We start from the raw sequence: 121,252 nt of genomic DNA on the forward strand, positions 1-121,252 counted from the left end.
AAATATTCCAATCCTAATAGAAAAACATTCCAGCCTAACTAATAATATTTCGAAAAGGATGAAAATTAATATCACTTCTGGTAACAACGTTGATTGCCTCTACACAATCCGTATAGATTGAAACATTTTGAAACCACCTCTCCTCGGAAACTTGGAGATGGAAAATAATACCAATCACTTCAGTAATAGTTGGAGGACAATTATCAATATTTGTATTAAAACTACATACCCAATCAGCACTATAGTCCCTCGCTACATCTCCACACTTACCAATGCCTTCTTTGTAGGAGCCATATACATAAAGCCTCACCGCGTTGTATTTTGGTTTCACCCTTACATCGTAGAGTCAATCGTTTTGCTTTCACACCTGTGAGGACTGCTTCAGAAGTTGCAGATCCGCCATGGCTTTCTATAATATAGTGAGTCCCGGGCTTGCAACGTCTGCCTCTTCATTTGAAAAAATGTGCTTGCATCTTGAACCCCAGATTTTTCAACAAACATAACCAAAAAGTACATTCTAAGGAACCGGTCTGATAACATTACTCCCCGTCTCTTTCAAGAATCCCAGCTTTGCAGGGGCCGACTCAATGATTTCATATTCAAGAATCTTGCGAGCGCAAATGCAGAAAAATTCTGTTTTGTGGGATTAAATTAAACATTAATCTTTTAAAAATATTTATCACAAGATTTATATTTGAGAAAATGGACTTTTTTAACAATAATAAATTATCAATAGTCAAAAAATGAAATGCATGTACTTATTTAAGCTTCATATCATTTGAAATAAAAATGAAATAAATCCATAGTTTAAAATGTTCTTTCGGTTCTTTTAATTCTAACACTATTAGTTTCATTAACAAAAAATTTTTATATTAAAATTTTAAATATTGAGAAAATATTTTTAAATACCGGTATATTAAGTTTAATTTTTTAAAATAAAAATAATTGACAAAAATAATTTAATATCAACAGTATTAGTGTTAAAGAATTAAAAATATATTTTATAAAATTAAAATATTAAATTAAAATTTTATACAAAATTATAAGAATAAAAGTAATCTTTAACCTTTTAAAAAATAGTACAGGTAAAAATAAGTTAGACAGCCAACCAAAGATTAATAACCTGGTTTGATTTGATTTTGTTTTTCAACTCATATAAAAATAAATTGAGTTCAATTCAATTGCCAACCCATACAATTTGAGTTGGTCCATATTTTCATACAACGAATGACACTTTGCTGATTTTTTACTTGCACTCCTCACTGCTGGATGCATCCAAGAACCACCATTTATATTCTAGGGGAAATGACAATTAGGAGCCTATAAAAACATTAATGATAACTATAGACTTTAAATTATTAAAATCTCAATAAAAAATCACAGTTCTTACTTGTAATTATATTAATGTAAATATTTAGTTGGAAAATCTACTAACCACACTTGAAACTACTTGTAATATCATCTAGGAATTTATGAAAGTTAGTTGAGAATCTTAATTTTTTGCTATCAATATGTAGATAAACCACTAAAAAGATGAAGAAAATATACTTAGAATTATTTGTAATGTTAGTTACTTATGATTTTTTGTTTTCAATATATAGATAAATTACTTAGGAAATTTACTAAATAAACTTGAGATTATTTATAACGTTAGTTAATAATTTAGTAAAGTCAGTTATAAATTACAAGTTAATTACTTATGATTTTTTGTTATCACTTAAAAAATTGATAAAAAATAGTTAAAAATCTTTATAATATTAGTTAGAAATTTACTAAAAGTATGTTGACATCCTTAAGCCAATAAATTAAAGATAATTTATTGTAAATAAGAATTATAGTCCATTATTTATATTCCAATAATTTAAAATCTGTAATATTCATTAACGTTATTACAGGTCCCTAATTATCATTTTTTCCTTTATTCTAAGCATAATTTTTTAATGTTCCATCAAGTTTCAAAATATCATGTAAGGCTATCCTTATTAAAAAAAAAAAAAAAGAAGACGACAATGCTCCCCTCAAAATTTTTAATATAGTACAATGTCGTTCAGTATTAATAGATTCCACATGATAATCATTAATTTGACTGGATAATACTTCATTGGTCATCTATGTGGCAAGGCACAATGGGAATCATCATTTCAAGTCTTGTCCTGTTTAGTTATGTTTAAAATAATAATTATAAAAAATAGTGTGATGCGACTGATTTTCACCTCAGGCGAATCATTCCAAGGGAAAAGGAAAAAAATAAAATAAAATAAAATATAGCCGTTGAAAGGACGGACTCACGGAATTATATGATAAATACAAGTATCCAACAGAAATGAATGCCCGCCCTTGCATATTACCAAAAAAGACAAATAAAGAAAAAAAAGGTATGTATTGTTAAATTCTTTAATTAAAATATAATATGTAGATAAATTCTTTCCAGAGGAAAAAAATAAAGAATATCTACATATTATATTCTTAATAAAGAATCTAACAACAAATATTGAATAAATTGCATCTAAGTATTATACTTAAAGAGTTAGTTTATTACACTGTTTGGCATGACAATTAACAACAAAAGGAGTGCCAGTATTCTTCCAAACGTTACAGTGGAAGCCGATGATATATCGTGGGCACCCACGGCATATACTTTTCCAGACGTTTCATCCTTCACCTTAACGACGGAAGAGCCTAAAGAAACAATGATACAGAGTCAAATTGTTCAGTCCATCAGATTAGGAGTGAAATATAATGAATGAAACGTGATTGGCAGCTCTTCTGAATGGCCAGATTCTATGCAAATAAATATCCACTCTCATCAAGAGTACTCAACGACACGAGCTTGACAAAATGCGATTAGTATAAATGTTATTTAACAATCGTACAACTGAAATTATAAAAGTCTACTTGACACTCACAGTTGAATTCAGTCCATCCAATGGTCATATTTTCAAGATCATATGCGACTAGCCTGTTTGATAGCACCAAATCTGCAGTTGGAAACAGTCCAAAAGTTCCAGCCATAGCATGATTTAAATTTAAAACTAGCATCACCGGAGGCATGCATATATAAATTTCAACACGCACTCCCACACACATAGAGGGAACAATACAGGGCTCATTGTTCAGCCCTTAATTGCTTAATCAACCAAGACTAAATGGACAAACCACAGCAAGTATTCTAAGTTGTACCTCCAAGAAGAGTCATATCCTTTCCATTCTTAGTTTTCGCGGTACTTTTCTGCCAGCCAACACACCACTCGCTGTCCTGGGGGACAACAGTTAAGGATAAGGTCATATCAAGAAATAGAACATCATTTTCTTTTGGTGTTATTAACAAATTTATCAAAAATGAATTCTCCAAAGGCCCCTTTAAACCACATTAAATAGTCAACAGCAAGTAGAAGGTATTTAGCCCCAGACGCACAAAAATGAAATAAAATGAAAAAAGGAATAACATGAAAAAGTATATCTATGGATAAAAGTGACATTTTTTATACCCTTGTCACCTTTGCGCTCTTTTTTTTAACATCAAGAACAGATAAAACAATTGAGTAAATGATTACATGGATATAATAGATATTACACGATTTTTTCCAATTCTGATTTCTTTTCCACCGTTGAACTAAATGGGGCCTAAAAATTAGCTTTCACATAAAGGTAAGCTTCTCATTTGAGAATTCAGAGGTTACAAAGCCGTTCAAATCACAAGACTTCATACGTATACAATGAATGATCAAGTTCCCACTTACTTTAGTCTTGAATAAGTAGTCATGAGGATAAGATGTCAGAGTTAGAGAGTTCTCAAAGTGAAACTTGACCAAAGGAAAACCATCATCAACACTGCAAAGAATATAATAAACAAGAAATTAAGCCCTGCATAAGTCAAATAAAATAGCTAAGGAAAATACTTGCATTATTCTGATGTCATAATTTTCCATATTAGATTCTTTGTAAAAGTGGAACAGATGCTTCTTGTCAACCTAATCATATATGAAATCACTTGTTGAAAAACATGCAATTCACACGACAGGTCCTCCCCAGAACAGCAGACACAGGACGCAAGGAAAATAATAAAGAACATAAGAAGTGCCAAGAGGCAGGTACAGCAATGCCTATTAGCCTAATAAATGATCTTTGGTTTTCTCAAGTAACAAACCCAATATTATTATTTCCGTTTGTATTACGTCAAGAACCTGATAAATGATTTTCTGGCCAAAAGTTCTTCCACTATGTGAACATGCTCTAGTCCACAATCTAAGATCCCAAGAAAAAAATAACTCTCTTATCCGAAGTGAGCCTACTGCATGCTGCAATATATTTGTTTTGTTGGTGATATGACCTTTTACTAACTGAATGTTATGTTACTAATATTTGAGAAGATAACTATGAATCAAAATCTTTTATCACCATAACCCGTGACTAAACAGTCAAAAGAGTTATGATTAGTGCCTCTGTTAATTCATTTGACATGCTTGGTTAGCGGAAACAGCAAGAGCAAATTAAACCCAACCAAAAAAAAAAAAAAAAAAAAGATCTCTCCTTAATCTTGTCCACAAAAGACATTACTGATATTACAAAGACATGCAAAATTTATTCTCCACATGTGAAAGAAAAGGAAGCGACGAAAAGAATGAAGACCATACTTTCCCGAATACTCAAAACATGTAAATTGATTGTCCACAAGAAGTAACTTCAGTCCAGACTGCCCAGCCATAATCTATGATAAAGAACTATCACCATCATAATTATTCAAGTAAATGTATTCAATTTAATCAATCATTACATACACATTTACCTTGTCTATTAGTTGTTCATAAACTGTTTCAGGAAGATAAGCTAAGGTTGTACCACTATCTATTACGGTTGCCATATCATCTCCAAAATCCAGTATACCTGAGGAAAGCTGTAGAAATTCCTTATTGACTTCAACGTCCTTCAAGACTGCATTGTAGTGTGCCCTATAATAGTTAAATAGACTGCAGTTATAACGATTTCAAATCCAACAACTTATAAAAACCTGAAAGAATGAAGAAACTTCCACAAGAAAATGGAAAGTTTTATGAGTCAGGGACCTCAGAAGGAAAAAAGTGGGAGAAAGATATCTTCCTCTTTGTTGCCTATAGGACTCATTGGCCTTTCTAGTTGACAAAAAAGAAAAAGAAAAAGAAAAAAGGAAAGGAGAGGAAAGAAAGGGCATATCTACATAAAAATAATAGAGAAAGACATAGTTGAATTTTATTCTCTCAGCATGCTGGAATGCATAAAATATTATCCTTTCCAATTAACATGCTAGATTACTTCATTTTCTGAATCACAAAAAGACAGTGTCAAAGTAACGAGATAGATGCTAAAAGAATAAAATCTTCCAACCATTTTTTTGGTGACTTGACGGACCAGTATTTAGGTTGTACAATGTGCAAATATTTCAGTACTGGCAATTTTAGCATTGGATAACTTAAGAGTTCATACTTACATTTAAAATACAATGACAAGGCCATTAGCTAAGGTTGACAAGAAAATAAAGAATATAGGGTGCATGTGAGCTGAAATCTTCACTCTCCTGTAGTGAAATAGTAGTAGCATTATAACTAAAAAAATTATAGTAGCATCATCATCAAATGAACACCATCATATTCAAGTGAATCACCGCAATCAGTTAACAACATATTGATCAAATTTACGAAAAACATCATGGCATTGAAACAAAAACTCAAATAATGTACATACTGTCCAGAAAGCAATGGAGTTGTGTTGAATTTCGGCTCTATCACTTCCCCTATAGAAAAGATTCCACCTCCATGAATACTATCGAGGCAGTGTGAAAATATTTTTTTCACCTTTCCAGATGCAGCAAGTTGCGAAAGCACAGACGAATTTGCTTGTCCAAAACCTATAATTCCATCAAGGGCCTCATCAGATGATGAACCCAAGCCCCCAGATTGTTTTGCACCACACCTATCCACAAGAGAATACTTTAGGAAACACAAAAAAATTCATTGAGATGCAATGTCAACAATTTTGTTATTTTTTCTAAATTTCCTTCTCTTCCTCAGAAGAAAAATATTTATAAATAGAAAAGAAATACTGAAACTCCCACCTTAAATTTTGTTATAACGCAATGAACATCAAAAACAAATAATACTCCAAAAAAAAAATGTAACTGATAAATTTAAGGGTGAAAATAACAAAAGAAAGTCCGCACTAAAAAGCCACAAAATTACAGCAGAAAAAATTCACAGAACACAAACAATTTAGCAAAAGGAGGATGAAAAATTATTTCACATCCAAGAACAGTTCTCTCACAAGAAGCAAGAATAAGAACCTACCATCAAACTCAAAAGCATCGCCAAAAGTGAAAATTAAAGTTAGAAAACAGCTTTGGTCATTAGGTATCGACATTATATGACAACAGAAATAAAATACAATAAATTATTCTTACCCAAAAATTACACTACTATTTGTGGGTTCGCTATGAAGGTTATCATTGACTTTATCAAATGTAAGATCATCCTTCACAAAATATCCAGAAGTTGTGCCCCCATCTCCGTAAGTTATACTGTATAGGCAGGACTTTTGAGGTTTGCAATCAGAGACTTGATTGTCGTAAGTGGATTTGCAAAACTCTCCATCACAATAAACTGGTTTTGAAGTATTGGAGGCCTTTGAATCATACAGTGTCAGCTCTATCTGTAATGCATCAGTTATGCAGTAAGGAATACTTCAATAAGGAGTCAATATAACTTTTCTTCTCTCCCTTAAGTCTGAACCAGTATGCCTAAAATTTCATGTGATTAAATTTACGGTAGCTATTAAAGAGTAGCACGGATACATACCCCAAGATCGCTCTGCTTGGGACACTCCGTGCATTCAACACAGTTTACCCATAGAAGGTCACTTCCTGTATCAACTTGCACATAGTAGTCCTTTGGAGGAGAGCCAATACCGACTTTTGTATAATACAGCCTGAACCAATTAGCCATTAGCATCCACTCTAACATAATCACAAATTTCTAACAGGGAGCAGCGATAACCAAACTAGAACTGCCTCCAGAGTCCAGATCCAGACAAATGAAAATAGTAATGGAAAAAAGTAGTGCAATCCGCCAGACAAGCAAAGGAGGTGTGAGGTGCCTCGTTGATGTCACCTTATATCTTCACCTTTATACAACTCCTGACACAAGAACTCTGGTACTTAAATTGAAGGGGGCAAAAGAAAAAAAGAAAACCAGAATTATATAATTGTTGGCCAAGTTCCCCTGGGCATTTTGAAAGTCTATTGCATAGAACACATTAGACACTCATCCGGTTATATTTAATGAAATAAGTCACTTTGGTCCGAATAGAATGAGAAGGGGACCGGTCGTCCATCATAAGCAAATAAGGAAATGGCTGGAAAACAATAAATGCAAGAGGGGTTATATCTCACCCTGCACCTGAGCCCTGAGGGTTAAGAAAGCCACAACAATTACTTGTTCAATGTTGAAAATAATGAAATTGGAAAAATGACCAAAGAAAACAAAATCACAACAAAAAGCGACTCATTTGCGTGCCCAGGGAATTTGAAAAGCAGCAGCAGGAAACGAACCCAGTTTCAGAAGGAAGGCCATTGCCGCCAAGGCTGAGATCAACCGCAGACAGGAATCTACCGCGACGACGGTCGTCATGAGCTTTCAATGCACTTAAACTCCTGGGGCGACCTTTGAATTTATGCACCACAGGAAACGCTAAATTTCCGCAAGCAACCCAAGAAAGGTCCAGAACTAATATGCCCACCACCATCAATCCTCTGAGATCCATTTTTATGAGCTGGAATTGAATTCTACCCGACCGTTGCTTCGAGAGAGAGCAATGTTAAGAAACACTAACCACAAATAATAATAACGAAGGAGGAGGAGGAGGAGAAAGAAAAAAAGGAAAGAAAAGCCGAAGGGACAACTGGAGTAGAATTCAAATATCCAATCTAAAATGTCATTGTTGTTATCATTTGTTCTTGTTTGGGGCTAGAAATCCAATGCCGACCCTAATGAAATAAAGGTCGGAAAATGGGAAGACAGGAAGAAGCAAGGGAAGGGAAACATGCAAAAAAAGAGGCTAGTCGGCAACAGATACCAAGAGGGGGAGGATTTCCCGACTTCAACGCCAAATGCCACGTTCTCAAATTTAGCATGCACTCTCGTCTCTTGACTTGACTTTTTTCTTTTTCTTTTTTTTAAAATTGCCTAATTGACTATATAGGGATGAAGATAAAATTATTGAAGTCAAGTGTGTTCCACTTGATAATTGATATGTCGTGTCATATAATTTAATGCTTTTAAGTATGTATCAAGCACATATTAATGTTGAGAAATATAATCAATTTACATCCATTAAGTACTTATTTAAGTACATAAGCAGAGGGAATGATAAGGTGGTTGCTACAATATATAACAATTATGATGAGATTCAATAATATTATAATTATCGATACATATCTGCATGTGAGGGATCTTGGAGTATATTTGGTTTTTGACATATATCACAAATTTTCTTTTGTTCAAAGATTATGCTTTTATCTCCTCAATTATTAGTATGATATTTATTCTAATGATGATGATGATGTAGCTAAATTGTTGGATAAACAGGGAGTATGTGAGTCGCAGTTTCTGGCTTGGATGAAAAGGAATGAGTGGGATACAGTTACCCAAACACTTACATATATTGAATTCCCTTATCATTATGTTTATTAAAGAACAAAACAATCTTGAAAAAGAAGGGAATGTGGTTTTGATATTGGTAAGATTACTCATGTAACTTGATCATCTAGAGAACTATACTATTTTAGAATTCTTTTGACAAAGGTTAGAGGTCCTTCTTCATATGATGCCATTAAAATCGTCAATGGAGTAGTCCACAAAACATTCAAAGATGCTTGCTTTGCATTAGGATTACTAGATGATGACAGGGAATACATAAATGCAATACATGAAACTATGACTTGGGCTTCAGGAACATCGTTGAGAAGAATGTTTGTGATTATGTTACTATGTTCTTACTTGAGTCATCTTGACTTTGTATGGAATAATATTTCAAAAATTTTATCTAAAGATCCATTATGCACCTCCAAAAATAATCAAAGCTTATCAAGTAATTTGAATATTTTTCAATCCAATTACTATCAATTAAAATGTTTTGCAAAATATTTATGAATAATCATTTAAATTTTTTTATACATTATAGCGATTAGTGTGCCAATCTTTGAAAAGGAACAGGCTACACTACGCGAGATCAATCGCTTTCTAAAGAGTAATGGGAGATCACTTTAAGATTATCCATCCCTACCATTACCTCAAGAAACTTCGATATTTGAAATCACCAACCATCTGATACTACAAGAATTGAACTATGATCGAGATAGCTTACACATAAAAGCTTCAAGGCTAATTAGTTCATGATGAGCAAAGATGTATTTATAATACTGTCATGTCCTTAATATCTTCACAAACAGGAAGATTTTTCTTTGTCTATGGTTATGGAGGCATTGGCAAAACATTTATGTGGAATGCGTTATCTTCATCAATTTGTGCAAAAGGAGATATAGTTTTGATTGTGGCATCAAGTGGAATTGCAGCAACTTTATTGCCATCCGGAAGGACAAGACATTCAAGGTTTACAATCTCTATACAAATAATTGAAGACTCTATTTGTTGCATAAAATAAAATTCTGTATTAGCATGTTTAATTGAAGTAACAAAGTTAATCATATGGGATGAAGCACCAATGGTGCAATGCTATTGTGTTGAAGCCATACACTTAGGAATATAATGCATTCTAATTATCCATTTAGTGGGAAATATGTTGTCATGGATGGTGATTTTCACCAAATCCTTCCTATTATTCCAAAAGGAACAAGAAAAACAATTGTAAATGCATGCATTAGTTTTTCACCCTTGTGGGACCATTACAAAGTTTTCCAATTTAAGAAGAATATGCGTTTATCACTATCAACTTTAAATAATGATAATGAAGATTTGAAAAAATTTTCACAATGGATATTAGATGTAGGTGATGGGAACTTGGGCTAACCACATGATGATGTAACTGAGATAGAGGTTCCTCATGATTTATTGCTTTTTGACTGTGACGATGCAATGGAAGCTATTGTGTCATCTACTTATCTAGATTTGCTTGATAATTTGTCTAACACTAAATATGTTAATGACAGAGTAATTCTTTATCCTACCATTGAAGTTGTTAATCAAGCTAATGATTACATGTGCTCTTTACTTCTTGGTGAATCTATTGAGTTCTTAAGTTGTGATTCCATTTGCAAGTTAATAAAAGATAGTGATTCATTTGATGATTTGTATAGTATTGAGTTTCTTAACATAATCACTTGCTTTAGATTACCTCCTTATAAGCTTCACTTGAAGGTTGGGACCCTTATAATGTTACTCCATAATATAGACCAAGCCTTTCGTCTATGCAATGACATAAGGTTACGTGCCACTCATGTTGGAAGAAATGTTATAGAAGCTATAACTTTGAACGGTACAAAACAAAATGAGAAAGTCTTGATCCATCAAATGGACATGAATCCCTTAGAAAGTAGATGGCATTTTCACATACAAAGAAGATAATTTCCTATTATTGTTTCATTTGTAATGACGATCAACAAAAGTCAAGGGCAATTATTGTAAAATGTTGGATTATGTCTTCCAAAGCCAGTCTTCACACATGATTAATTTTATGTAGCACTATCAAGATTCTCTTGCCCCATAGGATATTTACTACAAAAAATGTTGTTTGCAGAGAGATTTTTAAAAATTTGGTGTAACATGTGTTTGTTTTTAAAACCAATGAAGACATGTTTCATTTTATATGTAATTCAATAAATGCAATCCTCATAAGACATGACTATTAGAATTACAATTTTAATATATGTTGAAGTGATACTTTTGTTGATTTTTTTAGTAATTGTTTAAGAATAACTTAGATTAAATATTTTGTGATTGAATATGATTAAATTCATATAATGTATTGCTCCCCATTGCGTAGTAAGGCTTGTTGACTATATAACGTTGGGTCTCTCTTCCCTTGGGGCCCTCTCTGTCACTTCTTGTTTTCTCTGGCTGGATCTCTCTCGCTCTTCTTTACCTCCATATTTTCCTTTCCTGTGTTTCTTAACCTAATCATATACGCAATCAACAACCAATTCATATCGATGCAACTTCCCCTGCTCCTTGCCTTTAAATAATTCGTTGAAATATATCTTCCCTCATGTCTTACCTTATGCTAACGAAAAGGGGGGGGGGGAATAGCATTATAAAGAAGTTATGAATGTAAATTGTGATTAAAAAATACAAGTTTAAATTAATGCGGATGAAATAGAATCGTGTACATTTTTATTTTTATCAATTATTTAATGTTTTTTGGGATTTCTATAATTTATTAATTATTAATCGTTACTTGCGTCTACATGTTCACCTGTGTTTGAAGCATTCGTTGTATTCTAGCCCAATTATGTCAATTTTTGAATATTGGAGGATATTACCATTTTCTGTATTTAATTAATTTAACTATTTTAAGGATGACAATGGCTGATTAAAAAATTCAATAAAGATCTCTCGACTATAAATAATTAAAAAGAAAATTTTAAAAATTTTGAATTTTCACAATAAAAATATATTTTATAAGAAAAATGAACAAATCACAGTAGAAAAAGGAACTAGGTAAATTAGAATAAAAATAACACTTAAAATGCAATCAAGTCAAAGTAATGTACCAAATAATTAAAGAAAGACAATTAATAATATTTTGTAAGAAAATAAATAAATTACAATAGAGAAATGAAGTAAGGTTAATTTTATTATTTTACTCTCAAATTTAATTTCAATTCAAAACCTTTAAACTATAGTATTCAGAATTTTTTAGGTTCTCTTTTTAATTATCTGTGATCAATGAACCTTTATTGAAATTTTTCCCACACAATAGTCCAGGAGGGAATGGCCATTTACCATTGGAGAGAAACGGGGCGGAAATTTCCCGAAAACCAGTAGATATTTGAGAAAGAAAGGGGCAAAAATGTGAAGGGGGGATAGTAATGAAAGAAAATGAGTGGGCTGCGTTGGTTGTGAGGACAGGAGAAGACGGGGACAGCCCTGGCATGTGTGATAGGGAGCGCAAGAGAGAGGGGCAACAGCGTCTTTTGAGGAAACTGAGGAGGAAATAAAAATAGGCGGTGACGGGAGGCACGGAGAGATCAAAATCAACATGGCTGTGCTGAACCTCAGTCTGGGTGTTCCTCCTAAACAACCCGCGAGATGGGTTGCCTCTCCCGTCTCATCTCCTCCGAATACGCTGGTCATGCCCCGCGGTCCTCGCCTCCCTCGCGGCGCTTCCCCTCTCACGCTCACCGTTCGCTCCAGCTTTGATGCCGCTACCGCTACTGTGGGCCAGGTCACCGAGGTCACCAAGGATACCTTCTGGCCCATTGTGCGTGCCGCCGGTGATAAGACCGTCGTCCTCGACATGTATACTCAGTGGTACTTCTTCCTCTCTCCTCCTTTCTCTGCCCCCTTCTCATTCCTTTAATCGTTCCCGACTTGATGTGCAAATTGGGAAGTTCTGCTATTGAATTCGCAGGTGTGGTCCTTGCAAAGTTATGGCCCCCAAATTTCAAGAATTATCTGAGAAGTATCTTGATGTTGTCTTCTTGAAACTTGATTGCAACCAAGAGAACAAGGTGAGCGTGTGTTAGCTGGTTCCCAAGTTTTTTATGACTCGCATGACATGTATTTGATGGTTGATTTGGTTGTCGGCAGCCCTTGGCAAAAGAGCTTGGAATTAGAGTGGTTCCGACCTTTAAAATTCTCAAGGACAGCAAGGTTGTAAAAGAAGTCACTGGGGCTAAATTTGATGATTTAGTCTTTGCCATCGACAGTGTTAGATCGAGCTGAAATATGTATCTCTAAAAATATGATAGTGAGTATTCATCGCAATTGTAAGTTGAAGGGAAGCTTAAGAAACTTATCCTGATTCACATGGAGTGATACAGTCAGCATTCATGCAGTTTTAAGTTTTTAAGAAAACTCATCCCAATTTACAGGGAGTGGTGATCAACACTGCCCATTCTTCCCTAGTTATGTCATTGCATACTTATTTGGCTGTCGAGAACCGAAATTTTTGGAGAATTCACATTTTGATATCATCCAACGCTCCTTTTGACTGCTAAAGCATTCCATGGCAATAGCCTTTCATCCGTCAACATATACAGTGCACTTAAAATTTAATTTTGCACCCACTACAGAGCCAGGTCTTGCAGGGACGCATCGGGCCTGCTTGCCCCCTTCCCCCGATACTTTCCACTACTCTTTGAAAATTATTGATTTCTTTATAAAAATTGGTAAGATTGATTCTGAGGGGGATATTTTATGTTATTTGGAAATTTGACACCCTTGCATCCCTTGATCCATGGGGTAATAGTTAAATAAATTATAGTTTCTATAATATATTTTTGGTAAGTCATTTCATTTAATTTTTTTAAATGAGTGAAATGAGATGAACTAGACAAATGAAAGATTATATTTTCGTTGATACCTGCAATTTCCCTGCTTAGATGCGGACACCGGTCTATATCTATTCAATATCCGTGCAACTGAAAATATGGGATACGCTAAAAATATGTTCTCCTCGGCAACATTTTAGACGATTTCATGAGCAATAATCCTCTGTTGAAGCGGGGAAAAAAGCATGCTATGACTGAGTAGGAATCCTTGTGCGGGGTTAAAACTTCTAAGTTTCCAAGCGCCATCATCAATGAAGTAAGAAAGCACACAATACATGCAGATTATCAGGTAAAAATTATATAATTAAATCTTATCCTTAATATAAGGACGTTATTAGTGAGTGATCTAGAAATATCTTTATGAATACTTATTAAATTTAAAGGCATACTTTAATTTTGGTAAACTTTTAAAACTTAACTCACATAAATTCTCCTATATAAAAAAGAGAAAATTAGTTTTGTGATTCTTAAACTTTTAATTCAATTATAATTCAATTCTTTAAGTTTAATTTACTGCAACTAAATTCCTTAAATTTGGTGAATTTGAAAATTTCATCATTGCCTCAAATTGGATTAGACTTACTTATAGGTCAACAATGCTTACATTTAAGTTTGTTGGATTTAAAAATTTCATCATTGCCACGAATTGGATTAGACTTGCTTATGTGTCATCAACAATGCTTACATGGCATCTCATCATTAGCATGTGTTTAAAACAATCACAAAAAAAAAGAAATCTAAAATTAAAAAGGAACAAAGACAAGTTTGAACTAGCAAAATAAAGAACGCGAGAACTCTAAAGCTTCTTAGACTTTCTTCGAAGCCAAACAAGATCTGCAGATGGCGAGAACTCTACAAGGAAAATATAAATATTAATATGATGCACGATGAGTCTTGTTTGTTTCTCGAGGTAGACAAGTTTGTAAAGCAAATGGATTGAGCAATTGTTCGTGGTGAACAACGAATACCAGGCGTGCCAGAGACACTGAGTCTCAATTGATAACAAAAAGGGCCTTAAGCTTCCTTACCACAGTTCATTTGGATGTAAAAAGATACAAGGCTTTGGTAGAATAAGTGTTTAATTTTATTGAAATGAGAAAAAATTACAAGTCTAAATAGAAAGATTAACTGATAAACTAAAAGGCTAAAAAGTGTAAAACAACGAGTCTTTGGTTGAGTGTTGACTAATTTCTTCTGTGTCTTCATCTTCTATTTATAGTGCCAGAGTAGTGGTAGTTTCTTCCTTAAGACCTAGCACATTTTGTCAAAGAATCAAGGATCTCGTGACACTCATGGCACGGTCTTTATTCCACACTCTCCATTTTGGTAATCAGCCCATTTCACTAAGATACTTGAACATGAAGCCTATAGGTTTCAGCATTACTAGAGATCGTGTCCTTCCATGCTAATGGTTCAATGTTTGCAGCTGACAAAATTTTAGCATGTTTATTTATTGTGGCCTTTATCGAGCTTCAAGGCTAGCCCCTTTTGTTTATATTAGGCCTAACACTTCAGTTACTTAGCTCAACTAGCACTGTGACCTATTCGAGTGATGTTTCATATTTTAGCCTAAAAATACCCCCCGCATTCCAGTCGCTGATAACGTAAGCCATGTGGCACATTTAAAAAGGGACTGAAACATCGCTTCATTTCTAAGTTCCTTTTCTTAATATAAACTCATTTCTTTTTTGTTCACTTTTCTTGCTTTTTTTTTCGTTTCTTGACCTTCAAGCATTCACTCCCTTACATCCCTCTTACCTTCGCTCTCAAATGGCTTCCTCTACTGCTGTTCTGTCTTTCACATCCCTCGAAAGTCTGCTTGATTCTCTGGTGATTATCTAGAATCCTGTTACCCTACTTGGCAGGTTATGACGGTACATATTCAGTGGTTGAAAACCCTTATTTTCCCCGAATTGATTCCTCATTCTAATAGGTTGCTTATTTTCTTTACAGGAGGATTCTTTGTTCGACGATTCTTTTGCTTTCTAGTAAGTTTTTACTTCTCTTATTCAGTCCCAAAAACTCTGCTATCCCCTCCTAAGTCACTCAATAAGGGAGATGACCTGACTTAGAGGTGAGCCCTCTCCTAAATCTATGTTAACCTTAATAAGAAACTTGATTTTAGCCCAACGATTTCCCCTTTTCCTAGTCATCCTCAAAAGGAATGGCTCAGCCAATGAATGATGATCTTACCAGCGGACTCTGACGATGATAGGGTGAGTCCCTTCAATGTGGAGGGATGGGTATCTAGATCACAAACCCCCAAATGGTCCTTTCTTCTTCTCCTCTGCCATTCTTGAGCCAATCCCCACAGCTCCAACCCAAGTTGCTCAAAATGTGGCTTGAGAGGTAATCAAGCATGTTTAAATCCCGGGACTGTTATGTCTGTCACGGCCCTAAGTGGTGCTGAGTCCAGATGACTTCGGGTTTGCTATTGGCCAAGGAGAAGTTTTCACTTTAACCCCAAGTGGTGAGTTGGAGCTTAAGGGTAATGAAGTTCAAGGTTCCTACCTCTACTGAGATCTCAAGGATTTTCCTCCTATCAGTTGATCTCACTTGCCAGCTCGGCAAGCGCCCTAGAGGTTGGGGGCCCCGAGAGGCCCTTGGAGGGATTTCAAGCAATAAATGTAGAGAATAAGATCGTCACCCTGGCCCCACCCAAGGCGTCTTAGTGCAAGATCAAACTGACTCCTTTGCTCTCGCAGGCCGTGTGGAGAAGGCCCTGTGATCAGCAGCACGGTTCGCACGTCACTCCTCCCCTTCCACGAGCAAAGACAAAGCATCTCATGGACCTGATTCAGGTATTAGCTTGTTCTTCTCTTTCCTTCTAGTCTTTCTAGTCCCTTTCTTTTTCTCTCATTACTGACCTTACTTCATTTTCTTCAGCTGGCTTCGTTGGTGGCGGTACCCACTAACACTCTTCTAGCCTGCATTCGCATCCCTAAAACGGACATGGTGTTGTATGCTTTGGGTCATGTAGTTTCAACTCACCGAGACCCACCTCATTCTCGAGTCAAAACTATGAGGAGATGATTTGAGCTTTGAAGGCTGTGGAGAAGGCAGTCTCTATGCTTGAGCTGGCGCTCTTTCGAGCTCAAGTCCCGACGTGCTATAGCATTATTAGTCGATGCAATAAAGAACTCTCCCTTCTGTAGACTACTTGAAAAACATTGGCTTATGAAGGACGAGTATCTTATCATTAAGACCTGGATGACTGCTGCCATTGATCGAGTCTAAGAGATTGCTCTCGCATAGATCACCTCCAGCATTATAGGTTAAGGTGGCAGACTTGAGGCACCAGCTAGTAACAACTAAAGAGGAATTGGCACGGGTTGAAGCTAAAGATGGTCCAGCTGAATCTAAATTGGAGATCGTGACTAAGGCTCTAGATGAGGTACCAGCTGTTTCGAATGAACAGCTTCATTCCATGCTTGAATTCGAGGCGGCCCTTACTCGCCATCAAACCCTATCTGAAGAGCTGGACTCAGTTTTAGCGATGTGAGAGATTATAGATATTATTTGTAATAATAGACATATGTACCTTATTTTTCATTCTTTATTCTATACTATACAACCCTTGTAACACAATTCATGTATAATAAAGCAAATTATTATTTTTATTATTGTGCACCCCTCGTATACCCTGAGGCCATTCTAGGCCTCAGGTCTTTTGTTGCTTTAGACTTTACTATATTAGACAGCCAATACTTCTTTAAATATTTTTCATTTATAGCCCATCTGTGTGAAGTCCCGTCGATGCTAGCTAACATATATGTGTTCCCTTTAAGTACTTCATTTATCCTCAACAGCCCTTCCTAGTTAGGTAAAAATTTATCAAGCATTCGATCTTTAGAACCAGGTGATAACACAAGTTTCTACACGAGTTCATCCACCCAAAAGTGTTTCCTTTTTATTTGTTTTATTATATATCCTTGAAACCTCTTTCTTTTAGGTGATCATATGATTCAGTGCTTGTAAACGAATTGTATCTAATTGAATTAACTCGTTCATTATAGCCTTGTTGTAGTCCTCAGACAATCTTTCTAGATTGTTCGCAAAACATAAAGAAGGACTGTTATTTTCATATGCCACACATACGGGCTCGTGCCTATAGCCTCTCTCTTTGACGTCCAATATGCCTATATTGTCTCGAGCAATCATAGGTGCCATTCTCTAAGGTTTTTCTTCAATTGTCTTCTTTAGAATTTCAAGGATTACCTTATTGGAAGTTTCAGCTTGTCTATTTGCTTGAGGGTAATATAGTAAGGTGTCAAATATTTAATCCCACTTTCCTCGACAAAGGCCTTGAAATCACTTCCAGTGAACATTGTTCCTTGGTTTTGTTGTAATCATTTGAGGAATCCCAAATTAAAACAATTTGCTCACGTATAAAGTTAATGACGTCATCTTATTCCACTTTCTTCATAAGGATGCCTCTACCTACTTTGTGAATAATCTATGACCACTAAGAGGAATGAGTGGCCCTTAGATGAGGCCAGATAGATCTTTCCTATTACGTCCATAGCCAATCCTCAGAAAGGCTATGGTTTAATAATGAGATGCATGTTTGATGTTGGCACCTATTGTGTTGGCTTGTAGGTCAGGCACTTTTTACATCTTCTAGCTAGATATTCGATGCAATCTTTTGTCATTGATGACCATAAATATCCATGCCTACGTACCAACCATTGCATCTTTAACCTTAACCGGTGGGCCCCACATACTCCCTTATGCACCTGTCTTAAGACCTTTATGTAGTTAGTGAAGGCCAAACCATAAGTAAAACCCGTCAAAGCTTTTTCCTGTATAATTCATCTCCAATTAGAGTAAAGTGTTGAGAGGCATATCCCTATCTTGTAAGGTTATCGTTGACTGAGATTTTGTAGATAACTTTTGAAATCATCTTACCAATTATGGGCTAACCTTTATGAGACCGCGCCGTATCATACTGTCAAACCACATTGAGCGACCGAGGGATGTTCTTTCCGCTCCACCACATTTCTTTCTGATGAATTCAAGTGATAGCCTTAACCCTGATGCTATTTGAGCCATTTCATTAGCTTCCCCCAATTCTAAGCTTAGGGAACGTGAGTTAACATTATCGTCTCGAACTCTTTTAAGATCTAAGAACCTTCAGCATAATACATTACTAGAGCCTAGAGGCGGGCTTGTACACTTATACTTGCCAGTTAATTGTTTGATAACTAACTGAAAATTCCCTTCTATGACCACATCACGGGCTTTATTTCTTAAAGAATTTTAAGCCTTGTGAGCAGTGCCTTATACTCTACTTGATTATTATTAGTACATTCAAAATTTTGAAGAAGATAATATCATTTTTATCCCAATAGGAGAGTTATTACTATCCTGGCCTCAAATACTTGTCCAGTACTAAACCCATTAAACTAAGCACCCAGGGCCCCGGATCTACTGAAAACACAAGTAGTTCTTGTGCTCCGCTTCAGGGAGCTCAGCTGAAGGGTGATCAATTAAGAATTTGTTAATGCTTGGCCCTTTATTGATTTTTGAGGCAAGAATATTAATGAGAATTCTATCAAGGCCAAGCTCCATTTTCCTATACGCCCCGTCATGATTAGCCAATTAAGTATGTATTTAATAAAAATCAGAATGAGAAACAACATACACAATTGTATTTATTATATAATGCCTCAATTTAGTACAAGCATAATATAGCACTAAACACGCTATTTTCACAACTGAGTACCAAGTTTCTATGGGAGTTAAACACCTACTTAAATAATAGACCGCCTGCTCACATCCTCCATCAACATTTTGGGCTAACATACAACATATGGACCTGATGGTGGAAGCTAAATATAATAAAAATAGGGTATTCTCCTTTAGGGCTGCTAAGACCGAAGGCTTCGTTAAGTGTTCTTTAATCTTGTCAAAGGCCGCCTAATGATGTCTGGTCTAGGTGAATTCTTTAACATCTTTAAGCTTTAGGAGCTTGAAGAACTCTCTCGTCTTTCCTGCTAGATTGGGATGAAACACCTGAGATAATTGACCTGTCCTAAGAACCTTTGAAGTTCTTTCTTTACTTGGCACCTTTGCTTCTAAGATAGCCCATGCTTTATTCCGATCTACTTCAATCCCCCTTTTGTGGACCAAGAATCTAAGGAAATTACCTGTTGTTACACCAAAAGCACATTTAGGTGGATTTAATTTAAGGCCGACTTCCCTCATTCGGAGGAAACTCCTCCTCAAATGCTTAATATGATCATGTGACTTCTTAGATTTAATCATTATATCATCTATGTACACTTTAAATGTTTTCCTATCATATCATGGAAGATGGCATTCATAGCCCACTAATAGGTAGCCCTGACATTTTTTAGACCAAATGGCATGACTACCCATTCAAATGTTCCAATAAAGCCTAGGCACCTAAAAGAAGTTTTTTGAAAGTCTTTTTTCACAATAAATATTTGATTATATCCGGAGAAGCAATCCATAAATGATAATAGAATGTTCTTTTTCTTGACCTCAACATCTATCAACCTGTTTGCAATAGGCATTGCATACATGTCTTTAGGTATGGTCGCGTTCACGTTTTGAGAATCTATGCAAACTCGCAGCTTTCTATTTTTTTGATTACTGGGACTATATTTGAGAGCCACTGGGCATACCTATAAGGCTGTATGAATTCAGCCCGTAGGAGGCGTTTGATATCCTCTTTTACTCATAGCTCTACCTTGATTGACATTCTCTTGGCAGGCTGTTGGTGCAGTCTATAATTTGACTTTATAGGAAGCCTGTGTTTCGACTAGCTATCTCGTTAACCTTGGCATTTCATCATAGTCCTATGCAAAGCAATCCTTGAATTCTTACAATACTTGCTTGATGACATTCTTTTGTTCTTCATTCAGCAAGCTAATGAAAGTAATCGTTAGCCATTTTGGGGATTCAATGTTACTTTTTTTAGTAGATCCTAGACTTCTGAGGCTATTGTCTGTGGTGCTAATCATGAAGAAGGCCACAGCGATGACTTGGTTCCAACGTCAACCTATAATGGTAGTGTGCTGAGGACCTTAGAGGCTCAATTGGCATTAGGTCACGCTCTTCACGCCCCATCTTGAGCATTATACGAGCTGGTGGTAATATGTTCACTGTCGAGCCATTGTCAACGAGGACCTTAGTCATTGGCCTCCTATCGAAATGTGCCTTAATGTACAAAGGCTTCAAGTGTTGGGTCATCTTGACGTTTGGGTTTTCCAAGACGGCCCGCTTTGACTTTCCTTTTACAACTTGCAAGGTGACTTGATAGACAGGCTCCACAGCCTTCTTTCTGCTCATGTGTCCTTATTGGCTCATACTCCTCTCCCTCCCTCATCTCCATCGGGCAATTATTATGGCCCGTATATGTCGGCCCTAAGCAGCTCTGTTCATGCTAGTCTTAAGTCCTATTGGTGGTAAACCGAAATTGAGAAGGAAGTGTTAATGAAACCACACAATAGAGGTTAAGAGGTATTTCACCAACATGAATGGTCCTATCACACTGATTTCATTCTTACTCCCTTCGTCCTAAACCTCGATGGAGTTCCTCCTGAACTTGTTAGTTTCCTGCTGTATATCAGGGCTTTCCTTTGCCTCAGTTTTCTGCTACTTAGGTATCTCTGTGCAGCCTGTTTTCATGGTAGGCATCATTCTTGAGTCCCAGTTAAGGCAGTGGGGAACTTCTTATGCCTCACAACTCTCCATTTTAAAGGTGGTACGTTCCAGGGGGCGTAACGAACCTGCCCGAGTCCTTAGTAACTTTTAGTTTTGAAAGAAGCTTTGTATTACTTTCTAATGTCATTAGTGGTGGTAAAGGTAGGCCGTTAGGGCCTACATCTCAGCCCATCAATGTCCCCATGAATGGTTCACCTACCCTTGTCGATGCTGAGTACTCAACAAAGAAGTCAAATTTGTCAGATGGCTCCCTTACACAGTCCCAAACTACCTTAAATCCATATGGCTCGGTCATTATTAATCCCCCTGGGCCAACATCCCATCCCAAGGGTCATTTGTTATTTTTCTTGTTCTACTAGCTGTCTACATTCTAGGTTTCTCCTAGGCAGTCCTAAACTACCTTAGAATTGTCCGGGCTCTTAACATTCTACCTTTATGGGCCAATAACCCATCTAGAAGACCTATTCTCCTGGACCGATCCTTAGGTTTTCCCAAGCAGTCTCACACTGTCCTTGAGTTTTCTTGACTCTTTCTTCCCTGTTCTAGACATTCCAGGGCCTCCTATCTCTTTGCTTACTATCATTTCTCTTGGTCGTCATTTTTCAGAGTTTATTTTCACCATATTGACTGTGGCAAATGGTAGGAATGGGTCCTCGTCTACAACCATGGATTCTTTTTTAGGGAACTTTAAAACCCCCTTATTAATTTGGTCCTAGATGACATTCTTGAAACCCTAAAGTGTTGTGACTCCATGAGTAATGGTATTTATAGTATTCCTTCCCTCTCTATTCTTCCTTTGAAGGGATTTTGGATCAGTGGGCAAGGAGATAAACTTTTCCTTAAGGAGGAAATCAAAAGATTTCCTCTATTTTGGTGGTATCAAAGGTGTATTAGATTGCATTTGGCCTTTGGGAATCTCTCCGACCTTCCTTATCAAAGCTAGGCACATGTAGTTGCTGGCATTTTTTAATTCTGCCACTGCCATGTCAAAATCCTCAAAATAGCTTCCTGCCATAATCCGTCGGTGACGGTCCTCTTCCTTGAGCAGTTCCTCGTATCCCCATACTTTGGCCATGAATTCATAGAAATCTCAAAATTCCATCCCTTGAAATTTCTTTCAAAGCTCTATAACCAGTCTTGCTTGTGCTAACTTGACAAATTTTAGTTTCTGAAAGCGACACATGACACCTACTCCTCAGTCATTTGAACCTTACCAAGTATTGGTCCACCGTCTCTCCAACCTGTTAGATGAGCTTGTAGAGTTTTGCTATGCTGACCTTCAGCTCTGCCTTATAAAACTAGATATGGAACTTCTATTCCATTTCTATTTAGCTAATGATTGAGTTGTGGGGCAGCAAAGTATACCATGTGAACACTAGGCCTGTGAGAGTGTTCAAGAACAATCTTAACTTTAAGTTGGCGAAATTCTCATAGTTGGCAATCTCATCACATTAGATTGTGAACCTCCTAATGTGCTCCAGTATCGATTGCATTTTGTCCCCTAAGAACAACGTGAAGTCAGGGATCTTGTATCCTCGAGGGTATGGGTTGTCCTTGTTTATGTACTCCGGATATGGCTTTGAGAAGGTGGGGCGACAAATTAGCCTCAACCTTGATCCGTAAATATCTTGGATAGCATCCCTTAAGGCCTCCATGTTCACCAGTTGGTTTTAAGGCTCATTATGGTGCTCTGGGATCATTGCCATGCCTCCTGGGCCACTCGTGTTAGGCTCTTGTAAAAATACAAAGGATTACTTAAAGGATTAGTGTGAGCAAATATTTAAGAGTTAGGAATGTTCCTTACAAGTAGGCAGCCCGAGGGCCAGTGCCTATATTGATTCCTGCTTGCTACCCTCTAAGCGACCCTAAACTTGAACCTGCTTCCAGAGGAGTTCTTCTCAATAATGCGGCTATATTCTTCATGTCATCATGTAGAGCCTACACCATGATCTGCTGTCGTTCCTTCTCCCTGTGTTTTGACATTTCCAGTGATAGTGTAAAAAACCTTTGATTCTCTTCTAATTACTTATCCATTTGTCTTGAATCCCCTGTAGCATTTTTGCCACTAGACCGTTAGATATAATCAGTGGGTTAGTTTGTCCACTTCCTAGCTTTAAGCCAGGGCTTGTGCTACTGCTACCTGTTAACATTGGTACTATGTGCTCATGATGTTTAGTTGCTTCAGCATCAGGTGTTAAGTGTTCTAACCCTGCATGTGCAGAGGTCTCCTCTAGTTTATGAAAACCAGCACTTGTTTCATAAGCCCTTTTGTCTTTTCGCGTCCTTGCCATCTTTGTTACATAGGTCCCACCGAGTGTGCCAAAAAATGTTCGTGCTGAACAACAAATACCAGGTGTGCCAAAAATGCTGAGTCTCAATTGATGACAAAAAGAGTCCCGAGCTCCCTTACCATAATTCACTCGGATGTAAAAAGATACAGACTTTGGTAGAACAAGTGTTTGATTTTATTGAAATGAGAAAAAATTACAAGTCTAAACTGAAAGATTAATTGATAAACTAAAAGGCTAAAAAGTGTCAAAAAAAAAATGCGAGTCTTTGGTTGAGTGTTGACTAGTTTTTTCTATGTCTTCGTCTTTATTTATAGTGTTAGAGTGATGGTAGCCTCTTCTTTAAGACCTAGCACGTTTTTCCGAAGAATCAAGGATCTCGCGTAACTCATGGCACGTTCTTTATTCTATGCTCTCTATTTTAGTAATCAGCTTGTTTCATCGAGATACTTAGGCATGAAGTCCGTAGGTTTTGGCATTACTTGAGATCATGTCCTTTCATGCCAACGGTTTAATGTTTGTAGCTGATAGGATTTTAGCATGTTTATTTATTATGGCCTTTGTCGAGTTTCAGAGCTGATGCCTTTTGTTTATATTGTGGTGTAACACTTCATTTACTCAGCCCAACTAGTCCTGTGACCTATCTGAATGATGTTTCATGTTTTAGCCTAAATAGCAATGTAATCGTCTACCTGGCACATCCAATACGCTTACTCCCAATCTGTTTTCGCCACGCCTCCTCAAATCTCCTTTGCCATTACCCTCGTCGTCATTTCCCATAATACAATGGTGACGGCTCTTCATACATCACAGACAAGTATTGTGGCATTTCAAAGCTCCTCAACACATCATCCCACATCAGCATCTCTATCCTCAAATTCTCCTCCTCCTCCCATAACCTCCTTATGCTCATCTCCCCTTCGCACTCCTCAAACAGCTCCTCCCCTCTTTCTTCTCTTTCCCCTTTTGCTCCTTATGCTTCCGTCGCCTTTTTTCATCCATGATACATCAAGAAAAAAATAAATGGTCTGCCTTTTCTCCTTTGCTTGTTCAAAAATATTCTAGAATCCAAAGTCCAAACTTGTCTTTCCTCTTCTTTTTATTTTAGATTTTTTTTTTCAAATTTTTTTTGAATATGTTGGCACATGAATATGATGGGTTGCTGAGAATACCATGTAAGCAATGTTTATTACACATAAGCAAGTATAGTCTGATTCATTTATGGCAAGGATGAATATTTTAAACTGACTAGCGAGACGGATTTTTTTTTTATAAAAAAGATTGATAATATCATTAAAAAAAATTAAAAGTTTACAATACATGAGTAATGAAAAAGTCTGAAGAAGGAGGACGCAAGAAAAGAAGTTGATTATGAGAAATATTAAAATTACCAGAGTTAAATAGAGAATGTCTCAAACTAAAGGTTGGGGCAAGTAATGGCTTGAGAGTAATCCATGAAAAAGCATCTTGTGAAAGCATTGGAAGAAGATGCAACTCTAAAGAGTGGGGAGTTATGGAGATGAGCCTTTATCCATGATAAAGCAACTTGAATATAAATTAAGTTGAAACAGTTCGATTTAATAGTACTTGAGCATTTCCACTTGATGCTATATAAAAACTTTGAATTGTAATAGAACAAGACTAAGCAAAAGGTAATTCCTCTAATATTATATTTCCTCATTCTAACATTCCAAACTAAAGGATTAGGTATTTTCAGCATCATAATTTAGAGAGTAAGAAGAGGAAGTATAGAGGTAAAGTGAAAGTTGCAATTTAGTCAGCTGTGACCACTGACAAACATTCATTAAATAAAAACAAGTCCGATGAAATTCTTTTACTACTTTCGCTAATACGATTCCCTTGTGAGAAGCTAGATTTCTTTCCTCCAAATCAGATTAAGCAATATAATTACCCATAGTTGTTGGATTAAGCCATCATTATGTAGCTGCAAGAAGGTGGAAATAATCCACCTAAGCAAACCTACTTTCTCAAAAAAAAAAAAAGAAGAAGATTGTATAGATAAATATCTAAACCAAATAGACTTTACATAATGAGATTCAGAGTCCATGCAACCAAAATCACAATGAGATTGAACATTCAAGTGATAATGTTGAAGAACATCTCCTAGAGGAAGAGCAACGTGAATGAATTTCCAAACAAATAAGAGTTGCTTTTAAGGCAAACAGATCTTCCAAAGAACCTTCCAAAAAAAATTGTAAGCACTGGTTGATTGTGGCCTTGAGACATGAAGAAAGCCACTTTTAACAAAGTAAGAACCATTTGAATTGCCTTGCCAAATTAATTTCAGAACTGAAGAATGAAGGCAATGGAATTCTTTGCATAGCCTAAGCATCATTGGTACTATAAATTCTGGGAGAGAAGTCTTCTGTTCCAACAACTAGAAGGCTAAATAAATGAGGAATGAGTCATAAGATTTGACACTCATTGAATTTGGGGGTGTTGAGCTAAAACCCCATTAATAGGCTTCCACTAAAATTTTATGATCAAGAGGAATGTTGGTACCAAAACCTACTTACTAAGACAGTTGGTTGGTTGAGAATAATGTCTGTGGATTCTAAAATTCCCTTCCAGAACCAAGAAGAATTGTATGGCTTTTTGAGGTTGCAATTGCTAGATGAGTTAAAGTATTTGATCTTCAATGTGTTGCCCAACAGAGATCCCACATCAGCAGATATGATGCGCTATATTTGCTTAGCAAGTAAAACCAATTTCATATCAGAAGTTGATCTAATGCCATGGCTTCCTTGATCTAAAGAGGTAAAAAGCAAATCCTTTTTTGCAAGATGTTTTTTTTCCCCTTTCAAGACTAAAGCCCCAAAAGAAATCTTTAAGTTTTGCATCAATTGTGCAACAAAACTTCTAACAACTTGAGACAAGAGAGCAAATAGATATTGGATGCTAATAAAAAAACATACTTGATTAAAGTGAGTCTTGAAGCTTAGGAAAGTAATTTCGCAACCTGAGGCAAGAGAGACCGAGTTATTATGAGTTAAATTTTGTAAAATTGAGTTATAATCAAATTAAAAAATTCAAGGACCAAAACTAATCAAAAAACAAAAACCTATACCAGTTCATGGGAATAATCTTGACGGGTCAAATCCAGCAATTTGGGAGCCCAAACGGAACGGCCCAGTGTATAGAAGAGCTAAGAGCTAAGTCGGAAGCCCTAGAGAAGGAAGGGCAGAGATCGGCTTCGTTTTGTTTGGGACTCGATTTCAAAAATTGGCCGCGACGGTGCAAGCGCACAGGGTGAAGTGAAGGACAAGATGATGGCCTCCGCTGGGACTGGTATTCTTCGCACCTGTCTTCTTCCTGCGCCAAGACCTAAACCTTTGGTGCCTCGTCCTTTCCTCCAGATGACTCTCAAATCCAGAACCGCCCTCGTTATCCCTCGCATGTCCTACAATTCCGACCCCACTCCAACTCCGGCCACCGAGCGCTTAATCTCGGTGGCCTCTTACACCCTTCCATTCTTCAATTCCCTACACTATGGCCGCTACCTCTTCCTGCAATTCCCAAGTTTGGGTCTTCTCTTCGATCCCATCCTTCCTCTTGTTACCCTCTACAGGTCCATCCCTTACTCCAGCTTCGTGGCCTTCTTCGCTCTCTACTTGGGCGTTGTCAGAAACCCTTCCTTCAGCCGCTATGTCAGGTTCAACTCCATGCAAGCCGTGACTCTCGACGTCCTCTTGGTGCTGCCCCTCTTGCTTCAAAGGATTTTCACTCCAGGTCGCTCCGGACTCGGCTTCCGCCTCATGGTTTGGGCCCATAGTTTCCTCTTCCTCTTCACTCTTCTATGCTTCCTTTACAGCGTCGCATCCTGCGTGTTGGGCCGCACCCCGCACCTTCCCTTTGTTGCCGATGCTGCTTCCAGACAACTCTGATTTTCATCTCTCTGGTATGCCCCTCTTGAAATGAGCGTTCCCGCTTTCATTCCGTCTTCCTTCTTTCCTTCGTTACAGTTACAATGTTTTGAAATGTTAACGTCTTGGTTACATTCAATATCGTTTATGCTATGCTGCTTGTTCACCACAAAATCATCCGAGTTATTGTTTAGTCTGGGAATAAAGTGTAAATTGTATGCCATTATTTCTGGTGTGACTAGTAAAATATAATTTATATTTATGAAAATACTTATATTCTATTTTCTCTGTCTATCTGCTGAATTTTTTCCAAGAAAATATATAATATGGCACACTATAAACATATAATAGGCTCTCAGAAGCAAATAGGCAAATTGCACGGAGTTTAGCTAGTCAAGTGGTCTGCTGCGCTTGACTTATGGTAATTACGTATTTTATGGATTTTTAGCAGTTGTGATTGCAGAATAATCTAATATTTAATTAGTTGAAATAAGTTGCACCCATAGGGCTTCCATTCTAGCTTACTTTAGACTCAGCCCTGCCTAATTTATTTATTAAATAGGCTCAGGTCAGTTTTAAGCTTTTAATTATTATTTAATTAAATAAGTCAAGTTTAGTTTTTTTAAGACCTAGTTTACGAGCTCAACAGGCCAACTTATTTACACACACACATTATACACACATTATGTAATATATTGCATACATATCAGTTTCACCATTTAATTTTTAATTACTCTAAATTATGTTTTCAATCAAATTTGAGTATATGTTGATTTTAACATTACTATTTTATTATCGTATTATTGTTGATAAGTCTTTTTAATTATTATGTAATTGATAAATCAAGCTAAATATTTATATTAATAGTGTTAAAGTATATTTGAAATGTTTGAAATTAAAATGTATGCTTATTTACTTTTAAATAAGCTTTTTAAGCTAATCAAGGTTTTATGTAAGTTCAGACTTAAAATAAATGTTATACAAGTTTCAGGTGCAAATTTATAATTTATTACATAGGCTCAAGTTTATTTGACTAAAATTTAACTCAATTTATTTTCACCTAAACTGTAATAGAGATTTTCTGTGTCACGGACTCTTGGCCGGCTGCCATGCATCCATGCGACAAGCACACGCACAAGCACTTGGATGCATGTCTTGAAGATTGTGGAGCCACGTTAGCCACCTCAAGCAAAGCGACTACAATCTGTCAGTCCCTATTTGACATTAAGGAGTAACGGCTCGAACCGAGGAAACAAAAGGATGGGAATAAAAAGAATGAAAACTGAAGGATTTGAAGTCTTTCCATTTTTTCCCTTCATTCCCACCATTTTTTAATTTTATCATTTAAAAAAATTATTTAATAAAATAATTTGACAGATAGGGATTGAAAAAATAAAGGAAAATGGAGGGAAAAATATAAAAACCCCTCTCCCCTGAAGGATTTGATTTGAAATTTGATAAATTATAAAGACTACCGCATTGATTTTTCCTTTTATGTTTTTGTTAAAATACATATATTTCTACTGTCTCTGCTGAATTTTTCAAGAAAAAATGTACGATATGGCATGTTATAAGCGTTTAATAAGCTCTCACAAGCAAAATTGCAAGGCTGTCGTCATGATGTTACATTAATCCAAAATAATATAACTCGTTCCAAAAAAAAAAAATCCAAAAGAATATATGATTGATAATAAAGAAGCCAGAGTCTTGGCACAAGTTCATTTCATCCGACCTCTTAACTCTTTTTTCGGGTAGAAAACACCTCTTAACTTCGTATTAAAGCAAATTTGATGACAAACCAAATAAAGGCATTCAACAAATTTAGAGCCAGATCCCACCACTGCAACAGCTGCTTCAAAAGCAGGTAACAACACGTCAACGATAATACACCAACTAAGCATTCAACAATTTTTTGCGCCAAATCCCCCTCAGCAAGAACAGCTGCTCCATGTAGTCAGTCAACAAGAAGGAGACATTTCAAGTTTAAAAGTTATCCGTCACCATCAAGCTTAATTGGCTACTCCGAAGCCTAAGTTACATGCATAATAGGAAAAAGACCCCGACAACGAAGGGATTTCATAGTCCGCCAATATCAAGGCCAAGTCTTGCTAGTACCGATCATAACGCCTGGCGACAAATGATAACTGTTAGTTTACATGCAAAACATTATAACGGAATCTCAACGACAAAAATTTCACTCGTTCCAGGTGGGATGGGGGAGAGCCCATGACGATAATAAACATCCGCTCGTTTTGTCTGTTAATGCAAGATCGCATGCCAGCATTGATTGTAAGCAGCGACTTTTTTTTTTTTCTTTTTTTTTTTTGGGGGGGGGTGTGGGATTTGATTGGTCCTTTGAAAAATTTTGGGAATTTTTTTCATTTTACTTGTAAAAAAAATGTGAAAATTAATGTTAACCACCCACCCCGCAATGTGTTGGTTTCTAGATTCGTCCCTCCTTGTAAGTAAGACTACGAATCAAATAATGCATTGAGAAGGCCAAAATAAGTGGAGAATCCCGTGTACCTGTGGCGATCATAGTCTCTTGATCGTGAGCGTGACCTCCGTCGGCTTCTTGACTCGTGAGACCGGGATCGACTAGAATCTCTATCTCGGTCTCTATCATGTCCACGATCACGGTCATAATATCTATCACGATCTCTGCTCCTGCGGTCATAGTCTCTCCCCCTTTCACGACTATCTCCTCGTTCTCTATCCCTGCTTGACTCCCTGTCACAGTCCCTACCATGTTCTTCATATCTTAGTAAATGAACGCAAAAATTTCAAAAGATTTTGGAAGCTTATATATATATGCGCGCGTGCGCCTATCTATAAACTTCCACCTTTGTTGGAATAAAATTTACCTCCTGTCATCATATCGGTCAATCTTGCGGATCTTGTTCCTTTCTTCCTGAACCAGAAATTAATAAATTCTTGCTAAAAGCTGATGTAGCAGATAAAAGCAAGAATAGTATGACTTACCAATACTCAGAAGATTAAAAACTAACATGCCCAAAAACATAAACACCTACTACGGTACTATGCCAAGCCAATCCCACCATTTCAATTTATAATTTTCAATTTTCTGGATTTCAGATGCCTTTCACAATCCCTATACTTATAAATAACATTTTATTTTGGAATGATCAGGCAGCCTGTACATTCAACTAGAGAAAATGTCTGACCATGAATTTTAAATTCACAAACAATTGCCCCCCGATGTCAAGTAACACTACCAATCATTTGGCTGGAGAGAAAAGTTGGGAGGGGAGAAAATTTGGTGAGATGATATTATCACTCCTTATGTGTGGATAAACGAGAAAAAACACAACAGAAAATGACCAAATATCACAATTATCATAATATCCTTGTGTCAAAATATATTATGTCTCGTGTAATTATCTTAATTAAAATAAATTGAAGGCAGAAATAATATTAACATTAATATCATCAAAATATTTTAAGTCAAATTATTTAGTAAAAAATATTTTCATGTTTTTATATTACAAAATCAAGTAATTTAGTGAAATTATATCTATTTTTTATTGGGTTAAGGTGCATTTTACTTCCGAATTTTTCCTCGAGGAGCAATTTTACTCTTGTACTAATACAACAACAACAACAACAAGCCTTATCCCACTAGGTGGGGTCGGCTACATGGATTGCAAGACGCCATTGTGCTCTATCATTTATTAAGCTTTTAGAAATATTATTAATTAAGAGATCACGTTCAACAACTTCCAAGAGTGTTCTCTTAGGCCTTCCTCTACCTCTCTCAATCGGACTCAAAGTTATATGTTCCACTCTTCTCACTGGTGCCTCCTTGGTCTTCTTTGTACATGCCCAAACCATCTCAACCGATTTTCTACCATTTTTTCCTCAATAGGTGCCACCCTCACTTTTTCACGTATGTGCTCATTTCGAATTTTATCTTTACGTGTATGTCCGCACATCCATCGTAACATTCTCATCTCTGCTACTCCAACTTTATGCTCTTGCTGTCCCGTTAGAGCCCAGCATTCACTACTATATAACATTGCCGGTCTGATAGCAGTACGATAAAACTTTCCTTTAAGTTTATTAGGCACCCTACGGTCACAAATAACTCCTTTAGCTTTCTCTCCAATTAAACCACCCAGCTTGAATTCTATGTGAAATATCTCCACTGATTTCGCCATCATTTTGAATAATGGCTCCCAAATATCTAAACTTTTCCACTTGAGGTATAATTTGATCTCCCAATTTCACTTCGAAATTATTTTCGAATAGTCCTTTACCAAATTTACAATATAAATATTCCGTCTTACTTCTACTCAGACGAAAACCTTTCGACTCCAATGTCCTCCTCCATAACTCAAGTTTGCAATTAACCTCTTCTCTTGTCTCTGCTATAAGAACTATATCATCCGCAAAGAGCATACATTTCGGGATTTCCTCTTGAATATGTTCCGTCAAAACATTTAAAATCAAGTTGAACAAATAAGGACTCAGAGATGATCCCTGATGTAGTCCAATCTTTATAGGAAATCCTTTGTTTGACCACTAGGCGTTTTATACTAGTTTTTACCCCCTCATACATATCTTGTATGGCTTTAATATAAGCAATCCGTACTCCCTTTTTTTCCAACGCTTTCCAAAGCACTTCTCTTGGTATACGGTCATAAGCTTTTCCAAATCAATAAAAAACCATGTGTAGATCTTTATCTTTACAACGATACTTTTCCATTAATCCCCTTAGTAGATAAATCGCCTCTGTAGTTGATCTACCTGGCATAAAACCAAATTGATTCTCAGAAATACTTGTCTCCAATCTCAACCTGTGCTCAATTACTTTCTCCCACAATTTCATTGTGTGGCTCATGAGTTAATCCCTCTATAGTTAGTACAATTCTGAATATCTCCTTTATTTTTATAAATAGGAATTAATGTACTTCTCCTCCACTCATCAGGCATTTTCTTGGACCGTAAAATCACATTAAATAACTTAGTTAACCATCTCACCCCTTCTTCACCTAAACATTTCCACGCTTCGATAGATATACAATCAGGTCCGTTAGCTCTACCATTTGCCATTTTCTTAAGAGCTTCCTTTACCTCCTTATCACGTATTTTTCGATAGAATGACAAATTTTGTTCTCCTTCACCAGTTACTAAATCCTCCAAGTTACTAGATGAATCCTCTCCATCATTGAAAAGTTTAGAAAAATAAGTCTCCCATCTATTTTTAATTTCATCATCTGTAACTAAAATTCTTCCCTCTTCATCCTTAATACACCTTACCTGTTCTAGATCTCTTGATTTTCTTTCCCTACTCTTGGCAATCTTATAAATATTTTGCTCTCCTTCCTTCGTCTCAAGGTTCTTATAAAATTCTTCAAAAGCTTTGGAACGAGCTTCACCCACAGCTCTCTTAGTTTCCTTCTTAGCCATACGGTACCTCTCCCAATTTTCCTCATTGTTACACAAATGTATGGCTTTAAAACAGTTCTTCTTTATACTTGATTTTGTCCTGTACACTATTATTCCACCACCAAGACTCCTTATCTCTCGGACCAGAACCTTTCGATTCTCCCAAAACTACTTTTGCAACCTCCCGTATCTTTTTAGCCATATCCTCCCATATGATGTTAGCACTTCCCTGAGAATCCCAAATTCCTTTATCCAAAAGATTTTGCTTGAAAATATTAAGGTGCATTTTTACTTCCGAATTTTTCCTCGAGGAGCATTTTACTCTTGTCTAATAAGTAGAGTAATTTTAAACCTAAATTATTTTTTTGAGAAGCGCTAGGCATCCTATATAAGGAGTTTTTTGCTCCTCAAAAAAATAGTTCAAGGGTGGAAATTGTCCTTCTTATCTGTGCAGAAATAAAATTGCTCCTCAAGGAAAAGTTTAGGGGTAAAATTGTACCTTAACCTTTTTTATTTTTATAATTAAAAAATCAAAAAGGATATTTTGTAAAATTAAATATACTAACTTGAAGAAAGTACAAATCAGGATCCAACGAGAAGATTCCCACAATGTTCCACGAGGAACACATGCAACAGTCAAATTTTGAGAAGAAATGTTGGGGCTGAGGAAGAATTAAGAGAAGTGAGAGAGAAATAAGGGGAGTCATGGAGATGTTCAGAAGACGAGGAAGAAGTTGGAAGGCCAGGGCGAGAGATTGGGTGGGTTAAGGGAAGCAGCTGGAACACGATTTTCCTCCAAAATCTCTCTCTGCATGGAGAGAAATTTTGGGGCGATAATGTTGCAGGTCCCACCCCTCATTTCCTCCCTATTTTTCTTAACCCATCCAAACAAGAGAAAATATATCTTCCCTCCTATTTTCTCTCCTACTTTTCTTCCTCGCACTTTTTCCTCCATCCAAACAAGGGGCACAGGTTAGCCAAAGTAGTTCGCATCAAGCGACAAACTTGCCACAAGAGGTTGGATCATCATGGGGCAGAAATGTAACCATCACCTTACTGGAATTCAGAGACACCAATCCTCATTTTTTCTATATTATGACAAGAAACTAAATTAGTTCAAGAAGTACAATGATGTCTACAGTGTTCCAAAACTTCTGTTTCCTTTTATGTCATAAATCAAAGCTTACTTATCAACAAAGGACTCTGCATAGTTGCAAAAAGCTGAATGACAGTAATCTCCCGTCTAGAAGTATATTCAAAAATTTTATAAAACATGGAAAATCTGAAGCAGTGGAAAAATCAAGAGCACTAACATGAATCACTGCTTATTTTCATTGGTGAGGACTTTAAATACGTCAAACAGTCACAGAAGCGCACTATGTGCATGTTTAACAATGAATTGACCAGAAATTCAAACTAAAGATTACAAAACCCTCCTGTAAAAACTAAAAACCTGTGTCTAACATTGGGAATAACAATTAGTTTGAAGAACAAAAGCAAACGGAGACAGGACCCACTGTTTTGGGACAATTGTGGAAGCAAATCTTAATGAACAAATCCATATAAAAATATCATAGTTAAACATTTTAAACTCAGAAGCCTTCACTCATATTTTTTTCCCCAATATCCATTTCACTCTAGGCTTTCTGGGTTGTCCACAAAATGTCCTCTTTCAATTTTAGGGAGAAACGTGTCATGAACCAGATCAAAAGCACGTTACGTGTTAAGCAAAGGTTTTTATGAATTAAAATTTAAGCATAATACGCAAAACCCATATGACAAATAGAAATGATATCAGTAGGACAGAAACCCTTGATTTAGGAAACAGACCATACTAATGTGTCAAACCAGTGAACTGGTATCCACTGTCGTCCAGAGAAACAGTTGGCCTGTTCTCCCATGTTCTAAAAAACGAAAAATGAAATTTGATGCTGCATGGGCCCCATCTACTTCCTTGACTTTGCATGGGCTCACTAATTTTATCAAGTCATTTTTAATGCAATACTTATATTTTTTCATGCATTAAATTTTAAACATATATAGTATATACAGAACGTTAGTAACAAGTTATTTATTTAAAATTTTAATTTTAAATTTGTAAATTGCTTGTTTAAAGAGTTCAACCAGTTTAATTGATGACCCAACAGTTGAACCAACGACCCACTACAATTTGACTTCACCAGTTGAATAGCCAGTTCAGTTCCAAGAGAAACAACTCCTTTCAGGGGTGTGGTTTAAGGATAAAAAACCATCAGACAGCATTTGACAATCAGTAACTCCTTTTTCCTTATTAATAAATGCTAGTATAAGCTAGGTTGCATAGATACGGGTACGAGTATCCAATATGATAACCAATACGATACAGCATGATATGACAATAGAGAAAATTTTAAAAATTTTAGGATATGGGTACAGGGACATTTATAATATATATTTCGACATTTTATGATATAAGTATAGGTATTTTGATTTTCAAACAAGAATTTCTAAAGCAATATAAGGATATTTATAGCAATCAACCAAAATATTAAGTGTTTTTTCAAGTTTTTAAGTGATATAGTGTAAAATTATCAGGAAGAAATTATATTATAAATGTTAGAATATGGGATACGCATGTAGAAGTATCTTATAAGTATCATATCGAATATGGACACGTTTATTTTTTTATTTTTTTTTTGAAGTACCCATGCTTCATAGAGTATAAGACACAGATAAATCACTTTATAGTGATTCAAGGATTACTTTAAAACAATAACATACCAAAGAAAAAAAAATGGAAGGCTAAAGCTGTAATATGTTGTCAGACTGACATTGGCTGCTCGTCTACTAGGATGAACAGCATAGTCATACAGTTTTGGAACTGAAATAAATTCCATAAGATCAGAAATAAATTATAAAGATCTTACTTGAAGTTCTGCCAGCTTCTCACGAATCTGCATGTACCCTAAATGAAGTTTTCCTCCAAAATGATCAGCTAAACGGCGATCACTGAATAAAATTGCAAATCAAAATGTTCACACACAAAAAAGAAAGACAAGTTTTAAGATGCCAACAAGAAATACAAGATTTCCCCATAAATTTCACAGCTGAGTATAGCATGATCTACAGCATAAAACAGAAAAGACGCACATTCTTTAGCTGCAAAAGTTATCCTCGTAAAACTGGCACAAGAGCCTGCTGGGGACAAGGAGGTAATACTAACGGGTCAAAAGCTGAAGCGCTTAAAACCCCAAATACTAACTATATCTCCCTAGGAAAGTTTTAAGATAGACAAGGGAAAAGGTTACAATATCAAATTTTACCTGTCATACACACTCAAAAAAGCCCCACAAATGTTGCAAACACGTAGCTTCTGATCAGTCTGAATTGTAAAATGAGCAAAAGACAAAGTCATTACAAAATGACAAAGAGACCTATATATTATAATGAAGAAGGATGTTTCAGTTTGAGTCTCAAGTTATTCACATAGGAGCAAAAGCTTATGCATACTGAGGACTAAGTTGTGCTTCGAAATTAAAAAAATTTGAATCAACAAAATGACAGATAAATAGACATCAACTCACAATTCGCACATCTGCGGCAGTATACTTTGAAGCATCCAATACTGGCTCCTGCCTAGCAGGAAGCTGAGACAAGAATCAGATCATGATGTAAGTAAAGGAATGAAATGAAACATGGATAGTAGACTTTCCAGAATATAAACATGAATACAACTAATTCAATAAAACATATCATGGAATTTAGTTGAGAAAGAGAGGAAGGATTGAGATAACAAGAAACAGAGAGATTGAGAGAAAAGAGAAAAACTGAATATGCAATTCTTATTGGAAATTGAATACAAATAATCAGGTATGCTATTGCCTATCATGTATAAGTATTCTCTAAATATCCTAATCTATTGATAATATAATTAAATCCAATTTAAATAATCCTAATAATAGAATAATATCCAAATCCTGTTTAAATTCTAAATGACTATAACAGTAACTAATTCTTATTTTTTCTTATTTATGATTACATATCAATACCCCTCTCCAAAAGATCCTTGCCCTCAAGGGTCAAGTACAAAGAAAATTGTATCAAATCAAACCCCAGAAAATCCGAATTAAATTCCCTCTAAACCAAGCAAGAACAACAATGACCACTGATGACAAGGAAAAGAATATATGTCCTCATCAACAAAGAAGAGGCTAACGGTGACTGAGAAACTAGAGAATAGGCATCAATAGAAAACCTAGAATGTATGGCAGATTGCAACCACTAGTTAAGAAATAATCTTGGTCAAAAGAATCTTGGGATCCATGACTGAAGGAACATGCATTGACATCACTGTCAACTACCCAGAGTTCTTGGCCTTTCGTGATTACAATGTCACATTCTTCTTGGGTGCCAGTTGAACAAGACCCAACGTTTTGTTCATCATTGGATACAAAAGACCCATCTTGATCAGCTGAAGCTTCTTGAACTTTTTGTGCCTCCTTCACAGCTTCACCAGTCACCTTATTTCTTCTTCAAGATTGGTAGAGTTTCACATAGTGCAACCCTTATTTCTTCTAACTGCCAAGCAACACTTTGAAGTTGCTTCCTATCAAAACCAGTCCCCTTTCGTCAAAGGAACGTTGGCTTTGACACCATTGTTATGGAATATAGTTGAAAAAGAAGGAGGGGAAGAAGAGAGAAAACGAGAAGCAAAAAGATTAATAGAAAGAGAAAATTGTATGCTATTGCCTCTCATTTATAGGCATTCTCTAAATATCCTAATATATCCAAATCATACTAATATAATTAAATTCTATCTAAATCCTACTAATATAATAGCATCCAAATCCTATTTCAATCCTAACTATAACAGTAACTAATTCTTAATTATTTTCTTATTTAATAATTACATATCAAATACCAATAGCTTAAACAAGTCCATAGCAATTTAAGCCGAATGAAAGACCTTCTTCAGTGCTTCAGCCTCTTCCAATGCCTTTTGTGCCTCGTCAACCATTCCTTGTTCACCTATTCAACAAACATAGCAATTAAAGCCCATTCAATCTATCAAATAGCCTAAGAGAGGAGAAGTAAGCATCTGATCATATTTTAGGGACTGCATAACATCAACAAAGGGAATAAGTTTCACCTCAAACTTGTTTGTTTATAGAATAAACATGTATACAATTACTATCCAAACTAAATGTCATATCAATCTTGAAGTGCAAGCAACACTAAATTACATTAATATTTACATAACATTATAAAGGTTTTCCAAAGAAGTAGATCACTCACTACAAACTATTAGCCGCCCCTATGATTAACAAAGATGAAGTGTGTTTGATTTTCAATTGACATCTAGCAAAAGTCTATTTGAAGGATACAACTATTTGTTAGATTTGACAAAAGCATATCTCATATGTGATTTGAATGTGCTTTTGAGGGCTACCCAAATAGGCCCGAAATTTCCGAATTTTTATTAAGCGGATATTCTAGGCTTATTGTCAAAGTGAGATGTACTTCATGTTGGATGATATGCCAAAAGATATGACGATTGCAAGCCTACATCAAGATGAAAAGAGATTTTGGTGGCATCAAGCCCATCAAATATCTTTGGAGAATTACCAAATAGAACAATTATCAATAAAAGGTTTGGACTGGCATACAAGGACCAAACAGAACAAGTGCAATTGAAACAAAAACAAAGTGTCAGTGAGTGCATCAAGATCCATTTGATGATTTAGCATGTGCTATAGTTTTGTAAAAATATTAGTTTAGATTTAAATGACAATTATTGAGATTTAGCCGTTGGGGGAGTGTGAGCATGAAATCAATAAATAATAAGACATTTAATTTGTAAGGCTATCTCACAAGAGTATTATGCAAAATCCTAGTGTTCCATAATTTCTCTCAACCTCTCCTTCTCTCTATTATTCCTAATTCTTCTCTGTCTTGTCTTTACCTTCCCTGACTCTTTCCCCAATCTTCCTGTTCTCTCCTATCTTCTTAATTTTCTCATTACCCAAATTTATCCTAACAATTACCTTCCCTGACTCTTTCCCCAATCTTCCTGTTCTCTCCTATCTTTCTTAATTTTCTCATTACCCAAATTTATCCTAACAAATCAGTGGTATCAAAGCGGACACTCCTTGGCCTCTCTCCCTCATCATCACAATACATGGTCAAGACTCGAAGTCAAATTAAATGAAGCAAACATAAGATGGAAGATTGCTTGGTCAAGATTGAAGAAAATAATGGCAAGATCAATACTTTAACTGACCTAGTTGATGGACTCTCCTAGCAACTTCAACTATTGATGCAAGACCAAGACACTCAATGGGAAGCCCATCGTCAAAACGATCAAAACCATAATCTTCATCATAAATATGATTGTAGGAGAGATGATTAAGGATGGCGTGATTATAGAAAACCCATGCAATTCACAAAGATGGGGTTCCCGAAATTCACACAAGAAGACACTCTCAGCTAGCTCCTGAAGTGTGAGAGGCATTTCAAGCTTGATGAAAAGCCAGAAGAGTCCAAGATCAAGATTGCAAGTATACATCTTGACCCACAAGCCTTTCAATGGCATCATGCATACGAGAAGCCATGGGAAGGAGTTCGGCCAACCTTAGAAGAACATACTTAAGAAATTAAAGACCATTTCAGACCTATTCACGAGACCTTGATGAGCAACCTAGCTTGCCTAAAGCACCAAGGAGCTCTAGCTGATTACAACGATGAGTTTGATATGATCTCGTGCAAGCTTTGATTGCCAAAAGAATATTTGGTTGGCATGTATCTATCTCATGAGCCACACAATGAAATTGTGGGAGAAAGTAATTGAGCACAGGTTGAGATTGGAGACAAGTATTTCTGAGAATCAGTTTGGTTTTATGACAGGTAGATCAACTACAAAGGCGATTTATCTACTAAGGGGATTAATGGAAAAGTATCGTTGTAAAGATAAAAATCTACACATGATTTTTATTGCTTTGGAAAAAGCTTATGACCGTATACCAAGAGAAGTGCTTTGGAAAGCATTAGAAAAAAAAGGAGTACGGATTGCTTATATTAAAGCCATACAAGATATGTATGAGGGGGTAAAAACTAGTATAAGAACGCCTAGTGGTCAAACAAAGGATTTTCCTATAAAGATTGAACTACATCAGGGATCATCTCTGAGTCCTTATTTGTTCAACTTGATCTTAAATGTTTTGACGGAACATATTCAAGGGAAAATTCCGAAATGTATGCTCTTCGTGGATGATATAGTTTTTATAGCAGATACAAGAGAAGAGGTTAATTGCAAACTTGAGTTATGGAGGAGGACATTGGAGTCGAAAGGTTTTCGTCTGAGTAGAAGTAAGACGGAATATTTATATTGTAAATTTGGTAAAGGACTATTCGACAATAATTTGGAAGTAAAATTGGGAGATCAAATTATACCTCAAGTGGAAAAGTTTAGATATTTAGGAGCCATTATTAAATCAGTGGAGATATTTCACATAGAATTCAAGCTGGGTGGTTTAATTGGAGAAAAGCTAAAGGAGTTATTTGCGACCGTAAGGTGCCTAATAAACTTAAAGGAAAGTTTTATCGCACTGCTATCAGACCAGCAATGTTATATGGTAGTGAATGCTGGGCTCTAACGGGACAGCAAGAGCATAAAGTTGGAGTAGCAGAGATGAGAATGTTACGATGGATGTGCGGACATACACGTAAAGATAAAATTCAAAATGAGCACGTACGCGAAAAAGTGAGGGTGGCACCTATTGAGGAAAAAATGATAGAAAATCGATTGAGATGGTTTGGGCATGTACAAAGAAGACTTAGGGAGGCACCAGTGAGAACAGTAGAACATATAACTTTGAGTCCGATTAAGAGAGGTAGAGGAAGGCCTAAGAGAACACTTTTGGAAGTTATTGAACGCGATCTGTTAATTAATAATATTCCTAAAAGCTTGATAAATGATAGAGCACAATAGCGTCTTGCAATCCATGTAGCCGACCCCACCTAATGGGATAAAGGCTTGTTGTTGTTGTTGTTGTTGTTGTTGTTGTATCTATTAGAACTTCAAGAGGGATACAAGGGGCCTGTTCAACTTTTTAAGCCTTACACCTTGAGAGAAGCTTGAAAGCTTGCTAGAATGCAAGAAATAATGATTCAAAGGCAGAGTGAGAAGAAGACCCAGAATAAAGGAGGAGGGTTTGTGGCATCCCCAGTATTTGCCACACAACCTTCAACCCAAGGCACATGGAATTCTTACAAAAATGCATTGATAGGCAGTGGGTCCCATACTAAAGGGAAGTCAACATCTTTGCCTTAAAAAAATACTTCTTTTACTCAAAAATTAGCTAGTAATCCTCCTAAAATTCTTTTTGCAAAAGACAAGGCTGAACACAGAAGCAAAAATTTATACTTCTACTGTCATGAAAAATTCTCCCAAGATCACAAATGCCCATAAAGACAGGAATTACAACTCCATTTTATTGAAGTTGCAGATGCTGAGGAAGAAGCTAATCAGTTTGAGGAAGACAATGAGGTTGAAGGGGAAGATGTTAAACCCTTTATCTCACTACACGTTATGGAGGGAGTTGATAATGTTTCTTCAATGAGGTTCATAGGGCACTTTGGCAAGAGGCAACTTCATATTCTAATTGATAGTGGTAGCACCCATGACTTTTTGGACTTTAATGTGGCAAAGAAGCTTGGATGGCAACCTGATGGGACTAACGAATCATGGATAGAAATGGCTGGAGGAAGAAGGCCTAAAGTGCATGGCATTTAGGAAGGAGTCAAATAGAGAATGCAGGGCTTGGAATTTTCTTTTGATTTTAGAATTCTTGAATTATATACATATGATTTAGTGCTTGGGCTTAAATGGCTCAAAAGTATAAAAATGCTTTTTAGGATTATGAGTCTCTAGCTATGTTTTTTGGCTTGAAGGGAAAATGTGTAAGCTTCAGGCTACTCCTCCCAATATCTCACATGTGGTGCATCCAAAGAGGCTGGAAATTGAGGATTTTCTCTTTACCTTCCCTAACTCTTTCCCCAATCTTCCTGTTCTTCTCTCTGCTCTCTCCTATCTTTCTTAATTTTCTCATTACCCAAAATTATCCTCATAGATCAGCATGCATGCTGAAATACTCAGCCGCTGTTTCGAAACATTTGAGATGCAAGCCACATGAAAAACCTAAGATGTGGCACACGTGGTTAACTTTAGCTGACTGGTAAATAATACCACTACCTTCCATGCAGCTATTCAACAACACGCTGTGAGATTGGCTATCATCTAAAGCCTCTCATGCATATTCCTTATTTCTTCATTGGAAGCTGTGGATTCTTCTTTCACAGAAAAAAAGGAAATAGTGACGACCTACTAATAGCAAACAAACAAAATAAAGATAGATAGCAATCAAGTTTCAGCAACGCATCAAACTTGACAAAAACTTGCCCCATGATATGATTCTTTAGGCCTTTATAATAGCCTACCAAAGATTGGATCCGTTTCCTACAAGTTCGATTTACAAAATGGACTCTAGAATTCACATGTTTCATGTTCCATGGTTGAGAACTTGTCCTTAGCCAGCTACATCTCAAAGGCATCCCTCAACAAATTGGCCAGCTCAACCTAAAATAAAAAATAATCTAGGTAGGAAGGTGGTATGAGGAAAAAAAAATGGAAGAACAGTAACAGTGGTACTAATCCAGATTCCAGGGAAGGATTTAGCTGATGATGAAGCCACTTGGGTTCAGCTTCATGGTTTTCAAAGAATGCATCCTAATTTTCGTAATGACCATCTTTGAGGTCAAGGGTTTTTCAGATGGGGGAGCATGGTTAGACATAAGAATGGGTTAAAGAAAGTAGTCAAGTATATTAGTTGTTAGTTAAGTCTGTTAGTTGTTGTTGACAGCATGTTAGTTGTTAAAGGAATAAGTCAGCCAGAGTTCTTAATTAACTAACCCTTACTAAGTAACACAACAGACAAAGGAAATCAGTTATGATAGCTAATGAAGTTCTGAACTCTTGTTCACCCCCCCGGGGGGGAGAGAGAGAGAGAGTCCAACCTCTTGTTCTCTTTTCACCTCTCACATTCACAACTCACAAGACATGCAGAGAACATACATTAGATCCTTAACTGGCTTAATTTAGTAACAGCTTAAATGGCTTACCAAGATCCTCTGCCTTCTTCAACTTCTCATTTATCATCTCCTGTGTGCGAGGATCAGGAGTGACAACAGGAATGGGTGCCAATGGAGGTGGGTTTGAGAGAGGTTGAGGTAATGATGCCCTATCTTTGTTAAAGGCGTCCAGAAGAAGCATGGCCTGTTTGCAAGTTGAAAGAATTGTTAGGATGCTAATCAAATGCATATTTATTTAGTAGATCTAAAAACATTTTTAGGCCAAGGAGGGGATGGCTGGTCACAGCATCAATAGACAATAACTATATGCACATTAATGTTCAAGCACTAAAACTGACCTGTTTGTCTGCTCTTTTTGTTCTAAGTTCTTCTACAACCTCCAAAGCTCGAATCTTGAGATCCGTCTTGCCTTCAAGATCTACAAAACCAAAATTATTTTTTACCCAAGTGAAAAATTAATAAATGCTCCAATGTCACCATTTAATATATGCATCAAACTTAAAACGATATCTACCAATAACTACGTGTTTACTATAAAAACCAATGTTCATGCATTGTAAAAAATAATATGTTTCCCATGATTACTCCCTTAGATTTATTTCACCAGACAGATTGTCAGATAGCAAAGCTTTTCCATATTTCAGCACAGATAAAAGAAAAAAACATTATATATATGTATGTATGCATGTCTTCCCGGTGCCATCTGGATCTTAATTACCATGTTACTTTTAGCAAGAGGAACAACAGTTGTATTTTTAAAACATTTTCAATATAAACTAATTCAAATTTGTCTCCAATATTAAAGCATTAAGAGTTTGCAAAATAAGAGATAGCTTTAAAAGAAAAGCTGTAAAAGGATCTAAACAGCCTGCTGTGTTGAATTGATGAGCAAAAGGTACAACTTGAGAAAGAAAAGTGACAGCCGTATAAACAGATAACAAAATAAATCCAAGTCATCTATCATCCCGTGTAGTAATCTAAAGCATAGAAAAGCAAGATCATCTAAAAGAAAGCCAAGCTAACATAATAGTTGAAATAGAAATATAGAATATCACCATAATCATCAGCTTCTTTTAACTTCTCTTTGATTTGTTTCGACAACTCAAGTACCTCTGGCGTCTGCATATTTTAAACAGAATAATTTATTTAAACTTACAGGCCAACGCCACTGAGCCAATGAACAATGACTGAAAAGTCACCTGAGTAACATCAGAAACTGAAATTGCAACCGCAGCTTTTGCGTCCTCATCCTCAAGGCGCTTCAAAGCTCTACCAATTTTCCTATCACACTCACCAATGAGCTTATCTATAACATCCTCTAACTCTCTGTCATAATTATCAATGCCTTTTGCTTTTGCTTCGCCATATCTAGAATGAGTTAAGAAATAAGAAATATCCAGAAACGTGAATCAAAATATGCCAACTGCTTACCACTCTTGTCCTATGACATGTCAAGAACGATTTGATGATGTAAGAATTAGAATTTGGCTGCAGTGCAGTGTTACCAGAGCTTTTCTTCTCTAGCGAATAATAAAAAGGTTTCACGACCAAGGCACAGAAAAATTTAAAAAAGAAGAAGAACAAGCAGGATAAGCCAAAGAACCATGCTTGAAGCAGATCGCTAAAATGCCTTAACTAAAAAAAATAAAATGTATTGGGCAAGAAGAAACACCTAAGTATGCAAGCCTCGTGTACGAGTGCAAAGGATACTCTTTTCTCAACTGCAAAGAGTGCACCTTCGGGCACGGGCCCATATCCATTTTCTGAAAGAGAGTAAAAATCAGTAGCAGAAACAATGAAAAACAGAGAGGTCGAGAGGTAGAGGCATATAAATTCTAGCCTAGGGAGAAAGTAGGAACAATAATTAAAAAAAATTGAAGGATAAGCTGCATATTATTGCCCAAATCGCCAAAATTTTATAGAAAGTAGCCAAAACGAAGCGTGTGAAAATGTTGGTTACCGTTAGCTGGAAGAGTTCATGAGGACAAAGTCCGACCAAATATAGGCGGCAGACGTCCCGATCATAATACTTGCGATTAACCTCTCTTACATCTCCGTTTCGATTAGCTCCCATCAACACGTCCAGCTGCTTCCTTATAGCGTCCATATTTCCCGGTCGCTGAGAAACCCCTGAAAGCTTTCGATATTAGGGTTCTAAACACACCCACAATTCCTCGATCTCCACCCCCCTAGTCATTTTGTTTTCCTTTTTCCGCGCCCCCTCACTCCACCTGTTTTTATTTTTCTCTTGAACAAAGACATAAAAAAAATAATCGTTTTTCCCAGTGAATTGTGTTTCCAATATTTCACTCCGCTTAAATTATAAAATATTTTTAAATAAAATTTTATATATTAATAAACATTATTAAATATATTTAATAATTTTATTTTTTAAAATAAAAATATAAATTTTTTAAAATACTCATCATTTAATATATTAAAATTAAAAGGAATGAAAATTAATTTTAAAAATAAGAAATAATATCAAAATTAGCATATTTAATTAAACCTTAATCTATCCAAAATATCTTATATTTTAAGATGAAAAAATTTCTTCTAAAATATCATATAATTTGAGATGAAAAAAGTATTAAATATGTCCAAATCTATTTTCTGCAACAATTTCTCCAATTACTCTATTTTTATGTTATATATTTTTATGAAAAAATAATTAAATATTAAATATTTAAATTAAATGTAGTTAGTCTGACCCTCCATTTTCTTTATTTAAAAAAAATATTTATTTATCCTTTTAAAATCTAAAATAACAGTAATGATTACCTTTTTAATTATACCAACATTTATATAAATTTTAAAATTTAAAATTTCATTCGTCTTTATTTTAAATGATAGGAAAAATCACAAGCGCCAATGAGCTTGGCAATAATTTTAATTTTAAAATTATAAGGAAAATCTACTATCAAGTCCCAATTAGGATCCTAATTACACAAAAGTCCTAAAAAATGCATAAATAATTATGAGGTTGTTTGAAACTGTTTTTATTTTATTATTCTGAAAATTTGTATTTTATAAAACATGTTTTGAGAATAAAATAATAATAAAAATATGTGTTTTTTTTATTTTTCTTTATTCTCCAGAACAATAACCTCAAAACATTTAAGTCCTCATTTGGTATGATGAAAGAGTTTTTGATAGAATCGAAATCAGAATTGGAATCAAAATAGAATTGAGTTTTAAAAGTGTGTTTGCTATGATGATGGAATTTTGATATAATTTTAATAAATATTTGTACATAATAAAAGAGAAGACCAAAATACCCTTTTCCTTAAAATTAAATACCTCTTTTGTCCCTTGCCTTCTTCCATCTCCTTCAACGCCAAAATACAAACCCAGCAAAAAATAGATCACCACAAAGATGAAAAACAAATAAGTAAAAAACCATATATATTCATGATAAACCCACGCGCATATTGAATAGAAATTATTTATCCCTTAGCCGATTATAATGGTGGTTAGCCTCCGTACTCACTCTGTAATCTGCTCCCAAGATGATGGCTACATATATTCTTGGGCATTATCGGCATCTTCCTTCTTGATTGGGACTATTTCAATCTCAATTTCTCTAGCTAGCCCCACCTTGTCACCGCCCAGCCCTATGAAAGAGTTGCTCTTCTCCCCCATGCTTCTCCTTTTTTGCGAAAGAGCTGCTCCTATCTTGTTTCTCATCTCTCCTTAAAATTGAAAAGGAAGTTTCAATCCAACAAAAATTTAGAGGAAGAAGATGGAGAATAGCTATATAAAAAATAGATCTGTGATGGTTATTGTAACATCCTAAGTTTTTCAATTTGTAAAATTCAATATTTCCAAAGGTAATTTGATCAATTTAGATAAATTATTGATTTAGCAAGGTTTGTGGGAGACTAATATAGTTTTTGAATCCTTGGACAACCTTAGAAGAGGGCTAGGTCAATGTTTGAGCAGGCCGTAACATGGAAGGGAGCTTAAAATTTTGTGAGACTTTTTATGCTATGCATTGTGGTGGACGTGTCAATGCGCCACAATAAATGTGCAAAATTTACACTTATCAGATCGCAAATTAGACTCGAAAAACAGAAGAGAGAAAGAAGGAACTTGAAAGCAGTGACAGCAAGAGACTTATGGCTACTAGAGCTTCCTTCCTATGTGATTTTGGAAGCCTTTCAAGCTTCATATACATTAGACAAGCCTTTCTTTCTTCTCCTTCTCCCTTATTATGTGAAAATCTAGACATTTGGGGCAATAAGGGCTTTGATTTCGGTTTCCTTAGGTTTATACTAAACCCATTAATTTATTTAAGTTCTTGAGGAGTTAAATCAAGCCTCTAACCCTAAGTTTATGAGTTTTGTAGTCATTGAGAATTTTTAGTAAAAGTTTGGATGAACCATAGGTATAATTTAAAAATTTTAAGATAATGTGAGATATTAGTTAGTGATTTTGGTGTGTGGGGATGTTTAATAGGATGATTAAAATGTTTGGAAATGGTTGATGTTGTTAGAAAAGGAATTTGGGTATTTTAAACACCTAGAACCCAGTGAATTCAGAGTTACCCAAAGTGATAATTGATTATTATCACTTTATTGTGTAGATTAAGTGTTGCTTAAGCTTTATCACGCATATAGAATGTGTGGAGCTAACGTTGAGCCATGATAACTCTTTTGTGTGACAAAGGGTTGAGGTAACCATATAGTTTATTGTGTTTATTAACTATTATAATTGTGTAAAAATAAATACAAAATTAAGGAACTTGTAGTTTAAGAAGTTTGTGCATGATTTGATATTGAAAAATAAATTTTTAGCATGAACATTGGTTTGTGAAATGAATTTCAAAAAGTCATTGATTATAATGGATATGTATATATACATATATGATATGAAAGTAAATGTGGTAAAAATGTAGATAAGCAGTGATAAGTGTGAAAAAGCATGATTATAAAGAGTGGAAGTTTACCCGAGATATGTGGGGATGTGTGTGTCGAGATGTGTGAGTGAAAAATCTATATGATCAGGCTAACACCATGGGACATCCCATGCAGCATTATATGGGACTGTTACTATGGGACATCTAGGCAGTTTAGCAACTCCCTAGTACCCGTTAGGGTGCAGTTAGGAGTCAATGACGTCTCTATCACAAGTGTGTGAAGAGGAAAAAACCATAATCCATAAATGGGTTAGATTACCTTTGGCCGGGTATTTTTCCCATCGAAAGTGTACTCGGATCAATAAGTGGTTGACCTAAGAGAGCCTATGATTTTATGTCGAGGAGCATTAGAGGTTTGGTGGTTAGATGATCATGCCAGTATGAAATTATGTGGAATTGTTTTGAAAAGATGCACTTATCTCAAAAATATGGTATACTTAATATTACCTTAATTTTGATACTTTATTATGGTTATTTGTGGTAATAAACATTTGATAAACTATATTAGTTACTGAGATATTTATCTTATCCCATGGTTATATTTCACAGGTGAAGACTCCGATAAGGGCAAGGGGAAGGAAGGAGCGTTTGGAGAGTGAAAAGCATAGTTGTATAGCTCTTCCCTTTTCTTTTTTTAGGTATTGTAACAAATATTGTCAATATATAATGCCAATTTAAGAACATAACATTGTTGTAATTATCCTTGATATGAATTTGTGATAAAGGTATGTGTATCCTGGTCCAAGGTTGATGTTGGCGATCAAATGTGTGTGCTTAGCCAAGTTACACTTATATGTGATATATTTAAAGTGATTTGTGTGCCAAAATGACCAATTAATATGTGTGTTGGATTTTATACACCCTTTATGTTGTTGTAAATTAAGGTTTTAAGGGTCATTTTGAGTGTGAATGCTTAATTGTGTGTTATAATTGAATTGTCATGTTGTGTGTGGTCCATTTAAGGTGGTCAAAGTATCTTTGAGGCTAATAGCATTTGGTATTGTAAGTTAGACACCTTTGTGTGTGGTTTGATATGAAGACGAACCATTTTAGGTTAGGGTATCCATCTTTTAAATGGATGATTTTTTGAGTGAGAAACTGATGCCATTAGCTAGAGGGCTCAAAGAACTTTGTATGGACACTTGAATCACCCAAATCGGACGTCGGATGGTGAAACAGCACGCTCTGAAAGTTCAAAGGGCTATCATCACAGCAATTTACTATCATGACAGTAGGTGCACGCCACTGCGTGTGGTTGTTGTGCTGCAACTTATGGGGCCTTTGAGGGACTTGTCCTTCTGTGCTATCCGCCACAATGAATGGACCAGAATTGTAGAAGAATGGCATTTTAGCCTAATTGTGACATGGTTTGTTTCCCATGCTTCTGTGTTTGTTCTAAATTGATTTTTAATTATTGTTTGAGCTCAAATAATATTTTTAAAATGATTTTTTTAGGATCTCGATGTTTTAAACTAATTATCTTTAAATCCTTGAGTTGTGGTAACTTCTTTATGGGATTTTATTTAATTCTAGCTATCACAATGGTGTGTAAGTGTTGTTCTGGTAAAGTCAAGGCAAGCATTACAGTTTTAGACTATGGAGGCACAATGCTGCAAGCTTCTAAGGTCTAGATGTGACAATTTCATTGAGGGTAAAAGGGTCTCAAGAGCCAATTCCATGTGAATTGATTTGATTCCATCAACTTTGGGAAAGAATCGGATTCTAGATTTTTTGATTGAATTGGGATTCTTGAGAATCAAAATTCATGGCTACCAAACATGCTCCAGTCAAGAATCCTTTTCCATTTCTGATTCCACATGAAGAATTTTGAAGTACCAAATGGGGCCTAAAAGTTATTTTCATTTTTCTATTCTCCTAGATAATATTTTGTATTTTTTTTCTTTAAAACACTTTTTGAAAACACATTATCAAATATATTTTGTTGTTCTTTTATTTTGGAGAATAGAAATCTGTTCTCATAACAAGTTATCAAACAGGCCCATCCCTAGGTCCTTAATTGTGAATAAGATTGGACATATAATGTCCTAGTTTCCCTTCGATACATTCAAGAGGAATAAGGGGTGGAAAATCACAGCATTTTGTGTCTTCTCCTTTGGTGCCTTCTAGAAGTTGTAAATCCCCTTAGTTTGCCAAGGATAAGATCCCATTATTATTATTATTATTATTATTATTATCATCATCATCATTATCATTATTTCCCTTATGGGTTTAGAGTATTGTCTCAACTAAGGTCTCTTCTTCTCTATCCCAATGGCGCCTTAAACTTAAACTAGTTCGCCCACATCAATCACCAATTTTAGTTTGAGTTAGTCCCTAAGCAGCATAAGTTCAAACAAAGATCTATAGAGCGAGCAAGTTGAGCAACCCAATTCAATCTCTTTGTATGACAATAAGCACACCGCTCATCTTCAGGGTCAGAGTGGGTGGAATAAAGGAAGATAAAAAGAGACTAAATGACAGAGAAATTAAGGGCAATGGGTAGGGGGTGTCAAAGGTGACAAAGGTGGGCATGGCAAAGGGAAATCCAAATTTGATGATTTTTTTTTTCATGTTCTTTTATTATTTAATGGGCAATTACGTTTTTTTAGTAACACTAGATAACTTCATTCAATTAAAAATTTTTGTATTCCTACTATAAAGCCTTCTAAACTCATTCATTTTGTGTAATTGAAAGAATATTACCAACCAGAGAGCATTTTGCATGTACTCGCACTAAATGGATAGTTATACTTGATTTTTGGTATTTTTGGCCCTGATGTAATTTTTATTATTTTTGATAGAGCCAAAATACCAGTACAAATATGTAGATGATTTATATGCTATTAATTTGCAAAGGAATTGATTCAATGCAAATAATGACCTCCCCTGTTGTTTTGATATTGAGGGGTAGAGGCTTGGAAATGTGAATTAGATGTTATTATGTGACTGTGGTGTGTTACACAAGTGATCATGAGTTTATTAAATACGATCTAGGTGATAATTATAGCTTTGGCACTTGAATGTGGGTTTTTAAAATCAATGGCAAGGCTATTGCAGGCCCAACTACTTTATTGAGGATCATAAAATATTGAAATTTCAATTACGAACCATAATCTTTACTTGGAATAAAAAACCATACATAACTTTATAAAATTACCCTCCATTAAACACTAAAATATAACAGCTTGTGCTTGTGTTCTTTTACGTGCAAAAAATCTTCTCGTTGAGTACTTTGCTCATTACTCTCATTGCCTTCAATACTAGTCTTCAATAGAGTGAATCATCAACTGGGTTGTCATCTTTCCTCTTGGTAAAAGGCAAGTACATGCATTCATTCTTCTTCTTTTTTTTTTTAACTTTTACATTTTTTCCTCTTCTTCATCTTTGCTATCAAACCATTGTGATTGTTTGTGATAGATAAGAAATAAATGCTCTACTTTGCACCATTTCTCTTATATGGCTAGGGAAAAAAAGTAATGTTGTTGATGATTACACACACATACAAAAGAAATAATTCTTAACAAAGACAATGTTGAAAAAAAAAACTGAGTAAAAAAGGAAAGAACTATATTATTTCTTAAGAAAAATTAATCATTTGGTCCATATAGTTTTGACTCAGTCGTAACTCAGTCCTTGAATTTTGACTCGTTATAACTCAGTCCTTGAAGTTTTGACTCAGTTGTAAATCAGTTCCTGAATTTTGCCTCTTGTAATTTAGTCCCTGAAGTTTAAACCTCTTAAATATTAGTCCCTATATTTTAAAAAATAAAACCAAAAAACTAAAAATATTTTAAAATTTTAATATTTATAAATATTAAAAGGGTTTAGTAATTTAAAATATTAGCAATAAATTTAAATGTTTTTAATCTTTATAATTTTATTTTTTAAAATAAAGGGACCAATATTTAAGAGGTTGAAACTTCAAGAACTAAATTGTAAGAGGTAAAGTTTAGGGACTAATTTACAATCAAGTCAAAATTTCAGGGATTGAGTTATAATGAGTCAAAGTTCAGAAACTAAGTTACAAATGGATCAAAACTACAAGGACAAAATGATTAATTTTTCCTATTTCTTATCATCATGTTGCAAAATTTTTCTTTTCTTTGATGAAAAGTGCATTAATGTTGAAAGGTGTAAAATACTAAATTGTAGAAGTCATAGTTAGGATTACTGGAAAGATAGTTGTGAAGTAATAAATTTGTATATTGCTTCTAACTGTTTCAAGTTTATTTCCCATACGACAAGTACTTCTATAACATCCAGGAAAATTTAACCCTAAACTCTAAGTAAATGAGGGTAATTAAGTAATTTTATGTGACGTGTGGTTACAAAGAGTTAACAGATATTTTTGGTTATGATTTTAGCCCTAGAATCGAGTTTGAAGTAAAGTCAGGCCACCTAAGCATGAAAAAGTAAGAAAAAAGGAGAAATAACTTTGTGTTAGATACCGCGACTTGTAGCCTTACTCATAGATTTGGTTACATATTTGTGAGAAATAGTCCTAGGAAGATGATTGTCAAATGTAATACTGATGGTTGTAAATGGAAGGTAATAGGTTATGCTCCTATCAAGACAACACCTATATTGCATGTAAAAAAATTCCATAATAAACACATACATTTTGCTTAAGACAACCTATTATTAAATCGAAAGGCTAGCTCAAAACAAACATAATCAATCATCATTGATGCTGTGAGGGGGAATATGGAGAAAACTTCAAATAAGATCAAACAAGACTTGTATAAAGAGTATGGCTCGAACCTCACATATTGGCAAGCTTTGAGGGAAAAAGACAGACCATTGGAGGAAATACATGGGCCTTCATAGCAATTACACATGTTAATCTGATGGCTTGGTGAGAAATTGAAGGAGATAGATCCAGACACAGTTGTAAAGTGGGTTGCCTTGATAAAAAACATATTTGACAGACTTTTTATTACATATGGATATTACATCAAAGGATTTTCTCCAAGGTGTTCGTCCAATTTTATATATTGATGGAAGTTATTTAAGTGGTTCATATAAGAGAACTTTGTTAGCAGTTTTTGCAATTAATGCAAATAATGACTTATTCCATTTGGCTTATGCAATAGTAGGTATAGAAATATATGATAATTGGGCTTGGTTTCTTGAAAATATGTGAGAGATCACACACCAACTTCAATTGACCACAATGTCAAACAGGCATAATGCTATTATTGATACAGTGCGTGTAATATTTGATGGTAATCGAGATGCTTTTTGTTATTATCATGTTAAAGAAAATTATAGTTCTAAGTTTATGAAAATTAATAGAGGCATGCAAAGGATTAATGAAAAGACCAATGAAGATGCACTTTAGTTGTTAGACAATGTTTCCTATACAAGGTTGGGAATAAAAATTCATGCTGCTATGGGCAATTTGATGGTTTTCTCCCCACATTGGCAAGATAATTAAAAATAATAAGGGTATAGATCATTGAGTTTTAGCAAGATTTTCATATAAAAGATGAGACAACATAACAACAAATCATACTGAATCTTTTAATACTTGGCTAGTGAAGAAAAGAAAATATCATATATGTGCATTAATAAATGAGCACCTAGCAAAATTAGCAAGGAAGCTATACAATAACAAGATAGAAATGACAAATTAGTCAAATAGGTTTGGACCCTGTGTTGAAGCCAAGTTAAGAGAGAATGTATTGAGATATGAAACTATACTGGCTAAGCATTGTAGTATGAATATGATATTAGTGAAGAGAGGAAATAATGACTTGGGAGTGAATATAATATTGCGAGAATGCTCTTGTCAAGAATGATAGATAGTAGGAATTCCTTGTTCACATGCATGTGTAGCAATAAAATTAGTTTATGGTAATGTGTATTCATACATTGAAGAATGCTACACTATTTGTACACAAGAAAAAAAATTATAGCTCCATGATGATTTTGGTGGAAACCATTTACATGCCTCAATTAAGTAAGCTATGTTATGAAAATTATGAAAACAATACCTTTTTAGAACCACCACCGACTGCATGTCACCTGGGATGACCACACACCAAGCGAAATGCTAGAGCTTATTTCTAAAATTTTAAACTAAAAGCATACCCTTGACCCAGCATAATAGATTACCTCAAAGAGCCAATAACAAAAGTAAAGTAATTGGGTTGCAACATAGAAATTTAATATTGGCTATACTTCTCTTGTAAATAATGAAACTCTTTCAATTACTATCCAATAAAGTAATAGCTTGATGACCCCAACCCTGCACAAAATAACAATTTCACAATCAAGAAAAATGAATGTAAAAATCTCTAGCAAAAGCAATACGTGTAAATAATTAATTCTTGAAGTTGTAAATTGCAAAAAAATCAATCATCACATCAACCATCACTTAAGCAAAAATAAGGAGCACGAGGTAACTCATGAAAGAACTAAAATATAGCTAAAAAGTTTCGAAAAGTATACTGAGCTGTGCTCAATTAACTAGAATGTAGCATGGCAATCAATATCAAAACTTGAAGCCTTGATTCTCAAACAAACTAGACATGATAAAGGTCTGGCCAAAATAATAAAGGTGTTAATCTACCAAATGTTAGCAAACAACACTAGGATTAGTTGCCAGAATTTCACACAACAATAAACTTTGATTAATCACTGTGATTTTTTCTTGTTTTGTGCATTTTATTTGAAATTTGCTATGGGATCAAGAGTAACCTCAGTTGTTAAAAAACTGTTCAGAGTTTTTGACCAAATATCTTATGATAAAACTATAGTTATAAAAGATGAAATGAAATTTTTAAATTGAAGAGATTTAAGAAGTCATGGTATGGAAAAAACTGGGAAGTCTGTCATGCTATTTATATCCCCCCTTATGCCCATCTGTTTCATCAACATAATGAAGTTTTTTAGTTTTGTCTCTTTCTACTACGAAGCAAGAAGAGAGGGTGGTAAAGAAGGCAAAAACAAAAAACAAAAATAGAGGAAAAAAAATAAAGGGATAAAGTATTGCATATGGCTTACTAAACTCTAAAACCATAGAAATTCACACAAAAATGAGTTAAAATGATGCTATCAAAGGAGAGGCAGGACACAGACTGTAACATTTGGAGTTTTAATTCCTTGATTAATTAAATCTAATTAGGGTAATTAAGTAAATTGAAGTGGTGTGTGGCCAGAGAAGTCTAATAACCATGTTTGATACAATTTTCAGCCTTAGTTGTGGGTCCGGTATCAAGGCAAACTACCCGGGTATCGAAAGGAGAAGAAAAAGAAGAGTTGAAGTTACTGTGCCACACACTGCGGTGCGTAGATCATCTGTTGTGGTGCGCAGCCATCTCTGAATAAGGGAGGACCTTTTTGCGCCATACACCTTGGCGCGTTGTACGTCTGCCATGGTGCATGGCTATTTTCTACACTTTATCAGACGTGAATTAAGATAGAAGAAGAAAGAAAAGAAAAGATAGAAAGGAGAGGCATGCTAAAGCTCTGCTAAGGTTTACTTGGGGACCACTTTGAGAGTATTTTAAAGGCTACAAACACCCAAAGTAAGTATCATACTCATTAATCTCCCCTTTTCTTCTAGATTTATGGGTTTATAATTAGGGTTTGATAGTGGAAGTGAAATTTTGGTCCATATAGGTTATGGGTTTGAATTTTTTAACTCAAATGGAGTTAATAGGGGTAGATTAGAGTATTTAAACTTAGGTATGATGAGTTTTGGTGTTTTGGGTTGTTGGGCACCATAAATACCCAAAAATCCCATTTATTCTGGGTAGTTGGAAGTTTGTGATGCCATTAATGGGGATTTAATGGCTTGTTAATACTATTGGGAGCTAAAGGTAATTATTAAACCTAATATGATTGTTTTAATAGTGAGTATATGAAAGTAAAAAGTAAGAACAAGTGAGTAAGGCTTATGGCATGATCAGTGGTGGGAGTTCGCCTAGGGATTAGGAGTAGAGAAAAATTCATATGGTATTTAGGTTGCCCTCCAGTGTACGGGGGCTATAGCCTTATCTCACTGTTTATCGAGGGACTGTCTCATAGTTTGTTGAGGGACTAGAACTTAGCTATCTCCACTGGTTCAATGAGGAGAATAGCTTAGGGAATGAGACACTCCGGGGATTCAAGAATGGGGGAAGTCATAGTTCGAGAGTGAGTTCTGTGATCTTTGACCAGGTCACACCTCATAATTGGTAAGCTTGGGTAGTTCAGTCACACGGATGGAGCCCTAATCAATGTTATAGCCCACGGTTTCAGTCTGAGGAAATAAGGAGGGTATAAGGTTGGTTGATCATTACCTAAGTAAATATATGACGTATCGCACGTGCTAAGTAGTGGCAAGTCGCAAGAGTATGGGTCTTGTCACATATCTAAGAATATGGTGATAATGTACTTAGTTATGTGAGTAAAGAAGTTATAGAGTGATAAATGATAAAATGTGATATAAGGGGACATGTTTTATAAATTTGATCTCCTTATACATGTATTTATTTTGTAATTAATATATAACTGCATAGGGTAAGTTTAAACCTTGGTTACTGAGTGGCTAGACTCATCCTCTTATTTAATACTTTTCAAGCTCCAGCTCTGGTGTTGAGAGGGAGAAGACTGAAGAGGCGGGGAATTAGCATATTCCTACCGTATGCCTCTAATTTAGCTTTAATTGTGTAATAATATATGGCTTGCCAATTCTAGGATGTATACTACCTCACTTGCACAATTTTGATTGCTGAAAATGTTATAATTGTATTTTGGGCCCTTAGCCTTTGTGTATGTTGTCATATATATGTTTATAGGGCCAAAATACTAGTGCAAGTATAGAAATGAAGATTTGAGCATGTTTTGAATGATTTGAGTTAAATGCGATGCTATTTTACCTCCCTCTTTGTTTTTGGTAAATTAAGGTTAAGGAGTGAATTTTAATTATAATGTTGTTTTGATACTTGTGACATGTTGTACTGGTAGTCCTAAGTCCATTGGACATAATCCAGGTGTTAGAAAAGGCTTTTGATACTTGTTGAAGGTTTTAGACACCCATTTTGTGTAGAAGTGTTGAAAAGTTGTCAATTTGTGTTTAGGGTTCAACTTCCTAGTGTGATGTGTTTTGAAAATGAAACCCGTGCCATTAGTTAGCACAAGAAAAGAGCTTTCTATAGATATCTACATCACGTCATTCAGACGTCGGACGGAGAATCGGGGCGAGTTGGAAGTTCTCCTGATTCTGCTATCAAAAAACAATAGAATCAGTGAAAATTTGTGCAACACGCCGCGACGCATGGCGCCTAAATCGCAGCACATAGCATAGAGAGCAACACGCCACGGTGCAGAGTGCATCCGCCGCAGCGCATTGCTCTGTATTTCAGTATATAATTTGTTTTCAACCATTTTCGACTTCTTTTACTTCTCTGAGATATCCTATGCTTCTGAAACTTGTTTTTACTCTGATATAAAAGATTTTAATCGATCTTAACTTGTTTCTATTTAGAAAACTCGAGATCCTTTCCTTTTGAATTAAACCTTGGCAATCACTCTTCGAAGCTAATCCTTCAATTACCATGAGCTTTATTTGCTAAGTGTGTTTAGTGGAGTGAGAATGTTACACAGACGAAGTCAAATGCAAGCATTGAGAATGAAGTGCAAGTGAATGCTATCACAGTTAAAGCTATGGTAGAGAGTATGATAGAACCATGGTAGTAGACAAGGGGACCAAAATCAACGACAAATGAAGCAATCAGGAAAACATAAGGATCACTAATTTGACATAACATTGGAGCAAAAAGTTATGATGAAAGGAGAAAGAAGCTATGGTGGTGATAAGTGAAACCAGGAGATGTCATGGGTGTGAATGATTTAGAGTGAAGTTAGGACCATGATCATTAATTAGTGATAAGTGAAACAAAGAGACGTTGCAAGTATTTTTATCTTTTTCTTGAGGGGCATTTAAAACAACTTATATTTTTTAAATTTCAAGTATAAACCATAATTCTTAATTAGAATTTTTAAGTTTTATAATCCTTAATTAAAATTAATAATCTTAAGGGTTCGTAATTGTCATTTTCTCCTAATTTATTTGCACACTATTGACATCCATATGCACAAAACAAAATTAACATTACTATCAACATCTCAACATTAACCCCCTTCTTCACTCCTAAAATTATTTAATATAGTTTTCTAGCGAACACAATAAGGTGAAGAGTTCTTTCACATTTTTAAAAAACACACACAACGATATAATTTATAAATACAAACATTGAATGCTTATATCATTTAAATTATTGAAATCTAAATTAATAATTCTAAATTCATATTTTATTTGGAATCAATGAATGAATGGATTTATTTAAATCATTGATGTAGATTTCAATAGTTTGTATTAAGTACCCAATCCAAATCCTGCAATTTACGTAAACGACATTAAAGGTAAGGATATTATCAATCATTATTTAGCACTGGTACTGAAGTTGCCAAATATGTTCGCGTGGGTTGCATACTTGCGTTACAATAGAAATTGAAGCAAACTGGGAATGCATGACCAAAAAAAAAAAAAAAACACATGGAATGGACGTCTCATTGAGCTCAGGAATTTCTGATTCCAACAAGGATAAACGGAGGAGGCGCCGCACTAATTCCGAGCCGTAATGGAGCTTATCCCATCAAAGCTCATCCTGCACATCAAACAAACTCTTCTTTTTAACTGCATCCAGTAAACTTACGAGTATTTCACAAAACTCTGATCATCATAGGTTGCCCAGGGGTGAATAATGTTCACCGAAAACGTTTATGCTTACATGATAATCATCGAAGTGATCATGGCGATGCTGCAAGGAAAGAAAGTCTCCACGTAAATAAAAAACAAAAGAGAATCTGAGTCGAATTTAATATAATGGCACCCCGTTCGAGTCACTGTGAAAGAGTTAGATAACATTAATTCAGAATCGAATGCGTTGAGGAACGATACAAACCCTTCTATATCTGTCCTTGTATCTGTCCCTGTAGCGTCGATCGTACCCTCTCTCTCGTCTCCTCCTCTCGCCTTCTTCTCTAGCTCTCTGAGCTTCCTGCACGAACATGGATTTACATCATTAAAAGAGGGCCTGCTACTAACTAGACACAGCATGAGTGCCCTGTACCTACCTCCTCTTCTTGGGCTTTCCTCACTTTCTCCGCCTCTTCAAAAGCCTCCTTTTCCGCCTAAAACACCAAAATCCATTTAGTCTCACATATATGGACCTCAATTTAATGCAGGTCAAACTCTCAAAAAGAAAACCTCACCTCCCTATTACTAAACACTTCATCAACAACTTGTTTCGCGTAATCAGGATCATCACAAATCAATATGTTGTCAAAAACGGAGCCCCCTTTCACCTGAAACACAAATATTTCGCTCCACTCTATTAACTGCTGTCACCCATATTGAAACAATGGCTTTCCATTAAGGTTAATTATGAAATTGTCCTACCTGCCAAACTTCAATTCCCACGTATTTGATAGGCTTGAGCACGTAAAGATCAGGATCATCCTCAAATTCTGCAATGTGAAAAGGAAGTTTAAACCATTTTGTCCTATGCAGGAAAGCTATCTGAATAAACTCGAGTGATACGCTCATCACTTTTATACCTGGATTGTCTATCCATGGAGTTTTCCACTTCCCTTTGTAGTTAGGGTTCTTGATTTTCTGTCAGGTGAGAGGTTATGACTAAGAGAGATAATGCTTAATGCAAACATTCATAAAATCTTTACATTTGTTGGGAGAAGGGTCATCAACAAACCTTTTTTTTCCATGGCCCTTTATATGCTGGATTCGGTATCTTTGGTGGCTTCCACACACCATCTTCCTCTTCATCCCAGTTGTCAGGCTAACCAGATGGAAAGTATGAGTGTGAGCTGTTTTACTCTCTCAAATTTCTTTATATGAATTTTGAAACTTGTTAAATCATAAAATTTTTCATAAAACCAAAGAAAAAAGAACTTTTTTTTTTTCCAAGTGAATATATGGATGGAACCAGAACCCCAGCCCCAAGAGGTTTCCTCTAAATTGGAAAATCCAAGAAATCTAAATAATCATCTGTAGAATCATCTCTCAGTGTGCACTATGATAACTGACCTTTTTAGCTTTCGGGTCAGGTATTTCTACTGGGACAGAATCGTATTCCTGCAATATAGCAAGACACACATAAAAGAGATTCCTACTCTTTTGCACTAAACGACTATATTCATATGTTAATGAATTCTGAATACCTCGGGTTTAACACCATAAGGATCTTCTATGTATTCTCTATCATCCCAGTCAACAGGCTGTGAGGTGAAATCAATTTTAATTTCAAATTACGAGTCATGACAAATTTAAAAATAAAAAGGTTATTCCAAGAAGTAACAAGTTATCAATGGGACAATGTAAATATGTTTATACTAAAAATTGAGTTCAGATACATGTGGAAGGTACTTCCAGAACTCCAAAAGCATTACTTTACGTTCAAGAATCATTAAACCTTTTTTGCCTTGACGTCTTTGATTTTTCGTGGAGGAAGAATATCCCAATCTGTGTACAAGCTACCAGAATCCCGTTCTCTATTATCAACCAGGATACTATAAGAGGCATCTGGCCTGAGGATAAATGTGTAGAAATGAGTTAACTTGTCAGTTTCACATTGCAGGTCCTTCTTTAAGGGATAATTTTGGCCCTGGTAGGAGACTATGACATGGAGCTTCTTTGTCTGTGTGCCACATATATCTGGTCCAAACATTAAACTGCACAGAATTTGTCAGTATGGCATTAAAAGAGACAAGTTCAATAGTACACAGAATAAAAGTGGTAGCTTACGATGATGCAAGTGTTTGATAAACACGGTAAAAGATGAACTAAAATTCCATTCAATTGAATTAACAGGGTAAGATACAACTTGGTTTTACAATGGTCGTTGATTCTCACTCATCCACATGTTTCATGCAAGAGTTTGGCACCTAATTACCAGGTTCATAGCCAGTAAAAAAAAAAAAAAGAATCTTTCTCTTGATTCGGGTATAGAACAAATGATTATATCAAAGAAAGAAAGACGAATTCATAATGGATCATTATGCCTCGCGATAGTATCACCACAGGACCTTGTACCAACACCCTGGTCAAAGAAGGTCCTTTCCAATTACAATTACGATTAAAACAGAATGACAGCCAAGCACATGGATTTAGATTATTAACATATTAAAAGCAGTATGGAAAGGAGAGGGTAACTGTTTATGTTACATCATATATTCTTAATGTAATTATGGGATATAAACTATTGTTTGATACTCCAGCTTGAAATGGAGTGCTGAGCTAATTACAATGATGGAATTGTTTGGTACATTTGGAAGTTTAAAAGTTCAAATTATAAAAAGAGAAGTAAATACTTTCACCACAAATGTGAGTTTGTGTCCCACATCGGATAAAATTAAATTTAATAACTAATATATAATAAAGAAGAAGAAGAACCAATAAACTTGAGTCTTGCTCGTTTTTCCCCTTTCTCGAGCAGTCGCTAACTAGTTTTCAATTATAATTATTTATTTAACATTTTCCAGTGTAATTGTACTTGATTCTTAGTATAAAAGAAATTATTTAGGTATCATAAGTTAGTAACTTTATCACAAGATGTACTTCACAGAGAATTGAAAACAAGGTAAAGAATGTGCAATTAGCAACAAACCTGTAAGGAGTATCCCCACCAAACTTTTTCTGATTAACAAATCCAGAGAGGAGCTTTATGTAACCTCCACCACACTCGATTTCTTGCTCAAACTTTATAGAATACTGGAGTACCAAGGTTGTGTTCCTGTTGCTGAATTCGGGGATCTTTGCAGAGATAGCATAGTGTTTGGCATCATTAGATGTTTGAATGCCTGTGAAAATGCAAAACAACAGTAAGTTAATCACTGTGTTCACCAGTATATATACCTATAGCGTCAGTTTCATAATACTTGGACAATGAAATTATCGCGAGTTGTCTTTCTAGTCTTCTGTTATCAACATTATCATGATCGCCGTTGTTTTTTCAATTATTATCATGTCTTGCAACAGAATGCAATGCATCACCAATTACGAACTCTATTATAAAAGAGCGAGCTCCTCTACTAGATCCAAGAGTAACTCACAAGGACTAATAGTAGCGGGAAACATGTAAGAAGCTATTAAATGGGAAACCTACCTTTATCATCTGGATCTCCTGCCCATTTTCCAGCTGTGTGTTTGAATGAGCCTGCTTTACCTTCGCTTCTTTTCCAGTCAGATTTTACCCAGCGAGTTTGCCAGCCGTCTTGCCAAAACCAACATATCAAAGAGCACATCAACGATGCAAGTTTTATAATTATAAACCGAAACCAAATACAAAAATAGTTTGGAGGAAATGTATGGAATCTCGAATTAAGGAACCCCCGTAAATATTTGAGATAATCATAACAGCGCACAAGAGATAGTTCATCCCTCTTTTCCAGAGATTGGATGTCAAGAAAATTCGGTAAAGGAAGGAAGAGGTTGCTCCAGCTTAACTTCGCTTCTTATGTTGAAAAAGAGAAAGCAAGGCAAATTGAACTGAAATTATTAAAGAAAGGAACTAAACGGACTCGTAGTTAATATTGGAAGATGGTAAAAGAAGTGCCGTAGAACGTACTCAGCAGCAATAGATAGTAGTTGTAAAAGTATTCATTAATTTTCTTGTGGTTTCTGGGTAAGCATAGAAAATATAATTTTCACGGGATGCAGAATCAAAGACAATAAAATGGAGAGTACCTTCAAATCGCTCTTCAAAGATGATTTCGGAAACAGAAACCTCCGCGAGAAAATGGCCAACGAGCAAAGTAAACAGCAACATAAGCTTCTTAAGCTCAGTATTCTTAACCGTTAACGAAAAAGCACAGTCCGCCATTTGAGCGGACGATACAAATATCCTTGCAAAGTCTAGGTGGAGGATTGTGGTGTATTTATAGAGATCCAAGCCGGTTCTTCACTCCAATTTTTCTCGTCGTAATCACGGCTATGCCAATAAAATTGATATGAAAGGGAATGGTCCAATGAAAGGCAATACTGACGTCGCACTGGCCAATCCGCTCGGCTCCATTACATCCATCTTTGCCAAAAGGTCAAGGAAAAGGGGACGTGCGGAGGAGCAGAGGGTCCATGTACTTCCTTCCACACTCCTTCCCAGTTCCACGCAACTCCGCTCCTGGGACGACTCTGACTTGTAAAGCTATGGTCAAGTCAACCTCGCGTGAAGACTCAAGTCTCTCTCTCTCTCTCTCTCTCTCTCTTTTACTTACTCTAAATCGTGTTGTGATCTTCTTTTTGCAAATTTTGGGGACGGTTGGGTATGTCGAGGTGACTAATGATTAAAAAAGAGAATAGAAATAGAGAGAAAATAAGTTTGGTACTCTAAGGATATGGCTTAGCCCATGTAGTTTATATTGGAGGCTCATCCGTGTAATAAGATGTGAATTATTTAAATTTTGATCTAGATGATTTAAGTTTACAGTATTTTTATTTTATATTTATTAAAATAAAAAATTATAGAGATTATTTTATATTTATTAAAATAAAAAATTATAGAGATTATAAAATAATTTTTCAATTTTTAATATGATCTAGAGTTAATTTGGAGAATCTAATTTAAAATTAAAATTTTTATAATTACTATATATTAACTATTCAAACATACTCTGCACAGTTCAGCTATATAATGGCTAAATAAGACTTTAATAATTATCCTCACTGTGGGTTTCAAATAAAACTCTAATGGCTTTATAAGTTTGATTGCAAAAATTAGGATGTTACATTATTTATGTTGGGTTTGTCCTCATATCTTAGATAATATTTGACAATGTAATAGTAGTACAAAATTCGAAAAGGAAGACGACAGGAGCTTGGGTATGTAGCAAGGATTGTAAGGTCTTCCTTATTAATCCATTTTTTAATCACAACATGAAGGGTAATTAAGGAACTAACCTAAATAGATTACCTATCCATAGTTAACTAATTACTAAAATTCAAGTTGTAAAATTTTTATAATTGGGATCCTAAGTTTTTAATATGAAAATTAGATAAATGAAGCTTAGTCAAATGTATTTCAGCATTCAAAAGAGTTATGGAAACATGAGATACCATCCACAGTTTCAAAAAACTAAAGATAATTGAAAAACCAACATGATTAGAAACTGAGTAATGCATTGTAGCTTGTCTTCTTTATGCCACGCGCTGTGGCACAAGCGCCATGAGTCACAGTGCGTTGCACATTTTTTGCTAGCAGCAGTCGACACCAATTTTTAATGCCCTAATTCTTCATTTGTCATCTAAATAAGGCAGTGTAGGTGTTACAAAAAACCTTTTTCAATCTCTAGCTAATGACACTTGTCATATTCCCAAACTATTACTCTATAAAAAGTTAGACATCCACTAGCAAAACAACACATTTCACATTTTAAATTTTAACTTAGGTGCTAAAAATCTCAATCAAGTGCAAAAAGCCTACAAATACACCTATACTACACTCAATAAACTTAAGACTGCTTATACAACATATCATATCAAGCATATAACACATATTTCTTAATTTCATTACTTAACCCCTTGATTCTCAGAAACATAAGGGGAAGGTCCTTAACATCAAAAGTCATTAGCATGTTTTACAATTAATTAAATCATGCATATTCTACTTGCACTAATATTTTGGTTCTATGTAAATATCTCAATTATCATCCTTAAAATCTAAGGCCTAAAATACACTAACTCATCGTTATTGACACTTAGTACAAGTATAATAAAAGAATGTAGTCTTAGTTGGTAAGTATTATCATAAATTACACATTAATATGAATAGAATGAGCCTATAAAGTAGGAATATCAATCCCTAAACCTCAAAAGCTTTCCTTCTTTTTACACTTGAGTTAGAGCCTTTAAAATATTAAGAGAGAGGGGTAAGGACAACTACAAAGTAACCCAGAGTATATCAATCCCATGCAATTGCTTATTAACCGACAACTTAATGTGTGTAATATAACATCCTGAGTTTTAATTTCTTAATTAATTAAATCTAATTAGGGTAATTAAGTAAGTTAAAGTGGTGTGTGGCCAAAGAGGTCTAATAATTATATTTGGTGATATTTCGGCCCTAGTTGTAAGTTCGGTATTGAGGCAAGCCACCCAAGCATGGAAAAGAGAAGGAAAGGAAGAGTTGAAGTTGCTGTGCCACACGCCACAGTGCATAGATCATTCGCCGTGGCACATAACCATTTTTGAGTAAGGGAGGAGCTCTCTATGCCATGTGCGCGACACGTTGTGCGTCTGTCGCGATGCATGGCCATTTTCTACACTTTATCAGATGCGAAATGAGACAGAAAAGGAAGAGAAAAGAGAGAAAGAAGAGGCACACCAATGCTTTACTAGGGTTTACTTAGGGACGACTTTGAGAGTATTTTGAAGGCTACAAATACCCAAAGTAAGTATCATACTCATTAATCTTCTCATTTCTTCCACATTTATGAGTTTATAGTGAAAGTGGGATTTCAGTCCATATAAGTTATGATTCTGAATTTATTGATTCAAATAGAGTTAATAGGGGTAGATTAGAGTATCTAAACTTAGAAATAATGAGTTTTAGTGTCTTAGGTTGTTGGGCACCATTAATGTCTGAAAATTCTATTTATTATGGGTAGTTGGAAGTTTGTGATGCCATTAATGGAGATTTAATAGCTCATTAATGCTATTGGGGGCTAAAGGTAACTATTAAACCTGATGGTTAGGCTCCACTTCTTGTGAAGTGAAGGTTGAACAATTTAAAAGTAGAGATTAAGGGTTCAAATGTTTGAGTTTGCTATGTTGATAGAATTCAACTTGGTTGATTGTAGTTTTGGCTCTTAGTCACTTATTAGAGTGGAAATTCAAACTTGGAAGCTAATTGATCGAGGGATAAACCTTTGACCTCTCAAAGGTTTGAGGTAACCGAGGAAAAACTCTACTTTGGATAGTTGATTGTTAATTGATTGTTGAATACAAATTGTAAATATTACATGCATGGAATTGATTGTTATAGTAAAAATTGCATATTAGTTTCATCGAGTGCATGAAAAAGCTACTTTTGACATAAAAATGCAAAATGCGAAGTCAAGAGGATTTTAACTATGAGAATGCTTTTGTTGTTGAAAAAAACGAATGGGATGACATGTAGAGATAATTATTAGTCTATGAGAAATGATGAGAATACACACTTGGATAGTGCATGATTGTGAGTCCAACGTGGTTGTTGTAAAAGTGAGTATATGAAAACGATAAAGTAAAAATAAGTGAGTAATGATTATGGCATGATCAGTAGCGAGAGTTCGCCTAAGGATTGAGAGTAGAGAAAAATCCATATGATATTTAGGTAGCCTTCCAATGCACGGGGGCTATAGCCTTGTCCCACTATTTTTTTGAGGGACTGTCCCATCGTTTATCGAGGGATTAGAACCTAGCTATCTCCATTAGTTCAATGAGGAGAATAGCTTAGGGTATGAGACATCCCAAGGATTCAAGAATAGGGGAAGCCGTGGTTCAAGAGTGAGTCCTGTGATCTTTGGCCGTGTCACACCTCACGATTAGTAAGCTTGGATAGTCTAGTCACATGGACAAAGCCTTAATCAATGTTATAGCCCATAGTTTCAGTCTGAGAAAATAAAGAGGATATAAGGTTGGTTGATCATTGCCTAAGTAAATATATGACGTGTCACAAGTGATAAGTAGTAGCAAGTCGCATGAGTATGGTTCATGTCACATATTTGAGAATATGGTGATAATGCACCTAGTTATGTGAGTTAAAGAAGCTATAGAACGATAAATGATAAATTGTGATATATGTGGACTTGTTTTACATACTTGACTTCCTTGTGCACATATATGTTTTATAATTGATATATAACTGCATAGGGTAGGTTTAACCTTGGTTATTGAGTGGCTAAACTCACCTCTTTCCTTTAACATTTTGCAGGCTTTAACTCTGGTGTTGAGAGGGAGAAGACTAAAGAGGCGAGGAATTAGTATATTCCTATGGTATGCCTGTAGTTTATATTTAATTGTGTAATAGCATATAAATTGCCAATTCTAGGATGCATATTACCATACTTGTACTATTTTGGTTATTGAAAATGTTAGAATTGTATTTTGGGCCCTTAACCTTCGTGTATGTTGATATATATATATATATATATATAGGGCTAAAATACTAGTGCAAGTGTAGAAATGAAGATTTGAGCATGTTTTGAATGATTTAAGTTAAATGTAATGGCAAATTACCGCCCCCTTTATTTTTGGTAAATTAGAGTTGAGGAGTTAATTTTAGTTATACTGATGTTTTGATGCTTGTGATATGTTGTACTGGTAGTCCTAGGTCTATTGAACATAGTCCAGGTGTTAAGAAAAGCTTTGGCACTTGTTGAGGGTTTTGGACGCCCATTTTTGTGTAAAAGTATTAAAAAGTGGTTAAAATGTGTTTGGGTATCCAACTTCCTAATGTGACTTGTTTTGAAAGTGAAACCCATGCCATTGGCTAGTTCATTTAAAGAGCTTTCTGTAGACACCTAAATCACATCATTCGGATGTTGGATGGAGAATCGAGGCGAGTTAAAAGTTCCCCCTATTCTGCTGTCAAATGATAGTAGAATTAGCAGAAATTTTATGCAACACACTGCGGCACATGGCGCTTGAGCCACGGCACGTGGCACACGCCATGACGTAGCGTGCACAAGCTACGACGTATAGCTCTAAATCACAACACATGTTTTGTTTTTCAACTGTTTTTGACTTCTTTCACTTCTCTGAGGTATCTCATGCTTCTGAAACTTATTTTTACTTTGATATGAAAGATTTTGATCAATTTTAACTTGTTTCTATTAGAAAACTTGAGATCCCTTACTTTTGGATTAAACTTTAGTAATCACTTTTTGAGCCAATCCTCTAATTACCATAAGTTTCATTTATTAATTGTGTTTAGTGGAGTGAGAACATTACATGCAAATATTCTTGAACATACAAATTTCTCAACTTTTAATGAAATCAAATTTAACCATATGAAAACTCAAGTAATTACATTATCATTTTCCATAGTCATTTCACCATGCACATTACCATAATAATAACAACCATGTGACAGTGACAAAAACAAACATCACAATTTGCCATAAACTTAACAATTATGTAACACATTGGATAAGAATGCATAATCTAACAATCCTTATATCCTCCTTATATATTCTGACTAAAACTGTAGGTTTCAATTCAATTAAGGCTCCATCTATGTGAATAGACTACCCTAGTCGCCAATTGTGAGGAATGACTCGGTCAAAGATCACCTTATTCACGCTCAAACCATGACTTCCCCCATTCTCGTGTCATTGGGGGTGTTGTAAATCCTAGGCTACTCTCCTTAACAAACCGATGGAGCTAGTTAGGTTCAAGTCTCTTGATAAATAAATGGGAAGTCCTTCGACAAAATAGTAGACATGACAACCCCCTAGATTCTAACAATTGGCAGCTATTACCACATAGGTTTTATCTACTCTTCTCTTTAAGTAAACTCTCGTAAAAAATAATTATGTTATGTATTATACTCATCATTTCACATATTCAAATATACAAGTACAAATTCATTGAATTCTCACAAGAAGTTATCACATGTGAGCATCACATCACTTATCACACATAACTTCTATTTTCAATCTCATATACTCGTATCACATTTGCATAATCTCAACTTTAGTCACGTATTGCACTCAAAGCTAATACCACAACATAATCATCTCATCAATTTGTCAACTTATGGTTTCAAAATGAAATTGTATTATTTTCAATATTTCAAATTCATTCACTACATTTATAACTAAATGAGTTAATCAAATCTCATAAATTTTGCATATATTGACAATAATGTAATTCAATCATTCATGTCAAATCTTTTTCTTTTCTAAAAGCAAAAATCAAGTAACAAACAACTACAAAGAAAAGATTTCCTCTAGCTATTTCAAACCTTTAAGTAGTCAAAAGTTTACCCCACAAATAAGTACTTCCAAAGGCCGCTCTCAAGCTAAATAGTTAAACGGATGATTAATCTACAATTAATCACGTCCAAACTCATCATCATCACAATTTATACAATTTAAACTCTTTATTTTAATGCTTAAAATATCCTTGTCTCTAATATCTAGACTTACTCATTGGGTATATAAACTTCCTCTAACTCAAATTAACTCTGTTCAACCCTTTACTTGCCATTAATAGCTTCTAATGATTTCAAAAACCAACATTTATTGTGGACATTAATGTTCAACCACCACCATCAATATGTAAACCTTAAATCATCAATTTAAACAACTTAAATAACTCTCATTAACTCTATTTAAGTCAATATATTTAGACTCATAGCCTCTATAAACTGAACATCACTTCCCCAACACAAGTCATAATAACTATGGGACAATGACTACCTTTCGATCTAACGATTGACAATCTAGCTAGCTTTCAATTTCAGTGTAAGCTGCCCATACCACTTGAATTTATCACATATACTCCTCTTCCTATAAGTAAAATCTCACCATAAATGATCATGTCAAACACACATTGACGTACAGCATGCAATTCTATCTACATTTATAATGTCATATCATACTCATCACAGTGCATCTCTATAACATTCCAAATAGTTCAATATGTAAAATATCTCACGTGGCTCATTTTCATATACACATGCTCTTAATAGCATCAATCATACGCGTATAACTATAATCATTTTCATTGATTTCACATATATTTCTTACATATCATATGTTTACTTATATTGCCAAAATTTACATCAAATATAAATTTACATTCATCAATTAGTTTTCAAACATTTCTTTCAAATGAATAATCAATTAACAAGCAAGTGCATAAATCAAATTTTTTTCAGTTATATCAAACTGCTGAGAAGTCAAAGATTTACCTCTCAAAATACAAACTTTTAAAGCTTCTTAATAGCTTGAATGGTGCCAATATCAATTAGTTTACAATTTAACCACAAGGGTAACTATCAATATCCTTATTTGGATAATTTCCACACTTAGGCTAGATCTTTCTAACTCACACAAAATACAACCTCTCATTTTCAAGCATATCCATCGAGTTTACTAGATTTTCTTAACTCACAATATCGTCATGAACCATTGAATGACTATTAATGGCCATCAAACACTTTCCATGATCTTATTTATGCCAATTTTCGGACATTAACAATACTCACCAACCAAGAACTCATCAAATAATTAATGTCGAGTTTAAATAGCCTAAATAACTCCTATTAATTCTATCTAAGTGAATGAATTTGGACCCATAGCTGTTATAGATCAAAAATCATCATTCTAACTCAAACCTTTGAGAAAATAGAAGAGAAAAGGAGGACAAGAGGTTAGGAGTCTTACCTTTGATGGTTGATAATTTAGAAATACTCCCAAATATCTAAATTGGTAAGTCTTAATAGAGAAAACCTTAAGCCTTGTGTTCACTCTTTTTTTCCGTATGCTTTTAGGATAAAATTAGTGACTATTTTTATATGAATTTTGAGCATGTCATGGTGCACATACCATGTGCTGCAATTAGGGGTGGGAATAGTCCACGCCTTTAACAGGAGCTTAAAGCCTGGCTCACTTCAAGCCTAACCTAATCTATTTACTAAATATACTCGGTTTAAGGTTCATGCTTTTAATTAAGCCTATTTAGTTAAATAGGCTAGGCTTGTTCTTCAAGGCTTAGCTTAAAAGTCCAACAGGTCGACCTATTTGCACACACACACATTATGTAATATATCTCATAAACACATTAGTTTTATCATTTAATTTTTAATTAATCTATTTTTTCTAGTTATATTTTCAATCATATTAGACTTATATATTAATTTTAATGTTGTTACTTTATTATTATATTGTACTGTAATTGGTAAGTCCTTTCAACTATTATATATTGTAACTAATAAATTAAGTTATATATTGTATACTATAATAGTTTTAAAGATAAACATAACTTTTGGTTCCTATAGCTTACTCGTGTTTTACTTTCGGTCCCTATACTTTTTTTTTGGTATTTTATGTCCATACACTTTTATTTCTCATTATTTTTGATTCCTCTATGAGCAAAGTATAGGAACCTTGGAAGGACATAAAATAATAAAAAATAAAAGTGTAGAGACCTAAAATATCGAAAAAAGTATAGAACCAAAAGCAAAACGTGAGTAAAGTATAGGGATTAAAAATTATGTTTACCCATAGTTTTAATGTATATTTGAGACATTTACAACTAAAATGAAAACTTGTGTAAAACACTTACTTCTAAGCAGGTTTTTAAATAGGCTTTCAGAATAGGCTAGGCTTTAGGTAGGCTCAGATCTGAGCCATAAAAAAAGCCTTATATAGGCTTTAGTCCAAGCTCAGGGCTCTGATTTACTATATAAGCTCAGGCCTATTTAGCTAAAGCTTAGCTTGGCCTAACCTACTTTTACCCCTAGTCATGGCACAAGGCATAGAGAGGTCCTCCTTTACTGGTTGCCACTCATGTACCGTGATGGATGTACTGGATGTCGTGGCATGTGGCACATAACCACTCCCTATAGATTTTCTTACTTTTTAATGTCTAAGTGACTTGACTTTACTTTGAACCTGAATTTAAGGATGAAACCATAACTAAAAGTACTCGTTAAACTCCTCTAACCACACACTACATCAATGTATTTTATTACCCGCTTAGTTAATTAACGTTAAATTTTCTAGGATATTATAAAAAGATCTTGGCCAAGAGTAGTAAGACTACTAATAGTCCTTCTAAATTAGTGCAATGAACTTGAATTATTGCAAATGTTATTATGTATAATTTGTTATAGGATTGCATTTACATATAATGTTTGTTACGCTAATATAATTGTGTGTGTTTTAGCCCTGGAGTGTTTAATTGTGTGTTTTAATCGATGAATATCTGAATTAAAAAATAAATTTTTTAAAAAATATATAAAATATGATAAATATTAATTAATTTTTTAAGTTTTAGATCATTTTATACCAAAATACTATATATTTAAGTGTATTGCTATAGTTATTTTTTAAAAAATTAAAAATAGTTATATTTTTATATTTTTATTATTTTTAATTAATAAAATATCTTAAAATAATATTTAAAATATATTTTAATATTAATTTTTATACTTCAAGACCCAATTTTTTTTAAAAAAAGTTTTGAGTCTGATACATCTTTCGTGTATAAAAAAATTATTTTTATATTTTTTATAAAATAAGATAATTAATTTTAAAGTAAAATAAAATTAAAAATAATTTTAAAAATAAAATTCAAACATGTACAAATTCTCAACTCTATTACTAGATAAATATAATAAATAGAATAATATTTTTGAATAATTACTTGTTATTGTCCATGCTGGACTTAATTAAAAATTAAGAATAAACTAGAGCAAAAATTTTTTGTATGTGAGGGTTAAGCAATATAAAAAGTTATAGAAAGATGATTTAAAAAAAATAATATTTTATTCATAATTAAATAATTTTTCTTTATATAATATAAAATTGCTATTTTTTTATATTCATAAAAATAAAAAGTACAATTTATCCGAAAGTTATTAAAAATTTTGAACTAATCGGGACAATAATTTTAAGTTGATAGTCTAATTGTGATTGAATTAAAATCAACTTGATCATAGTTAAAATAAAATAATATAATTAAATTAATGTCTTAAACAATTAAGACATTAATTTACAAATAAAAAATATTCATGAATAAATTATATACAATACAACAAAACAGCAACAGAGCTACTTAATTACAAGTTTGATGAAATAATATTTTGTGTTTAATAGAATTATTTAAAATTAAAATTTGTTTAAAAAATAAAAAAATATTTTTAAAAAGTTTCGGTATTCAAGTCAGCTCAAATAAGCTCGAAGCTTGAAGGTGTTAGGGTTAGGCTTGGTTATATAGGCTTTTTAGAAGTGGTAGGGTACTTCAAGCCTAATCTGAATAAACTCAGCCTGAATTGAGCCCAACCCGAATAAGCTCGGCTCGCCCGAATTACCGGCTATAGTGTCAAATGGCCCACTGAATGTGGTTAAGGTCTTAAAAATGTCTAATGACACATTATTGAGTTTTAGGACACTCAGGTGAGTGTAAATGACATAAAATAATCATTTTGCATCCAGTGTTTAATTTTTAAATGAAATATCAGATTAAAATGAAACATATGTCATTAGTTAGGTCATGGAATAAATTTTGTGTGAGCACCTGAATCACTTTAATTTAATATCATATGAAGAAATGGCACGTGCTGAAAATTCCCATTTATTAAACTGTCATGATAGTAAAAATTGTCATGTACACTATGATGCACAGCACAGAGCGTACACTTATTTTTCTATATCATATGCCATAGCGCATGTGTCACATGCCATGACATATTGCCCAATTTATCTAAAATCATTGTTTTGTCCCTATTATTCCTAAATGAAATATTTGTGTAATCAGTATGCTTCTGTTGAGGATAGATACATATTTTTAAACAATTTTGAACGGTTTTCAAATTTATGAGATCCCAACTGGTTTCAAAAGAAATAATTTTCTATATTTTCAATACTTGTAATTCATGGTAAATTAGAAAATTGTGAACTTCTAATTACCTATGGATGTAATAAGTGTGTTATAGTTTGATAATGTTGAGAAGGACATTACAACTGTGATGTGTTACTAGTGATGTTAAATTATTTGATGTGTTACGAGCAGTGTTAAATCTTATGCTAATGTTAAAATAAGAAAGAAATGGACAAAACAATCACAAAATACAAGGCTTATAAGCGCCAAGCCCATGTGAATTAGGCCTACTCATTTCTTAACTCTAAGTTTGATGAATCTAAAGAGAGAAAATATCTAGAACTATTTAACTAAAATGATGTGTTATTTATCTAAAAACACATGGCAATTTGGATACTAAACTATAGGCTTAAGGGCCATTCGAACTTTGAACTCAGATTTTGTACATTTTTAACCTTAAATAATTAAATTTGGGACAATCTCTCTGCGAACACTGTATTTTGTTCAGGCATATTTTATATTTAATAAAAATAATAATAAATTCAACCAAAAAATATCAAAATACAAAAATAAAATTTAATCCTTTTTAAGATTATATTTTCAAAATAATTAATCTTTAATTAATATATTTAATTTTATTTTAACCTAGATAATCTTTTGTTGATTAGGATTTTATTTCTCTTAGTTCACTAAAAAAATAACCAAAAAAATATAAAAATATAAAAATAAAATTTAATCCTTTTTAAGATTATATTTTAAAAAAATAATGATCTAACAAAATAAAAAAATCTTGTTTAAGTTTTTCAAAAATTTTTCTAAATTATCTCAACAATCAGAAAATTATGAGGATTAATCTCTTGGGAAGGTTTATCCTTTAAAAATCTTTTAAATCTGGTTGGTTCCCTTAAATATATATATACATATACATACATACATACATACATACATACATACATACATACATATATATATATATAATTACCCCTAAAAGAATCTAAAAAACAAGTACAGTTAAAATTTAAAAAATAATAAAATGATGGTGAAACGCTGTCTGCTCCAGACCCATGAGTGAAGAAAAGATAAGGAGCAGAACCACGAGTGAAGAAAAGAGAGGGTAGAGAGCAGCCCTAAACTTCTTCGATGCATAAGAGAAAAGAAGACACAGAACACACGCACCCACAACCCAAAAACACTTTCGGCCAGAGAAAGCAGAAAGCAGGTGCAGCAGAACAAAAACATAGCATAGACGATAAACACAGGGGAACAAATAGAAGCATCAAGGATAGCAAACTTTCAGCCAGACCAGACGAAAGAGTAGAAGAAAGGCAGAATAAAAGCTTTACAGAGCAAAAACGCTAGTCACACACGTGAACACGTTCGACCACACGCAAAAAAAGTGAGAAGAGTAGAAATATAGCCATGCAGAGAATGCATGCATGAAGAGAAGATGCGGAGGAGAGCAGACAGAAGAGCAAAAAAGAAACCAGATGCAGAGAGAACACACTCAGACAAAAAGTAGAAGAAAAAAGCAGAGGAGGACAGACGAAAAATAGAGAGAAAGCAGAAAGAGGGGAGCAGACATGAGCAGGAAGGAACCTAGAGACAAAAACACGCAAAACATCTTTGAACGCAACAAGAGGAGTGAAGCACGCAAAGAGCCTTCCATCTCACATGCAAGTTGTAATAAATTCTTCCCTGCTTCTGCTTTCAAGAAGGGACGGTGAAGTGGGAGAGACGACAAAACAAGAGAGAGGAATTTTTGGAGGAGAGAGATTTGGAAGGAGAGAAAACTGAGAACAAGAGAGTTTGAACAAGGACTGAGAGCGAGAAAGAGATGGAGAGTAAGAGAGCAAAAGCAGAGATTTATGGAGGTTGGAGGAAGAGAGAGAACTGAGAAGAGGTTAGAGCAAGAGAGGACTAAAAGAAAATGGGGAGTCTGAACAGGGACCGAGGAGGTGGAGAACGTATAGATGATCTTGAACCCTTCTGCCCTGATCGAATGGCAGGGCAAATATTAGGAATGGGAGATGTTCTATCATTTGTAGAAAAGGCGCAAGAAGTTATGCGTCAAGAAGATGTTGAAGAACTACAAAATGGGTTCTATGTCTCATGTCATTAGAATGATTCCTGGCATAAGGAATGTTACTCCTGTGCAAATTTGAGAAGCAGAGAAGAGTTTAAGGCTCATGGAAGCAATGATAGAAGCATTGACCCGTGAGGAGAGAGAAAAACCAGAACTCTTGGCAGAATCTCCTGCCAGGAGGAAAAGGGTAGCTTAAGATTCAGGGAAAACGGTGCAGTAGGTATGTGGAACTGATATTCTTTTAAGCATTTACTGTAAGAGAGCTTAAAGGTGTGGTTTTCCTCTCAGTGCGATGCTTGAACATAATATCTTAATAATGCCTGGTAAGCCAACTTGTGTTGCTCTCCTTTCCTTTTGTTTGCTGAAAATTCAAGATTGAATGTATGCCTCTTCATGTACCACCTTAAGGTCTCATGTGAACATGAAAAGTTTGGAAATGTGTTGACGTGCATTAATATCAAGTGCTATCTTGAGATTATTCACTTTAAAATACAGCCTACTTTGTTGATTTTTTTCTTTATCTACATTTACATAGTACTTACTTGATATTTTGCACATATATTCCTTTTCCTGTTTAGTTTAATTCCTAAAATTTTTATAATTTTTAGAGCCTATTTACACGGTCAAATATGCTGGTTTTTGCAAAATGGTCATGAAAAGTTTTCCTTTATTAGTTTGTTACAGCCTAATTCATAATTTTTTTACATGTTAATACAGAGATGACTTTAGTTTGAAATTTTGTATCCATGACACTTTCTAATTGTTGTTTGAGACATAAAATTCTCAGAATTTTTAAATCTTATTTACCTATTTGATTACATTAGCTTTTAAGAGTTGATCAATAAATTGCATGTCAATTTTTATAGCTTAATTGGTGAATTTTTCTCTTCTTGTACATAGGCATTCTTGAGCTGAAGTTTTATATCCATATTTCTCTACAAGTGCAATTTGATGTATAAAACTTTAAATTATCATTCTTAAAGTTCATTTGTAAAATGAAATACAATAATTTTTGGATGATAGACAACAAAAGAGGAATATTCTTAAATAACCAATATCTCATGAGAAATTTAAAATCTCCATAAGCACTTAAAATGATTGTTTATCATGTAAATCAATAAAATTTTACATATATAAAGATCCAACTTATATATATTAAAAATGAATTCCAATGGCCCATCATTAAAATTAATTCTCTTTTTATAATTTAAATCAATAAAATATTTAAGTCTCATATGAGATTTCAAGAATTTTTATAGAGATTTAAATTAATCACATCATCGTGTGAGATAATAAATCCTCACAGATGTTGTGATTATTAATTTATATATATTAAATAAATAAATAATTTTTATAAATAAAATAATTAACATTTTTTAATAAAATTAAATTAATGTATTTAAATTAGAATCACATTTACTAATGAGATCTTTAAGTTATGTGAGATTTTTAAATTTTCATAGACCTCTAAAATAATTGTATTACTACGTGAGTTAATAAAACTCTGTAGGTATAACGATTAGGATTTCATATAGAAAAATATATACATTACATGCATAATAAATCTGGTAAATTAATAAAAATATATTTAAATAAAATTAATTCTTTTATTGTGTGAGATTTTGAAATCTCTATAGATATTTAGGATAATCGTATTACCATATAAGTCAATAAGGCTTCGCAGGTATGATAATTAAGATTTTTTTTTGAAAAAGTGTATATGTACATACATGCTCAAAAAATTATTATTATTAATACTTAAAAATATACATAAGAATATAAATAAGTAAATTAATTAATTTGTTAAATTCTTTTATCATGTGAGATTTTGGAATCTCCGCAGATATTTAGAATAACTACATTACCGTATGAACCAATAAGATTCTGCAGGTATAGCTGTTAAATTTTCAATCATAAAACATAAAAATAATAATTTTAAACTCTTTTCTTTTCTTATTTTAGAATTCAAAATTGAGAAAATAATTAAAATTAAATTATTTTTTTGCAATATAAAATGCACATATCAAATTTTAGAAAATTGTTTTATTTACAAAATTATTAATTATTTTTAATTAATTTCTCTTTAAAAAATATTTTCACCAACAATTTATAAGCCTGAACTACATGGACTTTGATCCCCATCACAGGGTACGTAGGCCTCAAAGTCTGATTCTTAGTCAAGTCCTCCCTTATAAATAAATAAATATTTCTCACTTAACTATTATCATTTTTATATCAAACGCATGAATAAAAAAAGGGATAATTAAAATAACTTTAAAGCCATATTAATTTAACACAACAAACTTCAGGTAACCGTTCTTACGAACGAGTGTTGTGGGGTACCTAACACCTTTCCTATACCCAATTAACTCCTGAATCTATTTTTTGATTTCATAGACCATCCTTATTCTCCTTTAATTGGTTTCCCAAAATTTTCCTCAAAATTTTGGTGGTGACTTTCATTCAGTCGGTTCCCACCTCGAAGGCCGAAACCTTTGCTCATACACTATCCACGTCGCATTTCCTGGTGCAACACTCTCCTCCATCATTAACTTGAAATTAAAAATAGTTACTTTAAGCATGGTTGGCCCGTATTTTCTTTGCCTACATTCTCTTTCCTTATCTCTCCCCTTCTCTCCTGTCTCTATCTTTGTCCTCTCTTGTTGCCATGGCATGTATGTCGACATTTTCTCATTCACTACTTGTGATCCATTGATGATATGCTTTCGGCCAACACTAGCTTGAAGAGTTTCCATTTGATGATATCTTAAGGGAATTGTAATGGTAATAACAAGAAGTTTTAATTTAATGTTACCTTGAAAAATTATAAGATGTTGTCACCTCTGCTGTCTAAATAAGAATGAGCTTTTTTCTTAGGACAAGGATCATGTCACTTCAAGACCTTTGCGCGTGTCCAACGAAGTGTAAAGAAAGGAAGCCTGAGAGGAACAAGAAGGAAAAAGGATACTTCTTGAATTGTAGCAATAAGTATAAAGCCACTTGCAAGTTTAAGTGTTTAAATTTTGCCTTTTCTACCTTCTGATTTCATAGCACATGTCTATCACATGAAAATAAGCCAGTCTAACTCTAAGTGATTTCATAATCAAATTTGAACTCTCTTAGCTTTGTTGCAAGTACTGAAGCAAAGCTGCTTACATTCAAGCAAGGATCTCTGTATGGCAACAACATAAACTCTTGACAGTGAATCTCTTCTCAGATTATGTAGAAGCCATAAACTTGATTCTCAAATATAAAAACCCATAACATCCTTTGTAGGACATTATTCATAATATTCATTCTCGTATAGCAAGAAATAAGGACCTCACTTTTTACCATTCTTATTGTCAAATAAGGACTAAGAAGCATACTAGACAACATATGTTAACTTTTTGATTTTCTACCTTGAGTGTGTTGCACAATCTGCAAGTGAGAGGATATAAGTCTATGTAGATTTTATCTCTCTTTTTTTCACTCAAGCTACATCTTGTCTCTTATGTAATTAAAAAAATGGAGATCTTTTTAGTTAAATATTAGAAAAGCCAATTATGTGCATGTTTGGACTAACTTTCAACTTCAATTAGAATCAGCTAAATTGAAGTTAGGATATAAAATGCTCATTTTGTATTGTTTGGATTAGGAAAAAATCTCAACCTCAGTTAGCCATAAATGAGCATTTTTTAGAACCTTACAGACCTAGCTTTTAACATCAGCGTCAGCATTAGAAGCCATTGCAAGCATTTAATGATGTTTAAATATTTATGCTTTCTCTTTCCTCCTATATATCTACCTACGAGCTGTCAAGTTTTTTTATGTTGCTGTGCGTGCTATCTTTCTCTTGTGACCTCCCAACTTGCATCTCCAGATCTACTTCACCTCCCGAGCTTTACACATCTGACAACTAACCTCAGTTGATCTTTACCTCAGTTAAAGTACGAAGATCTCTATGTTCAAGCACTAAGATCTCCACCTTTTGATCTTGCATCTAGCATTCCCTGCTCAGAAGTGGTTTCTCCCTGTCAACTCTTGATCTCCATTGTGTCTACCAAATCTGAGGTTGCCATCATCGAATCTACTCCCGTCGATTGTCCTTGGCAAATAAGGTTCTTCCTTTCATCTCATTCCTTGCCTTCCTTACTGTCAGTGCTTTGTTCCTCTATCTTTTGACTTTTTTTCTTCTTCTTCATCATCTAATGCTTTTCTTTGAATTCTTGGTGGAGGATTTGTTTTTTCTTCTTTTCATTCCTTTAGCCTACGTTGCTTCTCTTTTCATTTAGTTTAGTCTTTTTCATTCCTTTAGCCTGTGCTGCTCCTCTGTTCATTTAGTTTAATCTTTTTCATGGCTATATGTCTACTTTGCTCCTCTATTTTTTTTGAATCAGTGTCCTTTCTTTGTAGTCTTTTTTAGTTCAGTTTCTAATTTGAACTTCATCCTTAGCCGTAGAGTTTGGATCTTTCAAGGTTTCTCTTTAGCTATTTTTCCTTGAAATGCTTCCTTTCTCATTTTCTTTTTCTTTGAGAATCTTGGTCGAGTGTGTTCAGAAGGTGTGAAGGTCATATTCGTTGCATGAAGTTGATTTCCAAATGTTGATCTATTCTTCGGGTTTAGTGTTGGGGTGCTTCTAATCGACTATGTTTTTTTCCCTTCCTTATTAGCTACTCGTGGCTGTGGGAAATCAGTTGTCCTTGTTTTATCAATTGCTGTTGCTATTGCTGTGAGGTAATGTGCTTTATATACATTCAGATATGAATTTATATACACATACATACATACATATATATATATATATATATACATATCCATTTAGGATATAGTAATGAAAATTTGGGCATATAACAGTTTATAATGAACATCTTGTGTTATTTATAATGTGTTTCCTTCCTTATTTTAAAAATGAACAGATGCAAATATTGTAAATTTTTAGAACTCGAGTTTTTGAATTTGAAAAATGCCAAATTGAAAATCTGGGCATATAGCAATTCCTTCCTTATTTTAGGATTATTATTTTTATTTAGTTTTGATGTGACTCTAGGATATGGTGGTAAATTGATGCATATATGCAAAGATATTTATTGATTTTGCATGTTTGTGATGGTTGGCTAGTTTATAGAACAATGAACATTGATAAAGGAAAAGTTGTGTGGAATTCAACCTTGACAGAAATTTTCATTAAGGAATGCTTAAAGCAAGTGTACAAGAAATAAAGGAAAGGAACTGCTTTCAACAAAAATGGATAGCAAGCAGTAATTGAGGGGTTTGAGGTAAAAACAAGAAAAATGTATGATCAAAAGCAACTAAAAAATAAACTGGACAACATGAAGAAAGAATAGAACATATGGTATGAATTATTTTCTAGTGAAATTGGCTTAGGATGGGGCAATGTTGTCGATGCTCTGGATGAGTGGTGGGAGCGAAAAATCTTGGTATGGAATAGTTATTAAGTGTTTTTTAGATTAGAATTTAATTTGAGAATCTTAATTATTGAATAGTTGAATGCTTGTAGGAGAATCTCGTTTATGAAAAATTTAGACATAAAGGGTTGAGGTTTGTAAGGGAATTAACCTTAATATTCAGGGATATCCTGGCAACTGGGGAGACACTGTTTATGCCATTTGCTACCCAAACCTAAATAGAGGATGATGATGATGATGAAGATGTGTACCGCCCCACTGTTGACCTTCAAGAAGGATCTGGTGATAGTGAAAAGAGTTAAATTTATCTGACATTGCAACACCTATGGGGGTCATTGATAAGTTGTTAGGCTTGAATATCACCACAAATACCAGTAGAACCAGTGGTGATAGAAGTCAAGGCAAGAGAAAGAGGGTTGTAGGAGGTGGTAGAAGGAAAAAGCAAAAAGTCCCTACCTCAATGAAAATAGCAAATGCCATGAGTGAAATAGCTAAGGATAATAAAGCTAGAACAAAGACAGTGAACAAGATTTTGGCAAATGACATAGGAATTTCTGAGGTTGTAGCTCACCTAAATGGACTTCTAGAAGTTTTTGATGATAAATATTTGCATTAGAGATGTGTCAATCTTGTTCTGTACAAGCCTATGTGAGATGCTTACTAGCAACTTAAAGACCATCTTGATCACTTGGTCAATTGGTTAAAGCACCACGTCTACTATCTACTAGATTTTATTTCAAAGAATACATCAGGATGAATTTTTATCTAGGCTTATGATGACTTGATTGGTGTTTGTTTTGACTTAAAGACTACTTGTAGTTGCTTTTGGCTGACTTGTACTTCACTGTACTTATGATGACTTGGTTTGTAGTGAATATTTAACTCTTATCTAATATCTTATGCTTTATTTTTTATGTTGTTGAATGATATTTATATACTATGTATTTTATATTATATACAAATAATATTTACATACTATTTTACCTCAGGTTGAAAATCATGAAAGATTCAAATGAATATATGTTAGGTTAGAATGAAGGTTGGGATGTAGATGTGGCTCATCAACTACTTCCCTTATTACAATAAGATATAACTGAGCAAGAAAAAATATGTCAATTAGTTAGTGAATATGCAATGCCATATGTGTGTAAAGAGCCACGGAGAACTAGCAGGCAAACAGGGCAAATGTGGGTCAATGAGATTTTGTAAGGTCATCCTGATCGTTGTTATGAAATGTTTCGAACAGAAAAAAATTTGTTTAGGTAACTGTGTGCGACACGAGTTGAGCTTGGTCTAAAGAAATCTAAAAAAATAGGAGTTAAAGAAATGGTTGGAGTGTTTTTAAATACAGTTGGACATGGAGTTGGTAATAGGATGATACATGAACAATTTCAGCATTCAAGAGAAACTGTCTATAGAAATTTTCATAAAGTATTAGCTGCCTACCTTAATCTTTTTAAGGCAAACATAAAGCCACTTGATACTTCGTTTCAATGATGTTATTTAAAAATCCAAAATGATCTACGGTATTGGCCATTCTTTAAGGATGCTATAGGAGCAATTAATGGCACTTATGTGCCATACGTGGTTAATGTTGCTGATCATATCAAATTTATTGGAAGAAAGGGATATGCAACACAGAATGTCATGGTTGTATGTGATTGAGACGTGTGTTTTACTTTTGTCATTGCGGAATGGGAAGGTATGGCTCATGATGCTCAAGTATTTGATAATGCCATATTAACTCCTTCAATGTATTTTCTGCATCCACCTCCAGGTATATTTTATTAAAGTCAATATAATTATTATTGCATTGATTTAATGTTGGTCAAATTTATAACACTTCCTTTTATTTAATAGGTAAATATTATTTAGTTAATTCTAGTTATCTAACATTAAATAGGTATCTTGGTCCATATCGTTATGAACGTTATCACCTTCCAGACTTTAGATGAGTTGTAGGATTTGCAAATAATAATGAGGTCTTCAATTATTATCATTCAAGTTTGAGATGCACTATAGAAAGAACTTTTGGAGTATGGAAGAATAGGTTTGCAATTATATAAAAAATGCCCAAATTTAAATATAAAACACAAATTCAAATTGTTTGTGCAACAATGGCAATACATAACTTTATTAGGAGAAATTCAATTACTGATGAATAATTCATACAAGTTGAAGATGAAAGTGTAGATGTCCTTGAGGAAGATATCGATATTGGTGAGGCATCCTCGTCAAATCTACCCAGATCATCAAGATATATGCATCATGTTCGTGATATAATTAGAGATCAGCTTGTAAATCATATCAATTGAATATTAATTTATTTTAGGTTTTTGTGATTGAATATTTAAGATGTTTTACGTATTAGTTGTGATTTTAAATTTAATTTTTTTTACTTATTAGTTAGTCAAAAAATATAATCATGCTTATTTAAGATTTAATATTTAAGAAAAAAATTCATGCTTATTTTTGTCATTAAACATCTCAACTAGCTTTTGAATCAAATTATCCAAACAAATTTCAGTTTATCTAATTGATTTTTTTTAAAAGTATCCAAACATAAATCATGTTACATTAAATTGACTTTTTTTCTAACCTTAATTTGCTAACCTCAGTTAAATTCTAACCTTAATTGTAAATTTTTTAATCCAAACACACTCTATGATGGACATAGTGAGCTTTGTTATAGTCCATAGGCACTATAGAGGGTCAAAAACAGAAGCTTGTGACGTGGCACTGAAGGCTTGGGAGTAGGTGGCTCCATGTCATTCTTATGATTTAGTGTGGTTTTTCTAGAGCGAGAGAGCAGTGAGAGTGAAGGAGGGGAGGAAGCCACCTAAGAGGGGAGAGAGCAGTGACAGAGAGAGAGAGAGAGAGAGAGAGAGAGAACATTCTTGGCCCCATAATTGATTGACATTTATTTGAAATTAATGACAAGGGCAAATTGTTATCGGTTTAAATTTAATTGTTCTGGGTTTAAAATGTACTAAATATGAGTTCAAGGTTTAGATCCCCTAAGCTTATAATTTAGCATCCAAAAAATGATATGCTGTGTATATGATGTACTCCCTTCTATGCCAAATGCCAATTGCCAATACTATTGGACTTAGAGTTATCAATTAAGGCTAAACCCTATCGAACCGGCCCTTTTAAGTTCAAAAATAGTTAAGACTACGATGTTATTTTAGGGTAAAAATGGTAATTCAGCTTAAAAGGGCTGACTTTTTTAACTTTTAGTTTTTTCAAAAAAATTTCAATAGGAAAAAAAGAGACTAAAATATTAAATATTTAACTAAAAGAAACGAAAACCCCAAACTTGATGTTAATAATAATTATAATCATTAAGATTTAGCTAATAATACTAGCAAAATTTAATTTTTATTGATATTAATTTTAATATTATTATTTGATATTAATCTTAGATGTTTATGTTTTACATATTATGTTGTAAATTGGCTTAAATTTATTTTTTTAAAGGTTATAAATATGTTTTTTTTATATTTTTAAATTATTATTTTTAAAAAAACAGGGCCCTAGGCTTAAGGGCTAACCCTGCCTTGTGAGCTTAGACGGGGTTGCAAAACGAATCTCTGAAATATAATCAGGTTTGTTAGAGCTAATGGGCGCTCTAATTCGGCTTTTACAACCCAACTTATTCAAAGCCGGACGAACCGCCAGCAAATCCGTTTGCCCGAAAGGCACGCATAACTTCATATTATTCGGTTATTACCTCAGAACGTTTCCCTCTCCACTGCGCTCACAGGGACTAATATGCTGACGCTGCTGTTACTCTTCAGTTCTCTTTTCCTTTTCCTGTCATACAAATTCGCCACCGCTTATGGTAGCTTATTCAAGGCTTTTCTTTTGTTTCTAATTCTCTATATCGATTTAACTGACTTTCTCTTTATTTTCCGTCTAGGTGACTTCACTTTGATGTCCAAGAAGCAACCGAAACGTGAAGAAATCGAAGATAAGGTAAGTAAACTCTATCTGATGAAAACATAATTTTCCAAAGGGCTTGTTTGGGATGATGGGATGGAGTGGGGTGGGAAATAGGAAAAAAATCATAATATCATTGTTTGAATTGTTAAAGAATAACGGAGTGGGATGAATGACGATGGATTCCTAAATTCCGTCTCTGCTCCTCAAACTCCAATTTTTTAAACCCTTCCGGGGGTCTGATATCGACTTTCTCCGTCTCTTCTACTACTGAAATTAACATTTCTTTAATATGAATTATAATATCATGTGCCCCTTGTTTCATTGTTTTTTTTTAATGAATAAATCTCTCTCTTTTTTTTATATGAAGTAATTTGGAAAATTTTTAGTATATTTTTATTTAATTTTTTTAAATAATTAGAATTAAAAAAATCATATTTATAAAAATTTCGAGAGCCCTCTGGATTATTTTAAGAAGCACTAGCCACACGCAAAGTAATTTTAATTTTTCATAAAATCAAACTGATTATTTTTAAAAAATTAAACAAACATTTTTAAATTTATCAAAAAAAATTTTCCGGGAAAAATGAAATTTTTCATTAGAAAGAGCATCTCGCGGGATAATGCTTCTTGTTGTTGTTTTAAGTTTAAGTATGTGCTTATATTTCAAGCCCTTCCCAAGCCATTGACCTTTCTAGTCTACTGCATTCAATATTCCCAGACAAGACGGGACTCTTTTATGAGCCATAACTTTTTTGTTTAAATCAATTATTTCAGGTTGTTTGGATTACCGGTGCTAGCCGTGGAATTGGTATACATTATTGGTGGCTTTTAACCATTATTCTATTTTGATCTTGACCCTTCAATTTGTCTTCCCGCATCACACCTTTTCATTTCCCCTTTTAGTTTCCATTCTTGAATGAATTCTATAATGCTAAATTGCGTCCATAATTATTCTTGTAGCTGGTCATTATGAAGATGGCTAAAGCCAGGGTGCCAATTTGTGATGCTACTTTGAGTGCTTTTATAACCATGTAAAGTTTTGATAAAGAAGCGTATAACGCGTAGTTCACTTCAAATTAATTCAGTTTGTGTACAGATTGGTGCCAAAAATATAAACGCTGCTGGCATTCATTAATCAAGAGGCATTAACCATTCTTTTAACTTACTTTTTCTCCAATGTCATATAAGACTGTTTGTGTTTTCTTCCTTGCTATTTTGATTTCTCGGTGACTATGTTTTAGTCTCTGGTAATGAGTTCATATTTTTCCTGACGTTTTATTTTGATACAAAGTTTTCTTTGTAGATTTTTTTTATATATATACAAAAGTTTTGGTGAGTTGGGTATCGAGGGTCAAAGAGGGTTTATAAAAGTACTTATAGGGGCAGTTATTGATTATCTACAAATGCAGTCCTCACATCGGTAGTAGGATTAAAAACCCTGCCCTTGTGGGGTATGAACTATATCCTTGCCAACTATATCAACTTTTGTTAGCATGTTTTCTTTGTAGGTTTTTGATGATGTGATTGTTGGAAATTCTGTTCTCAGATTTTCTTCACCTAATTGATGTGTTAGCCAATTAGAAATTTCTTTGCTTCCAGGCCACAACTATTTGGAGTCCTACTCAGAATTGATTTTCTATGCATAACTAAGTTCCTGTTCTCCTTGTTTTATAATGCGTGTGAAGGGGAGATTCTAGCTAAACAACTTGCAAGATTGGGAGCCAGGCTAATCATCTCTGCAAGGAATGAAGCTGAGCTGGAGCGAGTAAAGCAACAGCTGAAAGGTATGCACCAACCATGTAGAAGTACGTGAGAATGTGTGATGCACTTATTTTATGTCTAAGCACACTCATAGATGCATGTGGTTGGCCTACTTCCAGGTAAGCATGCGCCTAATGAGGTCAAGGTTTTTCCACTGGATTTAACAACTGGCGAGGATTCTCTTAAGAAGGCTGTTGAGAAAGCAGAATCATTGTTTCCTGGTTCTGGTGTTGATTATATGATTCATAATGCAGCTTTTGAGCGTCCTGTAAGTGACTGATTACTTCATCTAATGGTTAGGATCACAAATTCAGTCAGAATACGGTAGCTGTGGGTTATCGTTTAACTAAATGGTTGACATATGAATTATGAATGTAAAAAGAACCAAAAGTAGAAAAAGTGTTATCTTGGGCTTTCTTTTGTTAGCTTGGCCTATAGTTTTCATTAATTAATTTTTCTTATCTGATTTATTTAGAATTAGAATTTTGCATGTGACTTCATTGTGAATAGTTTGATTTGATTCTTTGTGTATTCACTTGATCCCGTAAGTTTTGCTTGTCTAACTTCACTCCTGAATCCCTCTCCACCGTTGTCTGCATATGTCATTTGTTTTATCCAGTCCAGGAGTGCTATTCTATTGCTATACAACGGGGGATGCAGCTAGTCTTTCTCACCGGATATTGATGGAGTACGGATTTTAAAGGCTTGAATGATGGGAAATTTGAAGATAATTGAGGGAAAATTGATTCTATTTCTTAACAGAACCCTTTTGAGGGAATATATACAAGTATAGAGAAACAAATCAGAAAAATATAGGCCTTAAATCTTGGGATAGGCTGAGATATAGGGAAGGAAAAAGGATGCAAAGAATTTGACTAATTAAAACATACATACAATGCATAAATGATATTTACTTAAGAATGTTGGGTCATCAACACTCCCCCTCAAGTTGGATCATAAATGTTAATCATGTTTAACTTGCCAACAAAATAGTCAAACTTGTCTCGAGCTAATCCTTTCATAAGAATATCTATGGTTTGATCTCTGGATGGGATGTAGGATAGTTGGATAACACTTTCATCAATTTTTTTTCTTGATGAAGCGCTGATCAATTTCAACATGCTTGGTTGTATCATGTTGAACAGGAGTATGAGATATCTTAATGGCTGCCGTATTATCTGAATATAGTTTCATTGGGAGATTTATGCTTTGCTTAAACTCCTCCAAGACTTGCTTGAGCCAAATACCCTCACAAATTCCAAGAGCAATTGCTCTGAATTCAACCTCAGTGCTACTCCTTGCAACAACACTTTGCTTCTTACTTCTCCAAATTACAAGATTGCCCCACACAAATGTGGAATAACTTGAAGTTGACTTTTGGTCATCTTGGTCACTTGCCCAATTAGCATCTGTAAACAACTCCACATTTCTTTTATCTGATTTTTTAAACCACAGTCCACGACTAGGTGAACCTTTCAGATAGCAAAGGATTTTGTAAACTTCGTTCCAGGTGTTTCTGCTTCTGATCATGTGAGTGTTGACTAATCACACTTACTGCAAATGCAATGTTTGGCCTGGTGTGAGAGAGATATATCAACTTTCCCACCATATGTTGGTATCATCCCTTATCAATTGTTTTACCAAGATCTTCATCTTCACTGATCTTGTCCACTCTTATGGAAGCATCACTTGGTTTGCATCCCAGCATGCCTGTCTCCTTTAGGAGATCCAGATCATATTTTCTTTAAGAGATGTAAATCCCCTTCTTCGATCTGGCCACTTCCATCTTGAGGAAGTATTTCATTTCTCCAAGATCTTTTATCTAGATCTCTTGGGCTAATGCAGCTTTAATGTGGTCAATTTCAACTGTATCATCTCCAGTGAGAATAATATCATCAACATAGACAACTAGAACTATCATTTTTCCTTTAACATAGTGTGATCACTTTGTCCTTGAGAGAAACCTTGCCTCTTTAACACTTGAGTAAAACGTTCAAACCATGCCCGAGGTGATTGTTTTAATCCATATAATGACTTCTTTAGCAAGCACACTTGGTTTGATTTCTTTACTGGAAACCTGAGGGATTTTCATATATACCTCTTCCTTGAGTTCGCCATTCAAGAACGCATTTTTGACATCTAATTGATGTAACAGCTAGTCAAAATTGGCAACTAATGACAGTAGTACCTTGATGGTATTCAACTTTGCCACTGGTGCAGATTTCTTTGTATAATCCATCCTATAGACCTGTGAGAAGCCCTTTGCAACAAGTTTAGCCTCATATTTTCCTTCCATTAGCTAGATGTTTAGAAGTGAAAACCCTCTCACAACCAACTAGCTTTTTTCCTTTAGGGAGATCAACCACTACCAAGGTGCCATTTTGTTCAAGGGCCTCCATTTCTTCCAGAATTGCTTTCCTTCATTCTGGTTTGGCTAGGCTTCATCAATGTTATTTGGTACCTTGACACTATCAAGGTAAGCAACAAACGCACGATATTTTGAGGAAAGTGCTTGGTAGGAAACAAGCCTTTCTATGGGATGTTGTGTGCAAGCTCTAGGCTTCTTTCTAGTTGCAATCGGAAGATCCAGGTCTTTTATTTCTTCTGCCTGCTCATTGGTATGACCAATACCTTGTTTCTCCATTGGACTTGCTGCTAGTTTTGACTCTTGGTGAGTGCTAGGAGTTTCGGGCACAGTACCTGTCTTGTGTCTTCGCGCATAGAACTTATCAAATTTCCTGGTGGTCTCTCCCCTTGGGTCAGACTTTTTTGTTTCATTTGGTAACTCCCCACTCTCACTATCAGTATCATGGGAAGCAAGTTCAAAAGGTGACAAGTCGGGTTTATGTTCAGCTTCATTTGTGGGCTGAAATTCACTCCATTTCTCCCCTTGAATTGAAGGCGCATGGTAGTAAGGGACTTCTTTGTGAAAGGTAACACCACAATTAATCTAAAGACATTTTATAGTTGGATCAAAGCACTTATACCCATTTTTAGGAGGTAGAGTAACCAAGGAAAACACACCTAACTACTTGGGGGTCAAGTTTGTTACTGTGGTGTAGGTGGATATAGGAAGTACAACCAAACACACATAGGGGAAGATTATTTGTGAGATATGATAGATTATAAGTGGCACAAAGAAGCTTTAAAGTGGTTTTTAAGACAGCGTTCTACTAGTTAGACGACTTATAAGATAAGTAGCAGTGAGGATAACATCGTCCCAGTGATATTTGGGCACATTGCTGCTAAGCATAAGGGCTCTAGCAATGTCAAGGATGTGGTGATTTTTTCTTTCCGCAATCCCATTTTGTTAAGGATTGTAAGGGCATGCGCTTTTATGAATGATTCCATGATCTTTAAGGGAAGTGGAGAGATTTTTGTTGAAATATTTAGTGCCATTGTCACTGTGAAGGATTTGAATGTTTGTGTGAGGTTGTGTTTGAACCATTCTGTAAAAGTCAACAAAAGTTTGATAAACTTCAATTTCATCTTTCAGGAGGAAAACCCAAGTTACTTGAGTGTGATCATCAATGAAGGTTATAAACCATTTAGTTTAAGTTTGGTTTGGAGTCCTAGTGGGACCCCACAAATCACTATAGATTTTCAGCTATGAAGTTATGGGTAGCGCCACTGTTAATCAGAATTATCACTTCAGTGCCTCCGATCCTCCCTTTAACCTTCATAGTGTGATTATCGCCGAATCCTCCCATGGAATTGAGAGATAATTCCATCTGTGCCCCTTCATCAGCATTTTCGAATTCCCCTCCTTCAAGTTCAGCCTCTGCGTCATCTTCCTCTCTCTCCTTTTCTGCCCCCATCTCCATTACCAGTACCTGAAGGTTCTTGTTTTTGCACTGGTGGGTCGGGCTGTATTTATCTCCATACTTGAAACACAGTCCTAACTCACGTCGCCTTGCAATCTCAGCGTCAGAGAGTCGTCGTGAGTTTCCTGTCCTCTTCGTCGACGATCCCCAATTCGAAATGCTCGCAGCCTTGGAATGCTCTGTTTTCGTATCCGTTTTCTTCGAATTTTCGGCAGCTGAAGACGTTGCAGTGTGCGTGTTGCGATTCCCTTCAGTCACGTGCGCAACTCGTGTGGAATAAATGGGTTGAAGCGTTTCGGGTTTGGGCCCAAACTGAGGACGTTGGGTTCGGGTGATCCGGGTTTCTCTACAATCTCCAAGTATCCGATTCTCTCCTCTATACACACCGCCATCTCCATCAGCTCTCGCAGTGTCGGAGTTTTCGTTAACTTCAACTCAGCTCTGATCTCTGGTTTTAACCCAGAACGGAATGCACCGATCAAGCATTCTTCAGAGGCCTCCTTCAGCGGCGCAGATAAGAGCTCGAATTCTTCAACAAATTCCAGTACCGTCCTGTCCTGTTTGGATGTGAACAATCGCTCATATTCCCCCCCTGGCTGAGAAGAGTGAAACCTGCGTAGCAGCTCACTCTTGAACTCCGTCCAGTGACTCAGAGGTATCCTGGTCTCCAGCCATTGGTACCAGTTTAATGCCTTTCCCTCAAGACATACCACCACAGCCTCAAGCTTATCTCGTTCTGCAATGGAGTTAACATGGAAATATCTCTCCACCCGAAAAAGCCATCCTAGCGGGTCCTCGCCTGAAAAAACAGGTAATTCTAACTTTCTATATTTGCTTCCGTTTGTATCACCGCCTGGGTTGCTCACTGAAACCTCCTCATGACCTTCTTGTTCGTTTGCACGTGGCCCGGTTATCTTCTTCTCTATTTGCACCAAGGCATCATTAATAGTCTTCAATGTTTCTTTAATACCGTTTACATCTCGGGTCAATACCCCAACCGTTTCCTTCAGTTCCTGTACCTCCAGATCAGCATACTGGACCCTTTCCGCCATATCTCCTTACACACCACACCCAGAGATTGTACCTGCTCTGATGCCAAATAATGTGTCCCAAACCAGAATCACAGCAAAGAGTAATAAATAAGACAGCAACAGCAATTAATATGAGAGGAAAATACTTAGGTTTTGATATTAATGAGATGAATAACCGAATCAGATGTACATGGGAACTCTGATTCTGGCCCAAAACCCTATTTCCCCTAGAAGATGATAAAACACTCTAGCAACACAGATTACAAGCTTCCATACAAGAGTCTCACTCCCATTGGCATTCGAGAGGCCAATCTCTCCTTACTATTCCAGTCTCCTTCTTCTTCTTCTTAGCCCTCCCTTCCTAAACAAAAGACTACTAATACCTTCAGTGACTGACACATCGCCCATACTACCCAAAAGATCCCAATCATTACAAAAGATCACAAAATACTGTTCCTTACGGCTATGGACTGAAGGGTAAACTTCTAGACTGGTTCAAGTATTTTCACTAGAGTTATTCTTCCCCTTTGACTTCCTCTGATATGTCTTAAGAAAATAACGGGCCCTATCAGTTGCAAAGAAGTTAACATGGCAATTTGTGTTCTTTGCTAGTTGGCTAATAGACAGTAAAATACACTTTAACTTAAGAACGTGAAGAACATTATGTAAAGTTAAGGTAGTAGAAATATGAATATTGCCAATGCCAGCCACTAAACAATTAGAATCATTGGCAATAGTAACAGCAATTTTTTTCTTGCATGAGACATATGTCGTGAAAAGTGTAATATTATCGATTATATGATTAGATGCACCTGAATCTATAATCCAACAGTTCCTTGAGCACTTACCTTTGATGGTACATAGTGCTTGAGGGAAGTTGCCTCGTTTAGCCATAGTTGCAACTAGTTGTTTGTCACTTTTCATGACAACAAGCATTTCTAGAATCTTGTTGAGAGGATCATCTTGTGAAGACATGCTAGGTTCCTTGGAAGTTTTAGCTATATATCCGTGACCTCTACTTTTTCGAGGTCTCCAATCAGGAGGTCTTTTATGTAACTCCCAGCAAGCGGCTTTAGTGTGCCCTACCTTGCTACGATGATCGCAAGTAAGACGTCCCTTATTATTCTTTTGCTCATTTAAACGTACAGCAAGTGCAAAAGATGATTCGGGCAATGTAGATTGTGCTGTAGAGTCCCCTTTCAGCATGACTTTTCGCTGGGATTCTTCCCATTTTAGTATAACAAATGCTTCTCAAACAGATGGAAGAGGTTTTGTGCTCAAAATTCGCCTTCTAGTATCATCAAACGCAGCATCCACACCTACAAGTAACTTAAATAATCGCTCCTTTTCTAATTTTTTCTGGGATTTGGCAGCGCCAGTGGGATAGCACCATGTATCATCACTCATTAAGTCTAGTTCTTGCCAAAGAGAGTTTTTTTTTTTTTTTGAGATAATACTCACCCAAACTTTGACCATTTGGATAGAGAGTGAACGTTTTTGTTTTATCTCAAATACTTGAGAGACATTTTCGCCATCACTGTAAGCTTCACGAGCTTAGGCAGTAGGAAGAAACATGAAGCTTTTTTTTATGGTTGGAATCATAGCATTTATGAGCCATGAAGAGACTAGGGCATTTTCAGATTTCTATTTCTTCCAAGCCTTGACGTCAGACATTGGAGGGGCAAGGGATTCCCCTGAGATAAAACCTAATTTGGCACAACTTTGAGAGTGAGTGTCATTGACTATGCTGACTCATTATAGTTCTTGCCATTACGATCAGAATCGCAAAGGTCTCAAGACTAGAAATGATGACTTGTGTGGACCTATTTGCAGAGGAATCCTCTGTCACTGGCGGTGTCGTGGACTGCGACTTGCTCTACTCTAGTTAAGGACTCATCTCCGACTTAGTATCTGAAGAAGAATCGTGTTCTCCCTCCTGTTGCTTTGATGTCGTGAAGATAATTGAGGGAAAATTGACTCTATTTCTTCATAGAACCCTTTTTGAGGGAGTATATACAAGTATAGAGAAACAAATCAAAAAAATATAGGCTTTAAATCTTGGGGTAGGCTGAGATACAGGGAAGGAAAAAGGATACAAAGAATTTGACTAATTAAAACATATTTGCAATACTTATTTAAGAATATTAGGTTATCGACAAAATTTTTGTTAGAGTATAAACTCAGAAGCACCGATACGTGAAAATGGCCGGCGTGTTCATGTCGGATACGTATCCGACACAGACACATGTTTAGGACGCGGCATTTCCACGTCCCTTTTCCCAGTTTCCGACGGACGTGGGCGAACGCGGGTCGAGACGGGTTGACATGGGCGGACGCGGGTCGGACGGGGCCAGACGCGGGTGGTTGCGAAACTTTTTATTTTTCACTTTTTTTTACTCAGTCCCAACTCCAGAAACCTGATGCCCTAAGATTCTCAACTCCAGTTGACCCTTTTCTCGCATTTGCCGCTCTGTTGCTTGCTGCCTCGTCGACCGTCATTGTTCTTCAACTCTGTGTTTTCACTTCTCACTTCGCACGCTGCCTCACCGTCTGAACTCTACCTCAGCGCCTTCGACAGTCGTCGTTCTTCCGTCTTCAGCTTTTAATCTTGGTAATTTATCTTTAGTTCTTCAGTCTTCACGTATGGGTGCCTGAGCGACTCTTCTACTCTTCACTTCTTTTACTCTTCTGCGCTGAGCCTTCAATCTTGAATATTTATTGATATTATTACATTACTGGTTAATGAATATTTATTACTCAATTTTACCGCTGAACCAAGAGAGAGAGAGGCAGAGCAACTTGATCAGGTTTTCTAATTTAATACTAAATTACTGCTTTAATTTTTTTTATTTAGATGAATTATATTGCTGAGTTAAACATTGATTTATTTTAAATTATATTTTTAGACATCCAAATATTTAATATTTAATTATTTATATAGCCGTACCCGTATCTTAAAATTTTAAAAAATAGCTGTGTCCGCGTATCATATCGTATCGTATCATGCCCGATACTTATACCCATATCGGTGCTTCATAGAGTATAAACCAGAATCTAAAACTTAGAAACTAACGAAGTTAATAGGAGAATCTCTAGTAATTGATCCGAATAATACTTCACGTGATGGTAACCAGTCCAATAACTGACTCCTATTCTTAAGACAACACCCCACAAACTGTCAGCACATAACAAAAAAGAAACTAACGTCTGACTGCATAACACGTGAGAAAAACTAACATCTAATGAATTTCGCACATCATGGAAGTTGCTCCATCTGTATAACAGGTTCATCCCTACTCTCCTGCTTTATTCCTCTTCTTTATCCTGCTGTACGTCATAATGAAGTATTCTATCAGATATTCCTCTTCTTCTCTGCATGTCATTGTCCATGGAAAGACTCTCACTCATAATTTGCAAATTTTGATTCGCATTAATGCAATAAATTATCAACAAATAAGAAAATTACTTTGGCAACGCAAAATTGATAAGATAGTATAACATTTTCTCTATAGCACTATTTCCCACAATTTCAGTGAATAAATGTTTCCTCACATCATACTAGAATTATGTAATGATGCACCTGAGCCAAGGATTTGAGGTCCAAGAGAGGAGTGGCAAGGCAAGCAATGGAGTTTCATGGCACCATCTGAAAAATACAATGACAGGACCAATTAAGACCAGAGATCAGTTGTGGTGTTGCATCAATTGTCTTTGGGTGAATGATGGGGGAAAATGGAGCATGTGGCGGAAGGCAGCTTGGATGCATCTGCATGTGGTGGGAGGTTATGCAGGATTCAGTATTAGACTCTAGGGTTGGCTGAATTGGATCTCTTAAATACAGTGGAGGAGTGTGTTCCAAATAAAAGGATAAAATAGGGGTGAAATGAATGCACATCTGGAATGGGACTTGCTAGAAGGAACCATTGCAATTTCTAATACCATAAGAAGCTATGTAGATCAGTTGTGATGTGTTTGTACTCCTTACATTGTTGTCTTATTTTTAGGGAAAAATAAAAAAGAGATAGAAGTGCCATATAACAAAGTCATGATCCTAGACAATATTTTGCATAACACAGATACAGATTCAAATATTTACACTATTCATACAAGTTAATTTGGATTTGTTAGAGTTTCCTAGATAAAGGTTTGCTGTTAGACAATCTTAGGAATTTCACCCCTTATCATTTGTCTTCAATAAAATTATTATTCGTAGTTCCTCATTGCCTGCTGTACACTGCCTTTGCCTATCTAATTTTTAATTTTCATTCATCTGAATCTGTTTTGTAGAAAAGTTCAGCTTTAGATGTAACTGAGGAAAGTCTCAAGGTAATCATAGTGGAGTCTCTGAATCCCTGATACTTATTTGCCTCAGCTTCTCTTTGAAAGATTGCTTCTCTTTTTGTTGAAAGTAGTCCTTATAATATGTGTCTGTGTGTGTGTGTTTTGCATTGCTTCTTCCTTCTAAGCAGGCAACGTTTGATGTCAATGTTCTTGGAACAATAAGTCTCACACGGCTGTTGGCACCTTTCATGTTGAGGCGGGGGCAAGGTCATTTTGTGGTGGTATGTGATGTGATAATTCTCTGAGGATATCTAATATTGCTTATGGAATTGTTTATCTGTTGAGAAGAGCTATGCCTGAAAGTATAAAGGAATGGTCAGCCTTTTTAATTACTGTTCACTCAATTTATGAATTTATGACTTCAACTGTTTCGTTAAAACATATTGTTATATGTTTTTATGTTTTGTGTGCATCAATATTATTACATTCCTAAAGTTGGACATTGTATGATGTTGTTTTTCTTCTTATTTCCCTTTTTTTAAAAAAAAATTTTTGCACGCAGATAAGTAGTGCTGCAGGGAAGACCCCTGCCCCTGGTCAGGCTGTTTACTCTGCTTCCAAACATGCTCTGAATGGGTACTTTCATTCCTTGCGTTCTGAGGTATGCGTGTAGTTCCTTTGCCTTCAAAAGAAAGGCCAGTAACTAACGGCATATAACTATGTAACTGTGATACAGATCTTAGAGGAGGCGGAAAAAAATAACAGTTTTTAATTCTTGTTTAGTTTACTTGGTCATGCCTACTAAGCTTTTACGATTGCAGCTCTGTCAGAAGGGAATCAAAGTAACTGTTGTCTGTCCTGGACCAATAGAAACCTCAAATGTTTCTGCAGCAAAACCTTTGGAGAAGGGCTTGTCTGAGGTGTGTTCCCTTGCTAATTCATTATCCTTAGCTTGTGTACTGTAAAGACTCTAATTGAATCTGTTTTTTCCTTACTTTCTTCCAACCACGTGGACAGTGCAGCTATGTATTTTCAAATTAAAAAAGTGCTAAAAACATGACAGTTGTCAATAATTTCGGTTTTCTAGTTTATATTTATGGACACATGCTATGCCAGAAGGAAGAAAGAGTTGCTTTCATTATTTCATAAGCATTTCTAAGTATTAAATTTTTGAACAACATCTACTTAATTTGCTCCCTTTTCTATTTTATTATGGTTAGGTTTGTTTTCTGCTCTTTGCCAGGCGTATAGTTTTCTGATCACATACTAGCTAAATGGGGAAAGATTTGTGAAAATCTATGTAACTTTATTATGGCAAAAAAAGAGAAATTAATGATGTTATATAGATTGAGGTGAGGAGCAAGAGAGTAAGTCCCGAACTATATACTTATTTTCTTATTTTGGTTTTCTTCTTGCTACAATTATCAACATACTTGAGACAGAAGCGTGTGCCATCAGAAAGGTGTGCAGAACTCGTTATCATTGCTGCAACCCATGGCTTAAAGGAAGCTTGGATATCATATCAGGTATATTCATTGGTGTTAGTTGGTCATATCTAATTGCCTTCATTTCATAGTGGATTATGCATCTCTGCTGCTGAAAAAAATGACTGTAACTTACTGTTTTCTACTTACTTTCCATTACCTTGTATTTTAATCCGCTCCCTTTCAAGTTTTGACACGAGGTGCTCCTAGACTACCTTTTTCTTGGACTAAGTTTTGTTCCCGTGTTAAATTGAGAATTTTCATGATTATTGTATGTAGTCTTTGGCGAATGAACAGAGTTCTGAAGCTTTCTGCTTGAGATACTTGTTCCTCTTAAGGGCTAACTTAATTGGATTATTAGGTGAATGGCTGTCAATACCTCAGTGTAGGTTCGGGATACTCCTTTGTTCCACAGTCTGGGGCTATTTAAACTAACCAATTAAGAATTCTCAGATGTACTGTACTAGTATTAGCAAGTGCATCTTTGAGGCAGTCATCAATTCTCCCGAGAGGTCACAATTACCGCGAGCAAACATATTAATGATGAGGAAGGCATTTTTGCTATGCTATTAATACTTTACTTGCTTTGCTATTCTGCCCAACTTGGTTGTTGAAAGACTCTCCATGGACTCTCTTCAACATGCTCCTTCACCTTCTCACCACTCACACCCTCTGCACCCATTCTGTTTCCCTTGTTCCTCTCTCTGGCTTCCACCACAATGTTTCTTCACATGTCCAAACCATTCACATTTCATACACAGCAAACTCATACTATCATAGTATATAGGCATATGTACACCATCAACAACAAATTCAGGTAATTGGGGCTTAGCCAGGTCTACCTCAACTCATAATTTGGCAAACCTCCACTTCACTTTTTTGGCAGCTGGGATATCAACTTTAATAGCCTTCCCAATTTTAGAACCAAAATTGTTCAATATCTTTTTATCAAAATATTCAAAATAAAGGTCCGGCAACTGAACATAAACCACAATCTTAGAAATCGCCACATTTGGTTTGAACTCCGGTTTCCACCGAATAACACTTAGATAACTATCAGCCTCAACCCATGGACCACCACTTAGCACCTCCATATAGTCTTCCTCATTCTAAAACTCAGCCAGAAAAAATTCATGTCCGATATCCACAGCACCTACCTTCCCTCTTTTCCCCCAAATCTACGCAATCCTCCTATATAGTGGAGCAATCGCCACTGGTTTCCCTTCACTTTCAATATCAAAGTTTGAGCAAATAGTTCCATTAACCTCTCCTCTTGATGATCAATTATGAAGTTAGGGCACAACGAATCATCCCTAGTCACATGAATCCCTTTTGCCACAAAACTCCAATCACTACCATCCTTCCCCTTCATTATCCCATTAGCAAATCATGAAAAGATCGACCTCCAATCCTTTCCGTACTATCGTCATGGATCCAATCCTCACCACGCTTCCTCAAAGAAACATTTCCAGAAAAATTGTCATTATCTTTTGTCACCTTACTCCGATCAAGCACATCCTGTTATTCGCCTGTTAATGCCATACTAGAATCTGTTTGGTGCTCCTCTGCGCCCAGCCATACGGAGGAGAGCACCAAAGAGAGCATTTTATTTTTCAAAAGAACAGACCAACGATTTTAACAAGTTCAAAAGACCAGCCTGTCTTCTATATTTCTAAGCAATGTAAAGTGCAGAAAGTTGCACTAAGGCGAAGTTTTCCTGTTTGTTTTGACTGAATTCAGAAGATTGGCTGAATTGCTTTATCTGAACAACTTGTTAGCTTTTAACTTCTCGAGATACATTACGCATTTTGCCAGTATGTTTTGGCACTCTTCATGGTTACTTGCACTATTTTTTATTATTCTTTCTTTGAACGGAACATGATTCTTTACTCTTCATAATTACAGAAAATCATAACTTAGTTTAAATATTTGTTGGCAATGCTAAACTGAACTCTCTTTGCAGCCTGTGCTTGCCGTAATGTATCTTGTTCAGTACATGCCAACGATTGGTTATTGGCTCATGGACAAGGTATTAACCAGCTCTTCAAAATGCATTTTATTCAGTATACATCAGATAAAATATCTGTATGATGCCTGCATTAACTGATAAAAATGACTTATAGATTGGTAAGAATCGGGTAGAAGTTGCTGCACAGAAGGGAAACACGTATTCTTTGAGCCTACTACTCGGAAAGAAGGCGGCATGATGCTCATCGGCGTACTATATATTTGGTGCTTGTCCTTGATATATTTGGTTTTATAAAGGCGCCCTACAATTTCAAGTTGGGGACAGATGTTACTTTTGCAGTCCCTGAGTGGTGAAAATGTGTACCGCCTTGTTCAATGACCAATCGCATGTCAAGAAATCCTGCCATAAAAGTAGCTGATCCATACATACTATATAATATAGTAACCCAAACTAAAATTATTTAAAATTTTTTGTTACTACTGTTGACATAGGAAGCATATGTGCTTTGATGATACAATTAATTCTACAAGATATCTAATACATGTGACAGTAATTTTTTTATCAGGCATACTTAATGTTTAAAATCAATTGATATAGTAAATTTACGTTTAATTTGCATATAATCATATGTATAATAATAATGTCTAAATGGAAAAATTAATATTCTATGTCAACAATGCACAATATATATGAACATAGAAACATCATTATATTATAGTATTATAAATAAAAGGAACCATTACACTGTACATTATTGGGTAAATGAGAAGTTATTTTTTGAACTTTAGGACAAATAGTATTATAAATTTCAATTTTATTTATTGTGTAAATTGTTCTTTTAATTTTTGAGAATGGTGTAATATAGTTTTATTGTTAGTAAAAATTAAACTTTAATAGTTAATTAATCAAAAAATAATAAAAAAATTTAAAAAATTATAGGAATTTTTTCATCCGTTCTTGTAATATTTTAGGTTTTTATTTGTAATTTTTGAATTTTTTAGTATAATTTTTTTAATTTTTTATGTCTTTCTATAGTCAATTTAAGTTAAAATTAACTTTTGATAATGATAAAATTAGGTTATATATTTTTTAAAAATTAAAAAAAAACATAATAAATGAGTTTAAAATTGATGATATTATTAGATTTAACATTTAAAAAATAATTTACTTATTTATTCTATTTTATTATTTTTTATGCACACTAAAAGTAAGGGTGTTTGCTGACTAGGGATTGTCTTGAGTCGTTGGCTTCCTTGACTTCCCAGAGCTTATTGAGAAGACTCTAAAGTTATTTTTTTCAATTTTTTTTTTACTTGGTTTGACTCAAGATCATTGTTTACAAAATTGGATCGGCTGGTCAAACCAATGAACCGGCAACTCAGCCATCTGTCCGATCGGGTTTTGAAGTTTAAAGTGACAATGACTAACTCGGGTGATCTGGAATTTTTTTAAAAAAAATTTTTCTGACCCCAAAAACGACATCGATTTAGGGGTCAAAATGTATTAAAAAAAAATAAAACACCAGAAGGCAGAAGCACAAATGCACAATGTCTTTCTCTTCCTCTGCTTGTCGCGTTTCATGGCTTCAGAGTTCTTGAGCTCGACTTCTCGGCATCTCGCTCGTTATTGTCCCTGACAAAGCTTCGACCTTCTTCACGTTCTCTCTTCAAGCTTTTGGCCTTTGACCTCTAGCGTTCTCATCCCTGAGCGCTCTCGGCGTTCTTTACATTATTGTTCTCGGCGTTCGCAACATACCTTACTAACTAGTAGAGGGAAGAAGATGATGAAAGAAGAGAGAAGATGTAGAAAAGAGAAGAGAGAAGATGAATTGAAAATATAAAATGCGTGCAAGAAATATGAAAAGCTTTGAGCGGTGAATGGTGAGATGATGGGTGTATTGGTTTTTGAGCGGTGACTGGTGAGATGATGGGTATACAGGTAAGTCTAAAATAATTATAGAAAAACAAAAAACAAAAAAAATATCTTAAAATATTGTAAAGAAATTGAAAATCAAGATCACATGTTGCTATTGTTTATTTTAACATGCAAAGAGGATATGTATCGGGCTGTAAATAGGCGAGTGAGGTCTACATATTGTAAATTCCTTTAAAAAAGTTAACGAAATAGGCATTATTTCTTATGAAATATTTATTATTTACTATATCATAAAAAATATATTATTTTAATCATTTCAGTTTCTCCTTGGATTTGATTTTGGCTGAACTCATTTTTTATCTCGACTAATTTAATAACAAGTTTGATTTTCAATACTTTACACGAGATAATTTGGTGCTTTCGTCAAATTAGAGAGTGTCATGCCATGTTGGTTTAGTCAAAAAAAATAAAAATAATTGTAAAAATTAATTCAATTTACTTCATAACTATAATTTACTTCATCTAAAATATATTCCATTAAAAAATATTATTTTGATCAAGATTAAAGTTCGTTTGAAATATAGATATTCAACAATATAATGTATTTTTTTACATGATATTAGATTAAAAATATAATTTAAAATTCAAAATAAAATTAGGAGATTAAAATCATAAAATTTTCAAAAATAAAATTTTCAAAAATATTAATAAAATCAAGTTATTAAAATTAAGCAATATCATTAAATTGAAAATTTGAAATGATAAAAAAAATATTCTAGGCTGGGGGCGACAGCAGAGCTAACTAATGATGGCGCAGAAAAAGGACAACAGTACTAATGCCTTTATCAATGTATGGCCGAGTCGATATTAATATTATTCCATTTTTATTTTTTATTGAGAAAATCATTTTTATTACCTATAATTTTCTTCAATTTTTAATTTGGTATCTCTATATTTTTTACTTTTTATTCCTTCCTTCAAGTTTATGCAGTTAACTATGTTACACCCTCTACAATCGGAAATCGCCATAAAGGCTTGCGGAGGAGGAGACTGAGTTATCTATGAAACTTTGAGATGACGTGCATGTGATCTCGAAGATAACCGGATGCGATCAGGGAGATTCGACAAAAAGCTCAATCTTCGTTCAACAAGAAGCGATAAGGTGATTATGCGATCTCGATTGAGCAATCTTGCTTTGTCTGTGACAGGGTGATTGTGTGGCAAGTTGGAACACAGCGAGGGATTTTGCAATAGGGTTCATCTGAGAGGACACTTTTCTTACACCAAAAATAGCCTTGTCTCTCCATTTTTTAAGAGCAAGGTATAGTCTTGAAATTTGACTTCAATAGCTATGGTGGTTTTTTCAATTCCAATGGCTAAGTATTTGTCTATAAAACATATCGCATATTTTATAGCTTATATGTTAGTGTAGACTATTTGTGTTGGATTAACATAGTAATTTTGCAGCTTGTTCACTTAATAGTATAATGCATACTTGATAAATTAAGCTACGTTTTGACTGCCAGTGACGTTGTTCAACTTGCTTTTCGTAATCTAAAATTGTTTAAATCTAATGATCTTATAGTATGGTTGTGCTTTTCCCTAAGCCCATAGCTTTCTTGAGTGTAAGAGGCATCATTTTCCCTGTCACATCTCAGTAACGTTGTAGCGAAATAAGGAATCAAGTGAGGATTACCAAATAAATTGTAAATATAGTGTTTTTGATGGCCCTTGCTTGATCAAGTGAAATGTCAAATAGAAATGTAAGAAGGTAATTGTATTATTTACATAGTTGACTCGCTGATTTTTCCAGGTCTGTACCTCACCCCTTCTGCTTTGCTAAAAACCTTAGTGGGAGGGAGAAAGGATGCAAAAGGGTTATTTTTAACTCAAATAGTTTCTCCAATCATTCAAACGAAAATAACTCTTTTATTGTCATTGGTTTTGGGTTCTAAATTGGTGCCTTGTGGTTTTCTTTTTTTCCTTTGGTAGAAACTTGAAGGAGGGAATAAAAAATAAAAAAAGTATAAGTACCTAATTAAAAATTGAGAAAAATTATAGGTATCAATAAAATTGTTTTCCCTTTTTTATTTTGACCAAAGTCACAGTGATCACTAATCAGACCATACTGAGTTTATGAGAGTGTGGCTTGTGAGATTATGCTTAAAATTTTAACAATATTGTGAGACGAATTCAGAATTCTCAATTAGATTAGACTGATGAGGCATGTTCAATAAGTTCTCTTTAATACTTGGAGGTGATTTCTGGTAAGGCGAGAGGGGACTTTTGGTGAGGCGTAAAGTGATTTTTATAAGGTTACCCATACTTCTAATACCTTGAATCTCCAAGCCTTGGTAGAGCAAATGACAATATCTTTGTTTTCTTCTCCTAACTCTTGTTTTTCATCTCAGAATGCAAACTTTTTAGTTAGGTTTTTGGCCATGCGCCGCAGTACACACTGCACATATTGCTGTATATGACACAAAGAGCTCTCCTTTATAATTTCAGGCCTATTGTGCTATGGTGCACTCTACACGTGTCGTGGCATGTGGTACAGAACCTCTCTTCTTTGTTTTTCTCCCTTTTTTAGGTCTAGGTGACTTTATGCCACTTCAAACTCAATTCTAAAGTTGAAACCATAAGCCAATGCATTCATTAGTCTTTTCTAACTACACACCACATTAATCTACTAAACAATCCTCATTTAGCTTAATTGCTTGTGTTTAAATTTCTAGGATGTTACAATTTCCAGTAAGGCGATTTTGATAAGGAAAGGAAGAACATGTAATATCCTAAGTTTTAATCCCTTAGTTAATTAAATAGATAATTAAGTTTAAATTGAGTAGAATTGATCTAGAGGAAGGTTAAAGAAGATTAAAGGAGTATCCGGGGGTATAGCCTTAAAAATGGGTTCGAAATCGAGTTCGAGCCATATAGGTCTAAGAGAGGGGGGAAATGATAAAGTGTGCCATGCGCTACGGCATGCACACTATCCGCTGCGGCTCAAGGAATTGAAACGGAGAGAGGAAGCCTTTTTATACCATCCACCATGATGTAGAAAGCATTCGCCACAATGTATAATCATAGAATAGCATGGCCATAGCATTCTATGTCACACGCCACAGCACATAGCCAAGTTTCTATTGAAATAAGGTAGTATTAGTTCAAAAATTAAAGGAGGAAGTGTGAGAAAAACGTGGGAGCACGACTTTACTCAGCTAGAGCTTTAATTTTGAGAAGATTAGAGATATTTTGAAGCCATTAAATCCTAAGAGTAAGTCTCTTAACCCTCTCATCTTCCTTTATAGCCCATTTTCTTAAGTTTTTAGTTAGGGCTAATTGAAGTTAATTTTTGGTCCATATAGGTTTTGGGTCCAAATTCATTGACTTAAATGGAGTTAATGAGAGTTATTTAAGGCACTTAAAGCTATTTGGTTGTTGGAGAGGCATTTATGGCCAAATTTTCATCATAATAAGGGGTGGAGAGGTGTACTGCTATTAATTATGAGATAAGAGCTTAATGATGTTAAGAAACTCAATAGGTAAGCTTAGATGTTAGGAATGAGGATTTTAGGATATGATAGAATTGAAATTTAAAGCTTGACTTGTGTAAATGGTGATATTGATGATTTTGAACATGATTAATTATAGATTAATCATCTATGCATCAGTTTGAGCTTAGAAGTAATAAAATAAGAGGTAAATTTTTGACCTCTCAAAGATTTGAGGTAACTATAGGAAATATTTTTTACATAGTTATTTGTTAATTAATTAATATTTTTGAAAATGAATTATTTGATGCGAATGAGTGGATTATATCTTTGTGAAAATGTGAATTTTGCTTAACCCATTTGGGTGACAAATGTGATGTTAGATTTGAAATGTTTAAAATAACACATTTATATTTTAAAAAGAAGAAGTTGATAATTTGACAAAATGATTGTGTTATTGCATTAGTTGAGTACAATGCATGAATGAAGTGGGTATGTGAATATGATATAAGTATTTGAGAGTGAGGATGACAATTGTGTGAGATATGTGGTGCTCACATGCAGTAGCTTGTTATTTTATTAAAAACAGTATGCTTGCTATTGTACATGTGTATATATGTTGAAATATGTGAACATGATTCATTGCATGATTGAATTAGCGAGAATTCACTTAGAAAAAAAAGTAGATAAATTCACATGGTATTTCATGGTCACCTTTTGGTAAACAAAGACTAGCATTGTCTTACTGTTTGTTAAAGGGTTGTCCCACTATTTATTGAGGGACTTGAACTTAGTTATTTTCACCAGTTTGTTGAGTATACTAGCTAAGGATTTTACAACACCTTAAAGATTTAAAAATGGGAAAAGCCATGGTTCAAGAGTGAGTGTATTAATCTTTGACCGGGTTACTCCTTATAATTGGTAAGCTTAAATAGTCCATTTATATGGATGAAGCCCTATTTAAATTATTGCCCACGGTATTATTCGAAGAAAATAAGGAGGATATAAGGGGGAATCAATCATGTATATTATCCGACGTGTCACATGATCATTAAATTTATGACAAGTTATAATTATTGATGTGCTATTGTCACATAGTTGTCCGTACTGTGACAATGAGCATTGTTATGTGATTAGAAATGATGTGTGATGATTTATACATATATGTGATATGAGAGAAATATGTTTATGTGGATATGAAATCATTTTCTTATTATATGTTTAAATTTCAATTGACATGCAACTATATAGGATAGATGTGTCTTGATTACTGAGTGGTTATACTGATCCCTCTCTCTTAATATTTTATATGCTTTAGCTCGAGTATGGAAAAGAGAAAAGCTTCGGTGGCTTAAGAATTTGTTATTCCTACTATAAAGCCTCCCTATTAAATTTATTATGTTTCGTGTAATTAAATGATATTGCCATGTTAAGAAATGCATTTTAGGCATACTTGCATTATATGGATAGTTATGATTGATTGTTATATTTTAGGCCCTAAAAAGTGTGTACGTAAATTTGATAATTTTTTATAAGGTCAAAATACTAGTACAAATATAGGAATGATATGTAAACTACTTATTTGCAAGAATATTGATCTAATTTAATGCAAGTGATTGACCTTCCCTTTATTTTTGACATTAAGGGGTCAAGGCTTAGAAATGAATATTGTTTGAGGTTCTGTGTATGTGGTATGTTGCACAAATGATCTCGAGTTTATTGAGTATAGTTTAGGTGTTAATTATGGCTTTGGCACTTGTATGTGGGTTTTGGACATCCTTTAGGATGAGAAAAGTGTGAAAAATGAGACAATGTGTTTGTGTATCTAACTCCTCTTTGTGAAATATTTTGGGAGTAAAACTCATGTCATTAGCTATTTTATAAAAAGAGTTTTCTATAGACATTTAGATTGCTTTAATCAAACATTGGATGAAAAAATGGGGCGCATTGAAAAACTACCCCAATTGCTGTCAAATAACAGTAGTAGAAGTTGTCAAACTATGCAATACGCACCCCCTGTTTTCTTCAATGTTGTTTTGTTTTCAATAAAAATGCATTTTCTTTAATCCTTTTTGGCATGCCATGCTTCCATATTTATATTTTATTTTAATTCTAATTTACGAAATGATATTTGTGTAGTCTTTTAGGTTTGAAAATTTAGGATTCCATTTGTGCAAACTTAGTAATCCAATTAGGTTAGTTTGATGATTGCCTTATTTTTATTGTTAATTATGGATTAGTAAGGGCGACCTTATAAAATGCATCGTGGGGTTGTTTTTCAAGAGAAAAAAAAAACAAAAGTGTAAAAGGAGAACACAGGTGTGAGAGGCTATTTCAATCACTATGTGAGGTGATTTTTAGTGATGTGTGATGCAATTATCAGCGGGGTGATTTACAATATGGAATGGAAGAACGTATTGTGAGATCATTTTTTAAGTGCTTTTCGACACAAAAAGGAATTTGATGACCTATATTTTTTAATCCATAAAGAGCTAACCAGTTCTCATATTTTTTGGTGCGTGCAAGGTTGAAGATAATTTCTAAGTCTTTATTCAAATCTCTCTCTCCTTGCCAAGCATAGTTGTGTAGCCTTTTCTCTTCTGAATTAAAGCGTTAAACATCCACATTTAAAATCTCTTCGAATGGTTGGATTTCACAATCATTATTTGGCATGTTAGGGTATTGTAAGTGGTTTCTTCTTCAATCTATCATAGTCGAACCCTTTCTTGAGGTTAGACACCAATTTTGTATCTCATTAAACTCTAAATCTTCGGCCAACATGACTCTAATTGAGGCTAAATCTCTCTAATTTTGAACTATTCATTTGATGTGAAAGGAAAATCTTTTGTAGATTTGGCCAAATTTTCTCTTGTTCTTTCTCTAATTCTAGTTCTCTCATCTTAAATTATCACTAGGCACTGATAAGAATAACTTGCTAGACTACTCTTAGCTCCTTTTGGTCTATAGAATATTATGGTTTTTAAGCCCAAATTTTCATCGGATTTTATCTAAATTGGAGGACTTGTTTCTTACAATCTAGTTTAATTTTGATGTAATTGTTGGTTTTTTTCTCTAAAATCTTTTTTATTTGTACCAATGACTACTACAATTTATGAACAAGTTTCTCTTAGCTCTAGCCATCATTTTTTTTTATAAATCTCAATAACAAGTTTATCTTATTAACTATTACTTCTAAGGCTTCAGTTGTTCATAATTGGTTAAGGAAAACTACTTATCTTCATATATCTTTTTGTGGCAATCTCATTATTGATCTGGGAGTACAATGGAATTCTGGTTATAGAAACTCTCTTGCATCGACTTTGCAACTATATGTGGGACATACATATTTAATCTACTGGCTCAGTCTCTCATCTTTTGTGCCTAAATATCTTTGCCGATTCTTCTCAAATTCTTGTAACTCTTTTGTTGGTTTTTGCAATCATCTAAATAGAAGGAAGTTGTTGTTTCTATGCATCAATTGCATATGTTAAAGAATTCCATAAACCTTTCAAGGTAGATTAAAATTAAAAAGAATTGCATCTCAAAAGAGTTGATTGGCAAGATAATTGAAAGTTCTATTAGATTTGTAGGATTATGCTAGAAAAAAAAGATTAACATGAGTGATTGTAATGTTAAATCTCTTGGTGAAGAAAAAATTCTCCAAGCAATGCTAGATGCACATTGTGCTTTCTTGATTGGCAAAAATGTCTCTTCAAGAAAACCTTCTAGTTACACACCTCTTTTAAGCTCCTTCTTTTTTTTTTTCCTTTTACAAGGAAGACCCAAAACCTTTTTTTAAACCTTGTTGGGTTGTAAAGGAAAGAGAAAAATGTCCTCAAAATTATAATGATGATATTAATGAAAAGGAAAAGCATTCACAAGGAGAAGGGGCTACTATAAAAACTGCTACCCATTTTGATGATGCTTATACTAGTTTTTCTCATAGGAAAATTTTAAAACACATGTGGAAAGAGGATTTGTCTGTGGATCAGCTAGCTAATGTTAGCTTTGCAAGGAAGATGCCTAAACTCTTTTTTGATAAGGATGACTTGGAATCACCTCCTCGCTCTTCTCACATTATTTATCTTAAAAAGCAAGTTGATTTTTTCTTTTAATCTTGATCATGTGAAGAAAAAATTAAAGCAACCTTAAAATTTCTCATCTTCTTTATTGATTAATTTTTTCTTAGCTTACCTTTCTATCAAGAAATCTTGAGAAGCTGACCATCAAAAGCTTCCAAGGAGCTATGAGCACCTTTTGCTAAAATTTTTATAGCATTAAGAAAGCTATGACAGTACAAGGGTTAAAGAAACTCATCCAGGTGTACTCACCAAATTTTGTTTCCCTTTCTAAAACAAAATTCAATTATGATGTTGCTTGTAACCTCCTATTTAATCTTGGTTTCTATAATTTAGTGGGTTCTAGTATAGTTAATCTAAGAGGCAATAGTATTCTAGGTTGGTCTAATTCTTTTAATGTTACTGTGTTGGATTATACCCCTTATTTCATTCACTAAAAGGTCTGTTCAGCTGCTCTTAATAATAGTTATGTCATTTTTGTTTGTGGACTGCCGCTTGCTATAAATTGTATGTTATCTAGACTTGGATTTCATGAACTACTCCTATAATTCAAGGCCTTTGGTTGTTGATTGGGAATTTCAATCAAATTGCCTGTCATGCTGACAAGTTAAACAACAATCCATATTTCAATAGAGTAGATCTTTTTCATAATTGTATTTTTGACAATGGCTTATCAATCACTCATTATACAGGCCCTAAATTCACCTGGTCAAACAACTAGAGTGGAAAAGCTAATGTTAAAGAAAGAATTGACTTTGCTCTTTGCAATAATGGTTGGCTCTCTCTTCATCCTTACTCTACTGTGCAGAATCTAGGTATTGTTGCATCATATCATTCCCCTATTTTTTTTCTCCACATCCACTCCATATGCTAAAAAGGAAAGGATTGAGAGATTTGAGCCTCTCTGGTATAAATTTGAGGAATGCAAGAAAATAATCAGTTCCTACCAGAGCTCTATTTATGAAGGTTTTCCTTCATTCTAGCTGCATGCTAAATTAGCTAGTACTCTAAATTCTTTAAGCAATTGGACCAAGAACATAATAGGACATATCCCTTAAAAAATTGCTAGCCTTAAGCATGAAGTGGTATCCCTTGTTTCTAATATTCAAAATTATAATGATGATAGTCTAACTAATAGCCTTCTTGATAAGCAACATGAGCTTGAATTTTTGACTATCACCATAATTTTTGGAAGCAAAAAATACATGTGAAATGGCCTGTTATAAGTGAGTGAAACACGAAGTTTTTTTACTCTATGGAAAATTGAAGAAAGGCAAAGTACTTTGTTAGTTTTCTTCAAAGAAAGGATCGCTCCTGGACTCAATGTTAAAATGAAATTCAGTTAATGGGATGATAATACTTTAACAACATCTTCTCTAGTAATCTCTCATTATTAACTTCTGATGTCTTGGAATAACTTGAAAGCATCCATATCCCTCAAATCCCCCAAGATGAGATCTTACAACTTCTTTTATCCTTGTCATTAGGAAATTAAAGAAGCTATCATTTCCTTGCCTAAAGATTTCTCACCGAGGTTCGATGGTTTTCATGCTAGTTTTTGTTCAAAATGTAACACACCAAATTTTTTTTTTAAATAATTTAACTCAACCATAGTTGGGTTACAGCCACCCAACACATTTTTATATCAATAATTTTGATATAAAATATTTTATAATTGGCTTCAACTCACACACTATAACATTTCAGATAAATTTTTACCTCCCACATGCCATTAGGCTAAATCACATTTGTCCATCCTTATACTCCCAACAAGTAAACTAAATCACATTTATCCATCCTTATACTCCCAACAAGTAAAATAAGCAATTTAGTCAATTTTCAACACAAGCCAGTTATTTGGCCTTATAATCATGCCATTTTAACCAATCCAAAGTAAACCAAATATTAAAATTACAGTCATCCAAATTGTACCAAAAATAGAAATAGTTTGAAAGGCATAATTACATTTATATATTCATATAATTGACAATAAACAAAAAGCCCTAATATTGGCAATATAACACATTATAAATCATAAATTAAATACCCAAAAGAGACAGTGGATCTATACCACTAAGCCTCTGGGACTCCTCCACGTGTCACTCGTGGCTCTTCTCCTGAAAATTGTTAACCACATAATGAGACTCAAAAGTCCCAGTAACCAAAGCTAATTTATGATAGTGTATACAAACAGTTAAGTGTGTACTTATTAAGTGAAAATTAAAAATAATATAATTCCAACAAATATAAGAAATATTACAATACACACAAACAACCATCCTTATATCCCTCCATTAACCTCGAGCCGTAGCCCTCACTCGGTGCTAAATTACCCGGCCAAAGGTAGATTAGCTCGAGCCCTTACAAGCCACCTATTGAGCTCCAATAGGGGCGTACCACGTGGCACATAAATACAACAATAATAGCAAGTCTCCCAACACCTCCCACAATAAATAAACAAATTCATAATAATATTGCACAATTATACAATATTACAAAATTCATAATTTTCTCAATAATCACCCAATTAACATGAAGTAACACTAATCACAAATTAAAAGCATGGTTACCTTGTGGCTTTTTCAATAAATTATTCCTTAAAATTTCTCTCTCACCACAATCTTCACCAGTTATACAATCTACAAATAACATATTATTTATAAATATTAGTTTCAATTTTTGAAACTAATAAAATAATTCTAATAATAGAATTAAAAATATAACATAATTCCTAATCTCAATCTTAATACAAATCTAGAGTCAATACTATTAAGTAAAATTTTTAACTCCTCTTTTAATTATCAATAAACATTAATAATCTAAAAATCAACTTCTAAACTAATTTTTATTATTAAAATTTTCTTTTTATTTCATAAATTCGTACCTAAAATACTCAAAAATTAAAAATTAAGTCTCTAGCTTAGAATCATAATCCTATAGCCATAATAATTCATTTCTCATCCCAAATAATCATCTAAACCTCAATAAATCAACATATATTTTCAGATCTAGTCTAGAATTTGATCCATAAGCCACAAATTCAAAGATCACCAATAAATTTATACTCTAGAATATTTATTATACTACTAACAACCTCAAAAATCATATTTATTTAACATAAATTCATCCCTCTTCCAGATCTTAAATTTTCTACCACTACAAACTCAGAAACCAAAGAAGAAGGAATGACTAAGAAAAAATTTTAGAACACTTACTTAGTCTTGAAAAGCTTAAAATCACACCCTAAATATCCTATTAAAAACTCTTACCTTAAAAATTTAGATATTTTGCACCGGCGACTCGCTTCTCTCCGCCTCAGCTCGCGCGCAGGAAAAGAATTGCAGAAATGAAAGGAAACGGGTGAGTTTTATAAAAATTCAGTGAGTCCCACACATTTTTTTTATTCTTTTCTCTCTCTTCTTTCTCTCTTTCTTTATTATTATTATTTTACTATTGTTACTATTGAGGCGGCCGCACGTTTTCTTCCTTTTTTTTTTGCAAACCTTTTCCTTTTTTTTATTATAATAATAATTTAATAATATTTTTTTTTTTTTTTTTTTAATTATTTTTTTAAAATTTTTTTAATTAATTTTTTTTAGAATTATATCCTAAGTTAGATTTAATAATCATCTCTTACTAATTTTCTTACCTCTAAATATTATTTTTTTATTTCTATTAACCAAATTAACTATTAAAATTTAAATTGGGATGTTACACAAAAGAATTAGGAGATCGTGGGCAAGCACACTATTGCCATGGTAAAGCTCATTTAGGATTTTGAGTTCATCCTTAAGTCATGAAACAGGAGTCATATAACCTTGATTCCTAAGGAAGGACAAGTTAAAAGTTTCAAGGATCTTCATCCAATAAGTTTGTGCAATACTACCTATAAGATTTTCTCCAAGGTTCTTTGTAATTATCTCCAAGGTATTCTTAAATCCATCATCCTACCAAACGAAAGTGCTTTTTTGAAAGATAGACTCATAACCGATGACATCCTTTAAGCCTTGGATGTAATGCACCAACTTCAGTATGCATATTCAAGGAAGATTAAATTGGGAGCTATCAAAATTGACTTTTCAAAGACTTTTGATAGAGTCCTAATTACACCACTAATATAAGTATACAACCATATTAACCAAGAATTACCATAGTAATTAAACATTGACCATTTAAATTTACCATGAAAAATATAAATTCTTTTATTAAAAATGGAATACCAAGTTTTACAATGTAAAAATAAAAAATATTTAAATCAAAATAAATCAAAATCAAAGATATAAAATGTACGAAGTCATGAGATACCAATTAAACTTGAAAACATTTGTATAAAAAGGGTAAAAATGTCATTTTCCCATAGCACGAGCATTTTTCCATAGATCCAAGAGCCAATTGTTGGTAGGCCTTAAATCTTCTTCCAACACACGTTTAAAGTTATATAAGTATTTACAGAAAGCTCACCTAATGAACTAGTTAATAGTAGTAGTTTCATTTTTAAATTATTTCATATTAAGGAGTTGCATATCCGAACTGTAACACCCTCAAAAATACAAATCGATTTTTCGCAAATTATTAAAACCATTATCATGGTAGAAAATTTTCTTACCATGATACATCCAAGACAATATACCACAGGTCTTAAAATATCTCAAAAAGCAATTAGAACCATGAGGGACAGACAGGATCCTCATGTCATGATATTCAAATCAGATCATAAATCAAGAGGGACAGACATAATCCTCTTGGTCATATAAATACTTTTAATAAAAAGGATTAGAGTTTACATGCTTCACAAAAAGATATGTCCTAAGTTGGCACAAGATACATTGTATAATCTAAAATAAGAGGCAACGTAAAAGATGGTGTCTCATACACCATAGTTACACCTCTGGTGCTTTCTCGGCCGGACTCGCTCCTGTAAAAATATTAATCACGGGGAATGAGACTTAAAAGTCCCAGTAACCAAAAATTAATATGTAATGATGCATGCGGATGTAACTAATCATGCGATTGCTAAGTGGGCACATAAAAACATTTAACCGAACAATATTTTCAAACAAATCGAACAAGTATTTAATTTGCATGACTGCACCTTATATCCTCCTTTCGCCATGCTCGGACGCCAAATCACCCGGCCAAAGGTGAGTTGGACCAAGCGATACGCCACTCATTGGGTCCAATGAGGGCTTACCACGTGGTAATAATTAACCGAACAGAAATTCCCATTAACACCATACATTAAAATACCCTGACAAGTCATGCATCATTCAAATATCCAAACAGAAATATATCCGAACAATAATATCTCATCATGATAAACAAAAATAAATTTTTAACCCACTTGGCAATGATTTCACAGAAGTATATAACAGTATTTATTTTCAATAATTCATAATTTTTCCAAACAATAAAACAACACATAACCATTCACAAACACACCCATCACAACACATTAATAATGGTTACCTTGTGTCTTGAATAACAAGTTCCCCTTCACAACTCCTCTTTCACCACTATCTTTGTCAATATAATCTACATAATTATTTCACAATACTATATATTAATTTTACATTAAAATAAATAACTCTAATTTAAATAGTTAGAAAGTCTTAGATCTATAATCCATATTAACACTAATTTAAGATTTACGCCTCATTTAACTTCCCAAATTCTTTTCTAAAATTCTCATACCCTAATAAACTATTTTATCCTCAAATCACTTCTAGTATCACAATTTCATCCTTCTATATTCTAAAAATTCATCCAAAAATAAATTAAAAATTTTAAAATTATCCTGAAGCCTCAAATCACCTTTCTATAACCTCAAAAATACCTATTCATACTTAAATAAATATTTAATAATCATAGGTTTATCCCTACGTCTCAGATTCCACATAAATTCAACCATATAGATCTAGATTTTAACTCAAAAATTCTTAAACATGAGTTTCAACCTTAAGAAAATATTCTATAATATTTTTTATATCCCTAAAAATTTTAACCTATATTTTTAATCCATCATATCATCAGATTAACTATCCTATAGAAAAATCTTAATCAAAATATTTACTCTATCCTACAAAATAATCATATCACTAGAAAGCTAATATTATTTAAAAATAACTATAAAATTAATTTTGTAATTAAATAAATTTTTAAATGCTAATCTAAACAGGAAAGTTAGAACATACCTGAAGAAAAAGAAAATAATCCCCCTTACGAGAAAACGCCGAGCAACGTGAGAGGAAGAGAGAAAAATAATATAAAAATGGGATTGTGAGTCCCAAAATTATATTAAAAAAAACTATAGGTTTGAATTTAATTATTCAAATCTTTGGGCCAAAAGTTGCACATTTCTCTAAATTGCATCTTAGCCTCTCATGCTTCCTAATGCACACACCCCCTCCTTTTTATACATGAAGGCACCTCTTCTCTTCCCTCATTAACCAATGTGGGACTTAAAAACAACAACCTTCCACCCCTTTTTTTTTTGTTCCTTCTACCTTCTCTTTTTTTTTCAACACATACATAAAAAAAATTATTTATGTATTATATCTTAACTAAATATTGCTTATGTGGTTTTAAATTTAAATTTTTAAATTCATAATTAAATACCTAACCATAATATTATTTCTAAATAACCTCAAATAATATAAATTCCTATTATTATCATTTTTTTTCTCAAAACCTAAATTCCACAATTTCTTTATTATATAAAAAATCAGGATGTTACACAAACACAACTAGTCATATTTTCACATCTTTTCACATCTAGGGTGTCCAAACCCCAATCAAAGTGTCAAAAGCTCACACAATCACCTAGACCGAGCTCAAATGATCAAGAACGAATTGTACAATGCACCATAACCTTCAAAATAACTCCTAACACACTTGCAACAGTATTTTGCCTTGATTTCACATGATTAACTCATACACCATGATTTAAGACACAAAATACCAAGAATAATCCATAAATGCATGTGATGATGCAGGATGATGGGTAATGAAAAAATAATAAGTGAGTTTGCATGTTAAAGATGCATTTTTGCCTTTAAAATGTTCTCTAAGGAGCACCCAACGTTTAAACTATTGGTTGAAACAATTTTACCTTTAAAGTAATTAAAATAAAATATTTTTATCCTTTTCATTAAATTCTCTAATGGTCAACACTGAAGTCCTAGTTAATATTTCTAATGATCAATGTTGAAAATTTGATAGCAAGGGCAAAAATACTCTATTTTAATTGTTTTAAAAGTAAAAATGTTTTGTTTTAATTACTTTATGAGCAAAAATGCCTCGTTTTAAATTTCAAAAGTTGTAACATTCAAAAAATTAACTCCTTGATTAATTAAACTAGTAAAAGGTAATTAAGTAAGTTTAAATAAAATTGGGTTTAACGATGATTAAAGAGGGTTAATGGATTTATCGAGCTTTGTCTACAACCTTTCGATTGGGTCCAGAGTTGAGTTAGGCCACCTAAGCCTAAATAGAGAATGGAACTAGGATGGCTAATGTGCCGTGGTGGATGATTGATTTTTTAGTTGAATGAGACGCATGATAGTTCAAAAAACATAAGAGAAATAAGGAAAGAATAAAGATAAGGGTTGAGCTCTCCTAGAATAAGGGTGATTAAAAGGTGTAATTGCCAACTCCATTCTAATCATTATTAGAGGAAAAGAAATTATTACTTAAATTAAAATAGTCATTAATATTTACTTTTAGATTAAAATGCATTTTGTTCTTATATTTTTCTTTGAGAAGAGCATTGAGCATCTTATATTAATAAATGAAGTATTTTTTTTCCCTAAGCCAGTTTTCAAAGAAATGAAAATGCCCCTTTATTAGTGTATGTTAACGAAGGAGGATTTTTACTCATCTAAAAAATGATTTAAAAAAAAAATGTTATACTTAACAATATATGGTGCCCAACTCTTTAAAAAAAATATAAAAATAAAAATGTATTTTAATTCTAATTTAAGTTCAAAACATATATAACCTAAAATCTATATCAATTTGGATGTCCAGTGAGCTGTACACGAATAGTGTTCTGACAAAAATATCCTCAATAAGTTGTCACATCAAACTCATATGTATGCATTGTATTGTTTTTTATTGGACAAAGGTGCCCTCCGAGCTCCGGCGGAAGGAATACGCTTTCTGGATTGGTTCCTTGGTACGGTAGACTTGTTACAGTACATGAATATTGCTCCCCCATCTAGAAAAGCATCCCCAATGCCTGTGTTTGTTTTCCATCCGTATGGTTTTCCTTTTCCAACTTTACATGACATCAATTTGGCGAGGGCTCTCTCCTGTGGCTAACTTTGAATTACGCACCGACCTTGCTCCCCGTGCCTCTTCGCGAGCTTCCCCATTTCCCTATTAATTTTAATAGAGCTCCTTCATTGTTTTGGTTTTGTTGGCCTTTCCATCCTACTTGCCCATTTCATCTATCATCCTATTTGCGCTTTCACACCGGTCTCATTTGCTTGTGGATATAGTGTTCCGCAGTTCGTCGGACCTGTCGGTTGTTCGTGGCTGTATGGCGGATCTCTTGCGCCGGAGATCATCAGTGTGTCCCCCTTCCAGGTTAGTGCTATGTTTTACTGCTATCCCATTCTGCCCCGTTTATGTCTTGCCTGTTTTCTATTCCTTTTTTCCCTTCTCAGTCGATGGTAAGTCGCACGTTAGACTTGCGACACTGGTAACTTGGTTAATTTCCAATTGTTTTCTTCCAGATTACTTTGTTCATTTTGTCTACTTCGATTGGAATGCTTGTATTACTGGCTTTGGTGTGGTGGAGGGGAAGGGATTTCATGTTGTGAGTTTGTGCTCTGCTTGTCTCTGCTTCCAGGTTTTCCTATTCTTATTGTACATGTTCCAGGATCCATCCAATTCATATTAATATTAATTAATATAAACATTAATGGTTATTTATTAATGTTTGGAGAAAAACGTCTAGCTGTCTTGTGATCTCCACAAATGCCTATAAATCATTTTGTTTTTCTTATGTGATCTCCATTTGAGATTCTATTCAAGGAGAAATTCGCATGTTTTATTAGCCATTGTTTCCCTTGATGTTTGGCCACCTAACTAGGCGCATGTAGGATGTTCTGCCATTGTATTTTCTAATATTCATTTTGATTGAATATCGTTCTTGATTGATCTGGTCGTTATTTTTTTGTTCTCTATTATTTGGGCTGTCATTGATTAGCGCACCATTAGGTTATGGTGTTAATGGAACAAGCGAGTCTTCGGCGATTAAACCACTTGACGAGTTTGCTAGCAAGGGGATTTTGTTTCTGCTGCCATTTAGTGTTCAAGAGTGCTGTTTTGTTTTCTGTACTTTCAGATATTGAATATAGAAGGTTCCTAAAAGTTTTCATTTCCATGATTGTCGTTACTAATTTTATTTTTATTATTCTATCGATAGGTTGGTTAGGATGTGGCAGAATTGACAAAAGCCGTTAAAGAAAAGGTCTGGATATGTGTGTAACAGCTCTAGTAATTGAAGTTGTTGGGTTCTTTTACATAAACATCAACTTACATAACTCCTGAATTACTTGCTGATACTGGCAGATCTAAAGACAATGCTTGTTCTGTGTGTTATGTTTTCTATTTGAACTTACTTTCATTATTTACTTAGGTCAATGATATAGTTGGGACATGAGCAGGAAGCCGATATACGAAGAAAGATATCTTTGCTGCTGTTATGTTAGGTACTAGAACTAATGCAGCACATGTGGAGCGTGCTCAAGCAATACCCAAATGGCATGGTCTTTTGTTGAAATATAGAGAAATGGTGAGTTTCTAATGTCAGTTTGCTTCACTTAAATCTTTGATCTTGATGAGGACTGCAAAATATCTGATAAGAACAGTAGAATGGAAATTGAAGCTTACATGAATTTATGTCTTCAGGTTATTATCATGGAGTGGGGAAACTTTCATTCATAACATCTTCCATTAACTGAGTACAATCTTACAATGTCTTTGATGAGAAACTTGCCTGAAATTTGTGTCTTGTCTTTAATTTGTTTCATTGTATGGGTGTGCTTCTTATGTTGCTTATAAGATTTTATTTTAACAAAAATTTCTTTCCCCATTTTTGGTTGGTCAAAACTTTTGATTGGAAACCAATCTACATTTTGTTGTTAATGACAGCAACATGGGTTAAGTTGCACATATATTTGTGTACTTGTAACTTGATTTTCTCCCCAATATTTTCTCAGTGAAAAGCATGCCTTCTTAATTCTATTTTTTTTTTAATCTATGAAAACTTTTCTATCTTAAAAAATTTACACCCCCAAAAGAAGGAAAAGATAAGGATGGAAATTAGAGTCAAATATATTTTTACTTTATTTTACCAACATCTGATAAAAGTTTCTTTCAATTACATATGACTGAGCATATTTAGGTTAAGTGTGGTTACCATTTGGTTCATCTCTGACTGCATTACTAATGTTTACAGAGAGCCAGTGAAGTATTTACAAGTGGTTCTTGACTCAACTCCCTCAGCACCAGCAGCATTACTATCGTTGATACAGATACAAAGTATCCATGATCACATGCATGTTCCTGTTACATGTGCGTTGTAATGTTCAAATTGTATTTTGGTAAAAAAAAAAAAAAAGTTCAAATTGTATGAGTAGAGTTTTTGTACGTTAAAAAGATTTTAGATGCTAGCAGTCCTTTCACGTTTTAATATGTATTTATTTTGCCAGCTTTTATTGATTGGAGGTCAAGTTGAGGAAGTGCTAAATATAATTGAGAAGCAATGCTGTATTTCTGCCTTTGCTCTTTGATAGAGCTAAAAATTTAGAAAATGTTTACAAATCAATTAAAGGCCTATAGCATAATCTATAAGAAGGGAAATGGTGTAGAAATGAGCAAATTCAGTGGACAATAGAATTATCCTCCAGTGGAAAAGACAATTACCTAAAGTTCTTAGCTGTAGGGGAAAAATGGCATATGAATATGGATATATGAGGTGCAGCTAGGAATATGTTCAATCTTTTGTAACTTTTTAGATCTTTAAATCTTTCCCTTTGCCTGGAGAAAGGGGTGTGGAGTCTTTTGAAAGTTGAGAGTAGTGAGGAGAGTTTTGGCCTCTCGAATGCCAAGTTGGGGTGGAGGAAGATCATCTTTCTTCATGATTTCATCTTTCTGCTTAGTGTGTGTTAGTAAATCAGTGATTTATATTTTGTGTTGCTATTCAGTTGAGTGTATTTGTGTTGCTCCCTGTACTTTGTAATTGTTATTTGATTGTAGTTTCAGTTCCTTATTTTGCTTATAATCCAATTGTTATCCAGCAATAGTCTTTTCATTCCCATTTATAGTGTATTTTTTTCTGGTTTTTGCTTGTCTAAAGCTTATTAGAATAAAGGGTTCCATCACTCTTCCATTTAGGTATATACCTCCTAGATCATCAAAAGCATAGGATGGATGAATGTTATATCTTTAATGATAATTCCAGTAGGAGTAAAGCTTAAACTGACACCAAAATTCTGTGACTAGCTTTGACTAAACTCCGTTAGAAAATGAACGCTTTATCATACTATATATGGCATAGTTCTATAGTTTATTTCTTTGCCATAATTTGGTTATTGCTTAATAATATGTCTTGAGTTATTTTCCATAGCAGACCATGTTTTTTCATAATCACATTGAATTTTTTTACAACAAGGCAGCTGGGATATGTTATGAGTTCAGTGGCTTGGGATGGATATTTTCTTTGCCCATAATTTTTTTGTATTTCATTTTGCAGGTGTCATTCCAGTAGTAGGGATGCCTTATTTGTTGAAAATACTACTTCCTGCTACCTGAACTGGATTTCCTGTAATTCTTATATATTTTTTCATTATTTAATTAATATCTTCAAAATCATTCCAGGTTTATTATGTATCACCTCTCCCTTTTATTTTTGTATTGAGTGGTATGATGACTTCTGCATTTTCATCAATATGGAAAAACTATTTGTATTATTTTTCATTATTATTTTTTAAATTTTTCAACTACAAATGACAGCTACAGAAGTATTATGCTTGAAGACCTCCATAATGCTTCATTTTGAATTATCGCATTGTTCTTAATTTCTTATGCAAAATGCTCTACTGTTCTTTTTGCTATTTTCTTTTGGCTCTAAACAGTCTTTGCTTTGAAAAAGTGAAGGGAAAAAAAATTTATGCGTCACCAAGTTTTCCTGACTGTTGGATGGATTTATCTTGTTATGCTAATTAAATATTTAATTAGATTTAGTTATTGAGATTAAATATGATACTGATTGATGTGCAGTATGATGTCAGAAGCATTCAATGAACCATGGTCTTCCTTCCAAAATATGATGCATGATCTAGCATGCTGGGGGGATAAATTGTTTCGAAAATTCTTAGTCGCACTCTATCATCAAAACTTCCAAAACAACTAAATTGAAAATATTGAGATGGTAGCTATAAATGTTCTCTCTTGTAAACCAATTTGTGATCCTAGGAATTACCCATATTATAGTGACACGTCTAACACACTTTTGTCATATCAAAGTAAAAGGCATGGAGTTTTCTAAAATACTAAATGCACTCA

The 121,252-nt window shown here is 34.4% G+C and overlaps 6 protein-coding genes across 9 annotated transcripts; 3 read left to right on the top strand and 3 right to left on the bottom strand.

Annotated features, from left to right (window-relative positions):
* Positions 1-2,276: 2,276 nt before the first annotated feature.
* LOC129306773 (aspartic proteinase 36-like) lies at positions 2,277-8,100 on the bottom strand. Of its 2 annotated transcripts, none has more exons than XM_054947497.1 (10): positions 7,577-8,100; positions 6,825-6,954; positions 6,431-6,678; positions 5,719-5,946; positions 4,787-4,949; positions 4,635-4,708; positions 3,741-3,831; positions 3,181-3,256; positions 2,907-2,978; positions 2,277-2,679 (listed from the first exon to the last, which is right to left on the bottom strand). In XM_054947497.1, exons 1-10 carry the CDS (start codon positions 7,786-7,788, stop codon positions 2,528-2,530), a joined length of 1,446 nt encoding a protein of 481 aa, XP_054803472.1. In that variant the 5' UTR covers positions 7,789-8,100; the 3' UTR covers positions 2,277-2,527. The 2 variants fall into 2 exon arrangements, with proteins under 2 accessions (XP_054803472.1, XP_054803474.1); XM_054947499.1 differs by having other exon boundaries at positions 2,622-2,679; positions 2,907-2,959.
* Positions 8,101-12,218: 4,118 nt separating this feature from the next.
* LOC129306017 (thioredoxin F-type, chloroplastic-like) lies at positions 12,219-13,177 on the top strand. The gene is made up of 3 exons (XM_054946310.1): positions 12,219-12,512; positions 12,613-12,712; positions 12,792-13,177. The coding sequence occupies exons 1-3, from the start codon at positions 12,241-12,243 to the stop codon at positions 12,924-12,926; spliced, it is 507 nt and encodes a 168-aa protein (XP_054802285.1). The 5' UTR covers positions 12,219-12,240; the 3' UTR covers positions 12,927-13,177.
* Positions 13,178-26,720: 13,543 nt separating this feature from the next.
* Positions 26,721-28,706, top strand: LOC129306015 (protein TIC 20-II, chloroplastic). The gene is made up of 2 exons (XM_054946309.1): positions 26,721-27,433; positions 28,473-28,706. Exon 1 carries the CDS (start codon positions 26,802-26,804, stop codon positions 27,417-27,419), a length of 618 nt encoding a protein of 205 aa, XP_054802284.1. The 5' UTR covers positions 26,721-26,801; the 3' UTR covers positions 27,420-27,433; positions 28,473-28,706.
* A 349-nt stretch (positions 28,707-29,055) lies between these two features.
* On the bottom strand, positions 29,056-45,147 carry LOC129306014 (uncharacterized). 2 transcript variants are annotated; one of them, XM_054946308.1, is made up of 13 exons: positions 44,893-45,147; positions 44,643-44,695; positions 44,132-44,300; positions 43,988-44,051; positions 43,271-43,350; positions 42,963-43,116; positions 37,753-37,814; positions 36,371-36,433; positions 36,110-36,168; positions 35,714-35,795; positions 30,263-30,309; positions 29,925-30,128; positions 29,056-29,525 (listed from the first exon to the last, which is right to left on the bottom strand). In XM_054946308.1, exons 1-13 carry the CDS (start codon positions 45,037-45,039, stop codon positions 29,507-29,509), a joined length of 1,203 nt encoding a protein of 400 aa, XP_054802283.1. In that variant the 5' UTR covers positions 45,040-45,147; the 3' UTR covers positions 29,056-29,506. The 2 variants fall into 2 exon arrangements, with proteins under 2 accessions (XP_054802283.1, XP_054802282.1); XM_054946307.1 differs by having other exon boundaries at positions 29,925-30,140.
* A 13,110-nt stretch (positions 45,148-58,257) lies between these two features.
* LOC129306952 (calreticulin-3-like) lies at positions 58,258-63,104 on the bottom strand. The gene is made up of 14 exons (XM_054947778.1): positions 62,606-63,104; positions 62,025-62,132; positions 61,527-61,719; positions 60,333-60,591; positions 60,082-60,138; positions 59,948-59,995; positions 59,613-59,699; positions 59,461-59,518; positions 59,303-59,370; positions 59,116-59,208; positions 58,978-59,034; positions 58,806-58,901; positions 58,632-58,661; positions 58,258-58,508 (listed from the first exon to the last, which is right to left on the bottom strand). Exons 1-14 carry the CDS (start codon positions 62,739-62,741, stop codon positions 58,497-58,499), a joined length of 1,302 nt encoding a protein of 433 aa, XP_054803753.1. The 5' UTR covers positions 62,742-63,104; the 3' UTR covers positions 58,258-58,496.
* A 21,444-nt stretch (positions 63,105-84,548) lies between these two features.
* Positions 84,549-99,798, top strand: LOC129305048 (uncharacterized). Of its 2 annotated transcripts, none has more exons than XM_054944953.1 (12): positions 84,549-84,783; positions 84,862-84,917; positions 85,659-85,692; positions 86,570-86,668; positions 86,765-86,913; positions 95,788-95,826; positions 95,970-96,062; positions 96,344-96,442; positions 96,603-96,701; positions 97,220-97,307; positions 99,229-99,294; positions 99,389-99,798. In XM_054944953.1, the coding sequence occupies exons 1-12, from the start codon at positions 84,714-84,716 to the stop codon at positions 99,394-99,396; spliced, it is 900 nt and encodes a 299-aa protein (XP_054800928.1). In that variant the 5' UTR covers positions 84,549-84,713; the 3' UTR covers positions 99,397-99,798. The 2 variants fall into 2 exon arrangements, with proteins under 2 accessions (XP_054800928.1, XP_054800927.1); XM_054944952.1 differs by having other exon boundaries at positions 84,551-84,783; positions 97,224-97,307.
* Positions 99,799-121,252: the final 21,454 nt, after the last annotated feature.

This window comes from Prosopis cineraria, unplaced genomic scaffold, assembly GCF_029017545.1.
Source record: "Prosopis cineraria cultivar Desert tree isolate PC_DT_omini unplaced genomic scaffold, ASM2901754v1 PC3, whole genome shotgun sequence".
Classification (NCBI taxonomy): domain Eukaryota; kingdom Viridiplantae; phylum Streptophyta; class Magnoliopsida; order Fabales; family Fabaceae; genus Prosopis; species Prosopis cineraria.

Coding starts and splice junctions, on each gene's coding strand:
- LOC129306773 (XM_054947497.1), bottom strand. CDS start 7,788: ATGGATCTCAGAGGATTGATGGTGGTGGGCATATTAGTTCTGGACCTT. Junction 3,832..4,634: donor TGTTTTGAGTATTCGGGAAA/GTATGGTCTTCA, acceptor TATTCTTTGCAG/TGTTGATGATGGTTTTCCTT. Junction 2,680..2,906: donor TGGATGGACTGAATTCAACT/GTGAGTGTCAAG, acceptor TTGTTTCTTTAG/GCTCTTCCGTCGTTAAGGTG.
- LOC129306017 (XM_054946310.1), top strand. CDS start 12,241: ATGGCTGTGCTGAACCTCAGTCTGGGTGTTCCTCCTAAACAACCCGCG. Junction 12,513..12,612: donor CTCGACATGTATACTCAGTG/GTACTTCTTCCT, acceptor TTGAATTCGCAG/GTGTGGTCCTTGCAAAGTTA. Junction 12,713..12,791: donor ATTGCAACCAAGAGAACAAG/GTGAGCGTGTGT, acceptor GGTTGTCGGCAG/CCCTTGGCAAAAGAGCTTGG.
- LOC129306015 (XM_054946309.1), top strand. CDS start 26,802: ATGATGGCCTCCGCTGGGACTGGTATTCTTCGCACCTGTCTTCTTCCT.
- LOC129306014 (XM_054946307.1), bottom strand. CDS start 45,039: ATGGACGCTATAAGGAAGCAGCTGGACGTGTTGATGGGAGCTAATCGA. Junction 44,052..44,131: donor CAGTTTCTGATGTTACTCAG/GTGACTTTTCAG, acceptor TAAAATATGCAG/ACGCCAGAGGTACTTGAGTT. Junction 43,117..43,270: donor CAAAAAGAGCAGACAAACAG/GTCAGTTTTAGT, acceptor ACTTGCAAACAG/GCCATGCTTCTTCTGGACGC.
- LOC129306952 (XM_054947778.1), bottom strand. CDS start 62,741: ATGGCGGACTGTGCTTTTTCGTTAACGGTTAAGAATACTGAGCTTAAG. Junction 59,519..59,612: donor AAGGGCCATGGAAAAAAAAG/GTTTGTTGATGA, acceptor CTCACCTGACAG/AAAATCAAGAACCCTAACTA. Junction 59,209..59,302: donor TGGGAATTGAAGTTTGGCAG/GTAGGACAATTT, acceptor TTTGTGTTTCAG/GTGAAAGGGGGCTCCGTTTT.
- LOC129305048 (XM_054944952.1), top strand. CDS start 84,714: ATGCTGACGCTGCTGTTACTCTTCAGTTCTCTTTTCCTTTTCCTGTCA. Junction 86,669..86,764: donor AGTAAAGCAACAGCTGAAAG/GTATGCACCAAC, acceptor GCCTACTTCCAG/GTAAGCATGCGCCTAATGAG. Junction 96,443..96,602: donor TTCATTCCTTGCGTTCTGAG/GTATGCGTGTAG, acceptor TTACGATTGCAG/CTCTGTCAGAAGGGAATCAA.